General features: G+C 40.2%; 2 protein-coding genes across 4 annotated transcripts; both read right to left on the bottom strand.

Moving 5' to 3' along the window:
• Nucleotides 1–1338: 1338 nt before the first annotated feature.
• CC2D2A (coiled-coil and C2 domain containing 2A) lies at nucleotides 1339–51168 on the bottom strand. The gene is made up of 36 exons (XM_052681460.1): nucleotides 51128–51168; nucleotides 49366–49480; nucleotides 48912–49011; nucleotides 44716–44804; nucleotides 44104–44205; nucleotides 42268–42363; nucleotides 41409–41579; nucleotides 41084–41237; nucleotides 39664–39800; nucleotides 36691–36822; nucleotides 36370–36579; nucleotides 34782–34882; nucleotides 31229–31369; nucleotides 30681–30837; nucleotides 29734–29966; nucleotides 28679–28856; nucleotides 26574–26730; nucleotides 25377–25524; nucleotides 22771–22909; nucleotides 21876–22079; nucleotides 19373–19465; nucleotides 17938–18029; nucleotides 16385–16552; nucleotides 14733–14838; nucleotides 13324–13433; nucleotides 13110–13206; nucleotides 11789–11887; nucleotides 9866–10042; nucleotides 8197–8400; nucleotides 7660–7749; nucleotides 6735–6848; nucleotides 5642–5776; nucleotides 4439–4561; nucleotides 3862–3920; nucleotides 3187–3364; nucleotides 1339–2191 (listed from the first exon to the last, which is right to left on the bottom strand). Exons 2-36 carry the CDS (start codon nucleotides 49444–49446, stop codon nucleotides 2003–2005), a joined length of 4764 nt encoding a protein of 1587 aa, XP_052537420.1. The 5' UTR covers nucleotides 49447–49480; nucleotides 51128–51168; the 3' UTR covers nucleotides 1339–2002.
• A 6843-nt stretch (nucleotides 51169–58011) lies between these two features.
• C1QTNF7 (C1q and TNF related 7) lies at nucleotides 58012–113607 on the bottom strand. 3 transcript variants are annotated; one of them, XM_052682489.1, is made up of 6 exons: nucleotides 113214–113607; nucleotides 105995–106128; nucleotides 103570–103643; nucleotides 60485–60683; nucleotides 59721–59966; nucleotides 58012–59004 (listed from the first exon to the last, which is right to left on the bottom strand). In XM_052682489.1, the coding sequence occupies exons 5-6, from the start codon at nucleotides 59959–59961 to the stop codon at nucleotides 58373–58375; spliced, it is 873 nt and encodes a 290-aa protein (XP_052538449.1). In that variant the 5' UTR covers nucleotides 59962–59966; nucleotides 60485–60683; nucleotides 103570–103643; nucleotides 105995–106128; nucleotides 113214–113607; the 3' UTR covers nucleotides 58012–58372. The 3 variants fall into 3 exon arrangements, with proteins under 3 accessions (XP_052538449.1, XP_052538450.1, XP_052538447.1); XM_052682490.1 differs by lacking the exons at nucleotides 105995–106128; nucleotides 113214–113607 and having other exon boundaries at nucleotides 103570–104009; XM_052682487.1 differs by lacking the exons at nucleotides 103570–103643; nucleotides 105995–106128; nucleotides 113214–113607 and adding an exon at nucleotides 89698–90019.
• Nucleotides 113608–121296: the final 7689 nt, after the last annotated feature.

Raw genomic sequence — 121296 nt, 5'->3', positions numbered from 1 at the left:
GATTTAAAATGACCGCTTCATTGAACAGCAGAGAGGAGCAGCAGGGATGCAGAGAAGCCACTGGTAGGCTGAGAGAGACCTGTGCTCTGAGAGAACTGTACTAAAAAGAGCAAGGAGTGATGTATGAGGACAGCATGTGTCTGTGTGTGGGGAGAAGAGGCTGTTCCAAGAGAGGGTGAGTACTGTGGCCTACGTAGTCATCTGCTCAGGTTGTTAGTTTTCTTTCAAGCAGATGCAGGGGGTGTAGCCAGCAGATGCTGGCAGCCTTGCAGAAAGCTAGTTTTGCAGGCTGACAGTATGCCAAAGCAGTCATTTCTACCCTTTTTATTGTGTGGAGAGACAGCAGTTCAGGTGGTTTATGTAGATTGAGTGTGGGAGGTCAGCTTACAGGCACTGCTGGAGATAAGTGGCAGTTTGTTGTACTGATACCATCTCACCTACCAACCCTTCCAAGGTTTGAGAGCATTTTCTTTTTTGCATCAAAACTGACAAGAAACACTACTGAATTTTAGTTAGTGCCAGAGACAGCTGCTAGTGGTTGGCTGAACCCAGCTAGAGGAAGTATGTGCAGTGTTCACTTGGAAGCCTACCAGGGAGGTATGAAAGGATACTGTTGTCACAGCAACTGTTCTTTTAAGTAAACTGCATTAAACTCTTATGTCCCCAAAGCCTAGATTAGGTGTAAATGGCCACTCCTTCTGGCTCTGAGAGAAGTAATGAGATGTGTGGGCTTCCTTGCCTCTGTTCTGAGGTAAGGAAGGAGCAGACAGGGTGGTTCTTGTCCTTACTGCTAGATACTAATTACTGTTTTCTGTGCAGACTGGTAAAGGGCTGAATCAGCTGCAGAAAGCGGTGTGAGACCATGTTCTCTTTTTTCACCCTTTTCTGAAAAGTTGGTGGGCTTTAGAGATGTAATCAATCAGTGTTGTTCAAGCAGAGCATTGTGATTACAGTGTAGATACTGGCTGCTTCATGACAGTTCTGTAGAGGTGCTTTTTGGTTGATTAGAGGGGAACCTGTGGCCATCCCAGACTCTAAACCAAAAGTTTTGTCCAGCATTTAATGGATGGACCAGATCTTCTTTAGCCTTAAGCTCTACCTTAACTTTGATACGTTGTGATGAATATACTTCCTAGGCTGAACTCACCCTTGCTTTCACCTGGAAGAATTTAATTAACAACGGACCTGAAGGAAAAGGATACATATAAGCATCAACTGTTAACACCACTACTTGTACATAATAATCTTTTAGTGATCACTTTAAAAATTACCTGCAGATAACCATAGTAAAAGATTATGTGGTGTAAGTGATTTAATCAAATTCTTACATAAAATGGATGAGCTTTAACATTTATTTTTTGGTATAAATATTTATTATTAGACCTTTTAAGAAAATACCTGAATGCTGCTGCTGTAACACAGACACGGAGTAGAGAAATGTTTTTAAAAAAGGAAGTATGGTCTTAAATGCTTGCTTTTTTGGTGCATGAAATTCACTTGGGAGTAAATAGAGGCTGGTTTTTGTACAGGAACTCAGGTAATTAGAAAGTGCAACAGTTTATATTGGTCCTGAATGGCAGCCTCTCTAACCAGGAGGAAGGGCTGCCAATGAAGACAATTTGAGGAACTAGAAGTCATCTGTAAGGTGTAATTCCAGGAACCAAGTTTCACCTCAAAATAAGGAGGACAAACTCTACCAGTGAGTTCACTAACTATGTGCATTTTTTTAATGCTTTTAAGCATGGCAAGTCCCACAGGGAGTTATAAAGTAATGTACAGAAATAAAGAGGAAACTGACAGCTTACTTGAAATTCCAGAACTGTTGGTTGAGGTTAAGTTACATCCTGTGGTTTTAAGGTGAACAAAGCTCAACGTTTGCAGCTTCTGAAAAATCGAGTTCTTGCAAGACTTTCAAGCTACCTGGGATAGCTCAAATCAGCAGAGTGAGAAATCTGTTATTTCCCCCCTCCAGCCAGAGTTGAGGTGTTCTGACTGCTCTGTACTACCGATTCCGTACCAGTGAAGCAACGTAAATCCATGTGGAGAGAACATTTTGGGGATAAGGATGAACGTACACAGCTAGAGCAAATTCAACATTGGAAACATCAATGGTGTGAACTCCAGTACTGTGTACAGCTTCTACTAAAGGTCTGACTTCAGAAAATGGCATATGAATAGGAAATCCAGACACCTGGAAGAAAGAGAAGGGAGAAGAATCACAGAAGGTAAGATATCTGAATAAATGCAACATCATCAACTTACAGGCACAATAAAATGGAGATTCTCTCTGCTGGCCTGAGGAGATGCAATAAAAGGGTAGTTTTGAATTTAAATACCCCCTTTCTACTTCTTACACTCTAGGTAGGTTTCTGCAGTTTTTCCTAACTGCTGAAAAAGGTTGAGTTTAAAGTGAAACTGTTTAGAAATCAACTAGAAAAAAAAAAAGTGTTACTGAAGAGCATAATGTTGCTACTTTTTTGCCTCTGAACTGGAGAATACTGTTCACTGTACTCTGCTGTCTGGAAATGGGAGCTGGCAGACATCTGTCCATAAACATTTTCAGGCAGGAACTGAAACCTCAACTCATTTTCAAAATTTCATTTCCATACAGTATCCCTGTCAGGTCTGCTTTACATGAAGGAGCAGAAGGAAGGATTTATTTTTTAGAACAGCCTTGAGGGATGGGTATGGTGTATTGGCTACAGTGAATACTTATGCACATTCTGTCTTTTAAAGAGCAGAAAACTTCAGGAAAACACACTGTTGAATGGACTTTTGTGCCTGAAGTTTACAGTGCCAGCTTTTTACCAGCAAGACTTGAGCTCAGTTGTACCAATCAACCTATAAGTATCTATAGTGCTACAACTGTCAGAAACTTTGTTGAATATAATAAGCAAACTGCACTGTTCCTCTGCTGCTGTACCACAGCAGTCACTACCTCCATTCCAGGCAAGTGTACCTGTATTTCATACCCATCTCTTACATTTTCACATGGAGCAGACCACCACTGCTTCATTTTGTAAACGTATTGATTTATCTTTAGTATAACAACTTGTGGCTTTCAGTAGAAGAGGGAACAAATAGCCTAGGACACAGCTCCTTACCCCAGGTTGGGTGATCCTTCAGGTCTGCTATTTCCATAATACTGACACATACAATACAAATTATTCATATGCACAAATGTACCCTGTAATCTCCAAGCTGCTTTTGCAGCTCTGCCTGATGGTCATCTTCTACATCTTTGCCTTGATTTTGTTCCAGCAGAGGCAGGAAGTTACGTAGGGTGGAGGTACAGTATCTGTTCCAGCGAGTTAAATGCCTTGGTCTCCATTTCATAATCTTCTCTTTTAGTATTTTTTCAATCCTACAATAAAATACACTTCTTATTGCAACTATATTCTTTACTCAAATTCTGACCTGATCTCACTTGACCCACTTTTTACAGTTTGAGCAACACAAATTACCTTAGTTAAACTTAAAACTGCCTAAAACTACAAAAAGAAAATATCACATAGCCTGTGTAGCTAAATTGTGTCCCCATGCTTAACAGCAAAGGGAGAGCAGGGGCCTGCACACATTTTTAGTCTATGCTCTCACAGCCTCTTAAACTCCTCCACAATTTTAGCTTATTAGGAAACTATAGCAGTACTCAATCAGTTCTTCCTATCTGATGAACTCTGTTAAAAGAAGAGAACTTAAAAAGACCCTTAAAAATACAGTTTAAGTCATCCTCAATTCCTAGACAGCATTCGAAGCCCATTTTTAGCACGTTGGGATGAATGCTTGAGAAAGGTAAGAAGGTGCTTCACTTGGTGATCACTCTTTCCCTTCTGACAGCAGTTGTTTTAGTGGAAGGATTACCTGCCCTGTAGTTCCACTGCAGCAGCCTTGTCTGAATGCTGATACACCAATTCTTCAGGCTAGCAAAGTAAAACACCCTGATATTAAAAGCACGATCTCTAAGTATACAATTCTGTAACTTAGTTCAGGCATTACTATCTTGACAGTTAATGAACAGTTGACAATTATACCAAAATGATCTATACTGTAGCAAAGACATAATAAAAACATTGGCTGGATATTTGTGTAATGTTTTCATTTTTTCCAGGAGTAAGCTTCAACTACTGCTTACAAATTCCATTAATTGTAGAGGAATTCCTGCTTGTTTATTAAGGACACAGACACAGCTTTCTTTAGGGTTATGTTAAAGATTTGTCCCAGTGTTTAGCATTGTCCTAAGCTCTTACACAGGTATTTAAAAGATGACAGCTGTGCATTCATTTTGTATAAAAAAATGTTCAGTATTCCTACTTTTGAATTTTAAAGGCATGGAAAAGTCTTTTTAAAAGCTAGTTTTAGGACAGAAGCATGTTTAATCACAGCAGCCGAAAGAATTTAGTCTCTCTTCCCATTAAGTTGGTTATAAGTGTATTAGTACCTGAACACTGCAGAGCCCAGGGTATGGTAAGCTTCTTGAAAAGAAAGGCTTCCAAAGTTTTGGTTTGCTGATATCAAAACTTATCCTTACTGGAGAGTCCCACTGTTGGATATTAAACCAAATCTAGAAGAAAGCAGGTTTGTTTTTAGTATACAGTCACAGCTATGGAACACATTACTTACATAGCAATAAACTACTCTGTAATCTTGAACTCCCAAACTAATCACCATCCTGTACTCGTGTGAAACAGGGCAGTTGTGCTTGTCGCAGCCAAGCTGTCCAACTTCTGCATTCTCACGCCAAGAAGGGGGTGGTGCTGATCTGTAACACTGTGTGCCTGCAGGTACCTACAGGCCTTTCACAAACTACTGCTAGGATGCAAGGTGCTCTAATAATTAATATTAATTAACTGTTTTTGGAACCTTTTGCACTTAATAGTTCTCCTTACAACCTGTGTGATGCCACATCGCTTTCCAAGCCCTGGGGCTGGGCTCGCAGTTGGTTATATGCTGCTGGCAGGGCACCTGCTCAACCACAATTTGCTGTGGACTGGAACTGCCTGCCCTGAAACTTTGTGTTGTGTGCTGTAGTTCAAGGTTCAGTGATGAAGATGTTGGCACTGAAGTTTTTAACTTCCATAGGTATGGAAGAAACAGCTAAGTTTTTCTTCACTAACTCTGCAGGTGTTGCATCAGAACAAACCAAACCAACTGGTACCCAGAACACTTTCAATAAGAGATGGATGCTTTTAAAATAAACATCCTTTAGGATATGCTTTCCAAATTCATTATTTGTGTTGAGGATTAAACCCCCAGGAAATAATTAAAAATAAACAACTAACCACTTAGAACACGTGATATTTCAGAGAACTTCCACCCTTTCTGTATTCAAAACAGAAAATAGTTAAGTGTTAGCTGCAACTGGGTGTGCAGTGGAAGCCTGACTCACTGTTCCCTTACAGTGGATCAAAAAAAGCCTGATGACCAGACTTCTAAACTCCTCTTAGTTTCCATCTGAATAAAACTCAGGGATTCTTCTCTAAGCTCCCATTGTTTCCTCAGTTTCAGATTTTGCAGTGTCACTCATTACTCTGATGCTGTTCTAACATTAAGCTGACAAACACACGATACACAAAGTGAAGAAAAATGTCTCGTGCCCAACTGTACGGCATGCAGCTGTGGGGGAGACACAGAGCTCACTTACGTTATCGCAGCTGATCAGACAGTACACGCTTTGCAAGGGGCAGAAAGTATCATAGTGCCTGTAAAAGCAGCCAGTGCTGGGATTCCAAATCACGTACTGACTTTGTTCCAAAGTTAATACGTACGTGGTTTGTCCCTAGAAAGGAAAAAATACAAGATGGATGCTTTAGAACTGTCTTTAATGACAGTATGCTGTGCATTGTGTGGAATATTACGTTTTTACTATTGAGATAATAGTATGTTTTTGGCAAAATCCTGAAAGAATGCACAGGTTTGTTACAATTCAAGTAACACCTACAGAATAATGTGTCCTCTGTCTCTTCTGTGGCAATTAAATGTTAACATGCACCACCTTCAGCCATTTGAAAAATGCAATTCTGAAAATATGTAGTTCAGCTTAGAGCCAATGGGAAATTCTATACCCAGGCACATTTAACGTGTGCCACTTCAGCATCAGCATGTCCTCCTTGGCTGGTACCACAACACAAACCCAGGCAACCTCTGACTTAAGGACTGCTCTTAGGCAGCACAGTTCACACCTAACCCACCAACCTTCCTCATTCAGACACAGAGGGAATAGAGAAAGAAAGATCAGGAACCCCTAAACTGCTTTTTCACTCACTATCCCACATTCTCCAGGTACTCTGGAAGTAGTAGGAATCCTTGGTGATCCCCACTCCATCCCTGCCACCTCTCAGCCCGTACCAGTCCCACCCTAACTCTGCTACTGTGGCTGTGAATGGACTCAGGACATTTTTCCAGCATTCATATGTGCCCAAATCCAGCCAAGGTTTACAGACTGTACTGCACCACAAGGACAGCAGCTGCCACCAGGCTGAGCATGAAAACAATGGGTGCAGAGAAAACAACCACCACAGATTGTATTTCTACTCAGAGAAGCTGCTTCTCTCTCTCTCTCTCTCTCTCTCTCTCTCTCTCTCTCTCTCCTTCTCTCTATCAGTTGAGCAGCACCAGTGTTAGATTACTGCCTGGAAAACAGTGTGTCAGCAGGAGACAATTCTATCAACTGATGGGCACCAAAGACTTCAGAGAATGAAAATTAATATTCTGACCAAATGAAAAAATCCTCTTACCTCAGGAATAGCATTTCCAATGACAAGCCAGGCTTTCTTCCCCATACCAAGAAAATAATTACACAAAAGCACGGCATGTTCTTCCTCATCCCCCGCCAGAAGATCAAGAAATTGCTAATTGAGGGGGGAAAAAAAAAGGTTTCTATGTAGTTATAATTGGTGTTTTTGGCTTATAACATTTACTAATATTTCCTAACACTTCTGAAGCTAAAAACTCTTGAATATTTGCAACTGATCATAGTTTTTATTAGGCACTGTTTCAACATGCAGAATACACAGAGCAAGTGTAAATGCTGTGAAAATCCATGATGCAGATCTGAGATATTACAAGGACTGAGGTCTTCTGGGTTATTCTGCATTTCTCACTGTCCTGGTTTCAGCTGGGATAGAGCTTATTTTCTTCACAGCAGCTGGTATGGTGCTGCATTCGAGATTTTTAATGAAAACAGTGGTAACACACTGACATTTTCATTACTGCCAACAATTACATTTTTATTTATTTATAAGCACAATACCATGTTTTCTCTGTGGTTCCTTAACATTACAACGATCCATTTCAAGAGTAGTTTTAAAGTCTCCATCAGTCAGCATCCTTTCCCTTGTGCCCAACTAGCTATTCTGGGTTGTTTTATAAGGGAGAAAAACAGGAAAAGCTTAAAACTCTGAAGTTTTCTTAGTCATTCATTAGATTGGAAAGATAAGATTGCAAATAGGACAAGCAACTTTGCTCAAACACTGGTCCTCAGATATTCTGCTTTAAACAACTCAGAAAGAAAAATCACCCCTTACAATCATAGAATTCCAGAACAGGGTAGGTCTGAAGGGACCTCCAGAGTTGATCTAGCCTAACCTGTTCCAAAAGAGGGACCCACTTGCATGTCATATCACATTCATGAGGATAAAAACTGTTTAATGCATTACTTACATCTGATGTACACCACAGGTCACAAATTCCAGCAAATGAAACACTGTCTGGCAAAAAGGGAATCAAAGCAACGTATCGAGCCACCAATTCCTGAAAAAAACAACAAAAAAAACCCAACCAGAACGAAGTTGCAGCTCACTACACTTACATATATAAAGGCTTATAAGACTTGAAGCACAGTGCTGTTTCCCCAGACACCAAAGATAAAGCACTGACTGACCTTGTTATATTATCAGATAACTTGTTTCAGAATTCAGCATTTCCTAGATCACAATTAAAAATTGCAATTTACTCCCACTGAGACTTGCCATAAATTTGTTTAAGAGACAATAATCATTCATATATTTATTAAAAAAAAAAAAGAAAGCATGATCATGGGTACGCTTCCTGTTTATCACACACAGATAATCCTAATTTCTAGTTTTTCCCATGAACATAAGTGTAGCTGTACAGCAAACATAACATTGGTATGAGTGCACACAAACACATTCCGAAATCTATAACCCAGAAATGCCACGATCTTTTTTAAACACTTACTGCTGTTGTCTGAGAGCTATTTGGGAGGGCATCAAGGAGCTCTTGGGGTGGATTGAGAGGTTTGATGTATCTGGTAATAAAAACTGTTTTCCCGTTGAGGTCAATTACAGTTGTTAGGCACTGACGGTTTGGAAACTTCGACGTACATTCAACTTCATATTTTTCTGCTGCTTGAAGCAATTTCTCATCTTCTTGGGTATCAAACTTCAAAAGACAGAATTCATGTGAAAATAGTTTTATTGATAATTTGGACTCAGGTCTTTCCTAAGTTTGACCTTATTTCACCGTTTGCAGTAGCATAAAAGGAGTGTGAAATCCTTTCCCAACAGTCTTTTCAGCTTCCCCTGCATTACATATATAGGCTCACAGACATATAAGAAAGCTCCAGGCAATGGAAAAAACCCAAGCAATTACTTATGTTACTTATGAACACACAGTGATCTGTGTCTAAAGGTGGCTTGATTAAAGCTCGACAAAGGCAGTGAAAGTTAGGCCAAGCACACTGCAGGGGTGACTAACATCACATCCTAACACTCCACTACAACCACAACTGAGATGATGCACAAAAGCCCGGTCATCTTCACATGAATTTTGCTGGGACAGTCCAGCAGTGTCAAAATATTTGCAGAGAAGGGCCAGGACACCTTCATTCAGATGTACCCTTACTATTCAGACTGCTCTCAGTTTTTACAGCTTCTAGCGGAGCTTTTCCAGAAAGTGTTTTAGTTCAAAATCAGTTTCAGCATTTGCTGCCCTCCAAAGTTAAGAGAGGCAGAACAGCAGTACCCTGCAGGCAGATCTCCGTGTCAGAAAAGGACAGACACAAAGGTGATTCTTAACCATAGCTAACAGCTGAAACATAAAGCTTTGAGAACTTTCAGAATTCCATTGTAGTAATTCACTGCAAATATCACTGACAAAGAATGTCACAGTAAAGAAACAAACTGCAAAAAGAGTGCTGCAACACCAAGCTTAATCTTCAGCAGGGAGTAACAGCAATCTCTCAGTTGATTTACTCTATTAATACCTTCTTAAGCATTTCATTCATCTACAGAGATTCAGGAAGGACAGCAGAAAGGAAAAATAGGTAAAGAAATAAAATGAAGGTTGAATGTCTCTAGTAAATGACCATCATAGTTCTACAATGCAAAGAAATTAAAAAAAAAAAACAACAAACAACTACTTTTGTTTGCGACTGAAAAACATACATCCTTACTGACTGAATCTCCCGTTAATTGCAGAATGCTGTATAACATGGCAAGAACTCTCATTTGATGTTTAGAAGTAATTCTTTCAAGATCTGGAGACAAGTATGAAACATTCAAAAACAGCATTTATTGTTTAGTGCTATAAACACAGAAGCAAGAAATACTGTAAATAAACTTGCCACCTCCTTTTTCCCAACGTTCACAAATACAAGTATAAATATTTTGTTGCTAACAGAAGTAAATGAGAAAATTACATGCTCAGAGACAGTGAATGCAAGTTTGCTTATTTCTCATGCATTCAGTGTCCATCTGATGTACTGGTGAATACAGTTAAATTGAACCAAGCTAAAAAACTTGACACAGAACACTGCAGTGTACGAAGCCTAACTACTTATATACATTTCAAAAACTGCACCACTGCAAACAAATGGCAAGGATATGATTAATTATGGATTAGTTACCTTTTCTCTGACTGACTCTCCAGGAACCAGCTGTGGTTCAATGGTAATGAACAGTGTTATGTAGGAGCCCTCACTCAGATGTCGCACAGAATCATACCCTCTCTCGATGCCCAGGTTCTTCTCTTTGCTGTAGCCAAGGAGTACTGGAGGAATATTCACCTTGAACGTACCATCAATCTACAACACGTGCACACAAGCAGTAGCACACACACATTAACTACCTATAGCAAACAAACAAACGAACCCCAAACATTTCTCTTAAGACCAAAAAGCGAAACTACCAAGTCTTTCAAAGCGCTGCTCAGTGGGAAGGGAGAAGACAGTAAGTTATGACCACACACACATGTCACTGTTCTCAGTGAACACTGATAGGCATGCAATCTTTTTCTTTCTAGTGCTTTTTACTACGTATTTTCAGTCTGCTGGTGAGTCCAAGCAGCAGTGTTGTAACACGGCAGTGTTTACTTGGAAAACTGACAGAATGGAAAAACACAGATTTGCAGCTATCCTTCTGAAGGCAGCAGCACACCATGGGCTTTTGCCTGGGCTTGAGTGATGCTGGGCATTTTACTCCAGTATCTCATAGGTAGGCACCTTCCAGGCAGAAAATGCTGATGCTTCTTGGATGCAGTTGGAACTGGGACCATTCACAGCCAGTTCCCCTAAGAGGGCTCTGGCAGATCCTGTCCTGCACCTCCTTCTGCAGCCACAAACAAGGTAAGCTCTTTCAGAAAGGTCATATCAGAAAGGAGCTGGCAAGCCCAGCATTTGCTCAGTCAAGACTCAAGAGTACACAGCCTGAAGAGGAAAGCAAGAAGATTAACCTCTGGATTTGAGCAGAGTTCTGATACTATTTGAGGCAAAATTTAAGGCTGTTTAGGATATGCTGTATATGAAGAACTGGCCGTAACAGTGAGTCTCCATGCTTCTGGACAGGATGACAGCCATTGGGAAAGACATCAGAAGATGAACAGATGACTCACTGGGCTAGCTCATCAAATATTTAAGAACAAAATTAGGTTTTGATGAGGAGAAGATTAAATAAATCACTCAATAATTTCCATTATGATACAGTAGAACAGGATGAAGAAATAGTTCATTTGCCACTGCAGATTAATTGCTAGATACACCTTGTTATTACTGCTGGAGCAATCACATTTTCAACTTCACTAAGAAATGTGAAAAAAGTGCCAGGAAGAGCTTGCAGGCACTCACAGTGTGCCCAAGGGCTCTCAGACAGCAACACCTTCTCCAAGAGTCAGGAGTGCATCTGACAGCAATCCTTAGACTATCTTGTACTAAAACAGAATGGGCAACAAGTACCACAAAGAGATGCTACTGTAGCCACCAAAGACAGACTGTCTTTCACTAGGTATTGATAAGCAGTTTGTTAAAATGTCTAAGTCTGTCCACCCTCAGGGCTGTGAGCAGACACTTCTCAGGGGGATTTTGTACATTCAGCGTGGGATGTTCCCCTGGAAAGAGTAAAGAATCTTGTTCTTTGTTTATTGGCCTGTAACAATGGAAGGAAGAAAGGAGGAAAAGGTGAAATTTGAGAGGTATGAAAAAAGAAGAGTCAGGTCAAGTTTTATTTAAACATTTAGCAAGGCAATGCAGTACCAGAGATCTCAACAGCTACTGTCAGAATCATCTAAAGAATTTCCATTTTTAACATTATTACTGAAGAAAACCAGGCAGCACTGTCAGCACAGAAATATGTTTGTCTGTCTTTGCTCCTTCCCAATGTTGAAGTCATTGGCAAATATTCACCAAATTTGACAAAATACAGCAGTTTCAAAGATACTGCCAATCAATTCCACCAAAATATACTGACAAGTAAGAGAACATAATTAAATCTGACTTTGCATTGCCAGCCTCTTTCCACTGTTCTTAAGAGAAACATTTCAAGTTACTGACACTTACCCTAGCCTGAAAATATATTGTAGTAAAGGGAATCTTAACACACCCCAGCCAGTGCCTCTCGACACGAGTGTGGATACCACTTCCTCTGTCACGATCATCCTGTAAAAAAGTTGGGCAACATAATTTGTAACACATCTTCATTTCCTTTCATTCCATCAACAGCCTCATCAGGGCATGAAAAAAATCCTGAATTGCTTTTAACAATTTAACTCACTAGCAGTACAAGTTCAGTTAGTACTATGGAGATAACTATTGTGCGTGCTCTTCAAGCATGTCAGGTGCTGCACAAAGCAGTCATGGTCAGTGATACAATGCAACTGCACTTCAGGCTTCAAGTCTTCTGTACCTTCGGATGGAAAGCTTAAAAATTTAACAAAGATTCCTCAAGAATCAATCCACACTGTGCAAATCGATCTTCTCATGACATATTTCACTGCAACTTAAAAAGCCTTTAAAAGACCTTGAAAAACTGTATTCAAAACTGAATGAAAATTAACTAAATACTGTGGAATTAAAACAATGTTTTCATGTGTACTGGCTCTCTGTGATTCCCAGATCCAGTTACAATCAGTGTGTAAGTTCAAAACAGAAGAATTCCCTGAATACTTGAGTGGCATCTGAATTTCTAGGTTATACTTTTTCCCCTCCTAATTCATCAAATACCACTTCAGTTTTGAAGGCAGAATTCAGTTCTTGGTAAGATGCATGTAATATTTATTCCTGCATTATGTTTTCAAGAATGTTAAGTGCAGCTATTTTTATGCATGCTGAAATGACTGGGGAAAGCTTTCACTGACTTCAGCAGGCAGAGGTGTTTCAATACTGCTTCAATACAGAGAGAGTTTTTCACTAACAGCTTGAAAAATAAAGAGTAAGGCAGAACAAAAAATGGTAGAGGTTAAAAAAATGCAGGCCCTTGGTAAGTCATCTGGCATGTAGTAAAAACAAAACAATAAAAAAACACCCAAGCAACCAGAAGAACCTGCATCAAATTTAAGATCAAAATTAAGACTACTATTCATACCCTAACTCTCAATTTTACCACCTCCTAAGTCTTAAGACAGATAACATACAGATGCTGACCCTCAGCAGCAGATTATAATGTACAAAATGAATTTGTACAGACAAAAGTTAGCTCTGCAAACACCGCTCCCTTGAACAACATTGCAATACTGACTAGATATAACACAATAATGAATAATGAAGAGAAAAAGGAGGCACAGGAGGGCAAGAGCTGCTACACTGAAAAGTCTTATTCTGACAAGTTCAGGAAGTTTGCAATATTCAGGACAAGTACATTGTCCTTCAATTATGAACTCACCTCTGTAACATCATGTAGTACTTCATCAAAAATATTAATGAACACTTCATCCTTCACTGACTGCAAACTATGGGTGCTGTAGTCTCCATTAGGAGCTCTGAAAAAGTTCAACAAAAAGAGGGGGTTTGAACAAAGCAGGAGAACCCTGATAAAGCCATGTGTTCAGACTGAACTGTTACTCCTCAGAAAAACATTGGATTTCATTTTGCTGTACCTAAATGGAAACTCAAGTTCCTCATTCCAGCTGGGGTTTGGGCCGTCTGCTGTAGTTGTCCGACAGACTGTTCTCTGGAAAGAAACTTCTACAAATGGACGGACTAAAACCTGCACAGAGATCCAAACAAAGGAAGCTTTCATCACAACGTGCTCACTTACATGCTTCTATGCCTTCAGAAAAAGAAACCCATACTTTGTGGTGGTCACGCTGGTCCAGCCCAGACGACACTTCGCTATACCTCAAACACTGCACTTCACAGGCTTCTAAGCATTTATGAAGCTTTTAAAATAATTCTGTATGTTAGCATTTCAAGCAGGTGATGGGTACTCAGAATATTTCATATTTTACGTACACAAGGAAAACAATTTTTTCCCCAGCTCCACGGAAACTACTGGTTAACTAATCATAGAAAGAGACTGAAACAAACGTGATTCAGTAACCAGTGGAGAAAAGTGTCCCTGTATCCTCATATTGCAGATAAGCAACTTCTACCAGACACAACAAACATCTAATTTGATTAAAAATGCATTAATGGAACATTTAATTAGCATTCAAATGCATACGACAGAACTTATGCCAGATTTTAAGATCTAATTTTGAAGAACATTCTAAGAAAAACAAAAATCCCACCACAACAAGCTTCCATCTTCATTCAGAAATATGCTGAATTTAGTTATCAACAGCAAGCAAATGTGTTTTTAATATCAGTCCTACTAACAGCCATGCTGGTTTACACAAAGCGTGCAGCAAGGCCAAAGTTCAGACAAGTATAAACATACAGCAGAGTCAAAATACAGAAGCATCAGGCTCTCTCACTACTCTTCATGACTACAAATGCCTTAAGATAAAGGGACTTTCCTGAGCCTGTAACAGTTTTCATTTATGGCACCTTCCAGTACATCATTCTTCCAAATACTTGCTCAATGTCCACATCAATGGAAGCAAACCTCTTTTAGCCACAGTATCTATCTGCAAATTCTTTGTGCACATCATAACTGCTGCATGAAGAGTTATAATTTGAACCCAGCTACTCCCAGCTTAATTTAATGATCCCTTAGTCTTCTAATAAGGAATCAGTGAATAGTTAATCCCCAACCAAATCTACCCATTATTTTCTGCATCTCAATGTCAGTCCTCCTTCTCCCCTATTAGAAATCACTGTTATTCCAGCTGAAAAGCCCTACCATTTTTCACTGCACAACAGCCACTTCACATTTATGACAACCTCATCATCCTTCTCTGAACCCTAATGCAGTTAACTATCTGTCTGGAGATCAAGGAGTGGGCAAGCCTACCTCACTAACAGACATCTTTCTGATGATGTTACTGCCTGCAAAAAAAGAGAAATGCTCACAACTTCATGTAAACAAACAATTGTTACAGATTTAATGAGTTTTAGAATATACCTGGTCAAATGCCCAATCTGCATTGTTGGCTAGGCTCTGAGCAGATGAAGAGGCTGCAAACATCTCATTAAAGGATCTGGAAGATTTGGATGGTTGTTGAAGTTTGCTGTGAAAGGCAACAGACAACAGCAGTGTGAAAAAGCACAGAACTTATTACCAAACAGGAAATCTTCACATCATGTATTAACCAGACAGAGTTCTGGAAATACTTCTTGTATCTTCATATTTTGACTTGAACCTAGGAAAGGTAATTATTCAACCAAGTAACAAGAAAAAAAATTGCCAGAGAGGGTAGAGAGCATATGGCTCTTGTAAGCATCGTTGTAAAAGTACTCAGTGCCTCAGGGCTCTCTTCTGACATGTTTATAAACCCTCTCTCCATTTTTTTTTTTTGCTTGCCCTGGACAATCACCCTGAGCTACAGATTTTTCAGTTTAAGGAGATGAATCCCTGAAAAATTCATAAACTGGATAGACTTCACAGTACTTGTGGCAAGTCTCTACAACAAAATGAAACCCATATGAATACCACACAGATGGTGGCCCTGCAGTGAAATAAAATAAATGTTAACATGCTTATTTTTATCTTAACTTTTTTTTGGTAATAACACCACAATAGAGATTGTAAAACAATAACTATTCATTAAAAAGCAGTTCAAAATAAGGTATTTGATAATAAAAAAAAAAAAAAAAGAACCCAAGGGGTTTTTAAGTCATTTTGTAATACCAAACCAAAGTTTTTGTCTTTTCCCTCCTGTCAATGTATTTCTAATATGAACCCTTATTTCTCAGTTTGACCTTATTTACAGAAATTCAACAGAACCTCTTTGACCTTAAACAGATTAAAAAAAGCAAAAGTGCTAAATTAGTTAGCTAAATGCTAAATAGTTACTCAGGATGAAGACATTTCCCAATTAAACATAAGATATATTCACTTTGGGATGAAGAAACACAATGCTAATACACTGCTTCTGAAACTAAACCAGACTGTCAGAACTCAAACATCTCTACCTGACACAGCATAAGGCTTTAGAGATGTTGCTTTAATATGCTAAGTGTTGTGATCATCTGAAAATTAGCCAGGGCCAAACCTAGATCCATTTGTTCCCTGAAACAACCAAGTTCATGAAGTTCTTGAGAAGATCACCACACTTGTAAAATCAGGAAGTAAATACAAAATGAAAACATGGAGTTTTAAATGTACATATATAAAAATATATATACAAATAAATATAATAATATATAATAAATACAAATAAATATATATAACATAAATAAACATATGTATATATGTTATATTTAAGATTTTATGAATTAAGATTTCCTTCAGTGTTTAAGACACACCTAATCCAATACCATTCATGATACAATGTTGTCAAAGATGTAAGTTACCCTCCAGACTGTTTTCCTTAAGCAAGGATGCAGTTGTAAAACAATTTCTAGAATTCTGAAGGTGTTGATAAATGATCATACTCTTCTAAAAACTTAGAAAACAGCAGCTTATCTAACAAGATAAACCTCTATGTATTTTATCATAAGGATCAAAACAACAGACACGGCTGAATTTCTAAACTAGCTACTGGAACTTCAGCTGCCTTTAAACAGTAGAAACCACAGCACAAACCTGCACTGAAAACAAGCACTGCAGCATACCTCGTGACTGGTTTTCTCACTGGAATATCATAAGCTCTGATGATGTTCACTAACAGCTTAATGTCTCCATCTGATAAGTTCTGTGCTGTGACCTTCTTCCTTTCCTTTCTTCTTGGCTTTAATGGTCGTTTTGGCTCTGCCAGTTTAAAGAGGCCAAGTCCCAAAATACTAGCAATCATAAAACAGACATTTAGTCATTTTTGCACAGAATCCAGAATTTTCTTGTTTCCATGACACACATGCAAACTATGCACTAACAGAAAAAGGAAGCACACGCTGTTAGTGTCATACAAAACTCTAAGAAATGTCTAAATCTTTAAATAATTTAGTACTACGCAATCCAGTTCTCTTATATTTCACTATTTCCAACTTAAAAAAAAAAAAAAAAAGGAATTTAAAAGCTCTTCTTTTTTCCACATTCTTTTTTAATTTCCAAAACTAGGTAAGATATAAATAAGACAATTCAGGACAGATCTAAACTACAGCTATAAACGAGGTATCTAGTAGATGATAACAACCACTGCATGAAATACATAAGAAATCTAATTACACAGCTATGTATAGGCTACAGAAAGAAAGCAGAATGAATATGCCACAACATACCCTGGACCCTCAGAACTTATAACCCAAGGCAAAGCAGAACCAAAGGGGAAAAAAAACAAATAGGAAAGGAATAAAAAGCAGATACATGCTTTTACACGTCACTGATATTAACTGCAAAAATACCTAAATGACAGAAGACATCCCAAAATCTACTTTAAAAGCTGATACGCCAACAGCACCATCCCCTTACACACGATAAACAGCCACATTAATTACTTCTAAGATAAAACCATGAGTTACTGCAATCTCACTAAGCAGACACTTTAAACAAATAATGGTGTATTTTAAACTCACTAACTGCATGGATTAACAAGCAGTATCCAATACGAATCTGTATTCATAATAAGAAAACATGTCAAGCATTTGACCTGAAGCGACTTCAAAAGCTCACTACAGTCTCACTCAAGTTTTTCCATTCAGTAATGTGAAAACACGAAGGAAAAAAATCGCATGAGCCCTGTTTCACAGAGCAAGTCTCTGCATCTCCAGCAGGTGGGACTGTTTAGTTTTATACGGAAGTACAGCTAACATGTTCTGAATCAACAAGTGCGACGTGCGTTAAGAGGGAACACGAGCAACTTCTATGAGAAAGACAAGTGTCTGCTATTCATGACTTATGCAGATTAAGTCAGTAACACTAATTAAGAATTGTCATTGTGGTGATTACTCAAATTTCAAAACTATGAGATTTGTAACAAAAATTCAGAGCCAGTGCATGTGCAATCAAACAAATCTTAGAGGAATCATTGCACAAAGCAGCAACGTTTCTCACGTATTTCTGTATGCCATTAACTTTCAGAAAGTAAGCAAAAATCACTGCTGCAGTGACAGAACAACCACACTAACCATACAGTATCTTATCAGTTGGTCCTGTCAGTAGACTCTGCACAGAAATATCAGAGACAACTTTACAGTAACTGACTTAGAATCAGTGAAAGCAGTTCCTTTACCCCAGAGTAGGAATCTCCTCTTCATTGACCAGGTCAGAGAGAAGGAAATGGTGCTTTGCTATCAGGAAACGGTTAATTACTGATTCTCGAACCTGTGAGTGGGAAAGAATGGAGGAAGAAGAGACAAAATGAAACTCTAATCCCAAATCACTGCAAACACTTGCATTTTGTCTACTACAGCCAAATTCCAGAAACATATTCTTTATTTTTTTCCTCTTTGTTGAAAGAGTCATGTCAAGGAATGTTTCTACCAGAAACAATTTCTTCTCTCATTACATAATATGAGCTTATTTTACAAATATGTTTCTGTGGAAACACCACAGCTAGCCACACGTAAACATATGAAAGCATACATCAGAAAAGCAGAAAATCAATTTGTATCTGATTACAGTTCATCAGAAACAATCTCAACAATAAATGTCACTGACAGACATCTCCTTTGGGCACCTACATGAAGTTACAGAAAAGACTGCAAAGAAATCTACAGTATTTATTATAGAGATTAAAGGCAACACTTCGGACTGTGGGACAACCAGGGAGGCCTGTGTTACTAACCCTATGGTTTCAAATAGATGTTCAAAAATTCTTAGCTCCTTTCATTTCTGTGTTGAGGTAACAGAGTGAAGCAGAGATGAAAGCATTCCTTCCTCTCTTCTCTTAACAACTATGTAGAAGCAGGGTGAAGAGTACTGCCTTTGGCCTTTTATTTCCTTCTACTAAGGCTAGTCAAGTCTTTACATACTGTTCTATTATAAGACTAGCTGCAGAAGGACAGTAACAAAAACTTCCAAAACACATCTCCTTTCCTTTCTTTAGAAGTTCTCATTTAAGTTGCAAAACCATTCATTGTGCTGAGGTGGCAGTAAGACTGCATTTCAGACTGACACGAATTTCAGACCCAACACCAGCAATCTCATTTTCTAGCATATCTGACAGCATATATATAAGCATACAACATCCAAGAGCTAATTTTAAAAAGACCACTTGCATTTATCTAAGTGACAAACAGAGGTATTACTACATGCTATTTAACTCCTGCTGTACTGCCATCTGGTGCACTGCATAACCATGTTTCAGTACACAAGGAAATATCATGCAAAGCACATGGGGCTGACACAGATGTGACAGCTCATTTAAAAATTATTTTTGATATTACCATACTGCGTCTGGGTTTTAGCACTGACCTGGATGATTTAAACACTGTCCATTGTCTTTTATGATGAGATTCTTTTAGAAACTACTATTGCTACTAAGAATTTTTTTTTGTCCAACACCAAATCAACCTTAATATTAGTTTTGCTGGATGGCTGGGACTTTATCTCCCTTTCTACGCTGCTGCTGTCTGTCTTCAGCATTCCTGAACATTCAGCATCCAAATACAGCAGCAACACATAATTTAGAGAAATACCATGGATTTCTAATTTTTGCAGCTTACCTTTTGCAGATAGCTGGCAACAACGGCTCTGCGTGCATCCAGGTAATGCTTATTGTCAACCACATCCCTCTCATGTAGTCTTTTCTCATATTCCTGAAATATTTACTACAGTTTGTGATTTGATAAATATCCAATGCTTTATTGAACACAAGAAAAAAAAGGTAAATATTTCATTAATATTCATGTGTGGATCAAAGTAAACAGAAACAGATGGCAGACATTTAAGGCTATTTTTAAAGCTAATGTATACAGTAGCAGCACTGCACAACTTCTATGCATTGAGAAAAGAACTGCCTTAAGATTCATGTGCTTTAAGTCACTTGGAATAACTTGAAGATTTCCCTCCCTTGTTCTAAACCTGAACTTCCACCTGCTTTTGTAAGCTGAAATTCCATTTCAACCAGAAATGGTTCCTGCGACTGCAGCTGCAGTCGGATGAATTCTTTACAAATAGAAGAGACATGGGATTCCTGGAAAGTGACCTTTTATTTGAACTCTGGGAAATTTTTTGCTATGAAACAATTACTGAGTTATTTTCAATCTGCACTCAAAAAATAAAGAGATTCAACAGCATAATAAAATCTTCAGTTGTCAACAGTGAGAAAGTGAGGATTTTGATGTGCCTGAGGTTTGATCGAAGAGCCCAACTGATGGCCTGAGATGAACACTGATACAGGGTTATGGTTACTGCATGCTGCACCTCAAAACTACAATGAAAGCAATCCTGACAAGCAACTTTTATTTGCAAATGTAGGAGAACATCTCATGAATTAAAAAGAAGCTAGAAGCACTCAGTTTCCAAGTAAAATACAGAGTCTTGAAGTCTAAGAGCGTCCTAGGATTGGTAGCTTCACAGCTGTCACAGATTGGTTTGGCTTTAGAGCCACAGATCCCAGCTGTCATACAGAAGCTACTGAGTGAAATTTACTTTCAGGACTGGCTCTGTTTTCTTTTCACCCTATCACTAAGTTCCTGAAGGAAGCAGTAATGGCTCCCCTCTTAGACTTGTTTGCTTAGGATTAGACAAACTCAGCAGGTTTGACTTGCCTCATGAGGAAGAGACTAACGGGCAATCCAGGATCTGCCCACAGCTAGGGCAGGGACAACTGCAAAGAAGACAGGGTCAACTTCTTTTCTGTAGTACCAAGTAACACAACGAGGGAATACAGCCAGCATACACAACATCGAAGGTTGGAGATGGAGAAAAAAAACAAACAAAAAAATCACTAGAAGGCTACTGCAGCACCAGAACAGGTGGACACACACGGGCTGAGGAATCTCCTACTTTTCAAGACCTGGCTAGCCAAACACATAGCTGACCTCACCTAGTCATGGCAACAGCCCCATCATGTGGAAAACAGGATGATCAACACCAGACAATGCTTTCCACAGTATTTCCAAAATTCTACAAGTTTTTATATTTCTTTGCCAAACAGCTAGTAAAAAAACTAGGAAAAATACCACTTTAAAACTCAGTTTTGAAGATCACGTCATATAAAGTGAACTTGGCACAGGTGACCATAGGTTTAATTCACTCACTCTTAATGGGAAAAAAAAACCAAAACAACAAAGAAAGAATTTCTTAAATTGAAATGAACAAAGTTAGTCAATAAAAATCAACTGGAAGTCTTTATCAAAGGTGTACTGTGTTCTTAAATAGAAGGTAAAAAAACTAATATAAAATTTGAAAATGAGAAATGTTTGTAGAAAAGAAGCCAGATCTGACTGAATTACTAAAGCACATTTTAAAAAGATATAATCCAAAAGAAATGGAAGAAAGGAATTGTTCAAAGAAATTCATACAAGGTACAAAGGTACAGCTGCCAAAATTCAAGATGATTCTGATGCTGAGGAGGCAATGAACACATTAAATGCTATGTGGTCATACAGATTGCTAAAAAAAACCAGAATGTGTGACAACAGTAATAGCAGAGCTGAGATTAAATATATCTGACGTACAAACCCAATACAAATGTATACAAGGCATGTGAGTAAGATAATTAACCCACCCTGTCCTTGCCTGTCTGTTAACTGGAAAAAACGTACCCAAACAGAAGTAATTGCAACATAAACTGGAGTAAAACGTAAAAAGGTTTTAATACTCAGCATCACTGCTTGAGCCCTGTGAAGTGAAGAATAGTAAAGAACTAATAAGCATAAACCTGAACAACCTCTGTACTACCATTCCGTATTTGAAATCACCTTTAAAAGAAACTGTTTTAGAACATTTGTTGCCTACAGTAGTTGCTTTGTTATATTCCCTTGCTTCCACAATATAGCTGTGCAACCATTTCCTTTGAAGGAAACTTTCTTAATTAGATTAAAATAACACCGGAAAAAAACTGAGAGAATATAATTCCCATTTTTTAAATGTCAGCAGAGCTGTACATTCTTTAAGGGCCTAACTGACTTGCAAGTCAAATATTAACATCAGAACTAGAAAAGAAAAAGGATGTTTTACTAGAGGTTGACATACTTGATACAGTTTCAGATAACAACTTACCTGGAAAAGTTTCTCACTGATTTCTCGTTCATGTAAAGGGACTTGCTTATAGTTTCGGAACTCTGCCACCTCCTCATTCCTGAGCTGCAAGAGTCGGAATCTCTTTGATCTATTAAATTCTTCATCAGAAACAAAGTTAAATTCTTGCTGCAACTGTTCCAGTCTGAAGAAATCGGGAATATTGGCCTCTCCACTACTAGCGATCTAAATCAGGCAAAAAGTTATTACTCCTTTTGTACAAAGGAAAAGAAGTCTGCTAAATAACTCTTGCAGAGTCTCACATGCATATTGCAAGAAAATTCTTGTTCTATGCAGAAGCAGTTAAGATGGATCAAATTGAGAACAAAACGTGCAATGTTTTAAAGCACGCTTTTGTAGGGCAAAGAATGAGGACACAGAATACCCTTTGGAATACTGTAAAATGCTATCTCCCCTCACATAAAACACTGAAGGGTAACAAAATTCTAACACAGCAGAGTGATCCAGGAAACTGTACTGAAAAGGTGATTCTTTTACACAACTTCAACTATATAAACACCTCTCCAATGTGATGTTTAGCGAAGTCTCAGCTTCTGCAATAAACTAAAATTTGTGCAGCCTTGACTGATGAGCAAATTCCTATTTAATACGTACAAGTGCAGAAGAAATACTCCTGCACCTTAAAGAAAAAAAAATGAAAATTTTATATTATATTTACATTTAGGTATGTAATTAATCAGCTTGCATATTCTCTAATATCTATTTTTCACCACTAGAAATCTACTGAACTAATGGATTAATGAATCATATTTTTAATATGCTTCTTAACATTGACACAAGTACATTCATCAGAAACTTAAACTGGAACTGGTGTTTCACAGCTCTATTACCCTACAGCTCTGAAAAAGCCACTTACCATAATCATCTGCATCAGAGCTGCGTTGTTTGGGTCATTTGGATCAAGTTTTGTTTCTGCTGCCCACTTAGCCAATTTCTTCATGTCAGTTAAGCCCGACGTGCCAATGGATGCAATAGCATCAAGATTTTTTAAAGCACTAAAGGACAACAGACAGAACTATTAGAACTAGTATTAAATGATTCCACCTAAAACATTTAATAAGAAAAAATATATTTAAAGCAATCTTGGAAAAACAAAAACAAAACTAGTAAGAAACCCTGAAAATAAATTCCGTTACACAATTCTTAAACTATAAACCTCTCACTCAAGGAAATCTTGCTATCCACTCCCCTACCTGCTCATTTATGGTGCTATGCCATTTTTCACTTCAGCTGAAATGAAGTAATTCTTTCTGCCAGCACAGTGTAGAACAATTGACTGAAGTTAAATTAATTGTAAACAAAGCAAACAAAAATTAACAAAACACCAGAAACAAAACACAACCGCACAAAATCAACTCTTCAAACAGCTGTGATACAGAAGAAACATCTTTAAAACCTGCATAGATTTTGTGATTCTGCTTCCAAGACATGCAGACGCAAAAGTAAAGCTATGCAGCTGAGGAATTGGTGAACTACTAAGGAAAGTGAGGCAGAAAGATGCAGGAACTGCTAAAATGAACTTTGATACAAGCTTTCTCACGGCAGAAAACTTTTACTCAGTTACAGCCTCATTTGAAACACTGAATTTGACTACATTTCCACAAATACAAAATGTTTCTGCACACTCTCCATGACTGAAGGTACTCAGTAATTCAAACACATCTACACTACCGCATGTTTCTAATTACTAGAAAGTAATACTTTCATGATTTCTGCGAGTGCACCCAACATACTGTGACAACCCATGCTTAAGGGAACTTCCCAGATTTATAGCCCCTGTCGACTCAGTGTCTAAAATCCCATCTTTGGTCTGTCTCCTGAACAGCATTTCTAGACAGAACCTGAACCTAATTCACCTCCCTGCCAGGTCTGGAACTGCTGCCACCCTGCTCTGCCTGCCACGTTCAGACCCTGTAGGGCCATGTGCTGCCTGGCACTGAGTGCACTGTGCTGGCTTGTTCTTGGCCTCTCACTTGTACTCACCTACTTGTATTCACAGTAGTCAAGTGTGGGAGGTAGTCAGGAAGGCATCTGTACAAAGACTTGCATATCTACATGCTCTTTAGCTGTATACCACAGAATGTGGATGGTGGCCTTGTTCTTGTTAGGGGTCCTTGCTTTCTACTTATCTAAGTATTCTATTTTTAAGAATGCTTTAATAACTTACAGATCATTCTCAAGCTTGGTCAGAACCAGCCAACATACCTAGCAGTTACTGCAGTAGCAGCTAAAGCAGCAACGTTAAGATTTTATCATTAGAGCATCCTGAACAAATATACACTGAATCACAATTGAGCTGAAAAGCCAGCAGGCAAAGACTAACTTGAGGCAGGAAAATCTTGCATCAGACTTTCACAGCAGACAGTGCAAAGTCACAGACTGTGTTCATTTCTAAAAGGTGATCCAAATAAGAGTGTTTTACACTGAACATCCCTCTAAATTTTCCCCATTTGCTACAGCGACAAACTACTGTAATTTTAGTCTGTCAAGTTTGAGGTCAGCCTTTGGAAATGCATCTTTATAGTTCTTACCTTATCTATTCTAGTCTCATTGAAGTCAGCAACTTATTTATCTGCTGAGCAGCCAATTATTCAAATGGCTGCAGCTTGAGTCAAAAATAGTATAAAAGTGATGCAAGTGCCATGGTCTAGCTTCTAAATAAAAAAATCTGGTAAAATCCAATCAGCTGGAAAAATTACTTTGTCAGTTTAGTAAGTATGATAAAATTCTTAATGCTTCACAGTGAAGTTACCTGAGCTCACTACAAAGCATACTTTATGATTTTATCAGAATTATACAAAAAAAAAAAAACAGCAACAGTAAAATGTAAGTAAAATGGACAAGTAAACTACCACGTCCAACATGAAGCCACAGGGCAAATCAGAATGTTTTGAGTGGAGTAATATGTTAATATACTGATTTCTGCAGCTCAACACACTTCTGACGAGACAAAATTCATTAAAAAAATATCATATACAGATGTGACAACTTCCTAACTTCTTTCTTACTTAAAACTAATTTATTAACTTCTATTGTTTCCATACTACAGCTTTTATCATTAGTTGGAAAAACAGCATTTATAACACGTGTCCCAGAACCCACCCCAAATGCACTTTGTAGAAGAAAAAGGTGGAGCTTCCATTCTTTGCAAAAAACGAGTACAGGAAAGTTCCTTACCAATATAAAGCAAAATCTGGACTACAGCTATGTCTTTGAGTACCATAAAAATGAATTTAATCAGCTCGTTTAACATTGCCTATAAGTAACAAAGTAAAGGATTTTAGTTAGAAATGTCATTTGTTTTACCAAAATGTGTAACATAAAACATCCGCAGGTGCAGAATAAAGTACTTAAACCGAAGGAAAAAAGCTATGACTATTCTTGACTATGAAAACCTTCTATTCCATGAAATAGTGGTTGTAACAGTTTTCCAGGCATCACTGAGAATCCTTATCGCATTACCTTGGAACTCCTGTGTTTTGCTGAGATACTGGAGGAATTAGGGGGATTCCTTTTTCTCCAACTGCCCAAGAAACACTAGTAGATACTTTCCCAGAAGTCATTAAAGTCATTTGGTTGCTACCATCAGCTTCAAATGAAAAGGATACATCTATTGAGGGAAAATCAAGTAATATATTTATGTATGTTTATAGTATATCCGCAGCATATTTATCCATTCAAACAGTGTCTAGATAGTTTTAAAAATGCTTCCCAAAAATAAGTAATGAAATTACTTCTTCCGTATAAATGCACAGGTTACATGAAACAACACGACTCTGTTGCAGGCTGTACAGATGAACTCCACCCTACAAAGGAAAAAGATTCCAGAAAGACTTTCCATTACACCACAAAGAAACACTGGGTCTTGAAGGGTAAGGCAAAGCTTTTTTTCTTTTCCTTCACAGATGCATGCTATTTCACATTTCTGGTAATTTTCAGATTCAGTGTATGTATTTGTTTTATTAATGAGACAGAAATTCACAGTCAAAAGAATTACGCATATCTGAAACGTCAGTTCTAGAGGCCTGTGGTACACAACTGTGTATGCAGCCATTACAGTTGATGACATTTACACACAAATGTGTTGTAAAATTTTCCTTTCACAATGCTCTTCTTGACGAATTTTTAGTTGTTGTTCTGCTCTATTTCTATGTGTATTTCATGGATAGTACCTTTATGTGTCAGTTATCCCACAATGCAGTTCAAACGTTATATAAACTAAAAGTTCTGCATGTTACACTGCTCTTGTTCTCCTTTTTCCTACCTCTCCCTCATATTAATTTTCCATTTTGAAATCCCAATGGCCAAATGTTTTACAGGATGTCATTATACCACAGGCTTCATCTGCACATACACTTATACAGTCAGTTCTTCGGTGCTTTGAAGTGTCAAAACTGCTGCAGCTATGCTGATTAATACCATATGCTTGCTCTGCACTGTCAGAGGCCTGACTACTTAAGTACTAAATAAACAATTAAAAAAACCACACAACTTCTATAGTTAGTAGAGCTTCTCTAATACTATAAGCCAAGTAATAAACACATACATTGGTGTTAATTGAATTTACTCTGAAAATTATGCCAGCATGTTACTTCTACATGGTTTCAGCAAAATGAGCAGCACTGAAGTACTGAATTGAAGAAAAGTGACGTTCCCTACCGCTCCCAACTCCTTCATGGTCCAGCACCACACGCTGATTGCTGCTGAACTCTATCTCCTCCATGGGAGCGCTGCCTGTCAGAACTGTTGTCTCAGGTACAGGTATGAAAACTTCGGCCAGCAAGGTGGTACTGCTCAGCCCTGTTGTTTCATAGATCTAGAGAAATCCATGGTGACAGACAAATAAATAAATGAATAAATTCTTCACAATGTTTTGGTAAGAAGTTGAAAGCTGAAGGAAGCAAAAACATTGTTAATTAATATAATCATGACCAAATACAAGTTTGAGCTTTACAGCTTTGGACAAAAGGCTTTGTAATGACTTAAGCATTAAATAATTCATTTGAAGCAACAAAATTTGTTTGCTTTTTAAATATATAATTAGTAGACATTTCAATTACCAACAGCTAACTCAGACTGAATTCTTAGTACTATATCCCCCTCACCTTTTTAACATACCCGTATGGGAATCACAGAATGGTCTGCGTTGAAAAGGACCACACTGATCACCCAGTTTCAAGCCCCCTGCTATGTGCAGGGTCACCAACCACCAGAGCAGGCTGTCCAGAGCCACATCCAGCCTGGCCTTGAATGCCTCCAGGGATGGGGCATCCACAGCCTCCTTGGGCAACCTGTTCCAGTGCATCACCACCCTCTGTGTGAAAAACTTCCTCCTAATAACTAAAAACCTAAACCTAATATCTAGAACCTAAACCTCCCCTGTCTCAGTTTAAAACCATTCCCCCTTGTCCTATCACTATCCACCCTTGAAAACAGCCGTTCCCCCTGCTGTTTACAGGCTGCCTTTAAGTACTGGAAGGCCACAGTCAGGTCTCCCCAGAGCCTTCTCTTCTCTAAGCTAAACAAGCTCAGTTCCCTCAACCTTTCCTCATAGGAGAGGTGCTCCAGCCCTCTGATCATCTTAGTGGCCCTCCTCTGGACCCACTTCAAGAGTTCCACATCCTTCCTGTACTGGGGGCCCCAGGCCTGGACGCAGTACTCTAGATGGGGCCTCACAATCACCTCCCTCTCCCTGCTGGCCACCCCTTTTTTAATGAAGCCTAGAACACAGTTGGCTTTCTGGGCTGCAAGCGCACACTGCTGGCTGATGTATGGCAAACTATGGGATTTAAAGAGCATCACTGTACAACACGCATCTGCTTGGTATAAGGGATTCTGGCATCATGGATTCTGTCTCATGACAGACCAAGCAAGGCACACAGTTCAGTTCTGGCAGAACAGCAGGCTGCCTTGCTCTTTCCTGGCCAGTTTCAGACACGGAGGGCTCAAGAGCAATTTCTTAGTCCCTGTTTAAATGTTTTCAAATCAAAGTAGATGGTATTTCTCATGCCTCTTGTGCTGTGTGTTACACAAGTTGACAGGTGAGGGCTATACGCCCTCCTCCAAGCTGCCAGTAAGAAGGTACCTGACAAAAAAAGAAAGCAATCAACAGACTAGTTCATTAATTCATACTTCTTATAAGAGGTAGAATTTTTTTGGTTGTGCTTTCATGGTTGTTTGTTTGGGTTGTTTTATTTTTTTTTTCTTTGGACTTCACTGCACTTCATTTGGTCAAGAGAGTAATAATGAAGTTACTCATACTGAGCTGTTGTTTTTTTTTTCTTTCCCAATAAATGTTATGGTGTTTTTATGATGTGGATAAGAGTGTACTAAGAAGAATATTTTGGAAAGTTTACCTGCAATGCAGATCAGGTTTTCTAAAACAGCTGCTTTGCTAAAATATTTAATCATGCCCCAATTACTAGCTTCCCTCAATGCAGCTCACAGCCACGTTATAGGCATGTGCATACACAGTAACAGATATTTATTACATGTATTATTTTGAGAACAAATCTTTGTTGGTCACAACAGCCAGATCAAAAGTCTAAAAGAAATTTAACAATAATAATAATAAATAATAATAATAATAATAAAATCTTAGTGCAAGTATCAGAAATGTGGCAGCAAAGCTGAAAATTCTGCTATTAGAAAAACAAAGAAAGGCTACAAAAGATGGATAATTTAGAGCAAAAGACAAGCATTACAGAAGGAACTGCACTTCATATTATCTTTTCAAAAAACACTATTATAAAATCATTACCCACCTGTAGCTTCAAACTCTCTGGCCAGTTGAATATTTGTAAATTGAAAATCTGTCCAAAGTGAACTCTGAAATCTGAACTTAGTGGTCGAGTAACAGTCCTTGACACTTCTTTGGAGTTGAAAAAGACTTTGATAAATGCTGAGCGTTTGTTTACATCTTCCCGTCGTAAAACCTCTGCCCTGTAAATGTGTCAAACGAGTGGTGAGAGCAGCTTTAATAACATCTATACTTTTTATTTTTAATGAGAATCTGATGCCTCAATGGGAAATGGAGTTCTTCTAAAAACATCACTGAGTTAAGATCTATAATTCAGCACTTTATGTTCTCATTAATTATTTAAAGCTTATTTAAAAACAAACAGGTAGAATATTAGATCCACAACCTCTATCTCCATATAATAGGAGATATTTAAGGAAACAGTCTCCTTGCTTCCTTCCACCAGGATACAGGATGTGCTATCACAGTGCATTAAGATTCTTAAAGTTTCAGTCACTAGGAACAGAACAGCCAAGCCCTACTCCCTGATGAGGCTATTTGCTAAATTATGATGAAAAGAAACAGCTTTTAAATGACTTCAATTTGTCAGATGTACTGCCTGTGTAAATGCAGAGAGTAATACAAAAGAGTATTTATTTTATCCACAGTGAAATCTTTAGGTAACTACACGACATCTTTCTCTTCTCTGTTGGCTGCAGCACCTGGTATGAAGGAGTAGCCAGGAAGAGTGGTAGTGTCCTAAGCAACCTACACTCTCATCCAGAAGCACCACCACAAAACCACAACCGATTTCTTTACATACACCACTGTCCTACAAAGGTGCTCAAGAAACATCAGAAGGTTCAAAGTGAATGTGTAGTTACACATTCTCCAAGCCAGTATGTATAAGTTTACATCTGAGTTGAAAAACAATTAAGTTATATCAGCTTCAGAAGCAGAAGTTTTAATCATTAAGCTAAACAGAACGGCAAGCACACATTTTAGAAGTTGCAGAGGTAAGAATAAAATAAATAACAGTGGGTGATCACTGTAAGAAGTGCATTACAACATTTATCTTACCGAGGACATTGCTCACTTGGAGTTACGCTTCCTGACAAGACCAGTTCAGGAATTAAAGCAGGCTCTCCAGGTTTCCTTCTGAAGTTCTTAACTTTTTCTCTAACCTGCTGCTCTATTTCCAGGCTATCGACCATTTTAGGTGGGATGGGTTTCATAGGTTCTTCACCAAGATCATAATCTTCTATTGATTCTTCTTCTTGAAGGTCTTTCCTCTTCTTTTTCTTTTTGGACTTCTGCATATAAAAATAATAATGTTCCACCTGTACTACTTTGATCTGTATAGCTTTTTTTCTCTCGCTTTCTTGATTCACAGCATGTACTGAACAGGAAATAATGGTGTAATTTTATAGATCACTGCACAGAAAGAAGACTTCTTTTATTCTGTAATACTGCTTCAGATTTGGAATTCAGCAATGCATTCCACTGATAGGCTTCAAGAACATGATGTGCTTCAAACAAAACACTTGCTTAACGTTTAACATACACAGCAACTGTTTCTTGTATGCTTTGGTTAGCAGCAGATAACTCTTTCAAAGTTACCATGTGTGCTCTCCTGGGAGTGAAGAAAGGTTACTCAAATAGCAGCTACAGTTCTTTGTGATGCACTGTCGGCACAGATGGACAAAGTGAACGCACGTGCAGTAGTAAGTTCTTAGCTTAGCAGCACCTTAATGCAAAATGAGGCCCTCCCTCTACACCAGACACAAAAGCAAATGAGCAGAATACAATGCAGATACAGATTACTTGGATGTTCAGCCAATCCAAACCAACCACACCATGCAATTCACTAGCATATAAAACATAGACAGGATATATCCAAATACATCAGAAAATTTAGTCATGCCTATTCTGTGACTTTTCTCTGTATTACAAGGATAAACTTTGAATATACTTAGTAATAATCTAATTTTTGTGAAGCAATGATGTCAACAATGATTTAAACAAACCTGTGCCTTCTTCCAGGACTTCCACTCTTGTAGCTCAGTTTTATACTCCTCCATTTTCTTTTCATATTCTTCCATGTATTCTTCCTGTAATTCACTTATCTCAGCCTGAATTTCTGCTTCATATGCTTTCTCATCAGATCTGTGATCAACTTCTTCCCTTCAAAGCAGTTGCATAAACATGATGTATATATTAATGTAAACACTGCATAAAAGATTATCACATACATAGCATAAGTCCACTTCTCCATGAATTAATTCTATTAAATCAAAAGCACGGCATGTTAACAAGTACTAGCACAGTCTACAAGAGTTGACAGCAGACAGCTACCATCCAAAATGAATTTAATGACTTTTTCTTTACTTGTTAGACCTTAGAAGTTTCACTTTGTTACAGTCATTACATTCCTCCCTACTCCAAGGCTGGCAAGCCCAATCAGTGACAGACTACTCAAATCCTTACTTCTGCACCCTTCACATCCCGAAACAGCTCATCTCACTGAAAGCTCACTGCTGGCAAATGAAATACAAAGAATGTTATCAAAACATACTTCCTCAAACAAAGCTTCATGGGTGTGTTAGTGAACTTCTGAAATTCACGGAGGGATTTCACTTCTTTCCAAACTTTTACAATACTTTTAAGCAACATTCTATCTTTTTCTTGTTCAGCATCACGAAGTCTTCTGGTTTGCCTAGAAATATACAAACATATGTACAAAATCAGACTTATATAACTCAGTGGAACAATACAGTGAAAAGCTTAGATACCAAAAGCCAATTGATGTGGTTTTCAATGTGATTGATGGCTGCAGTAGTTTAAATCCAAGGCACATGAAAACCAGATGAACTTAAAGATGACAGGATTTGGTTTCCTTCACTATCAATACTCTAGGCTCTAGTCTCATGAACTTTGGACAAGCTGATTTCAATTACAGTTCATTCTCTAGAGGCTTCTAAGTCTTCTGAAATGCTTATTACAGCTGTATATCATTAAAAGCATTTTAAAGTCAGTGCCTGTAAACAACAGCCCAGGAAACCAATGCTGCTGCTATGAAGTAATGCGTATTAGAATCATACATTACAAAATATGTTTTATACTTAACTTGCTTCTAGTTCCACTAAAAAACACTCATAAAGATGAAGTAATGTGGTAACGTATGAAGGAACCCAAGTAGCTCTACAAGACTCTTCACACAAACAAAAATTAAGAGGGCTCTTTTGCCTCAGACTTGGTATTTCAACATTTCTACCCTCCAAAACGTTTGCAGAACAGATATTCATTAGCACCTTTAATGACGAACACAGTCTGATGTCAAGAACAACAACAGACTTTTTCCAGTACTATTCTGATAGCTAAACATGCCCAGTACCAGTCATGTGGGGTAAAAGAAAGAAAATAAGATGTCAGCTACAACATTATCACTTGTAATACTTGGAGAGCATGGAAGAAAGGGAGTCTGAGTTACAGCTCAGAGAAGTAACACAGAACACATTATTTAAAAGCACAAGCAGAGGTAGCAAAAACAGTAAACAGAAGTTGAAATAAACAGACTTTTTGGAAAGTAAGATGAGCAACTCCTTAATTTCATTAGCTAGCAGTTATTACTTATCCACGTAGCTTGAAATCCCTTTCTTTTCTGTTCTACAAAATGAAGCCAGAAGACAAGAAGACGCTTAAAGACAGCAGGAACACAGTGGTCAGTAATTATGCCTATGTAATTTATTCTACGTGGAAAGCAGGACCTTTCAGTAGAGAATCCCCTCTTCTGAAATACATCAGCCAGAAGAGCAGGAAACCTTCAATCTGAAGCATATAATGATTTCCTCTTCATCAAATGGAAATAGAAGGGCTGAAATTGCTCATTTGCAAGGCTTTTCTGCACTTAGATGACACTCCTTGCTCAAATCAATGGAAAACTACAGCTCTGATGTTTAGACGGTGAAGAGAACACAGCAATTACGTTATTAGTGGGTGGAGGAAGTATTATAAAGATTATTTTCCGTGCTACACTCTCTTCACATCTGCAGTTTTTCAAGAGTACACCACACTGATCTTCAGGGAAATGAAATCCTAAAACTAAGACAAAGCAGATCAGATGTTTTTACCTACATACATGCTGCCAGTTAGGTGAAAAAGCAGGACAGTAACAATGCTGAGCCTACCTGAGCCTCATGTTTAACATCTTCCAACAGAGCTGTTGCCAAGAAGAATTACAGATATGAAAGCCCAAGAGTAACCCCAGCCAAGCTCATCTCTCACTACTTCCACAACACTGATCTCATTGATTTCAGTCAAGTTTCTCCTGATTCATAATACTGTGACATTAAGCTAAAGCAAGCACACAAGAGCTAGAAAATCTGAAGATATCCAGAAGGAATTCTCTAATTGGAATTAACAACCAAACAAGGCTCAGGGTTGGTGCCCAGAATACAAGAGCCACCCTTTCATAGTGAGCCCTCTTATTTCTAAACTGCTTTCCCTGGTGAGAGCTCCTGTCTCTAAGGTATTGCATGGCAACTACACACCTTTTGCTCCTATCAGACATGTTGAAATACTAATTAAAAAAATTTTTTTTAATGGGAAACTTTGTCCTTCAGTATGAACAATATAGTATAAATATACTCCAGTATGTCCTGCACAGATAACAATACGTGGCAAGTCAGCATACATAAAGGATGAGAATATGAAGAAGCAACTCCCAAACTAAGAGTAGTGTGGATGTGTAAGTATAAGATGGTGAATGTTCCACGACCCAAAGCAGAATTGTGATTCAAAAAAGAATGTGGATTTTAATTTAAATTGTATTATAAACTTTACTTATGTGATTCACTATAACATTTTGGACTTGGTGGTTTTTTTGTTTGTTTGTTTTTTAAATTGTTATTGCCCAGTTTCACACTTTTGATAAACTTTCAGATTCCAGAAGTAACGCCCCCTATTCTACTGTGCTGGCCCATGATGTCAGAGGTGGATGTGGGGTGGTAGCAGTTGACCCTTCCCACCAATACTCGGTTTTGTTGCTATGTGACAGATGGCAGCAGAGGGGCAGTTTGACAAAAGGGCCCCTGACATGGAAGTGCAGATGAAGCAAAGGCTCGTGGAACTCAGTTCCTCCATGGACAAACAAACCTGTTGACACTCACTGACACTTGCTGAACATTTATGGAGACCAAACAGTGGATGTGAGCACAGTGTGGCAGTAGGTATGTTTCAGCAGTGGTGACAGCAACATGAAAGACAAGCCACATTCTAGACAGCCATGCACAGCAGTCACACCTCTTCACAAGATGAAGAGCACCTTGATCAGCTCATCCATACAAATTGACTGTGTTGAAAAATAGCATTTTGTAGCAGAGAATTTTCTCTCTCAGAGTGCTATTGTGTTCTTCGTATGTTTTAGGTTCCAAGGAAATAAATAGGAAGCATTACTTTCAGAGCAACCTACGTACTAGTAAAAAAAATAATTTAGTTTTTATCATGCTGCTTATACTTACGGCTCACTAGCTGCCAAAATAAATACTAACTTTCACTACCAAGCCAAAAACTGGAAGATACTTTTGCTATCCAGTTACTGTCCAGGAACAATAACTGTAATATTGTAAAAGAAAACTCCACCATTTTATATTAACCCACTGGCAACAAAAACTAAAGATGACCAATACACCTAAAAATGCACAGTGAATCAAGAGAACAGTTTTGATGCCAAGTGCCTTGTGTAATGAGAACAAAGGAGATGGAAAAAACCCAAGCTTTTTTGTCTGTTCAAACATCTGCTCGTCACTTGCAGAACTGTGTCAGCTTCCATGCATCAGCTGACCTTATTTTAACCAAACTTTAATTGCGCAAAGAACATCAGTAATTTCTAAGTGACCAATAAGAGGTAATCAAATTAGACTACTTTTGAATATAAGATTTCTACCCATGCTGTATTTTCTTCGTGTTTTTTTTACTCAACTTATTGGTAAAATTTCTTATGCCTTCAAAATTCTTCTACAGCCATTTCCAAGAATGTAGAAGTTCAGCATAAATTATATTCTGATCCAGCACTGAACAGAAAAGGAATACAGTTTCTGAAAGCACTGAGTTAACAAATCCATACCTACCTGATTTCAATTTTGTATTCAGGTATGCTCTGCTGTGCTGTAGGACCAGAAGCACCAGCACTGTCAGCACTACGCTGCACAGCATTCCTCAAAGCACGCAGCTTAAATGGAAAAAAAAAAAAAAAAGAATTAACAGCATGACATTTATGAGGCATACAGTACAATACACCTCTGAATGTCCTGCTTCTTTAATTAGAAAATTATGGTTTTGCTACGTCTGATTTTTTAAGGTGAAATTCTAATTTGGGTCCCTAGAGACTCGTACCACTGTGTCAGACCTAGACAAAGGGGCAAGACAGATTCTGAGAGCTCAGCAAAGAGAAGAAAAAAAAATAAAAAGGTGAGCACAGAAAAATACAACAAACACCCACAACAAAACAAAAGCTTCTACAAGAGCTCACTGGGATGAAAATGTACCACTAAAGGTAAGTCCAGGAAGTGAAGAAACAAGAAGAATGAGGGGATATGATGAGTGAGTTACAGAAGCTGGGCAACAGCACAAAAAAATTTAAGTGTAACATACTGCATTTTACAACTGAAAGACCGGAAAGTTTGGAGACAGGCCTGGGAACAACAGCTTGGGTCCAAATATACTTCTGAAACCATATTTTGATTACAAGGGGCCCCACCTTCAATTACCATTAGAAGATATGCTCAACAGAATTACAGGGGTTGGAAGGGACCTCTGCAGATCATCAAGTCCAACCCCCCTGCTAAAGCACATTTCCTACAGTAGATTACACAGGAAGGGGTCCAGGCACATCTTGAGTATCTCCAGAGAAGGAGGCTCCACTCTCTTTCTAGAGACCTGTTCCAACGTTCTGTCATCTTTGCAATAAACAATTTATTCCTCACATCTCTATGCAACTTTCTGTGTTCCAGTTACTGCTTGTTACCCCCGTCACTGCTGACCACTAAAAAGAGCCTGGCCCCATCCATTTGTCTTCCACACTTTTGATATTTATAAACGGTGATGAGATCTCCTCATGAAGTGAGTAAATACAAGATGCATTCTCCTAAAGCAGCTGTCCAAAAATTATACACGGCTGTGAAGACAAAAGAACACAGAAGACTGACTACAGGAGATAAATATAAGAAAGAGTGGTGTGATAGGAAATAAATAGTTGTCACATTGTTGTAGTTTCTCTGAGTGTTGATAATACTGAATGTAAAATCAGAATGGCTAGCAGATCTGCTGGAAACGAAAGCAAATACAACCAAAGTAGGAGCAACGAAATTACAATCAAGGAACAGTCTGTTTAAACAAACTGAACAAACTAGAGAGATGGTACAAATAAAGACAAGTGAGCATATCACTGAAAACATACATTGGCATACGTACTACAAATGAATCCCATTGGCACTTGAAGAAAAAGAAGATTTCAAGACAGATTTTGAAACAAAGAATACCTGATTCCAAAATGAGGACCAAAAGGTCCTAGTATCTAACCTAAACCTCCCCCCATCTCAGTTTAAAACCATTCCCCCTTGTCCTATCACCACCCACCCACTTAAACAGTCATTCCCCCTCCTGTTTATACACTCCCTTCAAGTACTAGAAGGCCACTACAAGGTCTCCCAAAAATACCTTGTCTGTGAGAAGTTCAGTAAGATTCTTCTGTTTTCTGGCTAAATACTGATCATATAACTGAGCCAGTTTAGCTGCTAACACATGTTCACGGCTAAAACAGGGATGATGTGTGAATATTAGTCCAGAAATATCAATATCCAATTGAAAGGGCCCCTGAAAATCTCCAGGTCCAACGAGATATTGATTGGCAGCTGTTGTTTTTATTGCCTGAAAGGAAATAAATAAATAAATAAATAAATAAATGGATTTACAAGTTCCAAGACTTAAACTGTAAAATAGTTGAGGCTCCCAGTAACAACATAAATTGAAAATACCTACTTTTCTATAGATTGTTTCAAGTTCTGGTACAATGCCTTCTTCCAATGAGAATACTGGAGGCCTAGTGGAAGACTGTCTAATTGGATTAGGCAATGCTAAGATTCTGCCATCATCACCAAACCACTCTTTCCCCTGCAAACAAAGATAAAATATATTGTTTCTTCCATATCTAAATGACTTGTAAAAAACAACTATGAAAGAAAAGGTGACTATGAACTATTTCTGACTAAAGACAAGCTTTAGAACCACAGAGTCACAGAACCAAGAGCTTGCTCAAATATATTTACTTTTTTCTTTCAATGTTGAACGTTAACTGACTCAGAAAAGAAAAAAAAAAAAAAAAAAAAAAAAAAATCAACAACACTTCACAGAATCACAGAAGTGTAGGGGTTGGAAGGGACCTCCAGAGATCATGGAGTCCAACCCCCCTGCCAAAGCAGGTTCCCTACAGCAGGTCGCACAGGTCGGCATCCAGGCAGGTCTTGAACATCTCCAGAGAAGGAGACTCCACCACCTCCCTGGGCAGCCTGTTCCAGTGCTCCGTCACCTCACTGTAAAGAAGTTCTTGCGCACATTTGTGCAGAACTTCCTATGCTGCAGTTTCCGGCCGTTTCCCCTTGTCCTGTCTCCACTCATCACTGAAAACAGTCTGGCCTCGCCATTCTGCCCCCCACACCTTAGACCTGGATCAGGTCCCCTCTCAGTCTTCTTTTCTCAACGCTGAACAGACCAAGTTCACTCAGCCTTCCCTCATAGGAGAGATGCTCCAGGCCCTTCACCATCTTCGTGGCCCTCCGCTGGACTCTTTCCAAGAGATCCTTGTCTTTTTTGTACTGGGGAGCCCAGAACTGGACACAGTACTCCAGATGAGGCCTTACAGGGCAGAGTAGAGGGGGAGGATCACCTCCTTCGACCTGCTGGACATGCTCTTTTTAATGCACCCCAGGATGCCATTGGCCCTCTTGGCCACAAGGGCACACTGCTGGCTCATGGCCAACCTGTCATCCACCAGGACACCCAGGTCCCTTTCCGCAGGGCTCCCCTCCAGCAGGTCATCCCCCAACCTGTACTGGTGCATGGAATTATTCCTCCCCGGATGCAAGACTCTACATTTGCTTTTGTTAAACCTCATCTGTTTTTTTTTTCTGCCCAGCTCTCCAGCCTGTCCAGGTCTCGCTGAATGGCAGCACAGCCTTCAGGCGTGTCAGCCAATCCTCCCAACTTCGTATCATCAGCAAACTTGCTGAGGGTGGCCATTATCCCCTCATCAAGGTCATTGATGAAGATGTTGAACAAGACCGGACCCAGCACAGACCCCTGAGGAGCACCTCTAATTACAGGCCTCCAACCGGACTCTGCACCACCACCAACAACCCTCTGTGCTCTGCCAGTCAGCCAGTTCTCAACCCACCTCACTGTCCACTCATCTATCCCACACTTCCTCAGCTTTGTTATAAGGATGTCATGGGGGACAGTATCAAATGCCTTGCTGAAATCAAGGTAGACTACATCCACTGCTCTCCCCCCATCCACCCAGCCAGAGACAACATCATAGAAGGCTACCAGGTTGGTCAAGCACGACCTCCCCCTTGTGAACCCATGCTGACTACTCCTGATAACCTCCTCTTCTTCCAGTTGTCTGGAGATGACATCCAGTACAAGCTGTTCCATCACCTTTCCAGGGACAGAGGTGAGGCTGACTGGCCTGATATTTAAACTGGCCTTCATATTTAAACATTGTATTTTCTTAAATGGCTAGAATTCAAAGAATTGTTGTTTCGACTGCCACCCACAGCTTTAAATTGGAATATAAAAATTATAAGGCAAAGAATCATAAAACTAAACAACAGCTCAGAGCGATCCTCTCTCCAAACATCTCTCAACTTCTCTAGTCTAGAACCTGAAACCCAAATTAATTAAGGAGCAGCATCTATAAAACAGATGAGGTGATGATTGCTATCCATGCTTCACAGATGAACCACTGACCTAATTCATCTCTTTGCTCTCATGAACAGAATCCAAGTAAAGTTTAAACCAGTGCAGTTGCTGAAAGATGCTAGGCCCTCTTATGCACACCTGTTTTAAGTTGACTCTAGCTAGAGCCAAATACACTGATGTAATCACACAGTAAAGCAATCCAGAAAAAAAAGTGGTTGAAAACAGTCATCAATTCTAGACCTGAACTGCTTCATGAAAGAGCCTTTCCTAGCACAGGAGAAAGTCAGAGAAACTTCATGAAGGCTTGGTGCCATGATCACTTCTGACAATTGAAGAAGTGACTCAGTGAACCTTCTGGGTGCCTTCCAACTTCATAATTCTATGAACTATAAGAAAATATAGAGAGGAACTGCTATGCTCTAGTTTGAATGCATACTAACCTACACACCACTTAGTACAGCATAAAATCTACCAAAGCACCTTCTCAGGCTATCCTATCAGCTACTCTATAAATCTTAAACACAACCAGATAATTTACATAACATCTAATTACACTTACAGTCTGATCAATAAATTTCTACAGGTACATCACCCATGTTACCTTTACTGAACACAGATGATATTCCACACTGCTTTTGTTATGATCACACTACATCACTACAGTGCCCAGTCCTGATTTTGTCTTTATACACATCACTAGCTCCCTTCTTATTAAAACATCAAATTATATTTACTCCCATTTTAGAGGAAAATAAACTGTGGCACATACAAGCAAAGTGATCTGTTCCTCAACAAGCTCTGAGTGAAACCAAGATGACATCAGTTTTTTAAGACCCAATCTGACACCCTATACATTGGGAAACACTAAAATACACTCCAACAAAAATCCCCATTTCTTGAAGTCCAATATAGCCATACATTTTGAAGATGAAAGCCCCAAATTACCATGATTACCATGATGGCCCATAGAGTAGCAAAATCAAATACTGATAACGAAGAAGTCTGAAGACAGCTAAGAATACAATGATGACTTACTTGCTCCTGTCTCAGAATTCTGTTTTCCAAAATATTTTGATTAGATGGTGATACAAAGGGCCTTTCTTCTGCATAAAGACCCTCATCCTCAAGGTACCTAGGCTGCATGTTTTCAGGCATCTTCTGAGAAGTAGGCACTAACAAGAAATTATACATAAATCATGTGAAAGATCTTAAAACTGCCATTCTAGTTTGCTTATTCTGTAACAGCCTATGCTGTGCATTCTTTAAATAAATGGTATTCCATATTGAGCGTGCTGCCAGCAGTATATTCATTCCTAAGTAAAATTTTAAAAAGTATATAACAGAAATAGGTCATTTTCTTTATCAGGACAGATCCACAGGTTAATTCTATCACAGAAGTATCACAGATCCTCCAAACAGATCATTAAACATTTGCTTTAAATATTCTTTCAATCAATCAGTGGAGTTTCATTTTAACAGATTCTTTTCTAACCCTGTTAAACCTTTCCAGCAGTAACAATTGATTACACAAACATTTTGAAGCCAATCTCAGATAAAGCAAAGCTTTAACTACTATTGCTAGTTTGGTTCAGGCTACTCTTGTACAAAACCCAGAACATGCATAAAAACTCATGATAACTAGTAATGGCAGGCAAGATTCTTTAAACACCATTTGCAGCATAACTTCACTGGTGTGTATGTGTGGGCTTAGTACTTTTTTAAAGAGCAGTCTCTGCCTGCATCCAAGTGAGTAATTATACCAATAGAACAGTAGGTACAGCAATCCTCTACAGCAAAACACAGCAGAACACACTGGAAGCAGTCAGAACTCAGATGCAAGACATGAAAAAGGAGAGGAACCAAATGTCAAAATTTTGGTACTTCGTCCCAAGCTGTCCTGGTATCATTTTAGTTACCTATCATTACAAAAGTCATTTCTGTTTCTTTCACTTCAAACATTAAATAGCAAGTAATACCCTTACATCACAGAAATCCTAATGTTACATACACAGAATCACAGAATCATTAAACGACTCTTGGCAAGCTTGTCATATGGAAAGAAATTACTGATGTGTTCAAGTAAATACCACATATTATGCAGCACATGAATCACTTTTAGTATCCTACACTGTAACCTGCTGTATATGCTAAATAACAGCTAAAGCCCAGTGAAAAAGGGGCCAGCCACCTTCCATTTACCACAGAAGGCACTACATTATACTCCAGAGCAACCAAAGTGCCAGCACAGCACATGATGGCGATTTGTGAAGGTTTGCATATCACTGTTAGCACATTTGGTCAGATCTTTTCAGACACAGACTTACTGGATGATCAGTGTCAAACACAGCCCTTAAGTCTCTCCCTGCTGCCAGTCAGATACACAATTTTTCAGTAGATCAAAGAGTGCAATGCTACGCAAAGTCCAGGAGGAAAACTGAATGCACCAGCTTCATACCTGTCTGCATGCTGGGAACGAACAGAAATTCTTTCTCTTTTTGCAGTTGTTCAGAGTATCTTTCACACTCAGCAGGCTTCATTACTAGAAAATCTTCATCTGCCTGTCCCATCATGAACAGATCAGCATCTTTAACTAGGCGTGCATCTTCATCCTATATTCAGGTGCAAACATCACCATTAGCTCACCTATTTCTTAAAGTAGAGAATTTTACAAAGTACACTTTCAGAACTTTTAAGGAAACAAAAGCTGCCATTTTGTATCAGATAATTAAAATTAATTCAAGTCTGATTAAAATTATGAACATTTATTCTATAGCTCACACCGTTTCATCCTCCTCTTGTTCTTCCTCATGGGTTTCTACATATTCTTCTGCCTCTTCTTCATTTAATTCACTCCTTTTCCGTGCTCCCGCCTTTATACCCTCTGGTTCAGGATCAAAATTGAAGGTAAAGAAATTATATGCTTCTTCAGCAGAAGGATAATCATTCTGGGCCTGTGAAAAGAAAAAAAAGGTCACATAAAAATGTTTTTAAAGAAACTTAAAGCAAGCAGAACTATCTTTCCATTAATATTAGCAGTAACGGCAAGTATAAACACTTGTTACTGGATAGCTATTTGCTCTGGAACAGACCCCACACAAGTGCTCTAAATGATTTAAATATTTTTAGATATCAATGAGAAGAACAACGTTTTAAATTCTGGCTACAATGCAGATATCATTATATAATGGTGGATAATAAAAATGCAGACGAATCACTTAAAGATAAATTTATAATTGTATTTTGCCTGTGCAAGACTGAGACACCTGTGAGTGTTACGATGAAAGCTCCCATAGAAGAATGAACATGAGCATTTTTTACTATAAACATTTGTGTTCCTTTAACTAAGAGTTGGTTTCAGTTCATAGGATTTTAAAAGGAACATTTTCCTCCAAGCTCCACAAATTGTGTACAGATGGATATACTTCATTTATAAAATTAAATAACCCCATGTCATTCTTATGTTTGGTTTCCATCTCATACTCCAATTCTAGGCATACGCTGTTGGAGAATTTTTAAATTACACAAACTCCTTTTCATTGCTCAAGACCAAATTCTGCTTGCTTACTCAAACAGAATCAGAAAGCCTGATGCTTAAATAAAATTAATGTCAGTTATTGAAATGAAAGAATTGGTACTTACCTCTGACTTCTGCTTGAGTTTTTTCACGGAATCAGAAAACTTTATTTTTGATGACAAGAGAGATTCATCCCTCATCTCTTCAAGTTTATCACCAGACTGAACCAAAAAAATACATAAATTTTAACACAACGGTTCATCAAAAAAGCAAGCAACCAACAAACTACAGCTGAATACTGATTTGATTAGATGTTACCCCCTGAGGGGAGAAACGAGAAATCTGCCCATCCCAGGGGCTGGAGAAAGGAGAGGCTGACAGAGAGCTCAAGCCTGGAAGCTGAGGTAGTGCTGCTGGTTGCCCAACAACACTGCCTACAGGGAGAACCAATGAGCCCAAGGCCAGCTACATCAACTGTCTCTGTTGAAATAAGGAATAATGTATTTGCCATCTGAAAAAAAAAAAAAAAAAAAAAGCACTCTCTATTGCTTGGGTGCCTGAATACAAACTTTTTTTTCCCCCCTCTCAAACAATTATTGTAGGCTACTCTGAAACCCTGTGGATGACATTCTCCTGCCTTCTCAAGAAAGGAAATAGCACAGTTGTCCTCTCCCTCCTTTCTGAAGCTGCAATCCAGGCATGCCCACCTCACAGCCTGTGTGTGGCCCAGCACAGCTCACAACACAGCCTGTCCTTTCCCTGCTCCAAGTGCCATCATGGCAGCAGTTCTGCGCTGCTGAGTGGCCAGGCACAATCATCACTCAGCACCAAGGGAACACTGGTGCACTAGGAACCCCGTGTGGGTTGAAACCAGGACAAAGGGAAGGTTCAGTGCAGTGCTAACTCAGCTGATGGATTTTGTTACACTTGCTAAACACAGTCCTATGAACAGCAAAAAATATGCAGCCATGCTTTCTGTTTTGATAAAGGAATTTGTGAATAGGTTTCAAGACTGCAAAAAAAAAAAAAAAAAAACCTATCACCCATTATTTCGGTTTATTTGCATTTTCAGTCAGCACAAATACATTACTTGTGAATGTTCATATGGAATGCATGGAGTTGCAATCTAAAATTTGATCACGTTTCTTTAGTAGACTTTTACAAGACCTCTCTTCTCAGAGAGAAATATCCCTCACTTCACAGTTACACCTCACTCACACCACTGCTTTTTGGCAGCATTTACACTTGTGGACAATTACTGTCAAGGATGAAGCACAAGAAGAGTAAAATTTCAACAAAAATTTCTGATGAACACTTTGAGAGCTCACTAAAAATTGCAGCCAGTGCCATCAAACCAGTCTGATGCATTAGTTTCACAAACACATCCCACTAAATTTTCTGCTTTTATTGCTCTCTTTTTATAGGTTCTAATAAAAAACATAAAATAAGTTTTGTTACTTTATACACATTAATGTTATTCTATGTTTAATGACAGCTGCTCCAAAACTAACAAAGAATATCCGTGCCAGTTTTACAGGTATAAACTTTGTTAGTTGGTTAATACAGAATTACTTTTCTAACAAAGAATATGCTCACACTAAAAATATATATATACAGAAAATAGTGACAAGGAAATGTAAATACAGTGCAATGACAAGGCTAACCTGTAGTGGTTACAACATTTAGCAACTCCACTATGTAAATTCATGTGAAGCTATCATAGAGCGCCCCTTTCTCTAACAGTAACTTAAATACTTCAAGGTATCTTAAACAACACAAGTAATGAGCCTGTAAATGACAAGTTTAACAGGATACCTACACTGTAATTAAAGAAAAACAATTATGGTTAAACATGTACATTAAAAGCAGTAATTGGGGAGGTTCCTTTTAACAAAAGCGAAAGATATAATTTCAGTCACAACAAAATGGATGAAACTGATCTTCTGTAGTTGAGCCCTTACCCCTTCATCCAATCTGAGTTCTGCTTTCCTTTCTCTGATGCTTTTTAAATGCCTTGGCCGTGGACCCGGGTCTTCTTGAGATAAAGAAGCTTCTGCTTTTGACTAAGCAAACGAAAAAAAAGCTCAGTGGCAATATAAAATGTAATAACACCAAAGCTACAGTAATTCCCAGGAACTCAACATCTCATGCATGCTTGCATTAGGGACTGAATCTTTTATTTATAATAATCAGCTTAAGTGCTTTTTAGACCTAGATGTTAATACTCCTTATTAACCCACAGAGTAAACTTGCAAGCAAATCGACTCATTTCAAAAGAGCGTTAACAACGTTTTTGATGCAAATATACAAGAATCTTGTAACAATTTCATAATTTTAATTATTACAAAGAATAACACAACTGAAATATAAACCTCAGAAAAAAAAACAACACACCACCACAGCATGAGAAAGTCACTGGAAAAATAACTGCACCAAAGAATCAATCAAATATTAATTCAGCCTTAGAAATACAAAAGCAGATCCAATCAGCCACATGTAACACTAGGAAAGCAAACTGAAGCTGTTGGTACTTCAAAGAAGAAAGCCAACCAAAGAACTTGAAGGTCACATACCCTGGCTGCTTTTAGTTTCTCTCTCATACGCTCCCTGATGGAAAGTTCTGAAAATCCCATTCTTGATGTAGAAGGCACAGGGGGCAAGCCTGAAAGAGAAAACACACAGTGACACCATCAAATGGGTTGTTTTGTAAAAGACATTTTAAATTATGTAAGATAAGCTTATTTATAGCCCACAGACTCCCATGTTCCAACAAAAAGCATGAGGAAGTAGAATTGTGTTTGTTTTTGCAATTCAGACCTTACAGACTATTAATTTAAATGCCTTAGTTGCAACAAATCTAGCTTTTACAATGTGCTCTTACAGAATTCCTATTTGTTGTAGCCTTTAAATTAGCGTTCCCAGAAAGTCCAGACTTTTCTTTCCAAAATATAAAGTGAATAAGAACTCATCTCCAATCAAACTTATCAAGACCTCACTTTCATTTGAGGGTAGATGGGATTCCCTCCCCTCATCTTCTACACCAGACAGATAATGATCTCCTGTGGCAGATTCAAGCCACTCCTGTAGAGCAACCTCATACCCTACTGTGTACCTCAATTTCTAAATAGAAAAGATAAATAATTATCCTGGTGTTTATAAAAAAGCTATGGTCTTGGGGACAGAAACACAAAGGAGAGGACGCCTACAACCCACCCTCTCATACAAAATGATTAAGTGTACACTATAAATGAGATTGCATGTGCAACCAAATGGCTGAAGTTCTGCCAGCTTTCTGTATTGAGCAGAACTATGTTTGTGCTCTACATGTTACTTGGAGGCAGCACCCATTTCCCTTCCATTGGGCTGCACTGCCACATTAAGAGGCTCACATTTATCCTCTTCACAAAACCCTCCAGGATATTTTAGCAGAAAATTGCTTAGAAAACTAACAGCTTGAAAAGTGATCAGTTCAAGGCTTCTCTTATTGAAAGAATTCATTAATTTCTTCATTAATGAAACAGATTCTAGTTGTATAGTTTTCTCCTCATCTGCCAGTTTGAACCAGCTTGTTTGCAGATATTTAGAAGACAGTAAGAAACAACAGCAGGCCTATATGAGCCAAGATGAAGTTGTCAAGCCAACTGTTCTTCAGCAGGCATTTTATCCAGCCCTGGGATGGTTTAGGAAAAAAAAACAAACAGGTTCTGAGTATGCACTGTAGAAAATGTCTGCCATTGGGAAATACTTTGTCACAAAGAGGTGGATACAGAGGGGGACCTGGAAGTCACTAGAAAACTACGTTTAAAAAGATGAGCAAGTAACAGCTGTTAAATTCAAAGTCCATACTGTTTAGGTATTCTCAGAATCTGCTGAAATGACGATTCTGTGTACAAGATGTGCAGGCAAAGCGTATCAGAAGTCTCATTTACGGATGGACTTCACTCTTAATTTCTGGAAATAAGGAAAAAAAATCCTTTCACAGAACTCTGTTCTGCTTTCTGTTTGTTTTACTACCTTGAGGCATTCAAGGCCAGGCTGGATGTGGCCCTGAGCAGCCTGGTCTAGTGGTTGCACATAGCAGGAGGATTGAAACTAGATGATCACTGTGGTCCTTTCCAACACAGGCCATTCTATGATTCTATGAAATTGAAGCCTACAGAAAGTTCCTGCACACAGAAAGGCCGTGTGTCATCCAGAGAGGGAAATGACAGACTTAATTACAATATAAAAAGCCTCCAAAATCAGCTGTGGAATATCCATCATTGCAAGTCTCCATGGTATTTTTTGTGTTTAAAGCGATCCTAATCCAGTGTGTAAAACCATAATATACTTCATTGAAGCAACTGTTTCATTTCAATTTCATCCCAATTAATGAAAAATGCCAAACAACAGATAAGAATCTGCTTTCAATTTTCTGAAATACGTGACAATTCCCTGTAAATGCTTTCAGACAAGCCAGGTTAAAGTGAACAACGTAAACATTCAAAAACAGCACAGAAATACTCAGCTATCACATACAGCATCTGCAGAACTGATGTTCCACATGTAGAAAACTTTCTTCATGAATGAATCAATACCTTGTGATAACAGGGGAATGATGCTTTTTGTATGAAATGAAAAACACTTTAAGCCTTTAATAGTTGTGGCAAAACTAAATCAATGCATCAATTACTGCAAGACTCTGCAATTCCTTGGAAGAAAGATCACACAAACGTTTACTTTATTTCTCTGTGCATGGAATGTTATCCTGCTTGTGTGAATGGGCTCTACAGCCAATTTGTTGTTAGCTTTAAGATACACTTATGAAGCAGGAGAAAACAGACATTATGTTGCAAGATCACTTTTTCAGGACTGCATCAAAGCAGTTCACACTGTGTTTTACACTGGAAGCACCATTATGCTACGATGGATCTGTATTTCACTCCATACAGATATGACCTAGATACAAAGACAAAATTTGGAATTGTGATTTCTGACTGCTGGACTGATATATTGCCACATTTTTCAATTTAAGAAAGGTACACAGGCATCTAAAATGGCACAACATGACTGTATGGGAACTGCTGAATCACGGCCTGAACCTCTGATTGATCACCGGAGGCGAGCACTGAGTCAGCCCTGGGAGCACAGCTGAAGGCAATTCTCCTGTGCTGCCAGAAGGGGTGGAGCCTGGCTGCACCTCTCCTACACCCATTTAAGAGCTGGCTACCAGTGGAGAAAGATCTCTTCTGGAGATCTGCTCCGCTGGAGTTTCATAAGTGAGCTCAGGATATAAGTAAGCGTCCTATTTTTTCTGCTTTGGTGTAATAACTGCGTAGCCAAGCTCTCTGGTACATCTCATAACTATAACATCTGTACATTCATTAATTGTACGGTGACACTAAATGAAAAAAGTAAAGCTCTATCATTGGTTGCATCAGAAAAATCAAGAGTAAAGACTGACTGAACTGCTGAAGACCAACAGGAACAAACATCTGCTGTGACTATGAAAAGAAGAAATAGATACGTTATATATTTTAGGGAAAGTCTGCCATACTGGGACCAGAATGAGAATGTGAACATATAACTCGAGCATAGAAGAAAGCAAACCCTCGAGGGACATCACAAACTCAAAGTTCTGCAGCTGTTTACCATCATCCACTTGCATTAAAGTACAGTTCCTTTTTCATAGAAAAGTTTGTGTGTGTGTATTTTAACACCACAGCAGCACTACAAACAAGGAAGCAATACAAAAAGTGGAGAGCTATTCTTTCTTTAAGATGAGTGTCTTTGGAAAACAAACAAAACAGACTGATGAACTGTACTGCTATTAAGTGAACCACTTTAATTCAGATCACCACAAGCTCTCACTCTATCACAGCAAAGCTAACAGAACTCCAGAAAAGAGGGATTTCAGAAGAAATAACAGTGAAATTTTATTGAGTAAAATCTGAGGAAACAGAACACTTTTCAGAAGGGAACTAATGGCCAATTCTCCTTTCAGTGCACTGCTGTGCTGTTTATTCTTGGAAAAAGGTGTTTCTGTAAAATAAAACCACCATCACTAGAGGGTGTCTCTTGATTTCCTCCCAGGATCGATCCTAACAGCTGTTGGCCTGCAGCACATCCCTTCCTGGAACAAGCAGGCATAAAGATCTTCAAAGAGAAGCACACATTCCTACACCACAGGTGCCCACAACGAATACCATACCGGTAACATAAGCTCAAGGACAACACGTTTCACTTTGGCACTGATGATGAAAACCTGAAATGGGCGTGGGGTTTATTGACTCTTTAATTAGCTCTTTTATAGAGCCTATTTACGTGAGCCCGTAAAGCTCCGCAGTTGGATTCACAACGCTAACGTTCCCCGAGGTATTTGTTCAGCAGGGATATCACAGAGATTCCGCTACAGATGTCCGCCGTTACTGGGAGGTCCCACAAGGCTCCGTCCACTCGGCAGCGGGACGTTCGCTTCCCACGGCCTCGCCCGCGTCCCTCCCGCACGCCCTTTATCCCGGCAGAACGGAGGCGAGCAGCCCGTCAGCGACCGCGGGCATCACCGGGCTTCAGCCACAAAACACGAGCTTTACACTCAAACACGCAAATCCTTGGAAGGATCACGGAACACGGAAGCTCACGACAAAACTCTTTTAAAAGAGCGTGTTTGAAAACTGTACAATCGCTCAAGTCGGGAAGGCCCGCGCACACGTTCCCCCACGTAGCAACGCCAGCAGCGCAGCCCCGACCGCCCCGCCCCGCCCCGCCCGCGGCCGGCGGAGTCACTCACTGCGCAGCGCCGGAGGGGCAGCGGCCGCCGGCTCTGCTGCCATGTCGGCGGTGTTCTCTCGCTTTGCCCGCGGCTCGGCGGACCCGGGAGGTCCCGGCAGCTGGAGCGGGACAGAAACGAAGGGGAGAACGCATGGGTGAGGGGCAGTAGGAGAACGGGACGAGGCACGGCCGCCGGCGGTACGACCCCCGACCCCAAAGGGGAGGGGAAAAAGCGCGAGCGCGCATGCGCGGGTCGCGCTCAACGCCGTGTACGCGTGCGCAGCGGGCGCAGTACTCTCCCTCTCGCCCGCTGAGGAGCGGGGAGGATTAGGGCGCCGTGTGCGCTGCGTCCCGTCACGGGTGTTGTCGCTAGTCTACGAGAACCCTGTTAAGGAGCTTCCCTGTGCCTTTAGTAGGCCAAACAGTGGAACTCAGTGAAGTTAGAAAACACAGCCATGCATTTGTCTACTTACATCCCTAAGGCATCTTCCTTCGTTGCTCATCTCCTCGCACCAGTTGCCTGTGTCCACGGAGGGATTTGTTCCTCCTGCCATACCGATGGAGTTCTCAGTTCAAGCACGGTTGCTCCTAAAGTAGTTTTCCAGATCAGAAAGCAGGACAACTGTTTTTTTTACTTGAGACTAAATATGTTCAACTAGCGACTGAAAGATAAAGTAACCAACTTTACATACTTCTAACTAATTCTATTTTATATTGATGCAATTCACAGCATTATGGTAGCTAATGGTGGCATGTTTGCACAGGATTAAAGGGTAACTGCAAACCTGCATTAGGTACAGTAGTACTGATTGTATGGATCTGTGGGTTACATGAGCCTAACGGACACTACTGAGTTATTAATTATTTTCTTGTGTATACAAATGAGTGCCTGTCACTCAGTGAAATATCATACAAGCATTTGGGCTGGAAGGGACCTTGAAAGTCTGTCTAGTCCAAGTATCCTGCACTGAACAGGGACACCTACGGCTGGATCAGATGCTTAGAACCCCATCCAGCCTGACCTTGAGTGTCTCCAGGACATCTCTAGATGAGCTGTTATAGTGCCTCACTACCCATACTGTAAGAAAACGTTTCTTTACATCCACTCTACATCTCCATCTTTCAGTTTGAAACTATTTGCCCTTGTACTACCACAGCATGCCTTCACTGAATGCTACTATTGCTTCACCTCAGCTGTTTGTTCCCTCCCCCCCCACAGAAAGCTTGCACCAACAATATAGATCTACCACCCAACAGCAAAATTTAGTCTGTATTTTAAAAATCTTGAGAAATAACTCACAGGAGTAAAACACAGGAAGTTTTTCCATACCCTGCTGCACCTCCTTTAGCAAGAGTGCCTGCACAAATTATCCTATTTCACCATCCATTCTTTGTACTGGATATGTAAGCTCATGCATACTTTCCTCAAAGACTGCATCCAACCCAAGCAGTACTCTCTAACTGTTAGGAAATGCCTAGTGTAAAGGCAGAACAGGCAGAGGAGAAATGACTTTGTTATCTTCCACCTAAGCATATTCCCTGCTTTCCCCAAAGGATTTCCAGGTTGCTAAACAGCACCTTTAGCTTGCACAGGGAAGTGAACCTGCCCTAAGAGTGGTTTTGTTAGGCAAACAGGACACTCCCTAAGCACCTTTGCATTCACCTTAGCACCATTTATAACAGCACCTTGCACAAGTGTTAAGCATGATGTGCCTGCAAACTGCAGTTTCCTGGCTGCATGCAAATTTAATCAGATAACAGCTTTGTGACACAAAAATTGTAACACTGCAAGAAGCTGCAGCGTTTTTGTTGCTCAGCTCATAAACTTCTTTTTCATATCAAACTTTTATGTATCACATTTAAACAGTCTGCTGAAGGCAGATGAAAATGGAGAATGCTGGCAACAAACCAGAAGGGCCTTATGGCCACTTTCTTTAACAATTCTTTATCATTTCTTGAAATTAAGTACTAGAGCAGCACTAAAAAAAAAAAAGTAATGAACAACTGAAAGCAAGTACACTAAAGCTCTCCATTAGCTGTTTCTGCAGAGGCTGTTTCCAAAGCAGTAAAACTCCAAAACAAACAGAAGTTTCTCTAACTCCCCTTCACAAAATGAGTTACATCAGAAACACATGGAACACCACTCTGAGGGTTTTGGATTCCTAAACTGTCTCACCCATGAAAACCCACAGAACACTGTGATATGATATCTGAAGGAAAATAATTGTCTCCTACCTGGGTTTTCTGATACAGCAGCTGTGGGACTGCCAGCAGCCAAGCACAGCAGCCTCCCCTAGCAACAGGCTGCTCTGCTTTTTAAAGAGAAAGGCTCAGATTCTGCCCCTTCTGCCACTAAAGCCATTCTGGAAGACTTCTTTTGTTTTGTAGACAATTTTTTTTTTACAGTAAGAGGGAAAGAGAAAGCTATAAGTAAAATACAGGGAAGATGAAGAAGTGATTGCAGCTCCTGCTGACAGCACCTTATCCTAATCATTGCATTGGAGTAGAGGAAATCTGTCAGTGCTACCAGATAGTTTGTAGAAATGTGAATTGTCTTACATATGGTTCCTAATTTTTATAGGTACAAAGCAATTTATAGTATTCCTAAAAAATCTGGAAAGATCTTTTCTGCTGAGCCAGGTTGTTAAGAAGTAATTTCTTACAATAACATTTGCATCAGTATCTTTATAACAGCCAGAATAAACAACACTGTGGGTACTAAATGGAGTTGTTGCTAAACCTGTTTATAATTGCCCCTGTACAATCAGCCCCTGTAACTTCTGAAGGTCTGTTGCTGCAAAGCTTTAATAGCTGGAATCACATGAAAAGAGATGGCTGAATTGTCTCCTATTTCTGAAAGTGGTTATAAAAAGTCATGGGAAGAAGTAAACAGTCACAGAAGATGAAAGATCTGTAGTATGGACATTTAGTTAAATTAAGTGGAACTATCACAGCTAGAAGGAGCTGGCATGAGAATATTTTTCAAGAATGGAAATGTCAGGTTTTTGAAGGTGATGCGTCCAGTCCACAATTTCTGATATCTGCAAAGTCTGCAAATATGAACAGCATTATTAAGGAACATTAAAGTAGTACCCTAAAGGAATAGTGGGAACCTTTGCTTACCAGGATGAAAAGCTACTTAAAAACATGTCAGGATGGACATGACTCCACTCCCAGAAATAAGACAGAATTTAAGCCATATATGATTCCTGGAGGGGAGAAAAACACATTTATTTCAGTCAGCATCATAAAAACAGGGAAGCCCAGTGTCTTTGATTGCACTGTGCAGCAGATGCAGTGCTCCAAATGAGATGATGTGACAAGCTTTGCTGTGTTAGGTGCAGCACTGTCACTGATGTTTTGCCAAGCATGGCATTTGGAGCAGACAGAACCTGTGGGAGCTTGCAGAGGGAAACCATTATAAAAAGCAAAATGTTGATCTTTAGTGAAAGAGAGCCTTCAGGTTTTATGGCTGGGGCCATGGCTGTGGGCCTTGTTTTTGGTACTACCATCTCACCACAGCACCCTACATCTACTGCTCAGGGAGAGGCTGTGCTGGCTGCCCCGAATGAGGCAGGCCACAGGGTGATCTCACGAAATAAGATGTTGTTGTATTATTAGAATAGAAGTTTTGGCTACTGTAGGCAGCTCTGCAGTGATCTCAACCTCAGAGAGGTTACAAAGAAGAGAGAACAAACTCTGCTCAGCGTGATTATTTTAAACTGATTGCACCTCACTCCAGTATGACTGGATTCACAAATAAAATTCCTTGAAATTTGTCACACATGGAGGAAAAATCAGTGTTCACTTATCAGACCATCTGCCAGAAGATGCAGGTGGTGTGGAAAGGAGGAAAGCCTGCTGCTTTGGCAGCTGCAGCAGTGGTAGACAAGTTTTCAGATGATTAAAGAGGTTGTTTTTCAACTCAAAGTTTAAATCCCTTCCACTATCTTCCCAACCTAAGATTAATGCTCGTTTGAAAGTAAAGAATGAAAAGAGAATGCTGGTAAATGGTATTTTTTTTAAATATAATTCACTCATTTCTAGAAATCTCATCTGCATCTTGCTAAGAGTTCACTTTTGGAGCCTCTGGAGAAATACAATTATTTTGTTTTTCAGTAAATCAGTCTTTCTTGTCCGTTTGTTAATGTGACAAAAGCAAGGCTATCCTTTCACAGAAACAACTTTACGAACACAGTGTTATGCTTTATATTGTATTAAGGATTCTGACGGGCGCTTTAAGTTTGAAAAGCAACAATTTTATTATTTATTTGTAATTTATTTGTAATTTGTAATTGATAATCCTTAGAAATTCTTAAGTATGTTGACTTTGGGCACATGAATGAACTATCTAGCCCACCTTCACATACAGTAAAACCTTTGGGAGGACAGTCAAGTTACTGCACTCGAAGCTGTCCAAGGAGGAACTGGAGCATTACTTCATGAAAGGTCTGCCAAGAGGTCACTTGCATCATTATAAAGGTACTGCTGTGTTCTTCTCATCAATCCATATCTTCTGAGAGACGTGTAAATTGCAGTATTAAATTACACCAGTTCTTCCACTTATATTGTTGTCTAAGAGCAGCAATCATACTTCTGCCATCTGAAAGTTAAATGCTAACCTCAGTTCATCACTTAGATATAGGTAATATGAAGAGTCAGGTATCTTCTCCAGCCCCTTCCTTTCTTAAAGCAGGTATTCAATATGTTGTTGTCCAAACTGAGATTTACCCCACCTATTTCTCTGCATTGGTGACAGGAAAAGTAGCAACTAGTTTAGCCTAGGCAATGATGTTTTAGAGATTAATGTCAGAGAAGATAATTTCACACTAATGGTTTGGGCTGCAAGAACCATCTCCACATAGGAAAAAAACTTCCTTACTGCTCTTCCAGCAGGTAGTTGTTCAATCATATAAAAAAAATTGCACTCAGAATTGAGGGATATAAGCTCAGTGCCAAATAATCTGAAACAGTTTTGTATGTTTGATATTAAAATATAGTTGCATAACATGTTTAATTATTTTTTCTTTTGCCTTAGGAGGTAACTTTCATGAATTGATCGGATGTTTGCATCAGCATAAAACAAAGCATCACTGAGAACACTGAGATTTTCATCCAAGTGCTTGGAACTTTGTGCACATCAGCATGAGACGAATATGCCTCTGAAATTCAGAAATACTGACATAACCTCGATTTGGAGTGCTGAGTTTAGGAATGATGTGGAAAAGAACATAACCTCTGAATGCTCTGCAAGCTGAAGTATAAATGCTTTGTTCTGAAATGAATAATCGATTGTTAAAAGCAATGCATTACTCACTGAGAAAGATATTCCTATTGAATGAAACAGCACCAGTGCAGCTGAGCAGGTGAAATATCATCAGCCACTGTGATGCATTGCTTTCTCAACTCTATTTATGTTCTGTTTGCTTTCCTGTATTATTTCTTGGATAGGATTCACCACCTACTGAAATACATATATTAAATAAGCCATGCTTCCGCATAAAACTAAAGTTCCTACTGACTAAATTGCCTGCTATATCATTACAGTTATCCTGAGTATGAAGTACATGCCAATGGATAAATTAGACTGATGACTGAAGAGTGAATATTTTGGTAAATGTAAAACTGTATTCGGTAAATAATAACCTAGCAGGTGACTCATGGAAGGTAAATAAAAATGAAGTATTACATGAACTGCACCACTGCACCAGCTATAGAAACATACTCAGTAGGGAACACATTAAGGTGCTTTTTAGATTTTTGTATCTTTGCCATCGCCAAAACGCATAAATGCTGTTAGGCAGATTTATGAAGCTTTGAAGAATGCAGGTAATACTTTCGATCCTGATATGCATTAGTAGCTTTTTTCTCCATATTTTGTGAGCACAGAAAAAAATTCTTTAGGACGGGTTGTGTTTACTGCATCTGAAAAAATTATGGCAGCACAAATCATGTGGATATGAAAAGCAGTAGTGAGGAAAGTGAAGGTACTTATTCAAAGTAAGGGATGTAAGTTTACAGATGAAGTTTTCAGTATGATTATAATGTTTAATTAGCTATCTAGGTTAAAAATGTTTATCAACATGTGGCTGACATCTTTGTCACTCTACCACGTATAAAGAAAGCTTGAGAGATTAAAAGACTGTGGGGGCTATTTTGTTTCAAACAACTTTATTTTTGCTTATGTGTATCTCCATACATATATCCCAGGTAAATATATGTGGGGTTTTTTTTAATCTCAGGAATCTCAGGAACACTGAGATTGAAAGCTTCTGGGTGGTATCAGGTTTGTATGAGTTCTTGCGTCCTCCTTCAGAAAGCCTAAGAGGTTGTGCTACAGCAAATAATGCTTGCTTCTGGGAGTTTCTCCTGGTGATGCTATTTTTTCTCTGCTGATTGTAGACGAAGCGTAGATGACAAGTGTAGTGCAGATGCCTAACTTCATGTGCCACTATGGCACATACACTGTGTAGAAACCTAATTAACGTCAGATGTAATCCTAAAGGGATTCTTTGTTATTCCAGATCATCTTGAAACCAACCCAACCTATCCCCTCACCTGATAGCATAAACAGTGGGGAGACTTCAGCCCAAGGTATTTTCACTATAAATTCAAATGCAGACATAGGGAATATGTCTAAGGAAACGTCATGTCATCAAAGCTGATCTATTTTCGAGTAAAACAGCAGTAACAACTATGATTTACTTTAGGAAAATGTTTTGAGATTCTGAATAAGGGCAGGGACATGTGGTACTTGTGTACATATGTTGCCCATTCATGTAATAAAAAACTTCTAGCAAGAAACCTTTAAGTATAATTCAACAGAATTACTTGTTTTTAACAGTTCGTGCCAAAATACCAGACTGTTCAAGTAGCTACATAATCCAAATGGGAAATTTAGGGAAGCTAAAATGACTTTTCTATGATTGTACTAACATAAATTTAAAATTATTAAGCAGAGGGAGGCAATAACTCTTGGTTTGCCTGTACTCATGATGTCATTTTCAACACAGGTATGGTTAAAATATCTCTCTTACATTTCATTCATTTTTGTATCACAGGGAAGCAGTTTGCTCTTAGTTAGAAATGCAACCAGTAACTTTTCATTTTAATGCCATATTCTTTCTCTATTCAGTGGTGAAAATTTTGTTTTGTCTGAAAATGTCCAGATTTATTATAACCATCAAATATGTTTCTGACAGCCTGAAGAACATCTGTTGTGCTGTCATAAGGATGGTCTGTAGGAATTTTTTAATTTTGAAGATCTGAAATATCTGTAAGCTTCACAGTAATAAAGTTAATTTACATCTCCTAATATAAACTTTCTGTTGAGTCAAATGCTGTAGAACTATTTCCATATTACTTTGGTAAATTAAACATGTAATGAAATACTTTCATTAGTTGGGTTTTTTTTCAGAATGCATATTGTAGGTCCAATCCTGTATCTGTTGAATTATGTGTCCTGCACGTTATGTGTGCATAGTGATTGTCTGTTCTGACCTGTGGAACATCGCTGCTGAGAGCTGCTGTCTGTGCCTTGTATCATCAGCGCTGTTTGTGAGGAAGTGGCATAAATCGTTGATGTAGGAATGATGATTGGGCAGCATTTTGCACTCATTTTGTGCTAGACTTGCAGATGTGTAAATGATTGTACAGTACTGTGATAAACTGAGTCTGTAAATGTTCTCTTCCATATTTTCCACAAGAAACAGCGCATGTATAACACTAATAAATTAGATGCCAAGTTGGAAAAACATCCACTTTCATCTTCTACCACACTGTCAAATAAAATGAGGGTTGTACAGGCATTGCCAGTTTGATTTGTGAGCAGAACTTTGCACCTGTTCATTGCATAAGTAACAACCGTGTACTCAAAGGCGTGTGTGTTGTTGCATGGGAAAATAAGGGATTAGATGCAGGGTGCCCAGGTTGATATTCCATATGTAATTGCAGTGCATTGAAAACTATTTGCATAACTGTTAGAAATAACAAAGTTCTGTAAATCTGGGACTAATAAAACAAGATTGTAATTTCTTGCAAAGCAAGTACGCCTCTAAACATGCAGTTATAGATGGCCAGTCTTGACCTACAAGGTGTTAAATGCTGAAGAACACACGATTCTCCTAGCCAATTTTCACAATGATTGATTACTACCATTAGTAAAATGTGCTCTTGATTTCCAGTGGGAATTTATAGTTTCTCAGCAGTGGATCTTACCATGCCCTTGTCTGATGGAATGAAGTGACAGCTACTACCAGACATCATGCACATCACTTCTTAACATTCCATTGACAAGAAAAATAAATTGGCCTTGTTAGATGTACTGAGTACATTAGTAGAGTTGCAGCCTTTTTTTCCCCCCAGTTTTCTAGTATGTTTTTGAAACATGAACATAAGTAGCAGTCTCATAAGTAGCACTACTCAGTATGAATTATTATATCGTTATGAATACTGTACTTGAATGGCCACTGATCATACATCCAAAGCAACAGCCTACTCTTACAACCTATATTCTGACTATCCACAATGTCCCCTGTATCTTTTCCAGGTTCACTGATCTCCTGAATTCAGTCTTCCATCTCATCTGTAACCTAAAGTTATTTTATTGCTTTTGGCCATCTTAGAGTACAAGTAATTCTGCTTAAGTGATGCGACTCCATTTGTTCTATATAATTTATTCTCCTTACTGTTACTGTTCTATCACATTTTTGACATCTTTTTTTTTTTTTTCAGCAGGTTTATATTTTGTTCCACATTTTTGAAAAAGATATTGAATAACATTGCAATAATAGCAAACCCACTTACACTGAAAACACTAAAATACTGATTGTATCTACGTGTTTTTAGCTCAGTCAACTTTTAATTATTTTGTATGTTTAATATCTTTATTCTGTTCTTTCTGGACTGCAATTAGGCTGTCCTCAGCTGGTAGAAATTTTCATGAAATATTAGGAGGTTAACTGCTCACAAATATCTTTTGTTGGTGTAAATATCAGATGAGAACATGCTTCTGACCTGTCCAGCAGACATCTCTACTTTATTCCTCTCTTTAAAAAAAAGTTTTCTTTGTTTTTAATATATTACCTGTCTCATAATGACCAAGGACAATATTGCTGTCAATTGATCAACTTTTCTTTAATATCGTATACAAAATATCAATTCTACTTTGTAACTTAATATATTTTATATAAAATCCAATGTGCAGTATCTTAAATTTGTTTAAATAGTATCGTAAACATAACTTCCATGAGGAGTCTGTCCTGAAGCAATGCAGTCTTTTATGAATTATAGTTCCTTTTGATATCCCTGTTGTTAGGTAAAGAATCCAGATTCTAGGAATCTCCATCTGAACTCAGATTTGGTTCCTGTCAAAGCAAAAATAAATTCCCAGGTTATTCATTTTCCACTTTGTGTCCCACACACAGCTAGATAAAGTCATGTGCTGGCTTGTTGTTTGGCTGTGATTTGGCATTATCTGCTTCAGAGCTCATCTTCGTCTGACAAAGCATCGAGATAATCTGTATCAACATATAAGAGAAATCCAGAAAACAAGCTGTCTGCCCATGTTGGGTCTGAAAAGAGACCGTTTTGGTCAGTGTAGAAGATCTCAAGCCATACTTCATCTTCTGGCTGAAGGTAGATCACAGTGGATCCAGAAGCTACGTCGTGGTTTCCTGTGTTTGCATCAAATGTCTTTATGCGGTACTTCCCGTTGTGAACCAGCCCAATCGCAAGGTGCTTATTTGCCAAAGTGATGTCATAAGAAAAATAATAAATCCCTGGGATGGCACAAATAAACTTCCCCGTGGAAGGGTTGTAATGTTCACCCTCGTTGAAGAGGACTTTATTGAATACAATTGGTAGTCTTTCCTCAGGGTAGCTGGTGGTGATGCCAACAGAAAAGGCAGATTTCAGCACTATCTTCCCACACTTACAGACCCCTGGTGCACCTGGCTCTCCTCGGTCTCCTTTATCTCCCTTAGGTCCAGGTGGTCCAGCTGGACCTACTTCACCCTTGGCACCAATCAGTCCTCCTGGTCCTTTTTTCCCAGACTGACCTTGGTCTCCTTTCTCTCCGGTTGGTCCTAATGGCCCAGTTTTTCCTCTTAAACCTTCAAAAACATTTTAATTTAGTTAATCGTTTCTATTATCATCTTAGTAAATGATGTGTAGGCTACTGGGTATATCTGAACAGACAAGAAAAGCAAGGTCAGAATTTCATAATGCTTCAAAAATACTTTCAGAATCTTCTAAATAAGCTTGTGAAAAGAATAGCAAGTTGAAACAGAGCAGTGGACTACACAGCCTGCGAGTTCTTTGTTTTATATTCCTAGTTTTCTTCATACGCCTTGATTAAACACTGAGGAACTATATGTCCATTGCAGACAGAGGCATGGGTACTGCTGGTGTAGAGGACAGCAGTGTGGTTACCCATATAGTGATGCCAATGCACTAAATATTACTTACTATTTCAGTGGTTTTATTCTGTACCTACGAACTTGTCAATCTTTGATTCCTGGCTAACAGCACAAATGAAACTAATTATTTGACACCAGTGCTTCCACATATACCTTGGCAATGTCCCCTTTTTGTTCAGCATCTGTGCATAGGAAGACTGTGCAATTACATTTATTTGCACGTTAGACTATATGCATATCAGACATATCTAAAATATATCTGGATATTTTCTTTCTGTCACTGCATGCATCGCACTAAACCCACACAGGCACATACACACACATGTTCATCATATGTATATGTGTAATAGTAATGATGAAAGCTCTTATTTTGATGCACTACTATGTTAGTTGACACAAATATTCAATACCTGCGCTCCCCTTTTCACCTTTTTCTCCTTTCCTGCCATCTCTACCATCTCTTCCTGGAAGACCAATGCGTCCATGTGGCCCTGGGGCTCCGTTAGCTCCGGGGGGGCCCACGGGACCTGGCAACCCAGGGATACTGCAGATGTATCTCGTATGGTAGTTCTCTCCTTTGAATTGGTTTTGAAGTGGTTGTTCACTGGTGTAGATGGCAAAACTTGTGATGTACAGCAACACAAACATCATTGAATCTGGAAAAAGTGCACATGAAGAAGACTTTATGTATATGATGATACTCTGATTCCATTCAGATGGCCAGTAGGAGCAACATTTTCTAGTGAGGAAAAAGCATGCACCTTTACTTCATTTTGAAGCCCTTGTCCTTGCAAATGAATCTAAATCCTGACTAACAGTAGCAGGAACTTGCCAAGTTTGGAGCAGGGACACCAGTGAGAGAATTACAGTTTCATTGCTTGCTTGCACACTGGCGACCACAGCACCATTACTTCGCTGTAATGGGCCAGATGGGAGCAGACCACTGTCCTATGGCTCTGGTGCTAACAGGGCTTTCTTTTTAAGCTTGGGCTGGACTGCCATGTGAAATGAGCTACATCACAATATCTTGTAAGAAAATTCATTAAAGTATTATATTTTGTGGTTGGATGGATGAACAATTCAATGAATTGGATTTCTTTGTTGCATAATGTATACTGAGGGGTTAAAGAAAAAAACACTGCACAAACAGAAATGTGTTGAGGAGTTACAGTACCTGATATACAAAGGTGTTCAAAACTAGCGTTGCATTAGCTGAGATCCAGTCATGAGTCAGGTGAGATATTGTGAGTCGAGCTGTTTCTTCTAATTCACTTGCTGGACTCTCAGAGCATGTCTGTGGGGGGTTTTGTTGGAGTTGTCCATTACTTCAGAACCGACTGACAGCACAGAAGCAAACTGAAGTCCACTGGTTACTGTGGGGAGAAAGAGAAGAAATGGGTCAAGAATTAAAAAAAATATCTGTGAAATACCATAAAACTTTTTTTACAGTGAAAATCAGGTTCATTCTCAAACTCATAATTATATTACAAAATGAATCAATATAGAAATGCTTTTCATTGCCTACTCTGTTATACAAACTGGCTTTGCTGATTGACTTGAAAACCCAAACGGACATATCTGCCTAAAGTTCATGTTATCTCCACGGCCACGCTGTGATATATGACATGACCAAAACTATTCAGCAGGGAAAAAGACCAGCACTTCCACATCCACACTCTTTACCAAGAGTAGGAAACGAGAAGCTGCATCTTGATATTGATGCAACGAAGAAAAAAGAATGAAAAGATTATTGAAGAGAAGTAAGCGATGCTCCAAAATTATCTTCAGTGATTTATATTCTGCTTTTCATATTAAACATCTTATATCAAATTGGCAGAAACCAAACTACTAATTTTGCTGTCATTTGATAAATGCTTACAGTGCAGGCAGGCACAACAGTTTCCAAGAATGAATTAACATATGAATGTGCAGCATTAGAGGAGAACAGCAAATGATGACTCCAAGGCAGTAGTTAACTATAAGCACAAACTTTACAGCAATGTTTGCTTGATATACAACTGGGTGTGCCCAAAGAGAGCTCATGGATTTTCATGGGACTTAAATCAGGGACTGCAAAGCTGTCTGCAAAGAGGCACAATTTAATAATGTGGCCAGGAGGGAGAAGCTTGGTGGAACTGAAGCCTAAGACTGCCTATGCATCTTACACAGAGCTGACGGATGAGAAGCAGATACGACCTAAGGACCAAGGATGGGAACAAAATATACACTTTGCCAGATCAAAGCCTGAATCAGTAGGCTAGATGTTCCCACACTGTGTTGTGCATCAGCCAAGCAGAAACAATTTCCACAACTGCTGGTTTTGCCTGTCCAAGATCTTTGACAAAACACAACAAGAGCTGTCACACAGTTGCTCCTGTCATTGGCTGGCCAGTAACCTACTGTTGTGTGGAGCTGTCTCCAGTTCCCATATCTCTCCTGCTGTTCTTCTCATCTGCCTATAGGAAATAAATTAGCCTGGGACATGTGTTCCTTCTAGGGCTCTGGGAAAAAATCATCTGGGGAAGGCAGGGAGAACAGGGTTGTTGGGATAAGGATGTACCTTAGAGGGACATTGTGGTTTGAGTTTGGCCAGGGAAAGGCACATAGGTGTTGGAAAATAAAGAACAGGAAAACTTTCCAGCACTGGGGTGGAGGTTCTTAAGAAAAGATGGGGCTGTGAACCAAAATAGTGGGACTGTAGGAAGGTAACAGAGATGAGATTAGGTGAAAATGGTAATAAGGTTCAGATGATTATGTTCAAAGTCCAAAATTTAGGCTTAGGGGAAATACAGAAGGCTAATTCCAACAGTGGTCCCCAAACAAATGACCTTTGGGAAGCCATGTGTTAGGCCACAGAATCAGGACCTGTTTTGGCCTTGACTTCTGGCTCTTATATTTCTTCACCCATAATGATTGTGTTTTAAACGGAGGAGTGAAGGATGCGTCTCTACTTTATTGCAGCAGCCTCTTGGGAAGTGTGAATCACCTCAGACGAAGAGAGGATGTACAGCATTGAACCCATGCCTCCTTTTTCCTGGGTGTTGCTTTAAAAAATAAACTGTTAGTCTGAAGGTGAACAATAACTTAAGGCCATGCTTTTGGAATTTCAGGCTGAATGAGGAGGCCAAAATTAGAATCTTCAGTTCACCGAGACTCACGGAGTTAGAAGGTAGAGTAAGACTTCCCAGATTCTTTTTTCAGGAGTCACGTATGTTCCATTGCAATACTTGATCACATAGAGTTAAATGTTAGGCAGAAAATGAGTCATAAATTAGACTTTCTTCTTTTTTTCTAGTTGTCCTTTCCAAAAACATACACTTTTGTCTGTAAGTTGGAATAGGAAGCAATGTCATTTATATGTGCCAAATAATGTTTATTCAAGGAAAAACAACACTTGAGAAGTTCACTTTTTTATCCAAATAGCAAAAATCAGAACAAGCAGATGTTATTCATGTTAAAAACAATTACAATTATCTTCACTGAAGCCAGCACCAAAGATAATAAAGAGAATGATATGAACAAAGGATTAGAATGTTCTTCCAAGTTTAGAAAGTGGCTTTTCAATAGGTACCAAATCAGAGCATGAACACATGCCAAAGCTTTCACTGGAAGACTACAGACACGCTTATCCCTTCTAATGTGAGGTGATTTCTGGCACAGCGTTTGTAAGTGAGGGTGGCACATGCAGTTGTTTCATCACCTTTTATATTGCATAAGTAGCAGAGTCATTGCCCTTGTGTATGAACGTGAAAGATCATCTGATTCTTTTAATGTCAGAAACGTATTCTAAAAGTTATTCTGATATGTTGTTGCAGATCTGCTGACATGACAGATCTACCATGACAAGATATTCCACGTATTACATTCCTATTGAAGCTACACGCTGGACTGAGGATCTGTATCCTCAAGTTTCTAGGAAATCTCAATGCATTACCAATATACTCAGATTGTACTCATTAACATTTTTAAGTTTAAGAATTAAGGAATTATAGCAAATTCCCAGTCTTGAGACTTCTTGGTATATGATCTAATCTTCCTCCCTTACCCAGCTATGCACATCTTAATTTTTAAATTTACTAATTGGCATTGTTCTGAAACAATCATAAGAGATTTCTCATCAATCTTTTACAAATAAAAACTGGGTCAAAAGCCAGTGGTTGTTAGTCACAAGCTATCTTGGCTGTATTCTTACTTTTATGTTTCCTTGCTAGCTTTGAGTTCACTTCCAGTACAAGTACACAGGCATCTGAGTAGGATGGAAAGATATATTTAACTTCTTTGTGCAAAAAGGTGTAGATGAGAAATATTAATACTCTTGGTCCTTTCTTATCTGCAAAAGTCACAATGACGTAGTAGTGCAAAACACAGCAGTCAGTGCATCTGTGACTCTCAGATAGCAGAGGCTCTTAAGACCTCACATCACTACCATCACTACCATCACAGCATCCCTGCTGTGGGGTGTACACATCAAGTCCACAGCTGGCCATTGCCACACTCTGTGAGTTAGCTATACAGCCATCAATCTTCTCATAGTTTTCTGTTGTCTTTGTTTCCCTTAAGAGAGGGAGAGTGACCTGAAACTTTCCGAGCTGTCTGAACTTGTGATTGCTAGTCCCAGAATGACTGATGGTGCCCAGAGGGATCAGCCGGTGGAAAAGAACATTAGCTAAATATTTCTGAGAAAACAATCCATAAAGGCCTTATTAGCAGTGCTGACATTTAATGGTCTGATTTGCTTCAGTGTGCACTCAGTCATGTTTAAACAGTCTCCCTCCTAACTATGTTGAATGTGGTCAGATTCTTCAACCATGTCTTAATGCCTTCACAAAAAATAAAGAGTTTATAGTCGATCCCAGAAGTTCAATTTGTTTGATTTTCAAAATATCAAAGCAGTGGGATTCATTTTATTCCTCAGTCTCTCACTTGAAATCATCCATTCTTATTATTTACAAGGTCATTTTTACTAAAAATGCCCTAGAATATGATAAAGGCATTTATCAGTGAGATAAACTGCCTCACCTGGGGGAGTTTTCACATGAGGGCTGGTACGAAGTGTACCAGAAAATGCAAGGAGGTAAATAAAATCTGACAGAAGTTGTCTTGACTGACAGCTGAGAAGTTAAGTCAGTTTCTTTTGGTCTGCAACTGTGCCTGCTGTATCCAAGATCTGGGGAACTACAGGCCTGTCAGCCTGACATCAGTGCCAGGTAAGGTTATGGAACAGATCATCTTTGAGAGAGATCACATGGCATGTACAAGACAACTGGGGAATCAGGCCCAGCCAGCAAAGGTTCATGAAAGACAGGTCCTGCTTGACAAACCCGATCTCCTTCTATGATTGAGTGGATGAGGGAAGGAAGGATGCCTGGTGGATGAGGGAAATGCTGCTGACGTGGTCTACTTAGACTTCAGCAAAGCCTTTGGCACTGTCTCCATCAGTATTCTCCTAGAGAAGCTGGCCCATGGGTAGCATGGCTTGGATGGGTACACTCCTTTCTGGGTTAAGAACTGGCTGAATGTCCAAGCTCAGCGACATGTGGTGAATGGAGTTGAATCCAGCTGGCAACTGGTCACGACCAGTGTTCCCCAGGGGTCAGTACTGGGGCCTCTCCTGTTCGTTGTCTTTACAGATGTCCTAGTTGAGGAGATTGAGTTCATTCTCAGTCAGTTTTCAGATGACAGCAAGTTGGGAGGGACTGTTGATCTGCTTGGGGATAGGAAGGTCCTGCAGAGGGATCTGGACAGGGTGGATCTCCAAGCTGACACCAGTGGGATGAAGTTCAATAAAATCAAATGCCGGGTCCTGCACTTTGGCCACAACAACCCCAGGCAACGCTACAGGCTTGGGGCAGAGTGTCTGGAATTACAGAATCACAGAATCACAGAATTGTAGGGGTTGGAATGGACCTCCAGAGATCACTGAGTCCAACCCCCCTGCCAAAGCAGGTTCCCTACAGCAGGTCACACAAGTAGGTGTCCAGGCAGGTCTTGAACACCTCCAGAAAGGGAGACTCCACGACCTCCCTGGGCAGCCTGTTCCAGTGCTCCGTCACCCTCACCGTAAAGAAGTTCCTGCGCACATTTGTGTGGAACTACCTTTGCTGCAGTTTCTGGCCGTTAAGACAGGAAGACTGTATGGAAGAAATAGACCTTGGGATGTTGGTTGACTCTCAGCAAAACATGACCTAGCAGTGTGTCCATATTGCCAGGAAGACCAACGGCGTCCTGGCTTGCATCTGAAATAGTGTTGCCAGCAGGAGCAGGGACTGTACTGAGCACTGGCAAGGCCACATCTCAAGTACTCTGTTCAGTTTTGGACCCCTCAGGAATACTAAAGGGAGAACCTCAAAATGGAACTTCATTAAGTGCAACTTGAGGGAGAGGTGATGGCTGTGAAGTTGAATCTCACAAAGGTGTAGGTCTCAGGAGACCATGTCTCACCTACAGAAATGATAGAGGCATTTTCAAGCATGTGAAAGCTTGAAACTTAATGTAAATCAATGAGGCTCAACCTTCTGAGAAATTAATGCATTTTGAAAATAGCACCAGGGCAGTGAAGCCTTATATGTTTTTTCAAAATGCCAGAACACAGGCTGAGTGATATCTCCAAACACAGGACATGTTAGCAGGTGTCCCCAACCTCTGGGATTGCCAGGCTGTTCCACTGTGTGCACCTCAGAGGTCCCATCCATGCCAGTGCCCTTACATGGGACTTGTCAACACACAAGATAAAAATCTGGCCTCAAGCTCAACAGTTTCCTGACAATTAGTGGCTGTTCAGAGAAAATCCTGGTCTCATGGAGTGATTCTACCCCAAAGTGATTACTTCAACAGCATTACTCTCACATTTACACTGGAATAGAGAAAGGGGAATTTGGCTTGTTTCATCCAGAGATGGGAGCCAGGAAGAGTGAAAAATAGAATGAAATTTATGTAATGTCTGCTTTTGGGTAATAGCACATTTTTAATTATACTTCTGCCTGATTAAATCAAATCTGTAAATAACAACTTGATTTTCAATGAGATTAACCTCTGTCTGTGAGACAAAAGGATGTGCATGTTAGCAAGACAGCTCCGAACAGTCTGAAGCACTGAAATAAGATAAAATTTAAATTCTGTTACAGTGTAATTCATTGAAAGAAAGACTTGTGCTTATGTAGAAGACAGAATAATGCTTCATGGCCCCCATCATGCCTCTCAGAAATGCCAGCTCCAACCAAGCTGACCCTATCTGAGCCCAGCTTATATACCCAGAAGGCAGCCGCACAGTTCCTGTGTTTCTAGTTTATGGGCTTGATTTTCTGCAGCTCCACATTTTGTGTAGGTGTATGCATCAGGCAAGAGCTGGCTGCTCCCTGAATCTTGGCATGGCATGGGCTCCTATGGGGTGGCAGAGCAGGATCTTGCCCATCCCACAAACCCAGCAGGGAGCAGGACAGTGGCATCCCCAGCTCTGGGCACTAGGAACACGTGTGGGATGGGCTCAGGCCAAGCTGAGACACCAGCCCATGGGTGAGGTTCAGCTGGACTGCAGTGGGGTCCTGTGCCTTGGCAGGGCGGGAACAACCCATCCCACTAATGCCCTCATGACTCTAGCAGTTGATACTGATTGAAAGAGGGGAAAAAAAGCATTATGATCCTGATCTGGCAGCTTGCGCCACTGTACACATATGGAAATAACAATTCTCAGCATGAGGCTTACAAAGATCTATTTAATTCCATTTGGATTCCTACTCCTCTCTCCCTGCTGTGGCATTCACTGAGCTGTGGCATTCACAAGAGGGTCAACTCTTGCTCTTCAAGATTTGCTTTCTTTCAGCCTCCTGATGAGAATCATTTCTGTGGTTGAATGTTTGGATTTGCAGAATCTCAGTCTAAATTCTGTTTTTAAAATGTACAAACTTCTCTGAGTTGTGAAGATGTAATGTCAAACTCCTTGACATGAAGAAATGTTTGGACTGTTTTTAGAACACATTGGAAAAGCCAAAATCTATTACAAGAGCTTTTTGCTTATTGAATTTCTAACACCGGCTAATCTTTTTCCCTTTGTATTTCTGACTTGGGCAATTCAAGCTGACAGCTCCAAATCTCTATAAAGAAATCTCATGAAGAAAAAAAAATATTGTTTTCTTTATATGTTTTTATATTGTGCCAGACCTTGGAAGGGACAAAGTCATACTGTTGTATAAGCGTGAGTCTCAAATGCCAATCCTTATTATTAAAGGTGTTTCATCAGTTTCACAGAGAGGAAAAAAGAAAACACAGCACAGAATTTTTTTTCAGGAGATACATTCTTTCATCACCTCAACATCTATTCTGTGTCAATGATTTAGTCCTATGTGCTTCTGTTTTTTCATCAGTAAAACAACAACATCAATAAGAACAGAGATAGTATTGTTCTGCTGATGTAAAATCTGGTTATTTCAAAAGCACTTTACAGATTCTGTTTTTTTCTAAGTAGCTGGGACAACCATTTTGTATTTCAAACCAAGTATCTCATGGGAGATTAAAATGGATGAAGTCAGCACAATTCTTGCAGTTTCTTCAGTGCTGGGTGGATGAGGCCTAGGATCTGACAGTTAAGTCAATTTTGACTTCATATCAGAGCATCAGACATACCTCTGCTTGCCACTGGGAACAAAATTCAGGCCTCATGTAGCCGGGCATAGCACCACTGAAACCAGCTGCCTCATACTTATAAATGGCCTTGAAGGTGTGCTCTCTCTTAGGTTCCTGCAGCATTAATCTTCCTGCTTTTTGTCATGCATCCTATCTGCTTGTTTCCCTGGCCCTCCAAGGGAACAGAACGAAGAAGGAGACGCTGCCAGCTGGCTTGACGCTTGGTAGTAGGAAGGGAATCCTTTGCCTGCAGAGGGTGGGCTTTGCCTTGACTTTGGTCTGTATGTGTGTGGCTCTCCACAGTGACCTCTGCAGGGTCTACTCAGGACACAAGTTTGCATTTTTGGGTGGTCAGAAAGTCGTAGAGAGGCAACCAATTTCATCTCATTTTCACTTAAGTTTGGCCTGATCTCAGCCTGCCAAAGGTGTTCTGATTGTCACTTAGCTTTTCTCTAAGGTTTTGGAGCATGGTGGTTGCATTTAGTGTCAAATCTATTTACTAAAGGTTTTTTTTTCAATTTGACTTTGACTGATGGAGTTAATTTTCTTTAATGCAGATCTATTCTCTGATATCCTCAGCTGATCTACTTAGATTTGTTTCTAGCTGATAAACAGCAGTAAGCTGGCATGTAATAAACTGTTCTGTTCTTTTTATCTTTGTGATAGATATCTTCATTGGGCATTACGTAAAGTGCTATTTTAGTATTTGTGGTTTTGTTTATGGCTTAAAATACACATTATATCTTGAACAGAGTAATTGCAGCTCCTTTCCTGCTTAGAATTTCCATTTTCTTTCTGTGAGATACTGTGATGTGTTGTGAGGCTTCTGGTTTTCCTTAATCTTTGGGAAAGTTTAAACGTACATATGTATATATGTGTGTACACATACACTATAAAGTTTAAAAAAAGATTTATGAATTTATCAGCTTACGGGGGAAAATGTGGAAACACAATTTGGAGACAATTTTTTTGATGCATCTTCTATCCTGAAATTTTATTTATTCCACTTGCTTTATTAATGCATGAAAGTAGGTTTCTGCAGAAGTTCCTAAGCCTCTGTTGTTCTCATAAAATTAATTGCTATCCCAGTTTGTTCTCTTGGGGCAATTATGAAGTCATCCATAACAGACATTTCATTATGTCTCTTTTTTTGGATTAATGTTACATCTGAATGACTCTGCTAAATATGATCAAAAGCCCTTCTAGCCCAGTGCCTTTGCTCCCTGGCAGCCCTGCAGGAGGCTCTTGCGCTCCTTCCTGAGGATGTGGGAAGCATATGGTGATCCTCGCCCAGGGGCTGTCTTCCTACTTCTGGTATGCAGCTAAGCTCTTGTAAACTGGAGATATTTTCTCGATCTTTGCTTTCTGTCAGCCTTGCTGGACTCTTTATCCATAAACCTGGAACCAGTTTAAATGCTGGCTTTTCATATCAGTAAATTTGTTTGTTTAATTACACACAGAACACATCTGTCTCCTTTCAAGCTTTTTGTCTTCCATAGATCTTAATAGATAGATGATAATCTCATTGGATCCCCGTATTTTTGGAGCTGTAACAGGCAGTGGCAGTAACAGGCCTGCTCTTTAATATGTTCTCTTTCTCAGAAAAGCAGTAACTTTAAACGCCTTGTGGTTGGCACAAATATTTCTGTTGAATAACTTGAATTTGCAGTTAAGAATTGTATAAATTCTTATAAATAAATATGTGATCAGATGAATTGTCAGAATCATCTGCTCTTTTCCTCTGGTATATTAAGATTAGTAATCAAGATTTTGAAGGATGTGTAAGTCCAGCAGGTCTAGCACCTTCACTGTTTCATACCATGTCCTTACATCAGTGTAGACTCCTTGTGTCTAGCAAAGATGTAGAAATGCAGCTGCAAAAATGCAGCTGCCAGAGACTGTTATCTTGTCTCTGCCAAAGATGTGCTTCATGGGACAGATGTCACTGCTGCAGTGATTGGCATTCTGCAGTACTTAAATCTAAGAAAAGTAGTAAAACCCAAATATAATGTTTTCCAGGAGACATTAGTGGCCCTTATAGAAAAGAACAACACCAGTTTGAACCTCTTAAAGCTGTGTAAACTGTCATGTGCTTGCTAAAATGGCTGTAAGGATAGTTCTGAGGATTCTCTGTAAAATATTGTTTGTGTTGGCATATTTCTAACAAAATAATTATGGTTTCTTAATACAGATATATGTCATTGTTATTCAAAATGAAGTTTGCTTATTTTAATGTTTTAACCACACAATGTAAAATTATGCCAGTCCTTGCTTTGCTCCTTGGAAGTATCTCTCTGGAAGCAGTGGTGTTACTGATGACAACATGTCCTCACAGACACAGCACTGGATGGTTATGGGGTGATGACATTCACCATCCCTGTCAGGGTTGCCCTCCTCATCCTCCTCCTGTGTCCCGTCTCCTTGTTGGGCTCCTGAGTTTTGCTGAGCAGCTTTCCTCTCTGCTCTTGGAGCATCAGGAGCAAGGATCAAAATCCGTCTTGCTCCCAGAAGACATATGGTAGAAAACCCATTTTCCCCTTGTCCTCGGTCTACTGGGATATAGAATGCACTAGCTTTTCTCACCAATAGCCAGACGCTGAAGATGAAGGTGAGAATGAAGGAAAGATGTGTCACCATGCAGCAGCTGTGAGGGCTGTATTGGTGTGACTTTGGATGTTCCTCCAGATTGCCTCTGTGTCCTCAAAGGACAGAGAGAAAAGGGCAGTGGTCCACAGAGCAGCAGAAAGGTGTTGGCGGGCTGACTGTCCGTGTCAGTGAAAAGCCTTGTCCACCCTGAGTGATGCTACAGCTGGCCAAGCTGAAAGAGAAAAGTCCTTAAATGGAAACCTCAGATGTGAAACTCTTTTCCCTGCCAGAAATTTAGCTAAAGTAGACTGTTTGCTATAGTGAATATTCACACTGTGATGAGCCTAGATATCACAGTTCTTTCTGTCTCTTTGAGGTCTGTCTTCAGCCCACAATAGGGGTGCAGCATGCCAACAGTTACAGAGCATGAATATGTTGGAAAGCCACAGTGTGCACAGCATAGCCCCAAGCCCCAACGTGCTGGCTCTGCCCTCTCCTCATTTGTGGACTTTACAGACTAATCCTGTCTTGCAGACCATGAAAATGGAGATTCTGTGCAGGTGGTACCACTTGTGCAGAAGTAATCAAAGTCAAAACAAGTTCCTCTCCAGAGGCCCTCAACTGCAGAGAGGGCAATAATGACTCACAGCATGTTAGCAAAAGTAGTGGTTTTGGCAAAAACAAGAATCCCATTAAGTAAAGAGAGTGTTCTGCTTTAGAGTTCATCAGTGTCTTCTTTTTTTGGTTGCTGTTGTTTGTTTGTTTTTTAATATATTCTTTTTCTCTCCAAACTTTCCTAGTTTTGCCCTGTTGGTGAATGCCACACAGAAGCCAAGGGAGCCTGAAAGTGAAATCTCCAATAGTGGAGTTGGATGGACAGCCAAGACCTGCTCCTCGCAGCAGGTGCAAAGCAATGATGCCTCTGCCATTTCAAAGCAACAAATGGGCACAGCTCCTGGGTTTTGTGCACCTTTATTAAACAGAGGTAGCCAGAGAATAGAACCAGAGGTTGATGCCAGTAGCCAGAAACTGTTTTTTTTCATAAAGACAACCAATATTTTTTGAAGTGCATCTGTCAAACATGCTGTTATTAGATAAAACGGCTCCAGCTACCAGGAGATTGTAAAGCTCACAGTCTTCCCTCATTCTTTTGATTTACTTTCACCACAGGCAAGGACTTGTAGACTTTTGACTGTTGTTTACAAATAGACAGTCTGATAACATTAGCAAACATAAACAGGACTTTCCCTGCAAATCCTATCTCAAATACAGATTTCTAAGGACTGTTTTTATCTCTACCATCAGTAACTAGTTAAAATTCCAATTGTTTTTCTTAAAAAGAGTTTTAGTAGTGGGTAGTAAGCATGAGGTGAAATGAAAGCAATTGAAATTCTGAGGTGTGGTTTTATTAAAGGTTTAGAAAAAAGCTGTTAGAGACCTGCAGCTTCTAAATGGTACTGAAAAATGATAGTGCTCTCAGTTGTCAAAATGATTTTTTCTCATTTAATCTGTATGATACTCTTTTCTAACATTTATACATAAACTTCCTTGGTCTATCTTCAAATAATGTAGTTAATAAATGCCAGATCTCAGTGGATGCCTTAATTGAACTAGAATCAATCAATTTATTCTTGTGTGGCCTAAGTTAGGCACTTGCTGCAGAAAATTTGCACCAATTTAATATGTAACTATCCATCTGCAGTTTGTTTCTGCCATTCCTTTGGGCTCTCTTTGTAGATCAGCCTCTCCTGTGGGCTCTTCAGCCCATCTGACTGTGTATTAAAAAGGCACACTTTGTGGTCCAGTAGTAGGGGAACGCAAGAGCCAGCTGGGTAAGGGAGGCAAGAGTTCCCACGTGGTAAGTAACTGACCAGGGCATAATGCAGCATAAACAGTTTCTACACTCAGTGAGTCCACTAAATCAGCTGTTCCAGCTATGACATGGATCTTCACATTGCCATGGTGAGATGGTCCATCTGTTTATAGCCACTGTACCCAGGAGACCTCAGTGGACAGCACCTCAAAAGAACCTCATTGGGATTCCCCCAAATTTTTAATCATAAGGATGCCATTCTGGAGTGGTTGATACATCCTTATTTCCATCTGCCACTTTGCAACATGTGCAGGTGATAAGAATTTTCATCCACCATTGTTTGCTAGTGAATGGGAGCCAAAGCAATAAGAGTATCCAGATGGGTGCTTGCATTGGTCTAATTAAATCAGTTTTGAAACATCTTTAGGCTGTGGACAGATGTTCATTTTGTAGAGAGCCATCCCAGATGAAGATTATAAGCCAAGCTGCTGGAGGTTATTGCCCTCACAATTCTGCTGGCTGAGCCATCCCAGACCCTCCAGAGCTTGAATAAGCTGCACATATGACATCCCACTACTCAGGAGGTGACGGCTGGAGAGGCTACTACCTGGCTGTGCACACTGGCCTCCTTAGCACAGCATCAGGCTTTTTTGGCTCACCAGTGTCCATCTACCAGCCTGGTTTAGTCAAAATGGACCAGGTTGACCGAGGCAGCGGGAATGACAGATCTCTCATTTGCTTGGGTTTGTTGTGCCTGGGAAGGAGCGAGAAGCCCTACCTGAGTGAGGAATGGGGGGAAATATTGAGGTGAGTTAGGCTTGGCCCAGCTGGGTCCAGAAGATGGGAGCAGAAACCTGTCCTGCTGCCAAAGCCACAAGGGGCAGCCTGCGAGCCTTAGCTAGACCTGGCCAAGGACATCCACTGAAAGATCTACCCACTGCCTCTGCCCAACATGTTGAACTGCTTTAGGCTGCTCACATACCAAGGCCTTGGCACTGACTTGAGCTAGGGCTGCAGGGTGTAATGAAGGACTTTAAAGGCTGTCCAATCCAAACAAGGAAGCTTTTCTTGGTTAGTTGTTATATCTTTACCAAATGTGTTAGTATGTGCACAAGGTATGACACAATGTCGACTGAGTCTGATGAGATGTCTCCAGTTGACTGATCTTAGGAGACAGTAATGTACATTTTATGTAACAGTAATGTAAACTGTGGAAAATTAACATGCTCTTCATGTCCTAAACTCTTTAGGATTAGGAATTATCATATCTGTTATTTCAACAATTCTCAGTTGAAGTGTATCAGCTTAAAGACATTTTAACTGCTTTGCGTAGCTATGTGGCAATAGCTTTTGGCTGCTGAGCTGATCTATCAGCCACATCAACTTTATAGTTTCTTCCCATTGTCCAAAAAATGGGCTTGTTATTAAAGAAGGCAGTTAGTGATACACTGAAAAGTAGGAAAAATGCCAGCACAGATGATGGTACTGTCTGGCTTTTTAATTAAACTTCGGCAGTTGCCTTGCTATAGTGGCATTTCTTTTGATTGAACTTTTGAAAGAATGTGGCTACATGCAGAAATTGGACCCTCCCTATGCTTTTCCAGAGGTGAATCCAGAAAGATTGATTAATTTCCTGAGGTCCTGCCATTGTGTTGCTTGTCCTCACAGGAAGGCCTCAGCCCTGAGGAGCAGTCAGTGCATGAAAACAGGGAGCAGAACTCATCACAGCCCTACCCAGCATTAAGGTATAGCTGCAGGAAGCCATTAATTCATTCTGCAGAAAAAAAATAAAATAAAATTCTGTGTTCATTTCTAAAGACAGTAAGAAGGCAGTACAGGTCACCTTGGTTGTATCCATTATCCAAGGAACCCATTTATTTCAATTGTCTCAGGAACTTAAGCGATTAATCTTCTGTGTATAGAAGCTACCTTTATTTATTTGGTTGTTTTGTCAGTTTCCTTCTCCAAGCAGTGAAGAAAGTGTGTTCTCTATTCCATGGAAATATGGCATTTCTGTAAGTTGGGAACACTCCTGAAAATATGCATGTACTTAAGCCTCCTTTCAGGTCACGTTTTACTAAAGCTTTCCAAAGTTTTAGCAGCCCAGCAGTCACGCAAGTGAAAGACAAGGAACAGGAAAGGCAGAAGAAAGGAAAAAATAAACAGCTCAGAAGTCATAATCAGAGCAGAAGCTAAATTTGCAGTGGTGCTTTTCATGTGTCGCATGCTTGTTTTTGAGCTTGGCATTTGATGGTCTCTGACCACCAGATGGCATAAAGAATGCTGCTGCCTGCATCGGCTTGTTGCTGAAACATCACAAAATGTCTGATTCACAGCAGTTAAAGTGCATTGTTACATTGCTTTTATTCAAAAGTATATTTTATTTTTTCTCTTAGATGTAAAAATATATTGGTAGGACTTATCCTCTTGAGGGGAAATCAACTTCACCAGCAAAATGCAGTTTCAAATGGCAAGCATTGTTGAAGTGCCATTCTCAGGTGCAGGAAAACAGCATAAGATGAGGGGGAAGGAGGTTTCTCTGCTAATTGGATTATAGGACAAAGCACTAAAGTAAATCATTAATTCTCATTTCGGTTCTGATGGTGATTCTCTTTGTAGCTTTAGGCAAATCACGTAATCCACTTCATTCCTCTATTCCCACATGAAGGGCAATGATTTCCTACCTTGCAGTGGTGCCAGAGGAGTTAACACTCATAAAGCACAAATGGAGAGAAGAAAAATACTCATGACTCCTGAAAGATATTTGCAGGGAAGGTTTGTCTATCCTGCGTAATCCAGCTGGTGTTGTGCCAATATGACAGCTATAGTAAGACTATGGAGAATGGATAAATTTAAGGCATACAGAAAGAAATATTACTGAATGCTACTCAAAGGAAGAAATACTACTGAAAGAACTGGATTTTTGTTGTTGTGTTTTCCATGTAATTCATTATGGAAATTTCATGGCAAACAGAAACAGCCTGACTGCTGCTCTCCAAACCCCTTCAGTGTTAAAGATGAGTCTCTGCCTTTGGTTTACACCTGTGGTCCAGCTTCTCTCCTTCCAGTTGATTTGAACTCTCAAGTTGAAATCTGAAACTTTGATTCAGTCTCTGCTTCAGTTGCTTATTCATAACTAAAACTACAAATTATTCAAAAGGCTTTGCAGCTTTTGTCAAAGGTAACATCTCTTGCACACCTCAGGATCAAGCCCGATGGTCTCAGACGATTTTACCACTGAAATATTTAATCTGATTATAGCAGCTTCTGATACTGCCAGACCACAAACCAGGACATTTCTGAAGATAAATGAAAAGGGATGGGAATCCACTGTAAATTACCAGTGATTCACAACTGCAGTTTGTGTGACTACTATGATCATGAGATGACATATTTCTTTTTATTCTTATCTTTATTGTGTGTAGCAGATGTGAATACCATAAGGAGAGCCAAAGGATTTAACAGGTGGATCTGGAACTTTTCATCATTTAGAAAGACAAGATTTACAGGTTCAGATAAGGACAATACTGAGGAAAGAAAATTTGGCATGACATCCCTGAGAAAACAATGCTGCTCCAGTGAAAAATGCTATTCAAGCACGCTTTGTATGCTTATTTCACTGCCAATGAAAAGAGACTGACTGTACATCTTCCCATAATCACAGAGGGTATCTATGGCATAAATGTGATTTTTGGTTTATCTGAAACTGAGTTTATAGGCTGTCCTTTAGAAAGCTGAGGAATCAGAATGTGAATGGAGGAGACTTGAAAACTGTCAGACCAAAACACGCCCAGTAAAACAAATGATTAGTGATTGGCCTGAGGAAAACAGAAGAAAAAAATAACAAAAATAAGATACTGAAGTCCCATAACAACAGTGCCAAAATATTTCCAACTACACAAGAACATCGGTTTTGTTCTTACAGTGATAAATTTAGTTTTTCTGCTTGTCCCTATTGCACACTTTAGTGATAATGCTGGAGACTTATTGATTTCCATGTAAGACTTTTAAAAGCAAATAATATAATCTTGGCAGCCTGTGTGGAGAGCAAATGCAGTAGACAGAAGATGTGTGGAAATTAGTTTATACAAAGGTTCAGTTCAAACTCAGCCCATGCTACTGTCACTGAAACAGCCAGATGACAGTCAGCAGCACACAGCCTCAGGAGCATACAGAAGTCCTTCATACGGATGGAAAAAGTAACGAGGTATCTTAATGGCTTTTTCTCTTGTCCTACAACAGCTATGGTTCCCTAGGCCTCATAGGCTGTGTTGCATTACTCTGTGCTGAAGGGTGGCCGTATGGGGAAGGCTATCCACTGTAGTGATGTATCTGCTCTGCATGCACTGGAGGAGTGAATCCAACACAAAGCCTGGCACACCCAAGCGACACAAGCCCTGCTTTGCTCATACACTAGGACAAGCATGTCCAATCCGTGAATTTTCAGAGTTGCTAACAGACATTCAACTCAAAAATCTGAGCATCTCTCTTTACTTAGCAGAGGAAAAACATTCCTCGCTTCACAATCACACCTGATTCATGTCCTTGATTTTTGGCAGTATGTACATTTGTAAACAACTATTGTAAAGGATAAAGCACAGGAAGAGCAAAATTTCATCAGCAGTCTCCGACACTGCTACAATAGGAAAGATTAACATGGTGGAAGGGTGATACAGGAGTGTAACAGCAAAGGAAAAGTGCCCCACCTCAAGGTCTAGGCTCACAGGAAAGACTCCACAAGTGAGGAATCTCCAACCAGAGAACCTTCCCCCTGTGGGAGTCAGCCCTTAAATGAGATCTAAGGAAGGTGCAGCCAGGCTTCACCCTTTCTGGTCACACAGCTGAACTGCCTTCACCTGTGCTCCCAGGGCTGACCCAGTCCTTTCCCCAGGTGCTCAACCAGTGGTTCAGGCCATGGCTCAGCAGTTACCATACAGACACACACCTTGAGAACTCACTAAGAATTGCAGCCACTGCCATCAAACTAGCTTGATGCATTAGTTTCGCAAAAGCAGGGTCACATATTCCTTCTGTGTTTTTGTTTCTCTCTTTCTTTGTTTTAATTAAAAATATTAAAGATTAAAATAAGTTTGGTTACTTATGTACATTAACTATATTATACATTTTATGAGGGCTTTTCTGAAAGTAACACCTCTTATGTCATTACAGTGGCCTACAAAATCAGAAGTGAATGTTGGTGGTATGGCAATAGAGGTTGAACCTTCCTACCAGTATTCCATTACATTTTGTTACCGTGCAACAGATGGCAGCAGAGGGGCAGTCTGACAAAATGGTCCCTGACATGGAAGTGCAGATGAAAAGGTGTGCCACTGAATTCCTCCACGTGAAAAAAAAAGCCAAAAAAATTGCCCCCTTGACATTCATTGACACCTGTGTACATGTATGGAGACCAAACAGTGGATGTGAGCACAGTGAGATGGTGGTGGTGCATTTCAGCACTGGTGACAGGGGTCACCTCTGCCGGTACAGACTTCTACTAGCGTGGCGTGCAGGCTCTTATTTATTGCTGGTGAAAATGCAGAGCTAATGATGGTGACTATGTTAAAAAACAGTGTTTTGTAGCTGAGAATTTGTTCTATCAAATAGTATTGTTGTGTTCTTTGTATCAGTTGTAGTTCCATGGAAACATAGGAGGCATTACTTTTGGAGCAGCGTTTGTGTATGCTGCCCAGGCAAACCAAAAGGTTGGACACCTTTGTACTATGTGGATTCTGGGAGGGCTGGATAAGTCCCTTAGGTCTTCTGCAGGAAAATGGTGTGGGAGGAAAGGGCTGAGCATTGCACAGTCCCTCCAGCAGTGGGCTGTGAGCCAGGCCGATGTGGATGTACTGCCACTGAGTTATCCCCAGCAGTTAATATGCTGCTATGGAAAAATCTCTCTTAGATTCCGGTTTTAGATGTTAGCCTCATGGTCCTTTGGGAACCATGACATGTCCTGTCCTCATAGCCAGTTCCTGCCAAATTCAGGAGTGAGTGCAACACTCTCCTCCTTGCCAGAGACTGTAAGAGGCAGAGTTGCCTAATGGCAACCTGCAGAAAGTGTTTTGTGATCCTAAAATATAATTTTCATAGATGAAATACAATAACATATTGAGCAATGGTACTAACTTTAAGCCTTTAGCATCATTTTGATCCAAATTATTTGTCTTCTGATGCTATTTTTTTTCTAGGTACTGAAATCTTGATATGTCATTAATCCTCTAAACGGCTCAACATGAATTTCAAATCAAGACTGTAATAAAGCGATAGCAAATTAGAAAAGATTTTATTCCCCCCCAAATAATCAAGTGGAGACTGAAAGTTGGAGAATTAAATTGAAAGGAAGAAAAACAGTATAAAGCAGTATCAGCATTTGACAAATACCTAACAGACTGAAGAGATTCCCTTATTGTTGCTACTCAGAGAATTTACTCATTTTTCCCATGTAGAACATGCACAATACTTTATTTAGTAATATTTCAATAAGCTTTCTTAGCATCTGTTGCTGAACATAATTTTTGCAATGCTCTGACAGCATACTAATGCTGTAAAGCTAACACATTAGCATGCCACTGAGATGAAACTAAATGGAGAAGGCTCACAAAATTTTCACTGCAAGGTGCAGGTCCTGTTACCTCCAAATCCAGAGAGGGCTTCTGCACTCTTTTATTGTTTTCCTCCTTTCTACTTCTGTGAAAGCATGGGCTTTTTTCCTCTCCTTGTTTTTTGGGGTCAACACATTGTCAGCTGCAGATTCATTGTTCTGGTCCACAGCATGTGCTGCCACACATCAATATGCAATGTAGTGATGTGAAACAAGTCAGGTACGTGCACTGTGATTTTATGCCATCTGTAAGCAGCAAAGCTACTTGGATCAGGCATACACTGCTTTTGGAAACATCTTTAGTAGCACAAGTAGCGTTGGACAGAGCTATTAATAAACCTAGACCACTTTTCAGTTTGAGTTTGCTACAAAAGCTGTTATGCAATTGATCTTTAAGTAAAATTGTTTTCATTAACAGTTGTTAAATATCACCCTGAAAGGTATTAGCAAGGTCAATGTGGAGATCAAGTGATTATTACAGACATTTCTTACGCTACAATTTTGTGGATATCTTTTTCACAAAGGAGAGAAAATAATTTTTTCAGTCATGATATAACTGTTGCATATTATGGATTTTTTTTTTTTTTTGTTTACAATCTATACGAAAAATTTCTAAATACAGCAGTCCATTCTGGAGCTAAATAGACAAGACAAGGAAAATCTAAGGCGACAGCATAACACTATGATAAATAAAATGAGAAATGCCAAGTACTTCATCAAGTTGAGTAATGGCTTTGCAATTGCTGGTTCATTTCTATGGCCAGGATGCTTAGACAATATGGTGACAATAACATGGAACCATAGAATTATAGAATTGCTCAGGTTGGAAAAGACCTTAAAGATCATCAAGTCCAATCGCAACCTGACTAACTACCCTACTACCCTAACTAAGACCAAAAGAGGGAGAATGGAAATCATGAAGGAAGAAAATGCATTTTTAAATAATCCTCAGGGAATTACACTATTACTGGGCTCTTAATCAGCACTCAGATTTTAACATGCTGTGTGTTTTGCCCACTGGGATGCAAAGTAAAATCAGTGGGCTAAATTATGTTCTCACTGGCACTTGTGTAAGTCCAGAGTAAGCCATCTGACTACATGGTTGTTTCCAGTTTTCCAGTAATCAAACAGAAATTGATCCAATGTTCCTAGACTCTCTCTTCCACTCTAGTGGAAGTGATATAGAAACTACCCACAAATAAATCAATGAGAATATTCCATGGTGTGCTCTCCACTTGTCAACAGTATGAAATAACATTTTTCCATGCGCCTTCTTGGTAGTCCACCTCTCAGTATTAGAATATAGGAATTGCTAAGTACAACAGACTGCAAGTATCTTGTAGGAAGCAGCGCAGGAGAGCAGAGAGGAGCCAGGAAGAACAGAACAAAAAAAAGCAGAGAGTAAGGAAAACATTTTGGCAGTCTGATGATAGTCAGCTGGAAAATGAGAAGGATAATAGGGAAAGATGTTAAATGAACTGGTTTTGAGATGGAAATCTGGACTGGCTCATCTAATTGCACATGCTTCCAACCTCAACTAGGGCAGAAGTCTCTCCCCAGTCCTATTTGCCTTCACCAGCATTGCCTCTCTGTGCTGAAGCTCTGTGAGGCAGAGGAGGGTTGAGCAGTAGGCAGGTGCCTTCCCTACTGCTGTTGCTGTGAGGCTGCCATGGCCAGCTCAAACTGCGATCACAAATGCTGTCTCAAAGTCTTCCAAGTGGAACTCTGACCAGAGGTCTGTAAGCACTGGGAATTGGAGTAAACAAAGTTTTCCATGCCAGAAGCAAGAACTATTATTATTGGTGTTCAAAAACATGAAGTCCAAGCCCTATCCTGGCCAGTGCAGGAAAAGAAAAAAAAGTAGAGCTGCTGTCTACCTGGGAAAGGCTGTTATACAACTCACACCTTGCTGCACTTTGGTCTGACACTGTCTATGGTGAGCTGGCTGAGAATGGTTAAGCTATTCTATCCAAACAACTAAACACTCATGGGTTTGATGTACTATGCTGCTTTTCCATGTTATTTCCCAGAAAACAGTATTTGTGGGACTGTCTTACCACTACCCTACCATGTAAGTGAACACTGAGAAGAACATGGTGAGTACTGCACACAGAACTGAAAGCATTTTGACCTCAGTATTGAAAAAGAGATTGTACAGCACTGGCCAGGGACTATTCAGTCCACTGGAAACAGCACAACCACGTGGCTTCCAGAGAGACACAGACCTTTGTAATGCCCTTGCTGCAGGTCTGCTTCACCTTCAGCAGCAGTCCAAAGCAAAGGCGGTCTCAGAGCCCAGACCTGGTAGAAGGGCTTTGCATTCCTAAATGATTGAATCAAAAGACAGAGCATAAATCCCCATAGGCTACACGCCTTGCAAGAGGTTTATTTTTACTGTGTGAATTCAAGTGCTGGAATGTCTTGTTCTAATTCCAGAAGGGTTAACACTTTCATGCCTTAGAGCCTGGCCGGGAGGGACACCCTGCACCATGGGCACAGGCTGTTCTCCTCATTTTTCTGCTACCTCAATGACCAAAACAGCCATGCTCTCACTGACTTTCTCAGTTCACCGCTGTATTTTGGTCACAGCAACCCCAGGCAACCCTACAGGCTTGGGGAGGAGTGGTTGAAAAGCTGCCTGAGGGAAAGGGACCTTGGTGTTCTGATGGACAGTCTGCTGAATATGAGTCTGCAGTGTGCACAGGTGGCCAAGAAAGCCAATGGCATCCTGGCTTGTATCAGGAATGGTGTGGTGACCAGGACTAGGGAAGTCATCCTGCCCCTGCACTCGGCATTGGTGAGGCCTCACCTTGAGTACTGTGTTTGGTTTTGGGCACCTCAGTACAGAAGGGACATTGAGGTACTGGAGCAGGTCCAAAGAAGGGCAACAAGGCTTGTGAAGGCCTTGGAGAATGTGAACTATGAGGAGAGACTGAAGGATCTGGGACTGTTTAGTCTGGGGAAAAGGAGGTTGAGGGGAGACCTCACTGCTTATTGAGGGGAAGATTTGTCACTACTTGTTCCAGGAGGCAATCAGAAGCAACGTATAAAAGAAGATGTTCTGCCATTTCATAACTGAAAATTCTGTTCCCTTCTCTCCCAGCTAGTGAAGAGCAGACAGATTGGTAGAGGTCTGAGATCCGTCATACAGAGACCCACTGCCACTGAGCTCATGGCACTAGCTGAACTCCCTGGCCTTTTGCTAATGAGCCTATGGGAGCCAACAAGGCAGTTTCTTCTTCCTAACCTTGGCAAATCAACACTCTTGTAGCCACAATTTTTTTTCCACCTTTTTTTACCTGAGGAAATATTGGGATATTAAGGAGACAGAGATACCTTATTAAAGCTTTCAAAAGATGATAGGGTAGACCCTGTTTTGTTTCATCCTGGGCTTTCTTATGTATCTTTCTGGTGGAAAAACTACAGGGGCTACAACTGGAAAACTCCTTTAGTGATATGAATTTTCCAAGGTCTTCTGTGACATCATTTAGTTTGCTTTCAGTTTTCTCCAGTCAACATTACTTTGGAAAATGAACAGATTAAGAACACAGTCCCAGTGCCATGTAACTTCCATATTGTGTTTCCATCTCGTATGGAGTTTTTTTCTCTAAAGTGTTCCTTTTTAAAATTATTTTTGCATCTCCATCCTAGACAGGTACTTTGAACAGAAGGCAGAAGAGAAAAAATATCTCAGAATGCTGGTATAGTAACTGAGGCACAGATGGAAATAACTCATGTAGGGGCACGGAGGAGCTTTCCAGCAGATGACAGGCTTGAACTCGGGTACTCACTCTGCAGCTTTACCATTAAGGATTTCTTTTGTCCAAAGAAGCAATAAAGCACTACAACTGAGCTCATCCCCAAAACAGATGACTTCCAAAAGGAAAAAGAAAGATCTTCTTCAGCCAGTCATTACCCATGCACTCCGTTTCCTGCTCATACGTTAGTGAGAATTAACATTTTTGCGGTTCTAATGAGAGCCCGTTACTTCATGGCATAACCCCACCACAGCCACAACCACTAATCTATACCAAATGCAGAAAATTTATTCTTTAGATTTATCCTATGTTTATTAACAGTTCAGCTCAGAAAAAGAGTCAGTGACAAAAACCATCTGGAATAAACATAATGGAAAACAAACAATGTAATATATTCTGTCGCTCCAGCCTAATTACACTGTTTGGTGCAAACACTATCAATCCAAGTGACAATTTACAACCCAAACTCTTATTAAAGGGAAAAATGAACTGTTCTGGGAAGCACAAATCAAAGTAACTAATCAACACAGATGACACATTCAGGGGATTTAAGAGCCAAGGTACGGTAGTGTTCTATTCCTCCTTGTTTTCAATTTGGGAGACCTGCTGTGATGTTGCAGTACATTATGCGTTATGTCTACTTATGCAACACTGGAGACAAGCATGTTTGTAGCTGTTGTCTTATTTTTCAATGGCTACAGCTTTTGACTTGGTGGTTTAAATACTTTTCTTGTCCTACCACATAAGCTAGGAGCAAAATACACTGTCCCATATCTCTAGCTCCCTTTCAAATAATCTCTTGTCTTTTAGGATATAGTAAGAGGGATTTAAGAAAAATCATTAGAAAAGGTTGGAATTAGCTAAAAGAGATACCAGTTTGATCTAAAACCATTTCTTATTGAGCAAATTGGTCCAGAAGAGAAAAACAAGAAAGATCTCTCCGTCTCATGCAAGCACGTGAACAACACATGGCTGCTGTCCATGATCTGTTTCAGCTTGGAAACTAGAATCATTCAATGCATCTGGTGTCCCCAGAGAAGCCAGAGAAAACACTGGCAGCAGCGAAGAGTTGATGGTAGAAGCCATCTGAAGCAGAAATTGGACAACCAGCCCATCTACACTGGAGTGTGAACTTCAAGAGCTGCTTTAGGCACTTGCATAAAGCCGAGTCCTCAAGGAGATAAAATGATACAAAACTACAACCTGTAGCACACTGTCAGTTTACAGAAAAAACACCCATAATTTGGAAAATACCACCTGTTGATCTGAACTAACAGGGAAAAAGACACTGAAGATCTCATTATAACAAGGGTCATTATAACTACTGAGGGAGCCAAAGATATTAAAAAAAACTCCACAAGTTGCTGTAAGGAGAGATGGCACCAGTCACCACCACCTTACATTCAGAAGTGCCTCTCCAGATCTTCACATCCCTTTCCTGTCCACAAAATAAAATGGAGCCAGGGTTCTTTCACACCTTTCAAATGGCCTCAAAGACTTTCTGTCAGGATTTTCTCAAAAATAGCATTCATCTCATGAAAAAACATTGCATATTTCCCCTTCAGTAGACCTTTTCTGGGACCAGATGTGCTTCTCTATTTCAGGGTCTGGTACTGTTGAATGTAGGCTTATTCTCAACCAGAAACCAGACAGCAATCAAGCTTTTGTCCTATGTCATGTAAATGACATTTGAAACTGTTCCTCCACCTGCTGTTTTCAGAAAAAAGCATGACTTCTTTTTCTCCTTGAAGAGTTGACATCATGGATGTGGCTATAATGAGATGTTTCTTCATTTAAGAGGCAAGGTGCAATGTTCGATAAATGCTCTCCTGAGAGTTTTGAAATTCCAGTGATTCATAAAAGCCACAAATTTTATTGCCAGCTAACTGTGGATGCATCTCTCCAGAGCCTTACCACATCATCTGTATTAGCATGCAAATCAAGATGACATAGCTGTTGATTAATTTCTAGTGTGATATTCATGGCACAGAAGCACTGTTGGGATGGTCTTTGGCAATGCCTTCATCCAAGCATCTCTGCATGCAATCAGGCTCCTCAACCAGGAAGATCAACATGAACAGGACTCTATTTCTCACATGCCAAGTCTGCCTTCTCTTAAAAAAATAGTATATTTAAAACATCTACCAATCCCATAGGTATTATCTTCATTTATATTTCCTTCCTTAGCCTTAACTACTTTGCTTCAAGAAGAAACCTCCAAAAGCTTTTTTTTTTTAATTCCCCTTTGCCTATAACAATTTCAATAATGTTCAAAAGCATACATAAATAAAAGGATTGATCCCCACTTGCAGATTACAGAAATTCAGGAGTATGCTGTCAATAGTCATACTGATAAAATACCTCGGTTTTCTATGGATTTTTACCCTCTTTACAACCTTTTGTGCTCACTTTAACTGGGGAACCTGAACAGTTTCCTTTCTGAACAAAGAATGGCCACAGATCTGCAGCGTTGTCTTGAAGCAGCAGAACACAGCTGCCCTGACGGCCAACACCACGTGTTCACATAACGTCTAAATATTTAGCCTTCTAACTGGGAACAGTTCTGCCCTTTTGGAATGCTCAGGAACTCATGTTGTGGCTCTCTTGAAGATTTTATGTCATCTTCCAGGATTCTGTTCTGGATTTTTTTTTCCTCTGTGGAGAAAGATGCAGAGGACCTGCTAATGCCACTCTGCAGATAGGTGGGAGGTTGTTCATGCACTGAGGTGGTGATCAGGGTGTGCTGGCAGTGCTCTTGGTGCTGTAACAACACAATGCTGGTTCCCCGTGGCCAAAAAGAATCCAAGGCAGTCCCTGCACTGTCACCTTTTCCCAGATGTTCTATCAATTGCTTTCTGTGCTGTCCAGGATCTGAAGTACTGACTGCTGCCTGAGTCAATCAGGGGTAAGGACTCATTTTTTTTCCTCTCAGTTTTATTACAGACCCAGGAGAGTCAAGTTAGCTGAGACTGTGAGCTATCTCAGTGAGCTATTTATCCACAGCCCATCAAGGCAGAATGAGCATGCTAGAGAATCAGCTAATAAGCAAAAAGAGAGAAGTTCAGAGAAATATTAGAACAGCCAGTTTCCCCTCCATAACTATATTTAAGGTATTAAGCTTGTCAGTTACTTGACTGAACTCCAAAAGTAGGCCATCACTCAAAGATAGATTATGTTAGCTATTAGCTCTATTGATAAGCTAGAAATGATAGCACTTATTCCAGCAGGCTGACTTCCGTAAGAGCAGAAAGGGCATATGCCCTTTGCAATCCTCTGTTTCTACAGCTTGCTTAGAGCAGCTTCCAGGCTTCTCTTCCAGCTGCAAACTTTAGTACCTGAATAGCCAAGAGCTTCCTGCAGAACTACAGTAGTGGTGATTGTCTGAGCTCTCCATACTACGCAGTTCTCAATTCTTTGCTCCTTCTGATCTTCTGTTGTCTTGTTCGGCATTTAAGGTTGGAGCTTTCTGGCTGTCTTGGAGGCTTTGTTTCTGTTTCTAACCCACCAGAAAGACTATAGGCACACAGAGCATGGCAAAGATTGAAAGCTGTTTCCATTTCCTCTTTACAAAGAATCTATTATTTATAGGTGATGGATGGACACAGATTTTCATAATTCAGGAAAACTACATTCAGTTTTTTACATGTTCGCAGACTAAGTATGACCTCAGTTCAACTGCCATTAAGCCTTGGCTCAGTCCTCAGGTCTGTAAGCCTCAAAGGTGGCATTCAGAGAAATACACATGTGCTGAGGTGCTGTACCAGACCAGTAATGGATAGTAGGGCTCCACAGAGAGAGAAAAATACAAGATGCATCAAAATGCAATATCTTCATATCATTTATTTAGGAGAAACCTAAGAAACCTATCTCTGAGTTACACTGCTGTCATAGAGTCCTGCAGGCCATCCTACGATTCTATGATGATTTACAATTTTAAAAATATTAGAGTTGCCAAAAATAAAGACAGTACATCAATTGTAAGTTTTGACAACTTATTCTCATCTATGTGTAGATTTTTAAACCTACTATCATTACATAATAGCTATCAAGATTATGAAACAGAACCCTTCATTGCTTTCTTTTCCTTTTTTTTTTTTTTAATTTAATAAACCTTACCTGGACATTGAAGAGATCTTATAGTAGAACTAATGGTATTGCTGTTTTTGGTGAAGCTATTGATTCTGTTAGTCCATTGTCATCTTGGTAATGACCAGCCCTTTAGTAGAAGGCATCTGGTTGAGACAGCCACCAGGAAGTGCACAACTAATAAGACAGTAATTACAGTAGCTACATAGCTACTGAGCAACAGATTACAAGTGTCAGCAATAATGACATTAATCACATGTGGGCTTTCTTTGCTTATAACTGTGGTTAGCTGCTCACATCCAGGCAGCAGATAGTTTGGACCACCAGCTATTCACGAACATGGCATCCTCATCCTCCATCCCTGATCTTAATACCTTTGAACAAAGGTCAATCTGACGTGTCAAAGGAGAAAAAATGCATTCTGAGACAGCCTGCCACAAGGTGTTACTACATGCTGGAGTAGCTGCAAGAAGGTTCCCAGAGAGAGAGCAAAAAAGGAGAGACACAGCATACCAGCATCAACGTGGAACCCTTTAACACCCCTCCAGCACCACAAAACTTCCAACAGCCTTGTTCTTTCTCAAAGGTGGAAGTAAAGATTCCTCAGCTAGGTTGAAATGAGTTATTTCTCTTCTTTCAGGTCAGGCTGGAGCCTTGCGTAAACACTGACTTCATGCAATAACATATCTTGTGCCATTATGATTAAAGCCTCTGATAATCTGTGCAATAACCCGTTCTTAAGATCAACTAATTCAAGTTTAAACAGTGTACTCACATGTCAAGAGCTGTCTGAAGAAGTTTCTTTGAAAAACAAACTCAAAGTATGAAAGTCAGATGGAGACAGAAAAAAGAACTGTATTTCTTTAGAGCTGCAAATGAATACCCAGTAGCAAAACATTTAGATGAAATCTGTTTATCTGACTTCTTATTCTTGAAAGAAAATTAGAGTTGTGTTCTTATTTAAGATTAATTCTTTCCATTTGCGTTACTAGATTTATTCACGGTCTAAGATCTTATTTTCTTAGATTCCCTGCACATAAACTTTCATATCTCTTAAAAAAAGTTTCTTCTCAGTTATTTTCGTAAGTGCTATTTTATTTCCTTGGGGAAATTTCACAAGAGGAAGATTTCAGCCTGCTCACAATATGCGTTAGAGTGAGAATGCAATTCATGACCTGGGTAGCTCCTTCATCCCTTTTTGTTGCTTGCTTGCTTTGACAAAGCTTTGACATCAGACTAGTGCCTTGAAAACACAGGGGGAAAGATAGGGTGAAAGTATTCCACAGCAAAAATTCCTGAAAGATGCTGTTTATTGCTTTGCAAGCTAGGAAGTGATAAGTATCCAGATATGGATACTCTTCATTTAATGCACCAGTTCTGCATAGTAAGACTGAGTACGTTCCTCTCCATAAAACATACACAACAAAGTATTTAAAGATGTTCACACTGAAAGCCATAACCATCTGCTTATCACAGACATCTGTTGCTTCAAAGCAGAGAACTGTATGAAAGGCTCAGAAAGCTTTAGAGCTAAAAAGACGCATTTGCCAAGAGACTAATGGAACACACAAATACACATAAATTCCAAAAATATAACAAACTGCTATTTTCTCCAAGAGTTCAGTTGCAAGGAAAATAAAAGAGCTGCCTCTGCTCCCAGTTAGCTTTCTGTCACTTTCCAAACACTCCTGAAAAGCAACATCTTCTTCCATCAGCAGAGGCATCTGGCTGTCATATTGCTCTCTTGTTCTCCAAATAACTCCTACCAACATACCTCCCAAACATGATTTCCACCCAAGCCTAATCGCTCTGTTGGTGACCCAGTCTCACCCAAGGAGATAACATCTCTATTTCTCTAGGAACAGCACACCACACTGCAGTGGGTTTATTAAATGCCTCACTATCTTGGCATCCAGGTATAAAAAATATGCCTATTTTACCAAAGGAAAAAGTTGATATTGCCCTGTGGAGGTGTGTGAAGAGTTTGCACCTTTCAAAAATGTGGGTTTGGAGGGAAGCTGGAAGCTCTGAGCAGAAGCTGGAGTACCTGCAGCTGGAACCATTAAATTTCTTACTCTGTCCAGGTGGAGCTAATCAAGCTTTCCTGGCACAACAGCCACCCTTCTTTAACTTTCCAGGCTACCCGCAGTTGGGCAGCTACTGGGACAGGGAAAATCCCACCAACTACAAGAGAACTTTGGGATTTCATTACCTGTTGCTACTGGTGCAATGTGTACATGAACTGAGCAGAGAACAAGGAAATACTTTGTGATCTTAAATTATGTTGTGAAGATCAGGGAAAGTTGATCCATCTCCCACAACAAATCCCAAATAACCACATAGGAAGTGACTAATTTAAGTATCAACAAGACAAATTTTTATAAACCAACTGAAATATTCATTGTGTCACATAATTTGTGACCCCTTAAGCTTCTGTAGAGAGGGTATAAACTCCCATGAGGTGACAAGTTCAACTCTGGGGCTGCACAACAGTTTCGGATTCACTGACTGCTCTATAAACGGTCCTGCTGCTCTGTGTTTTCCTTTGCACAGACTTTGTGTTTCACTGCCAGCTTCCCATTGTTCTTGAAATAACAAAGTCAAAAACTATAAGAAATCAGACTGTTCTCCACATTGATCATAAATGGAGAACTGTGGTTGCCAGTGATCATAAAAGCAAGCAGAGTCTGCCTGAGCCACATACAGATCTTCTCCTCACACTGCTCAGAGCAAAACATGTCTAGAAAGGTAAGTTAGTTGTTTATTGTGCCTGCACACGTGCATTATTCAGGAGAACACAGCAAGATAAAACAACACTGCCAGCATTAGGACACTCATCACAAGTTTAGATTATCGAAGAGTTTTTATGAGACAAGAGACTGTATGAAGTTTGCTCCAGCAAAGCAGAGCCCTTTACTTACATGACTTGCAAGAACTTCCAGCTGCCGCAGTCTCTGAATCACAGTGATGCAGATACTGTGCTTTGCAGAAAGTCCCCTAGCTTCGGCACTGGAGACTACACTGGAACTTCTTATTGATAGATAATGTCCTGATTTTTCCTTTGAAAATACTCCCTGATAGTTTTCTTTATCAGTGCTGCACACGGAGAGTGGACTGCAAACAAAAAGTCTATCTGTTGTTACTGAGGAAAGAGTTCCCTCTCAGCTGAATCAAAAAAAAAAAAAAAAAAAAAAAAAAGGAGCCCTTGACCTCAACAACTAGAATAAATCTACTCTATCTGTTGGCTTTTTTCTGAATGCATACTTGAGCAGTAACATAAGAGTGAACGATCTGAGTGCAGAAACCGTGGCATGTCATGTTATATATTGGTAGGGCATGTGAACAACGCGTCTAACAGAGGCACAGCAAAATGAAAACACAATTCATGTTTCCAGCGTTTATTTTGTTCACATATTTTAAGAATAAAACCAAGATGACAGGCTTTTCTATTGCATTTCGCAACTCCCGAGTGGCAGAGCTTTCAGTTCTGTCCCCTCTACTTAGGTTCATTACATTCCAAATTAGGTTACTGCTGACTTTCTATTTCAAATGTCAGTTTTCTGAGAATCTCTGTATCTCAGCCAGAAAATGTAACCCAAAATAAAACTGAACATTTATGACATCATAAATGCACTGAATTACTGGCAAGCAAAATGAAGAAGTTTTTTTTCAAACTTTTTTTTTCACCCTTTGAAATATTTGTTTACTTCATTTTTTTCCCCCTCACTTTCCTTTGGTCTGCTTAAAATTATTGAACTTCAAAATGTAACAAGTTTAACTTTGGGAACAAATTTTTTGTAGAATGAATACTTGGACAAATATGAGATGTTAATGATGTAGCTTAAAACAGGCAGATGAAAAGTTTCAGCATTGAAGCAATTCCCAGCTCCATTGTAAAATTATATTTGCAAGAATAAAAATATTATTTTTTAAATAGTCATTCAAATCCCAGACAATGAGAACAGAGGTTCTATGGAGAGGATGAAAAAAAACAGTATTTTAGGCAGAATAAAAGGAATAGCAAAAAGATAAGAAAGGAATAAAACCTCCATCCTCATTTGTATTCAGTTGGAAATGAGTGAAAAAAGGAAACAGTCTGAAATCAAACCTTAAGGTAAATGCAAAATTTCTAGCTTCATAAAATATAAGGATTTAAAAAAAAAAAACCCTCAAAACTTTTAATTAGGATTCCTAGCTTAAGAAAAGTATTTTTAATGAAAAATAGCCAAATGATCTTTTGTCCATTGTGTTATTTCTTTTGCGTGCCAATGCACTTGAATGATCCCCTGCACATTTGCCATTTGTTTTTTCAAGTTTTTTTTTTTTGTTTTTTTGAACCTCAGACTTCAGTTCAACTTTATTGTTTTGTTTTGTTTTGCTTTCTGTCAGGATTACTGTGTCACTGAAACATGGAAACCTTCAAAGTTGTTTATTGATAAATAAATAGTCTCTCCCAGCTGCAGCTGACTAGTAGCAGGGATACACTGTGTTGACCGAAGGGAACCTCACTCACTTTCAGTTTAGTTTCCATTTATATACACTTTCTTTGTCAAAAGCCTAAACCCTAAGTCTACAGTAAACTCATTTGAATTCTTTTCAACAGCTCTGACTGTTTTCCCTTCACCCTCTCCACTTGTGCTTTCAGAATATGAATTACTATCAGAGAACGTATGCAAATCTCAGGTTGGACATGGTGTGCTACCGGGAACATGCAGTGTCTGCTTGGAGCTCATACAGACCACTGATTTCACTGTCAAGTGTGTTAACCCATGTTACTACAGGCCCCTGATTGACAAGCTATTGTAAATCATTAGGACCAGAGGGAATGGCTTCAAGCTACGGCAGGGGAGATTCAGGCTGGACATCAGGAAGTATTACTTTTCAGGAAGGGTGGTCAGGCACTGGAATGGACTGCCCAGGAAGGTGGTGGAGTCACCGAGCCTGGAGGTGTTCAAGGAAAGGCTGGATGTTGTGTTGAGGGACATGGTTCAGTGGGAGCTATTGGGAATAGGTGAACGGTTGGACTGGATGAGCTTTTAGGTCTTTTTCAACCTTGGTGATTCTATGATTCTATGATTCTACGTTTCTATGATTCTATGATTATTGCAGACCCTTTCCCACTAGCCTGTCAGCAAATAAACATTTTCTCCCTTTTCTCACAGGTCAACTTTTCTATTTTTAGTAAATAGCTGAGATTTTTTTTCTTTTAACTTGCTTGATGATACAGAGGTCTCGTGACCTGGTTTGTAGGGACAATACTTGGCACACAGGACTATTCATTGCATTGGGGTCTCATCTGACCATAATCACAAAAGACTAAACTCCAAAACCTGCTTGTGATCTATTACCTGGTTCTTTGTGATGCCTTTGAGGCAAACAGAACATACACCTAACTTTTGAGAACAAAATCTTGTGTTCATAATGATATTTTCAGTATACACCGCTAATTTGAGTGTAAGATAATTGTTTCCAGGTATGGTTCTGCTTCTGACCCTAGGATTTGGCATTACACAAAGGATGTGTCAAGCTAAGGGGCAGTGCACCTGCAGCATCACATGTATGGGCTGTGGCATTGCACCTCAGCCTGTTTCAGCCCTAACTTAGCCATCGAAGTTGTGGGAATGTCAGGGCATCATGATTTACTTGTGGCCACTTGTAATCATATCTCACAAAAGGAAACAGCAGCGGCCTTTGCCACTGAAAATATTCTTGACTTTACTGCATATTGAATATATATTCACAGACATGGATTTATATAGGAGTTAAGATAACAGTTCACAAACTAAGGGTCACAGCTATAGTTGCAGTTGCCATGTGAAATATGTAAGTGGAAGTTTGGCCAGAAGCTGTAATGCATACAGAAGTGTCTGAGACTTGTCAGGTGAAGCCTGTATCACACTCTGCTACATCAGACAGCTTAAAATCTTTTTTTTTCCTTCTTTTCCTTCTTTTTTTTCTTAGAATAAGTGTTGAGACATATATAAATTAGACTTATGTTTCTCATTCATTTTTTGAACACTCTTTAGAAGACAGAGTGGATTGTGCCACCTGCAAGCTGAGAGCACTGCTCTGCTTTGTGAAGAAAGACCAAGAGAGCTGGGGCTGTCCAACCTGAAGAAGATGAGACTCAGTGGGCATCTCATCGATGTACAGAAATACCTGAAGGGAGAATGCAAAGAAGATGAAGCCAAGCTCCAGGAGAAGATGCAGTGGGCACAAACTGGAACACAGGGAGTTCCTTCTGAAAAGCAAAAGTGGACTTCTGTGCTGTGCTAGTGATGAAGCACTGACACAGCTTGCCCAGAGACACTGAGGAGTCTCCTCCTTGGGGATGTTCAGAAGCCATCTGGATCTGGCACTGTATGTCTCTGCTTCAGCTGGGGGGGAATGGACCAGATTATGTCCAGAGATCCCTTCCAACTTCAACCATTCTGTGATTATTTCCAGTGTCACATCAATTGTTTTTAAGAAGTCCACATTTGGCTACATAGTGAGAGATACAACATCTCTAGTCAATAGGAACCTCTAGGCTCATTTTCAGTATTGCCTGTAAAAGCTGGGCTAGAAGGGCTGAACCATCGAATCTGTGGCCATGTCAGACAACACGGCAGGTAAACATGAACTAGAGAGCTTATTTCCCAATGCAGTAAATTTTCAATACATGTAGGCAGTTCATCTGGAGAAGTACTATGTCATTGATTCAGGGTTGCATTGACTCCTTGGAGGTACATTCCTACCTAAGAGCATTTATACAGTTTCTAGAATCATTTTTAGTGAAGACACAAAGCTACACTGAATGAGTTAGTGTGTTCACGATGTAGTTGATTTGTGACAGAGGCAGGCTGTTTCAAGTGGGCCATGATCACTACCCTTGAGATCAATGATTCAATGATTATTATTATTCAGAGGCATTTTGCACACCTTAATTGCAAACTCTTGGTTATTGCAGTATCTGATCATTTTATTATACTTACCCATCATGGAAGCAAAAAAAAAAAAAAAAAAGAGAAAAAAAAGTATCTTATTTTACAAATATGGATCTAGGGCACAAGGATGACCTTATTTGCCACACATCACAGACTGTGCAAGGAAAGAAACTGAGTATTCATCTCTAAGACATCCAGCAGCTTTCTACCTGCTGGACACTCCTCTCTTAAATTTAGAGGCTAGAGGAAGGCTGTAAGTCAGCCTGCTATTAAAGGAGCATTTTCTGAGGCAAGGGTCAAAGTAACACAGCACTAGTAAGATGCCAGCTATGTAATGGATTCCAGGACTGGAGCTGAAAGGGGGAAAATTAAAAAGTGCTAATGCTGCTGCTGTACATGTGGTACGCAGCTGTACTACACATCATCAGATGAGTAGTTTTCCTTAACACACAGCACGTCTGACAATCTGGAATGGAATCCGAACAAGTAAAACCTGGTGTTGAAAACCAGGAAAGGTCCTCACAATCTCCACTGCTGTCAGTGAGAATTCATACTACAATGATCAAAAACTATATGAAGGTGAATACTGCTGTAACTTGTTTAAATTGCAGGCCTGCAAAAACATACTTAAGACATCTGGGATCAATTTCTATTTTGAAATTCTGTTCATACATAAGGAGGGCTTGTAACAAACTGAGAGACAAGATAGTCTTGAAATACAGAGGCTAGAATGAAAGCATTTAAATAATTGCTTTATATGCATGGCACTCTCACTTCAATGTCACATCTCGCTTTTGGTGAATAGGACTATTTGTGCATGGTTTCCTCTAATATATTACACGTAGCTAGGCAACAATAACTGTTGTATCTGGGCAAAAATAAAATACAGTGTGGGTCACTGATCTATGCTAGACTTTTTCTGCTTCCTGGAGCTATCCAGCTAAGGTTCTTTGCAACCCGTATGTGGATCCTCCATACTATCAATCCCCTGTCTTCAAACTTGTGCAACATACCTGCTCAGACTTGCCAAGCCATCAAAGTCAGGACTGTAGCTATAGCTCAATTAAGGTGAGATGCTAATGCCACTCATTCATGTGGTCTCAGCTAGTATCTGAACTAGTGATTAATAGTCAAGAACTCAAGAGTTACAAACTCCTCTTGAGGCTTTGCATTACATGTTCAAAAAAAAAAAAGAATTCTGTTATTTCTTTTTTAGACCCATAGTATACCCTATTTAGTCCATACAACTTCTCAGTCCTGAAATCTGAATGGACAGATCTTGAGCTGACATAAATTGGTACAGCTGTATGGACTGCAAAGGCTGCATCATTAATTGATACCAGCTGAAGTTCTGGCTCAAAAATGTGCAGAAGCATACATATATATACATATATCTATTTATGAATACGTCAAAGCTCATCTTTAGGGCTTTTATCAGACCTCATAGGGGCTGAACATTTGTTTTTGAATGCTTCATTGAGTATATAATTTAAGAATGTAAACACATACCATTCAAATCCATCAGAAGCACATCCCAATCATACACAAATGTCCTGAATCTGCCTGTCAGGAGCTGTGCAATCCTCCATTCGAAGGTCAGAAAGGATTCTGCAATAAACTGCTTTGCTTTTTAGAGGTATGGATGAAGACTGTAGATGCTTAGAAGCAAGAACAGTCTCATTCTTTCGTTGTGAGGCTTATCTCCACCTGAGAGATTTTAAGGTACTGCTACTTCATCAGAGACCAAGTGGTTAGGAACATCAAGGAAACACTGCTCACCACAGAAGACATTGCTGAGAAGAGTTGTTTGCAGCATCACTCCAAGCCTTACTACCATTCCACTGTAAGGTGGCAGCCCAGAAGGCCTCCTCTATTCTTGGCTTCATCTAAAGAGGGGTAGCCACAAGGGTGATGGATGTGATTGCCCCCCTTTATCCCGCCCTTGTGAGGCCCCAGCTGGAGTACTGCATCCAGGCCTGGGGCTCCCAGCACAGGAAAAGCACGGAGCTATTGGATTGGGTCCAGAGAAGGCCATGAAAATGATCAGAGGGCTGGAGCACCTCAGCTATGAAGAAAGGCTGAAGGAGCTGAACTTGTTCGTTCTGAAGAAGAGAAGGCTCCAAGGATTGCAGCCTTCCAGTTCTTAAAGAGAACTTACACATGGGGGGAGAATGACTTTTTACATGGTCTGATAGTGACAGCATAAGGGGAAAGATTTTCAAAGTAAAAGAGAGGAGATTTAGGTTAGATGCTTGGAAGAAACTCTTTACTCTGGGCGCTGGCACAGGTTGCCCAGAGAAACTGTGGATGCTCCATCGCTGGTGGTGTTCAAGGCCAGTTTGAATGGGGCCCTGGGCAGCCTGATCTGGTGGGTGGCAACCCTGCCCATGTCAGCGAGTTGGAACTGGATGAGTTTCAAGGTTGCTTGCAACCCAAGCCATTCTGTGATTCTATGATTCTGCGACTGAAGAAGTAAGTAAGTATGGTCATCCATTTCTTACAAAAAAGAGCTTTGTTCAGTGCAGCAATTTTTGCAGACACCCAAGGTGAAGAGGACTCTGGTAGCAGCTCCCTAATAAAGCATTTCTGCAAAATTGAGCTAGTCTTGCTCTTGTGTCTTTTTAAGGTCTTTTTAACATTACTGAAATGCTTTTATTTCAATGCTGCCTGTGCATGATAGACATGGTATGGCTGGGTGCCAAGCTACTTGGAAAAGAGCCTTTTGTAATGAATAATAAAACAAACTTCACGCAGTAGAGAATGATGGTGTGAAGTAGGTGTCAGCATAAGTACAGTACATACATTGTTTGTAGGCTGAAAGGTTCAGTATAAGTGCAATGCTCAGGCTCTCTGAGGTTAGCTGAGATCTGCAACACTGCTACGGTATCAGAGAATCATGGAATGTTTTGGGCTGGAAGGGACTTTAAAGATCATCTGGTTCCAACCTGAGCGGAATGCTGCACTCCAGTGAGGTCTCTTGAAAGAAGAGCTGAGGGGGAAGAATCCCCTCCTCAACCTGCTGGCCTTGCTTCTTTTTACAGGTGATACCAGTAATGTTGTAATGTTCTGGGTTTCCCTGGGCACTGTGCTTTGCTGCTCTCAGAGAGCTGGGGATGAAATAACATCTTCAGGAGCAAGAAGGGCTGTGCACTCAGGTCTGATTTTGACACTTACGAGACAGAGGGCTGAAGTGCCTGTTATACAAAAAATAACTTTCCTACGGTCTGAATAGATAAATATTATAGTTAGTGATTAAAGGAAGCAGTGCCAGGCACTTTTGGCCAGCAGAACAGGAAGGTGTTTCATTACCTCAGGTTTCAAAGACCTTGGACGTTTAGCAGTACCAAGGGTTTGCAAAACTGACAAGGAGGAAGCGCTGGTAACAATATCTGACACACATTTACTTCATTCATGGACAAATTAACATTAATTATCCGATTTATAAATGAGCTTTAAGTGGAAACCCCCTGTCAACTCTCCCCCCACTGCTGCATATTTTTAGGATTGTTTGTTTTTAGTAATAAATTAGAAACATCTGCTTCCGTTGACATAAGGAAGGAAAGCACGTACAGCAAATGTGCAGGGCTAGCTGCTGGGATGCTGGAGGGGATTGGGTCTCAGAGACCAGGCATGGTCCTGCCTATTTCCAGCTGTGAAGGCTAGGAACATTAGGCCTTTCTCTGGGTAGAGGAGGCCCATGGCTGCTGCAGGTCTGTGCCTGGCTGGTGTCTGAGGCAGGCTGCAGCAGCAGTGAAGGTTTCCAGCAGCGTGTGCTAGACAGATCCTGCCTTTTAAGGGTATCTTGGCAATTCTTCCCTGCGAGCGAAACTGTTTCTGCTATGGGATCATCTAGTCTTAATCACAAGGAATCCAGACCTTGTTCCAGAATAATCACAGAGGTCATTCAAGAATAAGCAGTGATGGCACTGATCACATGCAGAGAGCACTGTCCCGCCATCTCCTGCAATGAGGGAAAAGGTGCCAGTTTAGAGGACTAAGATGTTTTACAGCTCTGGCATATCTCCTGAGGGATGATAGAACTTCCAGATCTCTGAGACAGGCTGAAAATAGCCAGGAGGTGCACTACGTTAAAGCACTTGCACAGGCTTCACCTCATGCAGGAGGTATGAGAACAGCCCTCCTTGGTGTGTGCCACTATCAGCCGAAGTGGAAAACTTGGGCAAAATCCTGCCAGATGCAGCAACCCAAATATAACCTAGGCATCCACGGAGCTGCACCCATGACGAACCCAACCCTTTCATCCCCTTATGTGGCCCCCTTGAAGACACCGGGATCTCACTGCAGAGTTTTACTAGGGCAGCAGAGCCAGATGTTTTACACACACTCATCAGGTTTTTGCTCCAATTTTTGACAATCAGAACTCTCAATCCACAGCCCTAGACTGCAATGACAGAGCATGCCTAGAGAAAGGGAGAAACTGTGATGCCTGGAGGTTTCCAACAGACAGCTCCTGCTCCTAAGATGCCCTACTTCTCTGCCTGGCTGTCTTTTCCACATAGGTTTGAGGATAATGTGCATTTATCCAAAGTTTCCAAATAACCCATTAAGTCTCTTTGTGTCAGTGCAAGAAACCCCTAGCAGAGTCACTACATGTTGGCTGTACAGTACAGGTAGGATGAGATGGGCACCTCCTGGAGATTTAGAAGGCATCACTGAGTTGTGACGAATGTAAATTCATTTCCATCTGAGAAATGCCAGGCACAGGAATTTTCAATCACAGTTCTGCTTAAAGAAGGCTAGAAAATCACAGCTGATCTGTGTGCGGGGAGCTGCTCTATTCTGTAATACAGAGGAAACTCCATTCTCCTTGAGATACTGAAGGCCACTTGAGGTCTTTTTTCTCAAAAAATGCAGCCTCCAAAACCCCATATAAAGCAGTGTAACCCCACTATAAAATTTAAAAGACGATGAAATGTAGCTGATACTCGTCTAGAGAAGCCAAAGCCTCACTGCCTGGTACAATGCTCTTTTACAACACTGAAAGCATCACTCAGCCACTCAAGTGGGAAACAGAGACCCTTGAGAGAACCTGTTCTCAGAGGGTGAAGGGTAGAGGGAGGGGAGAGGCAAGTGTGATGTCATGTTTCACAGCCAGCTAGAACCACTTTTTGTTGTGCTTTAACTGTTTTCCTGTCTGAATGTCCATGATGCACTTTTAAATGCTGCAATGCACTCGGGGGAATTTGGTCTTTGCATGTCTACAGGGAGCATTCTGATATATATTCAAGTAATATTGAAATAAAGTTGAATAGAGTATTCTATTTATTTATTTCCTTTCTTTTCCGTTATGGCTGAGTATAAAAGTGAAAATTTTCTTCGTCTAGGAGTAGACCTGTACTCCAAGCTTTAAGGGAATTGCTTTGCAGGAGCATAGACCATCCAATTCCCATCCAAAAATCATTACCTCTCTTTGGAACAACTTCTTGCTGCCCCACCTCAAAGCTGGTGCTCAAGACATGTTGGCCACTTTCTAGCAGGAACTCCTGCACTGAATAACAACAATAGCAACTCAGAGAGGCCAAAGCAGCCTCGGTCTTCCTCCCAGCCATTGGGAAATTGGCCAACTGGAAGCTTGAGAGCAACGCTGCCTTCCCACATTATTTGAACGGGGGTTACAGGGTTTCCTAGTTACCACCATGGCTTCGGGAAAGAGTGGATGCCAAAAGGATCTCTATCAAGGAGCCAAAAGGCTCTATCAAGGATGTGGTAAAGGGGAAATCCCTGGGTGAGTATGTGGAGGCATCAGGAAAATTGCAGGACTACAAAAAAGAGAATACAGGTAATATATGGGAGGAAAAGGGTAGAGGAATTGGAGACAAATAAATACGTGTGGAACTGAGAGAGTTTCTCAAGTTGGGCTGTGATCAAAGGCTGTTCTTGTGGTTTAGAGCCAAAAAAGTTCAGGCTCTGGCAGATAACCTGCAGAGCATTTCCACGCATAACTGGACCTTGGAAAGTCTCAAAGGAGTCAATTGCTCTGTAACAAAGCATAAATGTAGTGTCTGGAATGAGCAATGGATGCAGAAAGTGACTTAGGTGTTTCTCTGTTAAGTCCTAAGAGAGACGTTTCTACTGTTCAGTGACAGTGAAAAGAAATTACACGTGAAAAAGGACATGAATCAACAGCCTGGATGTGTCAGGGTGTGGAATTATTCCCTGGGTACACAAAAGCATAACAGACCAGAGCTGTGCAGGAACATCAGTGCAGGGCTAACAAGACTGGCGTAACATCAAGTTTTTATGGACTGCTGAAAAGGGAAAAGACTTTTGGTCTTCAGTCCTAACAGCAAGAAAGAACAGGAGGCACGTGTTCCATTAGGAGGGAGCTTCTCCCTCCAAGAAAATGGAGAGTTTTTCTGGACCAACACGGAAAAAGCTCTGCTTTTTTCCCCCCAAAATGTAAAGAAATGGGAGGTCCCACCCAGCAGCTCCCAAATCAGGTCCCCCGCGTTGTCCTGGTGCCAGCAATGAGGCCCACTGGACAACAGGAAAGAGGTGGGGTGAACAGGCTTGACACACACCTCTTTAGCTCTGCCCTATGAGCCCTTTTTGTTTTCATAGCAGTATCACTCCCTGTTCTTATTGCTCATTTTTTAAACTGCGTTTCAGGTCCTGTTTCCTAATTAATACCCTCTCCACTATCATTTTTGCTGAAAAAAAAAATAATTATTGAAAGAATATAAAAAACCTCAGAGAAATAAAACAGAGTGCATTAAAATATATACTAAAAAGCTTCTCGCTATGGAACTGTTTCCTTCCTTCCCCAGCTTTAACCTCAGATTCTTGCCAGATGTTCCTGTTTATAGGAGCGTGTCTGATTTTGAGTTTGGGGTCTTTCCAATGGGGGAGGGGAGATTATAAAGCTGAAAGTAGGATGGGTGGCCTGATGGTGTCAAAACACAGCCAAGTATCTCAATTAAATCTTGTTGGAGACTTGGCCTCCACTTCTGTAGGCTGCACTATGCTTAGGGCTGAGAGATGCTGTACAGATGGACAAATCCACTAGATAGACTGATCGCAAGCCAATAAATTTAAGCCAGCACAACATATGGACTCTCACATCTATCAGCCTTGGAAAGATTTCTCCCCACAGACTTCTTCCAGGTTTGCCCAAAGTGAAACATCCCAGGCACTGAGACTTTTCCCCTCTCTCTCTCAGATTGTTTTATAACCACACACCTCTCATTGCCAGAAGCATCTTCCCATTATGTACAGCCTAATCTTTCCTTTTAAATCCAATCCCATTATTATTTGTAGTAAGGTCTGGTTTTATACTTAACAGTCCTGCCCTTCCCAAGGCCTACACTTGCCAGACCTGTACAAACTATTTAATCTTATGATTCTATCCCTTCTCGCTCAACATTTAGTGAAACTGTAAAACATCTCTGAAGTACTGAGTCAGGTCCTTCACAATAATGCCTTCATTACTATGAGCTTTCCAATTTACATCCAGTATCAGGACTAGACCCTCAAAACCAGATCCACGCTGCTTTTCCAAAATAAAAATTAAACCCTACTATATGAAGAACCTGAACAATTTACTTTAGCGTTGTGAAATCAGACTAATCTGGATTTCCTCTTCAGCTCCAAAGAGAAAGAAAATACTTTACAGATCTGCACCTCTTAATTTAGAGAGTCTATGAGCAGAGATGAAAACATTTTGCTGACAGTTGCAGCCAGATGCCCATCATTAAAATGTAAGTAGGCCCAGTAATTATCTCAAATACAGCCTTTATTTTTCCCGTTTGAACACAAAAGACAAGCTTGCTGAGTGTGTAGTGTTTTCTGCCAAGGAATTCACATTAACTGCTTTGTTATCCTTTCAACTGGAAAAAAAATCCACATCAGCAGTTAAAAGTGGGGTTTGACCTTTCTTGTATCTGTGATAAGTAACCTGCAGGAATCAGAAAGTGAGATCTGAGGTTAAGTTTTCTGCATTTTATCATCTGCAGTGTGTCTCTTTGGGAACATGGATTTTATTTCATATGCAATGACAGTATGTGTAATGTTGCTGTAGCACTGGAGAAAGTACCTTGAATGTTAGGCTTTCCAGCACATGTGACATACCTGTGAGTGGACACACTAGAGAGAACTAAGGATATGTCAATTCCATCACACTGAACGGGACACTCAATCCAGCCCTCAGGACACTGCTCCTATGTGGATTTTTGTGCACCTTCTCACCTTGCAGCCGTATATAAGCATAACAGTGAAATGTGGAGACGACAGTGGAAATGAAATAATATGAATACCAGGCAAAGGAAGAATATGAATTCCAGGATAAGGAATAGGCAGCCATGGAGGAAGGGGTATGAACTTCCTTTGCCCTGAGCCATAAATTCTTTGCCCATCTGATCTTTGTTGGATGTACCTCCAGTCCTATCTTTCCACTGTTCATAAAGAATGGTGATGCTGGGGTTCCCTCTTGGCACAGAATTTAACTCAGGGGTTCTCAGAGGAAAATAGACTCTCATAATTTCCTTTTTTTCCAGTGGGCCAGGCACATCAGCTCCTCTGCATCCAATTTTGCTTTTCCACACCATTTCCCCTGCTCTTCCCACTCCATGTTTCTCTACTCTTAAATAGATTCCTTAGCTGGAGCATTTGTCCATGGGGACACAGCGCAGGCTGGACTGCATGGGAGTTCAGTGGGGCAGCCCTGCATTTCTACCTACTCTGAAAGGGAAACTCCACTCCAGTAGCACAGATGAAACTATCTAAGTCAGGGAGAACAGAGAGCAGGGGATTGCAGAAAGAGGGGGTTTTTCTCTTTAACTCACTGTGCACTAAGTTTGTGTGATTTCTGAAGCATGTTGCTGTTTCTCCATTCACCAGAAGAGCTGGTAATAGCAAATTACCATAGCTTGCACAGCTCTACGGACTGTGTAATGCTGTGCTCACACCCTTATTTTCCTAAAACCTCAGCAGCCTGAAAATCTTCATCATTTCCTTGAAAGTGAGTGGGTTAGAAAAACTAGTCACCATTGTGAGTATCATGTTTTGGGCAGCTGGCATGCAAGCAAGTGTTGCCTCAGCTTCATCTAAATAATGGTAACCAGAGACCCAGGGGAGAAGAGAGAGCAAGAAACTGCTTATCCACTTACACTCTCACCTACTCAGACCACGGTTGTGTTCAATCACACTCTATTTAACAACACCCACTCTCTCCACTGTCTGTAGCACATAGCCACAAAACATACTGCCAGTAGCAGTGGAAACAAAAAGTTAAATGACCTTGGGAAGGAAAACTGCAACAGAATAAATGTCCCACCAGAATAACAAATGGATATTTTTTTTTTGGTGAGAGCTTACTAAATTAAAATTGTGAGATTAACTTTGCAAAAGCACAACCCTGAAGCGAAATGATTTATTCGGTATTTACAGATTTTTTTTTGCAAAACAAATTTCTATGAAACCATAGCAACAAAGGTTCAAGTGAATACTTGGAATGATGCTGGAACCATTCTAGAGGGAAAAAGCCTATAATCTCTATTTTGGGTTGATGGAATGTAAGATTAAAGCTAAATAGAAATAAATATTTCAAAAGATCTTAAACAATTACATCACCCTAAGCCTTGTGAAAGGTAGACATTTATAAAGAATTTTTTTACCAGAAAATTGTGTCCTGGATTTTTAAAAAATCTGTCTGGTAATTTCTGACAGGAAGGTTGCATACATACACGTCAAAGTCTTTCTTACAAGTTACATAAAGAAATTTAACAGAACTACTGCAATGGATTTTAATGGAATTGTGTATCCCAGCAAAAGCCTGCATTTTTTCTGAAAGTTATATGCTCTTCTTTGAAAGGAAGTCAGAATAGGAAAACAGAATCTGTTGCAACTTACCTTCACATTTGAGTAGATGACACCTATTTTTTCCAGGAAAAGCAACACCCTTCTTTCGAGTCGTGCCGAAGGAGCTGTAAATTGAAGCCAACAGGTAATTGTTGGTATTTCCAAATCGGTTAAAGCCAATTTGAATGCCTCAGTGACAGATAATGTACTTCACGAAAACTTATTTGAAGCTTGATGCTCTTGTATTGAGCTTTGTAACTGCCTGTCTCAGCTAAATAAGTTCCCACTCCTTTCCTCGGACACTTGCCAAGTTTTCTAATTTAAAGCAACTGTCTGCTCGCTATAAAACTCCTGCTGGAAGGAGCTCAATGCATACTGCTGAGCAACGACCAAGAGTGTGCTCTGGACTGAAGAGGTGGGTCAGATTCCTAGCAGGATGTGGGGCATAGCCTCCCTGAGGTACCGTTATATCATCTTTGGAAAGCATTATCAGCTAAGTTGTCTCCTCAGTAAAGACACAGAAGAGGAAAAAAATCATACTCTTTCTGGCATGTCATCCTCGCAGCGTGGGATTTGGGAGGAGCACCATCTGCCTCAAAGTGAAGGAAGAAGCCACAGCCTCAAATGCACCAGAGCTGCCAAAGGAGCCTGTTCCCCAGATCCGACAGGAGGCTCCCCATATTTTCTGAGGCAGTAGTCCTCGCTCTGAGGCTCTGGGGACAGGTCCAAGGGCTTTCTCCTGGGCTTCCTCTGCTGCTGCTGCAATACGAGATGCTCCTCTCACAGCAGAGGAACTGAGGTCCTAAATGTGTCCGTTGAGATTTTAGAGACTTTCAAAGAAAGTCATGGCAGCTATTCTATCTTCTGAGACACCGTCAAGATTTAAATAACAGAGGCATGACTTTCAAAGGCATCCCCACACTGGAGATGACTGTTCTGCTTTGCTCACATTAAGACAGTGGAGCACATTAAATGTAATTCAAGCAGAAGAACTGTTTGAGCTCATGTGGAAGGTGAATAATTCCTCCTTGTTGTGAGGAATTTATTTCAACCGTCCACAGCTGACCCACATGATGCATGTTTATGAATGAAGTTCCCATTTTGATAATATGAGTTCTCTACAGAATCTTAAAATACAGGTAAAAATATAAGCAAAGAAAAAGGCATCAATATCTAGGCCTAAACTATAATACATTATGATTTTGGACATTTCAGCCTCCGAGCACCCAAATTCCATGTTAGTACGAAAACAAACTTCTGCAGACACTTATGCTGAGTACTGTCTTGAAATGAGGATCCTGAAAACCAACCACAATACTGAGTACTTCTGGAAATCTGTGCAACAGATCTGTTCATGCTAACACGACATAAGGATTACTGTTGTCACTATTAAGTGACTTTTGCTTTGCCAGCCATATTTTCTTGCAAAACTAACATAAGCTAGGATGGGCTCATTAGACTGAATTAGACTGAAATTTTAAAGTGTTTGATGCACCTGAAAGAGGAAATCAATCTCATATGACAGAACCAGATAAACTCAAAATGCAACCTGTGAAGTAATATAGATGATCTTGTTCATTCAAACATTTAATTCACATGACACTGAAATACAAGGGCTGCTACAGAAGTAGTGCCTCCTATTTTATTATGGTGGCCTATGACACCAGAGGCAGATGTTGGTGGTAGCAATAAAGGTTGAACCTTCCCACCAATATTCCATTACATTTTGTTGCCATGCAACAGGTGGCCACAGAGGGGCACTCTGACAAAATGGCTCCTCCTGGAAGCAAAGGTATGTCATTTAATTCCTCCAGGTGGAAAAAAATTGCCCCCCTTGACATTCATCGATGCTTACTGAATGTTTATGGAGGCTGAACAGTGGATGTGAGCACAGCAAGGCAGTGGGTGGTACCTTTCAGCAGCAGTGACAATAGCAACAGACCACCTCCACTAGCACAAATTTTTGCAAGTGCAGCACGCAGGCTCTTGTTCATCTCAGGCAGAAATCAGCTAATGGTGGTGACTATGTTGAAAAAGAGTGTTTTGCAGTTGAGAATTTTCTCTATCAAATAGTGCTTTGTGATCTGTATATCTGTTGTAGATTTTGTGGAAATAAATAGCAGGCATTAGCTTTGTAGCAACCTATGTATTAAATATTTCGTATTTTTTACTAAGAATTAAAAACGGATCCTGTCCAATCAATACAGACACAAAATTGCTGCCAATGATGAGAGTAAGGATTTCAGGAAAGCCGATTCTCTTTCAAAGGAGTACAAATTAATGATCTGCTGGTGAACTTAGTTGCAGATGAAAGTGTAGTCAAACACTAATACTGTCCTTATCACATTGCTTTAATGTATTGTAGAAGCTCAATGGTTTCAGTGTCTTAATTTTCATTTTGTGAGCAGGAATTATTTATATCCTTTTAGGAGCAGGCAATGCTTTAAACTTGTATTGGTTTGCTTATAGTAATTACCTTGAATTTTTAAAGATCATTCAGAGAACACAGCCCTCATTCCCATGCTTGCTTCTTTCTGCACCAGTCCAGGAAAACATGAGTTGCTGCATCTTACCCCTATTCATTTCTTGGGACAGCAGTGGATATCACCCCTGTCACATAGAAAAAAACAACACAAAAATGTTTATTAGTGGCTTAGAGAAGACTGGCAGGAATTTATATGGGATTTATCTGAATTTGTCTTCTTGTCTTGCTGTTGAATACAAGTTTTCATATGGTCACATACAGGCAAACATCTATTGCATAACAGTTTGCTGTGTCTTGAATACAAAAAAAATAGAAATTCATGTAATAAATGCATGAGAGAAAATGTGCTCCAAGGAACATAGTCATCAGATCCTTGACAAAATGTCATTTTTTATCCTCTCAGGAGAAAAGCAGCTAGCTTATTTTAATTCTTTCTCTGACCAAAGCATTTTAAGATTCAGCAGGTTCTAATAAGTATCAAGGACATTTCCAACACATGTATCTGAGCCAGGAATCAAACAAAACCTTCCTCTTGCAGTGAACCTCTAGGCAGTAGATTTGCTGGCGGGAAGGAATACAACTTGGAGGCATTAAAAAATGAAGTATCCTTTGATGCTGGGATTTAGGATTTTCCTCTGTTATGGATGAATGCATTTACATCCAGATAATATCCAATTCAGTTGTCACAGTGCTAATGTAACTGCTCAGGACTTGTCTTGGTACTGAGAGAAGGAGAAGGTTTATATAGCACAGTGCATTCTAGGAAGTCACATAGCTGCTAACAGCCAGAAGCCTTATTCTCTCCTTATCTGGAGTGAGATGAATGAAGATGAACTTCATTCAGGTAATCAGAAATATGCCACTGTCCAGTGCCCTACATGAAAATCAAACGTTACAAGAAAATATTATGCCAAAACACACAAAAAGTTTTGCTTTGTTTTTAAGGGGTGCTGCTTTCATAACCCCCAGCTGGTGCTTCCACCTGGAGAAGTCCAACAAGTGAATGGCTGCAGGGTGGGATATGACCATGAGGAACAGCACAGGTCTGGGAGCTGCCAGGGCCACACACTTCAGGGAAGCATCTAGATACCAATGAATTCACTCCACATATCTATTTTTGTATCTGTATGGAATGCAAACTGCAACTCCAACAGAGCTTGAGATTTTCCAAATGAGTATAATTTATTCTAAGCCTAAATTTGCTGGAAAACTTAGTCTAATGCTCATTTATCCAGTGAGATTACCAAATTGAAATCAGCTCAGCTCTGCACCTCCATTCAATCATTAGTCTCCAATGTAAAGCTAACAAGCAGGATTTAAATCTTATCTGCTTGCTGCAGCTTGGAACAGCAGTGCTATAGGTACTGCTCTGAAATGGAGTGCTATTTGTTGCAAGTGGTGCAGCACATTGCTTTTCTCACCTTCCAGTGAATCAGATCAACTCAGTGGTAAGGCTTGGAGTCTTACTAGGGTAGAGCATTGCAGCTCCATCTCCTCTACTATTTATCAATAATTACAAGTTCAGTTGGACTCCCACTTCACCTACATACTTCTCCACAAGATGAAGAAGGCTTTTCTCCTGCTGTTTTTCCCTTCTCTTTTTCTTCACTGGCAAACTTTTCCATCAGGAGTCTTACGGACCAGAGCACAGAACTGCAGAAATGTACTGATGTCGTAAGGAATTCAATGAGACTGACAAATAGGAAAGGGCTTCTGAAATGCGTAGTGTGTTGTAAACTAACATCAGCAAAAAGCAATGCTTTATCTAACTTGTCCATCTATCTCATTTTTTTTCCTCCAGTAATGTTTTCTCAGAGCACAGAGAGTGACCATCGTTCCAAATGCAGAACTAAACAAACAGCAGAAATAACACTTTTGTACTACAGAACTGTCTGGTTTCAGTTATTAAAACTTTTTGTCTTGTGTCATTCCAGTATGTTGTACTGCAGACCAGTAGTACTCCAAACTCTAGACATTTATGCTACTCAGAAAATGTCACATTCGTATTACTTGGCACAGTTGTCTATGGTGAAAAGGGAAATGAAGTCCATATCTGTCAGTTCACATCCCTTTCAGAACAAGGTTACTGTCTTTGCTTCATAGCTGGATATACAGTTGTATCCTCCAGAGGCATCTCAGCTTCCTCTCCAAGAGGCCTCAGCTTATCACTCTCCTTTATTTTGGAAGAGAAAGAGGAAATAGGCCACCAGTTTATCCTCTACTCATATTAGCTACATGGAATGAAAACATGCTTGGTATTCAAGACAGTATATTAAGAATAGCTTATATTTATTTTTCTTCTGCCAAGTGCAAGCCCAGAAGCAATGAAAGATAAGCCTGAAAGTAACAGATTCATTTAAAATTAGCCACACAGTGGTTTGGGAGTACTGGGAAACAAAACAGTTCCTCTGAGCACCCTTAACAGCTCTCTCTAATATAAACCAGCAGTCTGTACCTGCAGGAAAGCCAGCTCTGCTGGCCATGTAGCACTGGTGCTTTGGTACCTCCACTGTCATCCTCTCATGATCCGCTCATGATACCATTGTCAGTACCCTACAAATATGGGTGAATTACCAGCCCTGCTGCTGTTCCTCCAACACATTAAACCCTGGGCCTTAACATTTCTACAGAAATGTTGGCCCACTGGTATTGGAGATCATGAGCAAAGACAGTGAAGACAGCTGTACTGAAGAACTCGGCAACCTTTGGCTTTATTCTTTTTATTGCCCAGGACGGAAGGGTACATTAGTGAGGTTGTTTCTACAAGCTCCTCATTCAAAACCCCCATGAGGAAGAATGCTACAGACATACACAAAGGACAACAACTTTGCACTGCATGCACACACCAGTCTTAATTTATATGACACAAATCTGTTCAACCTCACATATGCAAACTACTTATTTTTCCTATCTTCTCTTTCAACCAGGCAGGATAGGAAAAGACTTTTATCCTATTCCACGCTCCAGAGGACTATACATGTAGCACTTCAAGTCATAAAGAAAACATCAGCTTGAACTGCTTTCAAGTTTCCTTATTTTGTTTGTTCAAAGAGAAGGTTATTCGATTTATTATGCTTCATTTATCTGAAGCAGCCTGCAATGTGCTAGCTGAGTGCTTTGACCTTTTGCATATTCTGTAGCTGATTGGTTTGGCCATCCATCTTCTCCACTTGTTGAAACCCCCACTTAGCAAAGAAAGGCCAACAGCCAAGCCTGTGTGAAAAATGTGATGCAAAAGGAATCAATTAGGAGCAGGGTATATTTCATTGTATTTCCCATAGTATATTAGACATTGAAGATTATGTAGAATCTGAAAAAGTGCCTAAGGTGCCTGAACTTTATGGCTGATGACAAATTATGACTATATTACAGTTTTTGAAAAATCTTTTTGGGAAGAAAAGAATCTTATGAAATCTCTGGTAGAAAGCAGTCAACATTTCTATTTCCCACAGTGATCTAAGCTCTATTAGTTAATCTAGTTCACTTCTGACTACATTGGCAACTTCTCTCATTTAACATGGCTAAGACCAAACTTTATAATTTCCTTGGTGAGCCATGTCTAATTCAAACTATTTCTTTTGACAATTCCATCCTCACTTTTGTCCAGGAATGTGAAGAGGGGAAAAAATGATGTAGAGCAAATCACAGCTTCTCTGCAGAATGACAAAGCTTTAACAGAGGTAAAGGGGCTGTCCTGTTGGCAGAGGAGCACATAGGCTGGTGGCCAAGCAACCTTCCAAACAGCAGGAGGTCTGGACTTGAACTTCCTCAGCCTCAGGTTTATATGCTAACCCTGCATATAAAACTTGCCTGGGCAAATGTTATTTGTAGAACATTACCACTTGGATGTGGAGAGCTGCATCTGTACTAATCATGTTTTACGAGGCGTAGGCTCTTCAGAGTAAGGAAATGCAGAGAAACATCACAAATCTCTCAAAACTGTTGTTTGTGAAAGAGTTTCAAGTAATACCAAGCTTGAGGATAGGTAAAAAAAATCACTGCGAAAGAAATTCAAACATAGAAGTGAATTTTGAACTGTGTGTACATGACAATTCGTGCTGAATATTTGCCAGAAATTATGGCATGTGAATGGCTCATAGTCCAGTTACCTGGTCTCAAATCTTACAGTTATATTCTATCCATTATTCCCTACAGTCAAAGAGAATTGGGTAAGAAAAGACTGTTTACCTCAGACAAGGATAGGAATCATTCTGAATTCACGCAGTGCATAACCAGGAGGGCAAAAACACAAAAAATACAGATTTGCTTCATCTGATCAGAGTGTTTTCTGTGAACAGAGTAGCTGAAAATGTCCTCTTCCCTGAAAAAGGGCAGTTGTTCTACACAATTCAGAAAGTGTCCCTTCCAACCCACCCCATGTGGCCCTTGATCAGTGTGTTTCTTGGGCAGAAAGGGCAGCAGCAGAGTACAGCTCTGTGTTCATGCAATGAGACAGCCAGACAGTCTTTAGAGCTATTTTCGTAATGCAGTAAATATCAGCCTTGCACATTAGGCACCCTGTGGTTCTCCCTGACTGCAAATACAGCTTGCTTGGGTTTGAAGAGAGCATTATCTGACATCCTCCTGCAAATGATTCAAGGGTTACTCCAAGATAAAATGGCAACTGCTCAAGAAAACCAAAGGCTATATATGAATATACGCATGTATATTCATTTCTGCTGTTCCTTCTCCATCTGTATGATAGGCTGACTTTCCAGCTGCTGAGCTGCTATCAGAGGGTGCCATTTCTTCTTTTAAATGGAAAGAGGATTCTTTTAATTGTTAATTGATACCACCCCCCAGAGCTAAGGGTGGATAAAGCACGATTGATTACAGATGGCACCGTTATACAGCAGTGGAACAGGATGTGATGTGCATTAGCAGCAGAATTCCTAACTACAAGGGCTCACCATCAAAAACAATCAATTCAGTTCAGTCTCTTTGGAAAGTCTGGAAACATCCATGCCGTTAAATTTCTGTTCATAAAACTTTATGGATGCTTTTCCAAGTGAGTAGGCTGTTGGCTATACACATTTCCTGACCTGTACAAGTTCCCTGACAGTAATGGTAACAAAATATAGCCGACAACTTTCTGAAATGAAACATCTGAAATAAAACAAACAAATCACTGCTGTCACAATTAGCCTGACTACTTAAAACTACAGAGGTAGCGTAACAGCACTGATCAACACAAGTAATTTATCTTAAAAAGTTGGAGCATATATTTTCATTAGTAGAAAGGCCTTTCTTTCACTTGTTCATACATGCATCAAAAAGGACAGAAGTTGAAATTAGGGATGTAAAGTGACACATGCCTGGAGGAACAGCCAAATACACAAGCTTCTCTCTTACTGCAAGGCACGGGAGTGGCACAGACATCCCAGCTTATGGTCCTTCAAGTGAGCAGGAACAGCTGAAAGCTCCAATATTAACTGCAGGTTTTCAGTGGAGTGCCTCAAGCAGAAAAGTACTGCTTCCACAGTGTCATGAGTCTTAGCATCCCTTTCTGCAGGAGAGATAGAGGCTGCCCAGCCTGGCTCTGGCCAGGACGTTGCACCACAAGAGAAAGGGCTTGAAAACTCTGCTCCTTCCTAGTCCACTGCTCCCATAACAAAGCTTGGAGCATGCCTGCTGTCCACAGGTGGACTCAGTCCAAGGTCTCAAATAGGGATAAGGACAAGAGAGGCACAGTGCAGACCAAACTGCTGTAATGGACTCCAGGCAAACAAAAAATTTTTGCTAGCAAAATACAGCAAACATACAGCTTTCCCCAGGCTTCAGGGGCCCAAGCAGATTTCCATCAATCCTAGGGCTTTTGTGTCTCCAGGTAGGCCTAGGGCTCCCTTGGGCTTTTGTGTTGGGATGTGGAAGGAACAGTGGAACTGGGGTAGGAGGCAGGTTTCCATGCAGGCTTCCCAGCAGTCCTGCTCAGGCTTCACTGCTTGGAAATGAAGGTACAACGTAACAGGAACAACAGCAAAGAATTTGGAAAAGCAGAAAGCAGTAGTTGGAGTGGTAACAAACTCTGGAAAGCTGCAAAGACCATCTCCGTTGCAATCCTGGCCAGTGCTGAGGTATTCAGCTAGCTGACTGCAGCAGTGATGGGAAAGTACAGTCTTAGATGAGAAGACGTGTGTGTGGATGTGGAACTCTAAAAAGGAAAAATACAGCCGTATGTATGATTATTTTATGTCCAGTTTTTTTGCATTGTGTGTTTCCTAATCAATTACTTATTCACTTCATCTACAGTGAATAAACAGACCAGCACTCTGGAATCTGTTTTTAATTACAGTTATTTCATTTAATGATGAAAAATGAGGAATTTTTTTTTTTTTTTCTTTCTGTCCCATGTGACCTGCTTTCTATAGGGCTTCTATTTTAAAATTTTCTAAGTATCCTTCTCTTCTGGTTCCAGAATTTCCCTGTTCTCCACCCCTTATATTTCTTGGACAGTACAACTCCACAGTAACTAATTGCTCTGTGAATATTTATCCTCGCATATACCAGAGAGACCACTCATTTCTGTAGTGCTGTTTTTCAGAGTTTCTTGAAGCTTCCCGAGTGACTGCAGCCAAACAGCCCAAGAGTAATCGTGCTGCACGTCAGAAGTTACATCATTAGGAATTGCTAAGAAATAATAATTGCACTAATGTTTCTTTATGCCTCTTTGCAGCATATAAGAGGGCTCATTAAGGGTTCCTCTACTGGGGTAGAAGTACCTGAGTGGGCTCACATATATGAAGCTCATCTTTGAGAGACAAAATTGGTTCCTAAATGGCCCCAGAATGTAGACAGTGGTCATGGCTCTAATTGTAGCTCTTTAGACACTGTCTCTTCATCTAAAAGCCTGTCCTTAGTGTGAGGGTGGAATAGCTGGAAAATTGACCCACTTTCATGGGGTATCTTTGCTATTTTTAAGCATGTATTTCTCTCTGCTTTCCAAATCTCTTTTAAAGAGCCTTCAAAGTCACTTCTCCCAAGAATCTCTCAGAGAGCTTCTGTGGGTTAAATCTCTGAAAATATGAAACTCGAGGGTGTCCCTGGGGCCCTGTCCTGCTGGAGGCATGCGGGCCTTCCACAATTCCTGCTGTGGCTGGCAGTAAAAGAGATGCCTGGGCAGCAACAGGAAGATGCAGTGAATATTTCAAGAATAAGAGCGTGGCTTTTCAATGCAATTCAAAGTTCTGGGATGTTCCAAACGTGGCCTTACCTTGAGCACCGGATGCAGGTTTGGGCATCGCAATATAAGGACATAAAGCTGTTAGAGAGTGTCCAAAGGAGACCTACAGAGATGGGGAAGGGTCTAGAGGACACACGAGCAGTGTCTGAAGTCCCTTGGTTCATGCAGCCCAGAGCGGAGGAGACAAGGGGAGACGTCATGGTGGCTGCAGCTCCCAACAGGGAGCAGAGGTGCGGCGCTGAGCTCTGCTCTGTGTGACAGCGACAGGGCCCGAGGGAACGGCATGGAGCTGTCAGGGGAGGGGCGGGTTGTGGCATAAAAGTGGCATTGTGTGCACGAGAATGAGGAATCCGCTTGCCCCTACCCCATCAGGCCTGCAGCCCGGAGACCTGCCCGTCCGGGCTCAGCTGTGGGCTGACGGGGCTCTGGGTGCCCCTGGAGGTGAGGCGGGAAGCACCCCGTGCCCGGCAGGCCAGGCTAGCTCTTTTTCTGCCTAGTATTGCCCTCTGCTGGCACTTTTTAGAACACCACCAACATTGTAGTTGTCACATTGTAACGTTGTTATTACTGCCAAGGCCATTTAGCCTCCTGTTACGTTTTCCCCTTAACATCTGTATTCGACTGCACTGCCAGCTTGTGGAACCCCAGGCTGGAGATGATAAAACATATTTTCTGTTCTTACCAACATTTAAAAACTCCTTCTTTATCATTACGGCTTTTGAACTGGTGTGTCAACAGCTTAATAAGTTCTGGGTGGAAACTCCTGCAGCCATCCTGCCTTCTGCCAGCTCTTGATATGTCCTTGGTTTTGGGTACACTTTAATACAATCTTTAAAGGATATTCCCTCACCCAGTGTGAAAGCTGAGAGCAGTTATTAGCAGTTGGTTTCTATTCCAAACAGTTTCTGAAAGAACTTTTCTGAAGTCTGAAGGTAATAATGAACTGGTTGCTCCAATACGTTGATGAAGATGGATGGGGCTGATCTGCCTTACAACAAGCAGAGAATTACATTCTCGTGGCATAACTTCTGTACACTGGAGAGCACCAAAACTACGACTTCACTGCACCATGGAAAAAGCTAGGCATCTTTTTTCTAGACAAAATAAAGATTAGTAAAATTTCATATGAAATAAATGATATGTGAGGCTGGTGTTGCCTTCAACTCCTCTGCCCACAGCATTGCTCCTGCCTTAAACGTGTCATTTTGAATCACAGAATGGCCTGGGTTGAGAAGGACTTCAATGATAACCTAGTTTCAACCCCCCTAATGTGGGCAGAGCTACCAACCACTAGACCAGGCTGCCTGAGCCAGAGGAGACTTTACAGCACAGGAAGCCTAGCAGCTAACTGTGTTAAGTAGTAAACCCAAAGAAACAGCTGATACAGGTTTCTCTATTCCAGCAATGAGACAGCAGCCAAGCTGTCTTGGTACACCAACATTGTCCTCTGTTTTTGGGGTTCTGCTCTGTCAATAAAGATGTATTTCTGGGCTTCCAGTTGGAACCCTTTAACTGAGTTATTCCCAACCTATTTTCCTCTCTCATTAAAGTTCAGAAATAAAAAAAAATAATATTTTCTTTTCAATGATGGTTCAGACCTAAGAAAAAAAGAAGAAGAGAAGCAAAGCTCAGATCTGAGCCATGCTTTGTGCTGGCCCAGAAAGGAGATCTGGACAAAGCCTGTACTCAGCACTGGTGAGGCCGCACCTCGAGTACTGTGTCCAATTTTGGGCCCCTCACTGCAAGAAAGACATTGAGGCCCTGGAACGTGTTCAAAGGAGGGCAACAAAGCTGGTGAGGGGTCTGGAACACAGGCCATATGAGGAGAGGCTGAAGGAGCTGGGAATGTTCAGCCTGGAGAAGAGGAGGCTCTGGGGAGACCTCATTGCTCTCTATAACTTCCTGAAGGGAGGTTGTAGTGAGCTGGGGGTCGGCCTCTTCTCTCGTGTCATTAGTGATAGGACCAGGGGGAATGGCTTCAAGCTACGGCAGGGGAGATTCAGGCTGGACATGAGGAAGTATTACTTTTCAGAAAGGGTGGTCAGGCACTGGAATGGACTGCCCAGGGAGGTGGTGGAGTCACTGACCCTGGGGGTGTTCAGGGAAAGACTGGATGTTGTGTTGAGGGACATGGTTTAGTAGGAGCTATTGGGAATAGGTGAACGGTTGGACTGGGTGATCTTTTAGGTCTTTTCCAACCTTGGTGATTCTATGATTCTATGATTCTATAAAGCCAGCCTAGTATTTCTAAGACTGATGTTCCTGGAGACAGCTTCTCAGCTTTCAGGCTGAATGAGGGAATGCCTCGGATCAGAGTGAGAAAAGCACATCATGGTGCTTTTCTGGAGGGAGTCTTCAAGCAAAAGAACTGAAGGAAGCATGCTGGTCTGAGTAGATGGAAGATATGCGGCCTGTGGGAGATGTGCAGAGAGGAAGGCCTGAGGAGCTTACAAATGCCTGCAAGGATCAAGAGGCATCTGCTGGCTGGAGAGGGAAACATGGCAAAGCTGCAGAGGAAAGGAGAGACCTTAAAGGGGATTTAATGTGCATGTGAAACAGATCTGAATCCCCATGCTGCATCCTCTCCTGTGGAGAGAAAGCAGAAAATACATCTGTACATATTCCTTAAGGTTGTAAACCAGCCTGGGGAATTAATTCCTGATTATGGAGATGAATATGCCAACAGCATGATCTTCAAATAACAGGGATAAACTGTATGGTTAGTTAGGTTTGTAGTTTGGATCAGGGTAACTTTATACAGCACTGTCTTCTAAAACAGGAAAGGAAGAAAGCAGGTCATCAGTCTGCTTCAAAGCCTTGGTGCTCAAAGAAGTACATTCTTCTTTAATTTTGTTAACATCTCCAATTTGTCATTTGGAGATCTGAGATTTTAATCTCCCCTGGTATTTTCAGCAGCAGCAAAATGGCACATCTCTATCTTGCCGGTGATGGCTTAGATGTAATTTGGCTTGTCATTTGACTCTAAGAATGGTCTTAGTGTATCACAGAGCTCTCTGTTTATTTCTGGGTATGCAGTTATGTGAATTCAGAAGCTGTTCAAGGTCCCTGCCGGCACCTGGAAGTCTCCTGAGTAGGATCAAATGCTCATTTTACTTCTGTAATATCAAGCTCACAGTGCTCTGTTGCGGTTTCTTCTTACAAAAATTTAAATCAGTAATACGATACAGAAACTTCAATAATAAACTTATTTGTGAAAGTGGAACGTCAGGTTGCTATTATAGATAATCATTTTAAAAAAACACAACAATTTGACCTCCACATGCAGGAAAACAATGTTATCTGCTTTTTGGGATGAACGAAGTAAGATGGAAGAAGCTGTATGGGTATCTGCTTACTGCCCATTTGCAATAAATGAAAAGCAACTTTTGAGCTTCAAAATGTTGCAAGTAGCACTTTCCTTCTTTCCTTTTTCACTGTAAATGAGGTGAATTAGGGAAGCTGAGGTCAGTGTATGGAGAAAGAGGACAAACTGCAAATACAAAAGAGAGACTCAACTACACTAAAGCCCCATGCAGAATGGGAAAAAATGGCTGAGGTGCTGAAAAACCCAGCACAGCACTTAATTTTTCCCCACAACATCTCTTTTATCTTCATTTTGTGAAAGAGCATCAGAGGCAAGAAATTTCAGTGGCACGGTCCAGCTGTTCCCAACTCATCCCCCCAGGACACTTTGGTGCAGTTCTGCTGTGGAATGGTTGATGCTGTGACCTACCATCTACAAGACCTACCCCAACCTCCTATCCAGTATAACTTAAAGATATCCCCAGGATGCTGGAAAGGTAGGAGGGCTGGGCACACAACTTGGCCTCCATCTAGTCCAAATCTGGGAATGCAGTATAACTACAGTTCATCTTACATAATGAGACCCGCTGTATTGCTGAGAGATCTCTAGGATGACCTGGACATGTGGGCAACATGATCTCCAGCACAACAGCTCGTTTAAAAAGGATGATATATCACTGAGACTCAAATTATTGAGGTGTTTGGCTGGAAAGGAGGGCTTGTGAAAGTCCCACTGCCATGTCACAGTAAAGAAAAGAAAATCAAAGCATAAGCAAGATTCAGATAAACTGTTATGAGATTCACAAGTTCTGAAGGATACAACAGAGAAAGCAATGGGGATGATAGTTTTCAGAATGAATTTGGGATATTCATGCCAAAACAGGAGGTAGAGTATACAACAGATGTGGAACCACTGTGTGTGCTTTATTTGTGACAATGGTGAAAAAATGTAGAGTGTATTAGAATACAGCTATTTTAACATTTAGCTTAAAAAAGTGATAGATTAATTATAACACATATAAAAGTCATTCAATTAGAAGGCACAGAAGATATATCCCAGGCACATCCTACGTGACATCTCTGAAGGACTTTTTAATTACAGTGAAAGTAATGTTCAAATACCTTTAATTTCTGCAGCTGACAGGCTATTTTATCTTCAAAACAAGTAAAGCGAAACTAGACCAGTGATGTGCACAGGAGAGAGCTCCAATTTTATACAACAACAGCTTGCTCTCTCTGGCTGGCTTGCATGCAGACATGCTGCATCTGCAGGGGTAAATGCAGCTCCGAGCCTTGGAAAATCTAAATACGTTGTTTTTATTGCATAACATATTTTGGTTTATGCCTTGAAACGCAGTGATAAGACAGACCTCTGTCAAAAAAACCGTGTCTAATTTTTAGTGTTGGATGTGCAGACCTGTACTGCGTGTTCCATTTTTTGCATCAAGGGTTTATTGTAACGGCTTTGGTCGTACATGCCTGGAATATATGATCAAACTGTTTGCAGCCCCAATTGAAATTTATTTTGCGTCATTCTTTTCTCTCTCCCTCTCTTTCTCTCTCTTACTCATCTGATCATTTGAAAAGCTCTCATTTGCACACACAAAGTAATTTATTTTTTTTTCCTCGTCTAAGAGTTTCCAGAAAACAGATCTGATTATTGCTACTTGCATGTGATGTAGGCTATGACAACAGCACTTCTAAACATTCAGAATTCATGAATCCAGCTATTCCCAACCCTAAATGATAAAATGTTAAGTACAATAAATGTGAGAGTCTTCATTTTCCTTCTGGCTTCTGAGACTTTCAAATCAGCCCACATTTTCAGGCTTTTGTGGCTATGAGTTATAGGCTTTCTACCACCCAGCCCAATTTGCCCTCACATTTTCAAGTACAAATGTACGTGGCAAATAGCAGGCACACAGAAACTTGCAGAGAATTCTTGTGAGCTGTCCACAGTCTCCAAGTAGCATAGGGAAAAAACCCTGTAAAACTGTTATTAAATAACACCAGATTATAAACTGTATGAAAATACTCACATCCCAAAGCCAAACACACTAAACTCATTGTTGGGGCAGAGAAATTTTTGGCATCCTTACTGAAAAGCAGCTTTGCTGCACCAAAGAAAGAAATTAAAAAAAAAAAAAAGGAGAAAAATGGAAACTCGTTTCCCTACTGGATTATTTCGTGCTTGTTGGAAAATTATATGAGGTTGTGCCTTGCAGGTGTTACAGCTAAAGCTTCAGTAAATTAAACAAACTATCAGGTTAAAGCAAATTCATTTGGTATAAACAGGAACTGCAGTGGTTTGTGTTTCTGTTTCCCAAACCCAGAATGGAAGCATAGAAAAAAATTGTCTCAGAAGCCGCAAATGGGAGCACAAAATATTCTCGCACGGAACCCTGGAAATGCTGCATCCCACGGCAAGATGTGAGCACAGTGCGAGGTGGAAGAACAGGACATGGGGAGGGACAATATCCCCTGCTGCAAGCTGATTTTTAATATCAACATAATTTATGGGCACTAAGAATGACTTTTAAAACAGGCAGACTGTTGAATCCTGAGACATTTCCACCCACTCTGTTTTCACTGCTTAAATCAAAGCCTGCCTTTGCTCAGTAGCAGTGTTATAGCAACATCTAGGAGTTCAGATCAGTGACTGAGTTGTCTTTGAGCTGGCCTCTTGGCAAAACAGAAAGGGTAAAATTCTCTGGAATGGAAAGATCCTGTGCCATGGAGATGGCCTGACAGGCACCGTACAGAGCTGCAGCGCAGCTGGAGCCAGCAGTCTTCCAGCCCAAAACCTGAACACCTGCAGATTGATCTGCAAGTTATACCAGTTATTGTAATCTGCAGATAAAAAAAAATCCATGTGAAAAGTGTCTGTGTACAGCACAGAATAACAAGGAAAGGAGCGCCTTTTGCAAAACGTTAAGCAACAGTCTGGGTTTGTAATTAGCCAGTCTGACAGCTGACTCTTCACCAGGAGGGTCAAAGCAGCGTCAAGTTTTTGTGCAGCAGGTGAAGTTATGACATAGGCTGCTCCTCTTCTTCCCCACACAGAAGCAGCTGGGAACACATGAGGGTGTCTGAGAGAAGGGAGAGGGAATAGTGATGAAAGTCAGCACTGCTGCAGGAACGAGGCTGCGAGAAGGCTGTTGCAGGGAGAGATTTCTGTACTATTCTATACATCCATGCTCCCAAATTTTGACAGTACAAGAGGTAATGGCTTTAAGTTTCACCAGCGGAGATTCCGGTTGAATATTAGGAAAAAATTCCTATCAGAAAGAGTGATAGATAAATCATTGGCACAGGCTGCCCAGGGAGGTGGTGGAGTCACTGTTCCTGGAGGTGTTCAATAAATGTGGAGATGCAGCACTGAGGGACATGGTTAGTGGGCATGTGGGGACAGGTTGATAGGTGGGACTGTGTGATCTTAGTGGTCTTTTTCAACCTAAATGATCCTATAATCCTATGATTCCATGATTTTCCTCTCATCTTTCCCTAAATTTCCATCTCCTCCAGGTCACTGAGCATCCCTCAAAGCACAAACCAAGGAGCCATTTTTTCTCCCCTGTTTTATAGCCTCATTTCTACCTCCACTGAAAACCATGAAAGATTGGCCACGGAGGAGAAAGGGTCTCTTTAAGAGTATGAGGATGGTATACAACATAACAAACCATATAAAGTAGCAGTCTCTTTTAATTCAGTCATCATAAATGGGAAGGGCAGCTCTAATAAAACTTTCCTTACAAAGCTTATAACCACAAGGTATCACTGACATCAAGACTATTGACCTGTTCAGCTGAGCACATTGCTCCTGTTAGCAAATAGGAGAGCAATAGTTTATATCTGTGTGCAACAAACACCATTCTGATGGCTCTGACATAGCTGTCACTGTCTCCTGGAGCATCTCATCCTGGCTGCATGTTGCCTCAGCACCCAGTGCAGTGCCTCCTGGCTCTGACCTGCTCCCAGCACAGAGGAAGCCTTTGCTGACAAATTCATATTTCTTCAAATAGATTAATTGCTGTGGCATATCAGTAACTTAGCCCAGAGACATCTTTCAATATTCTGCAAGAGGTATATTTCTGGATAAAACCAGTATTAGAGTCTTCTGTAAAACAGAAAGAGTAACAAAATGCAGAAGAGCCAACAGAAATGAGCTTCTGACATATTTGTGAAATGCTTAAAAAAAAAGAAAAAGGCAAGAAAGTATTTTATTTGCAAGGGCAAGTAAGTCAGGAACTGTAAGATGGATTGCATGATGAACTGTGACAGTTAGGATATTTGTAGAATCCGTACTTGTGCTGTAACTACATTAATTAGGATAACTGTATGATATGAGTGGGGCTCTCAGGGTTTAACCTAATCAGTGAGATATGACCTTTCTCTATAATGCTCAGAAATTAGCAATGCATCATTTCTTCTTTTAAGATCTGCAGTATCTTCAGCTCTGCCCAATCTTTGTGAAAGCAATTGGAACTGTGCAAAATAAGCAAAAGGGATGGAAAGAGCACTGATCAGATCAGAACTGCAGTGAAATCATTTGGCTCCAAAGCTGCAGGCAGCGACGTCAGTGCAACTGCAGAGGAGGGGAGCTTCTCTTCTTTTTTTTAATCTCCTTCCTAAAACCTAACAACTCAGAGCTGCTAGCACAACTTCCCAATGAGCTCGCTCACTGGGGCAGTGCTCTGGTGCCCAAACTGATGCACGGAGCAAAAGGCAGAGGCTGCAATTCTGCGGTTCCCTATGGAGGACATGGTCACCCAAGGGTATGGAGATGTGGCCGAAGTTACCAGAGCAGACC

The sequence above is a fragment of the Tympanuchus pallidicinctus genome, unplaced genomic scaffold (assembly GCF_026119805.1).
Source record: "Tympanuchus pallidicinctus isolate F22 unplaced genomic scaffold, pur_lepc_1.0 scaffold2, whole genome shotgun sequence".
Lineage (NCBI taxonomy): Eukaryota > Metazoa > Chordata > Aves > Galliformes > Phasianidae > Tympanuchus > Tympanuchus pallidicinctus.
The sequence above is the reverse complement of the archived record's forward strand: the minus strand, read 5'-3'. Positions and strand labels throughout refer to the sequence as shown.

Bases quoted from the DNA above. Each gene is read 5' to 3' on its own strand.
- CC2D2A (XM_052681460.1), bottom strand. From the start codon at position 49,446: ATGGCAGGAGGAACAAATCCCTCCGTGGACACAGGCAACTGGTGCGAG. The intron at 44,805-48,911 runs GTGAGTGACTCC...TTTCTCTTTCAG, and splicing joins TGCCCCTCCGGCGCTGCGCA to GCTTGCCCCCTGTGCCTTCT. The intron at 29,967-30,680 runs GTTTGTTTAAAT...TTTTATATGCAG, and splicing joins AGTCCTGGAAGAAGGCACAG to AAGTCCAAAAAGAAAAAGAA.
- C1QTNF7 (XM_052682489.1), bottom strand. From the start codon at position 59,961: ATGATGTTTGTGTTGCTGTACATCACAAGTTTTGCCATCTACACCAGT. The intron at 59,005-59,720 runs GTATTGAATATT...ATGTTTTTGAAG, and splicing joins AGGTGAAAAGGGGAGCGCAG to GTTTAAGAGGAAAAACTGGG.